General features: G+C 35.4%; 13 protein-coding genes, 1 long non-coding RNA gene, 1 other non-coding gene and 3 pseudogenes across 18 annotated transcripts; 5 read left to right on the plus strand and 13 right to left on the minus strand.

The window, feature by feature from the left end:
* Positions 1-4902: 4902 nt before the first annotated feature.
* On the minus strand, positions 4903-9291 carry LOC120149961 (probable sulfate transporter 3.5). The gene is made up of 12 exons (XM_039162676.1): positions 8988-9291; positions 8713-8920; positions 7821-7992; positions 7660-7725; positions 7425-7538; positions 7186-7302; positions 6940-7066; positions 5847-6133; positions 5586-5776; positions 5442-5515; positions 5170-5246; positions 4903-5088 (listed from the first exon to the last, which is right to left on the minus strand). The coding sequence occupies exons 1-12, from the start codon at positions 9289-9291 to the stop codon at positions 4903-4905; spliced, it is 1923 nt and encodes a 640-aa protein (XP_039018607.1).
* A 767-nt stretch (positions 9292-10058) lies between these two features.
* Positions 10059-11409, plus strand: LOC120149954 (trihelix transcription factor ASIL1-like). The gene has a single exon (XM_039162673.1). The coding sequence runs from the start codon at positions 10287-10289 to the stop codon at positions 11307-11309; it is 1023 nt and encodes a 340-aa protein (XP_039018604.1). The 5' UTR covers positions 10059-10286; the 3' UTR covers positions 11310-11409.
* Positions 11410-15115: 3706 nt separating this feature from the next.
* LOC120149962 (ras-related protein Rab5-like) lies at positions 15116-16479 on the plus strand. Its single transcript, XM_039162677.1, has 6 exons — positions 15116-15210; positions 15315-15392; positions 15475-15637; positions 15838-15885; positions 16080-16153; positions 16255-16479. The coding sequence occupies exons 1-6, from the start codon at positions 15172-15174 to the stop codon at positions 16477-16479; spliced, it is 627 nt and encodes a 208-aa protein (XP_039018608.1). The 5' UTR covers positions 15116-15171.
* Positions 16480-17376: 897 nt separating this feature from the next.
* Positions 17377-21118, minus strand: LOC120149953. Its single transcript, XM_039162672.1, has 6 exons — positions 20966-21118; positions 20747-20879; positions 20499-20602; positions 19240-19384; positions 19007-19147; positions 17377-18914 (listed from the first exon to the last, which is right to left on the minus strand). The coding sequence occupies exons 1-6, from the start codon at positions 21004-21006 to the stop codon at positions 17643-17645; spliced, it is 1836 nt and encodes a 611-aa protein (XP_039018603.1). The 5' UTR covers positions 21007-21118; the 3' UTR covers positions 17377-17642.
* A 2294-nt stretch (positions 21119-23412) lies between these two features.
* LOC120149963 lies at positions 23413-25700 on the minus strand (annotated as a pseudogene).
* Positions 25701-33231: 7531 nt separating this feature from the next.
* On the minus strand, positions 33232-34388 carry LOC120149933 (transcription repressor OFP8-like). The gene has a single exon (XM_039162642.1). The coding sequence runs from the start codon at positions 34340-34342 to the stop codon at positions 33341-33343; it is 1002 nt and encodes a 333-aa protein (XP_039018573.1). The 5' UTR covers positions 34343-34388; the 3' UTR covers positions 33232-33340.
* Positions 34389-46457: 12069 nt separating this feature from the next.
* On the minus strand, positions 46458-49207 carry LOC120150093. The gene is made up of 5 exons (XM_039162808.1): positions 48829-49207; positions 48672-48709; positions 47744-48014; positions 47359-47645; positions 46458-47111 (listed from the first exon to the last, which is right to left on the minus strand). The coding sequence occupies exons 1-5, from the start codon at positions 49168-49170 to the stop codon at positions 46685-46687; spliced, it is 1365 nt and encodes a 454-aa protein (XP_039018739.1). The 5' UTR covers positions 49171-49207; the 3' UTR covers positions 46458-46684.
* A 518-nt stretch (positions 49208-49725) lies between these two features.
* On the minus strand, positions 49726-52274 carry LOC120150092 (protein CbxX, chromosomal). Of its 2 annotated transcripts, none has more exons than XM_039162806.1 (7): positions 52052-52274; positions 51496-51606; positions 51280-51378; positions 51050-51160; positions 50653-50956; positions 50421-50560; positions 49726-50315 (listed from the first exon to the last, which is right to left on the minus strand). In XM_039162806.1, the coding sequence occupies exons 1-7, from the start codon at positions 52187-52189 to the stop codon at positions 49779-49781; spliced, it is 1440 nt and encodes a 479-aa protein (XP_039018737.1). In that variant the 5' UTR covers positions 52190-52274; the 3' UTR covers positions 49726-49778. The 2 variants fall into 2 exon arrangements, with proteins under 2 accessions (XP_039018737.1, XP_039018738.1); XM_039162807.1 differs by having other exon boundaries at positions 51496-51621; positions 52052-52176.
* A 1544-nt stretch (positions 52275-53818) lies between these two features.
* LOC120150098 lies at positions 53819-54348 on the plus strand. The gene is made up of 2 exons (XR_005518502.1): positions 53819-53896; positions 54066-54348. It is a non-coding gene; the product is annotated as an uncharacterized LOC120150098 (long non-coding RNA).
* A 277-nt stretch (positions 54349-54625) lies between these two features.
* Positions 54626-54731, minus strand: LOC120150129. The gene has a single exon (XR_005518504.1). It is a non-coding gene; the product is annotated as a small nucleolar RNA Z43 (small nucleolar RNA).
* A 1066-nt stretch (positions 54732-55797) lies between these two features.
* Positions 55798-60185, minus strand: LOC120150095 (protein CONTINUOUS VASCULAR RING 1-like). Of its 2 annotated transcripts, XM_039162811.1 has the most exons (8): positions 60051-60185; positions 59833-59954; positions 59088-59140; positions 58160-58269; positions 57446-57613; positions 57219-57316; positions 56709-56835; positions 55798-56027 (listed from the first exon to the last, which is right to left on the minus strand). In XM_039162811.1, exons 2-8 carry the CDS (start codon positions 59932-59934, stop codon positions 55939-55941), a joined length of 747 nt encoding a protein of 248 aa, XP_039018742.1. In that variant the 5' UTR covers positions 59935-59954; positions 60051-60185; the 3' UTR covers positions 55798-55938. The 2 variants fall into 2 exon arrangements, with proteins under 2 accessions (XP_039018742.1, XP_039018741.1); XM_039162810.1 differs by having other exon boundaries at positions 59833-60181.
* Positions 60186-60721: 536 nt separating this feature from the next.
* Positions 60722-62363, minus strand: LOC120150094. The gene is made up of 2 exons (XM_039162809.1): positions 61579-62363; positions 60722-61422 (listed from the first exon to the last, which is right to left on the minus strand). Exons 1-2 carry the CDS (start codon positions 62359-62361, stop codon positions 60847-60849), a joined length of 1359 nt encoding a protein of 452 aa, XP_039018740.1. The 5' UTR covers positions 62362-62363; the 3' UTR covers positions 60722-60846.
* Positions 62364-68345: 5982 nt separating this feature from the next.
* Positions 68346-70356, plus strand: LOC120150091 (rho guanine nucleotide exchange factor 8-like). Its single transcript, XM_039162805.1, has 6 exons — positions 68346-68611; positions 68697-68813; positions 68903-69132; positions 69221-69487; positions 69571-69891; positions 69979-70356. The coding sequence occupies exons 1-6, from the start codon at positions 68395-68397 to the stop codon at positions 70342-70344; spliced, it is 1518 nt and encodes a 505-aa protein (XP_039018736.1). The 5' UTR covers positions 68346-68394; the 3' UTR covers positions 70345-70356.
* A 2812-nt stretch (positions 70357-73168) lies between these two features.
* Positions 73169-78608, plus strand: LOC120150014 (annotated as a pseudogene).
* A 614-nt stretch (positions 78609-79222) lies between these two features.
* On the minus strand, positions 79223-85397 carry LOC120149898 (annotated as a pseudogene).
* Positions 84956-100956, minus strand: LOC120149895 (transcription factor bHLH68-like). Of its 2 annotated transcripts, XM_039162600.1 has the most exons (11): positions 100911-100956; positions 100578-100830; positions 100257-100479; positions 100085-100162; positions 99813-99878; positions 99631-99696; positions 99443-99505; positions 98341-98394; positions 98068-98248; positions 89653-89656; positions 84956-84968 (listed from the first exon to the last, which is right to left on the minus strand). In XM_039162600.1, the coding sequence occupies exons 2-9, from the start codon at positions 100808-100810 to the stop codon at positions 98111-98113; spliced, it is 921 nt and encodes a 306-aa protein (XP_039018531.1). In that variant the 5' UTR covers positions 100811-100830; positions 100911-100956; the 3' UTR covers positions 84956-84968; positions 89653-89656; positions 98068-98110. The 2 variants fall into 2 exon arrangements, with proteins under 2 accessions (XP_039018531.1, XP_039018532.1); XM_039162601.1 differs by lacking the exons at positions 84956-84968; positions 89653-89656 and having other exon boundaries at positions 97909-98248.
* On the minus strand, positions 88927-89751 carry LOC120149964. The gene has a single exon (XM_039162678.1). It carries the CDS (start codon positions 89749-89751, stop codon positions 88927-88929), a length of 825 nt encoding a protein of 274 aa, XP_039018609.1.
* Positions 93334-96305, minus strand: LOC120149894 (cyclin-dependent kinase F-1-like). Its single transcript, XM_039162599.1, has 2 exons — positions 95820-96305; positions 93334-94332 (listed from the first exon to the last, which is right to left on the minus strand). Exons 1-2 carry the CDS (start codon positions 96303-96305, stop codon positions 93388-93390), a joined length of 1431 nt encoding a protein of 476 aa, XP_039018530.1. The 3' UTR covers positions 93334-93387.
* Positions 100957-105398: the final 4442 nt, after the last annotated feature.

Below are 105398 nucleotides of genomic sequence, written 5' to 3' on the forward strand. Positions count from 1 at the left end.
CAAATGTTTGTCTGTAATGGAAAGTAATCCTTGCAAATAAATCATTGTGTAAAAATCTCTGCATATAGACAGAAACGTAAGATCCGGCTAAATTTAAAACGATGAAACCTGAAGAGAATGATACATAGAAGTCAACGTTAGCAAACTACGAGAATGAATTAAGTCAAAAGGGTTAAAACCTAAACTAAAGCAACAGTACTCCGTTATCCTAGTTCTAAGCCTACATAAATTCTAATGACAGAAACGCATATAAAGTAGAAGTCATGAAACTAATTACAAAGGCATTAAAAGGAAGGCATAGATGTTACACCCTATGTCTGAGACCCGCACTACTCGACTACCCTGGTTTTAAGTCTCCATACTTTTCTATCAGAGGTCATGTCCTCGGTAAGGTCTAAATCCTTCAAATCAGGTCTCAAGCAGTCTTCCCACTTCCGCCTTGGTCGTCATCTCCTTCTGGCACCGTCAATTGTAATCGACTCTACCCTCCTGACCGCATCTGACGGTTGTCGCCTAAGGACATGCCCAAACCACCGTAGTCTTCCCTCCCTCAATTTTTCGGATACAGGCACCACCCTCAAGGATATCCTAATAGCAGAGTTTGGTGTCATGTCCCACAGAGTCCTACCACATGCCCATCGAAGCATTCTCATTTCTGCGGCATCCATCCTCCTTACCTGATCCTTCTTGATTGCCTAACATTCTGATTCATACAGCAGCGTTGGTCTTATTGTCATTCTATAAATTTTTCCCTTAAGTTTTAGAGGCACCTTCTTGTCACACAAAACTCCAGTAGCAGCCCTTCACTTTAGCCATCTTGACTTTATACGGTGTGTAACGTCATCATCTACACCCCCATCTTTATATATCATAGACCCTAGGTACTTGAAGCATTCTTTTGAGGGGATAATGTGTCCTTCTATGCATACTTCTACATCTTCATCGATTTGGTTCCCACTGAAGTTTGAACATAAATACTCCGTCTTTTCAATATTGATCCTTAGACCTTTTTCTTCCAAAGCAGTCTTCCAGGCAGCCAATCTATTCAACTCAGTTTTTATTTCAGCAACTAGAACAATGTCGTCAGCGAAAAGCATACACCATAGAACATTGTTTGGTGTCGCACAAAAGATGTCGTCCATAATCAAGGCGAAGATGTAAGGACTAAGAGCCGACCCCTGGTAGAGTCTGATTTCCACCGGGAATGCCTTGATGTCACCAACTATAGTCCTGACGTAAGTAGTAGATCTACTGTACATATCACGAATCGCCCGGATATAAGCAGTTGGGATCTGTCTCGTTTCCAATGTCTTCCAAATCGTATCGCGGGGGACGCTATTATACGCCTTCTCAAGGTCAATGAAAACCATGTGAAGATCTCTACTTTTGTTCCTATATTTCTCCATAAGCCGTCGAAGTAGATGAATCGCCTCCGTAGTAAACCTGCTTGGCAAAAAGCCAAATTGGTTTTCCGAAACCCTAGTAACCTGTCTCAACATTTCCCATAACTTCATGGTGTGGCTGAGTAGTTTAATACCTCTGTAGTTGCCACAACGTTGGGAATCTCCTTTATTCTTATATATTGGTATCACCGTAGACTCTCTCCACTCCTCTGGAATCTTGACAGTCTCTAAAATAATATTAAAGATATTGGTCAACCACTTTACTCCCTCTTCTCCTAGGGCCAACCACACAATGATAAAAATTTGATCTGGACCGACCGCTTTGTCCCTCCCCATCTTTCTAAGAGCAATTTGACTTCCTCAAACCCAATCCTACTTGTAGGACAGTCATTGACCGTAGTATGATGGTCGGCTGACCCATCAACGGTATTATGTCTACAGGTAGATACACCGTCATTAAATAAACCAAAGAAGTAACTACCCCAAGCCCTCTTAATATCATGGTCTTTCACTAAAAGAACACCATTGTTGTCCTTAATAAACCTAATGTTACCTAGATCTTTTTTTCCTATTTTCCCTGGATTTTGCAAACATGAAGATGTCGTTTTGTCATTCCTTGGTGTCTAATCTCTTGTACATTTCCTCGTATGACTTATCCTTTGCTTTAGCCACTGTTTTTTTTGGCTTCCCGCTTTACCTCATTGTATCTTTGTATAGCTCTTGATCTTTCTTCGTCGTCATTGCATTGTAGAAACTCCTTCAAGCAAGTTTTGTTTTGTCTTCACCTTTGTTTGGACTTCGTCGTTCCACCACCATGATTCTTTATGTTCCTTGACATTCCCTGTCGACAACCCAAGGGTGTTTTTGCCCACCTCTCTGATGTAATTTGCCATATTTTTCCATAACATATCTGCATTATTTGAGTTTGTAGTTCCAAAACCTGTATTAGACAAAACCTTACTCCTAAAGTTATAAGTTGTCGCTCCATGTAAGTTCTTCGAAAGGATCCTATGTTTACCAAGTTTAGCCCTCCTATGAGTGCTCCGCCCGTGGCGTACGCGGAGCACCAAAACCAACAATCAGTGTTGTGATGCACATGCCTTTTCAGGGAATACCTTACAGTCAATGCAAACCCATCGATCCCGATTACAAACCAGGATGTAATCAATTTGGGTACAATGTCCCCCGTTATAGAACGTAATCAAGTTCATATCTCTCTTGTTAAAGAATGAGTTAGTGATCACCATATCGTGTGCAGTAGCAAATTCAAGCAACGTACGCCCCTCCTCGTTCCTAATACCGAAACCCCCATGAACACTGTCATACCCGTCAGTTGCACTACCTATATGGCCATTGAAGTCTCCCCCTATGAAAACTCTTTGGTCCTCCGGAATGCTCCTAAGTACATCATCTAACTGATCCCAGAAATAATGTTTCTCCCCCTCCCCTAGACCAACGTGTGGGCGTACACTGAAAGGACATTCACCACTTCCGCTTCTATAATAACCTTAATCATCATGATCCTATCCTGGTATCTACACACTTCAACTATATTTTCCTTGAGCCTAGAGGATACTAAGATACCCACCCCATTTCTAGCGTTATCTACGCCTGAATACCACAACTTGTACCCATTACACTCTCTGGCACGAGCCCATTTCCACCTAGTCTCCTGAATACATGCAAAATCTATTTTTCTATTACTAAGTACATCGGTCAGCTCCAGCAACCTAGCATTTAAGGTGTCTACATTCAACGAACAAACTCTAAGTCTAGTCTCCTTGACACCACTCTATCGAGCCCTCCCCCTATACGTCCTATGGGATATAAAAGAAGGACATGACCTCATGAACTAAACAAGATCATGTGAAAGCAACAACGCCACAAGCAAATTACATATCATAAAGCAGAAATAAAGACAGTTAATTTTCCCCAAACAATGTTGTTAAAAGATGCCAAAGTTACCAGCAAAGGATGTTTGATTTTACGTTTCGTACAAAACCCAAAAATGTAGATCTGGTTGCTACACTAAGGAAACAAACAAACAAAAAATGAAGAAGAAATAAATCTAACTCTGGAAACTCGACTCGTTTTCGGTTATAAAAAGTTAAAGAAACAAACAAACGATGCAGCAGTGTGCGATCCAGCAAAGCGCAACTGGGAGCAGCCGTGAGGATTTGCAGGGCTCTTTTTCGGTTATGGTTACAGATCGGAGAGAGACGATGGTTTGCCCGAAACCCTTCCTGTACAGAATCAAAGGTTTCCAAAACAGGCACAACAACTATACAGATCAAGAATCAAGAATCGAATATCGGTTTTGATACGCGATCGCTTCAAGCTTGTCGATAATCAATATAATCATAGAAATTTGATTTTTTTTTTTTGTAAAAATTTAAATCAGAAAATGAAACGAAGAAGCGAAGAAAAAAGAAGGGTAGACAGAGTAAACAGAGATAGCCAGTACCTAAAGATCACAATCCATAAGCAAAAAAGAAAGCAAATTTCAGCAGATCTAGAGAGTAAAAAAGAAAACAAAAACCCAACAGAGATAGCCAGTACCTAAAGATCACAATCTATAAGCAAAAAAGAAAGCAAATTACCGCAGATCTAGAGATTAAAAAGATTAATAAACCAAGATTCAGGAAAAAGGTGAAGATTAACGCAAAACACGATGGCATCCAAAGAGAATTTTTGAGTGAAGCCTTCGAATGTGAGCTGTTTTATGGCCTGATTTGAGCTTCAAAAGCATTAAACTCAAAGCCACAGGCTTTTCTTCTTTTCAAAAGCATTAAACTCAAAGCCACAGGCTTTTCTTCTTACTTTTCGAAGTGATAGGGAGAATGAATAACGGCTTCATGAGGGTTCAACAGTCGGGAGATCGTGGATATATTTTGAGAGCAAAGGAGTGTATGAACTATGGGGCTCTATCTAATGCTTATTTGTTCTTTCCATAAAATAAATTACATATTTAAAAGTTAAATCAGTTATTACAACTTTATTTTTTATTATAAATAATCCAGTTTATATAGATTATATGTAGGTACGAATCTTATATATATTATCCATATAAGAGTATACTTCTATATATGTTAGACGTTGATTAGAAGTAATAACCATGGTTTAAGTAGATTTCTTGCTTTACAATTTTTTTTTTATGATCAATTACCTATTCTTATAAATAAATGTTTAAAATCAGGGTTGAAAGCAAGTTTATTAACTTTATTTTTGCACTAGTTGTAATTCTTTTTGTATTTTTCTTATTTTCGATATTAGTGAAAATTCTATTCTATACCCGTTATTTATCCACATAACTTATCAATGTATGTTTTATTGTACGATGATTATATTTCCTATCATTTTAACGCCCATTTCAAACTCTAAATAAAAATTCATAGTTCTTATTATGATGATCATCACTTCCATAACAAGGTGGGAAACTGCACAACATTGGTTGGTGTTGTGAATTGAGTGTGGACATGTTGGATTGTGTGCATTTGTTTTAAGCAGCATCATCGTTACGAAAGGATGGTTCCGCCGTTGGTTTCCTGGTATCATCAAGCGTAAATCGACAATATTGAATCGCTTCTTCCACCGACAAGTGGAAAGCTTGTTTCCCGATGACATTCACGAATTTCGCTAACGTCATTTTCTCCAAAACTTCGATCCTGGGGTTCACTATTCCTAGCTGCCAAACACATAAATTCATACATTATCCATAAATAGCTCTTGAAAAAGAAGAACAACATTGTCTGTTTGAAGTTTTTACCTTGATATTCTTCCCTTTCAATACTCTACCTAGCTCAATGAATGTTTCAATGCCTGACATGTCAGTGGATGAAACTCCTGCAAAACCCCCCATGATCAACCTATATATATATATATATATATGATGATGATGATGATAACTGCTTTATGTATTCTGTTGGTGGTCAATAGGTGAGATTATGTTCTAAGGGGGTTCGGTTGGTTGAAAACGTGGATAGATTATCAATCAATCGCGAACTATCATGAATCATAATCAACGTATTCATAAAGTACCTGACAGATCTAGCAAAAGATGCTCAACTTCAGTTTGTGAAGCATCATTTTCTTCGTAAATGTACCTTAGAATCCTGCTCAATATTCACCCAATTATATTGTTGATTTTGCAATGAATATATGTGTGTATGTATATATATATACCTTTCTCTTATGTAAGTGCAGTTTGCAAAATAAATGGGGGAACCGAGTTGAATAACAAGGATTCCTTCCAACGATGTCGTCTCCGGATACTGCTCGGCGTCACGATATAAACTTGTTTCGGGAAGTTTACCCAGCTTACAAGGTGCAGGCCTTGCCACATATAAGAGTGCTCTAAGTAAAGACAATCCCACCTGAAATTATAATAGATGATATAGACATTTTCCGGTAATGGAATTGGAGACTATTAAGTTAGGAGATTACCGAAAGCAAGAGGCCGACATCCATGCTTTTGAAACTGACGCCGAAGAAGGCGGCCATGCAGATGAGGAAGTCGAATTTATCGACTTGGAAGAGGTGGTACATCTCCTCGTAGTTGATGAGTCCCAGCATGGCGGACGTGATGATGGCGGCTAAGGCTACCAAAGGGGTGTAGCTAAACACAGGAGCCAAGAACAATAGTGTTAACATCATGCACGCCCCTTGTACCACATTCGACATTGCGCTCTTACACCCAGAACTCACATTCACTGCTGTTTTTGAGAATGGCCCTGCAATATTTTATTCATTTTCAACATCATTTTTCCTATAATTCTCTTTATAAAATGAAGGTTAAAATATATTAGAGGTCATTGAATTATACTCACAAATGATTGTTTTGATTATTAAATTTTTAAAAATTATAAAATGATTATTAATTTTATGGAACTATTACGAAATAATCATTACGACATTATGATAAGTTTAAAAATTTTGATAAACTGAATTTTGTAATAGTTCAATAAATTAATTAATGATCATTTTATAACAGTTCAATAAATTTAAAAATTATCTTGTAACTTTTGAAGGTTCAATGATCAAAACAATCATTTGAACATAGTTCAACTACCTTTGGTGTACTTTATCCTAAAACTAAAATGGTTTAAACATGTCAAGGTCCCTGTATTATTTCAAAATCTAAATTTAGTCACTATACTTTAATTTTGTGACATTGAATCCTATACTATTTTTATATGAAAAATTGGAATTTTCCTTCAACTTTTGTTCAATTTTACCATTAACTCCTAACCTAACATCTATGAAAAGGCAAAACAAATTTTGCAGTCCCCTATGTTTATAGTTATATCAATTTAACCCTTAATCTTTAAAAATACATAAAAGAAAGTACCATTGATTGAAAAATATAAATTTTTGGTCATCTATGATTACATTTTTTAAGGACCAAATTGATAAAAAAAACTATGAACACAAAAAGAATAAAAAAGTTTAAGGACTCAATGTCACAAATTTAAATTTTAAAATAATACAGAGACTTTTCATATATTTAAACCAATGAAAAGGAGAGTAAATTTTATACCGGTTGTTAAGTAACATGAAGTGAAAGATCCGACTATGTTCATGAACCCAAAGGCTATGATTTCTTTGTTGCCATCAACCTGTTCATTTTTAATGATGGCAAAGCTTCGTCCTATTGCTATACCTTCCTGTAAGTTCCATTTTCAAAAATTGGATCAATTTACTGGTTAAAAAAAATCATGGTTAAATAAAGATAATATAACTTTTATTTTTTAAATTTAATAAAAAAGTAAAAAGAAATACTTACAACCATTGCTATAAGGCCAGTGACGACACCGGCCCTAATAGTTACCGGAAGATAACGGCTATCAAAGTTCAAATAATGAATTGATATAGGATTCAATCCCTTCTTCAGGTCACCCACCTTTAACCAAATTTTGTTATTAAAAATATACATGCATGTAAGTAAAGGAGAGAAAAAGCTAACACTTGATGAATTTATATCATCTGTAAGACATGTACGATACATGAACAAAATGAACTCACGATTGCGATTCCATGTTGTTCACCCTTGCCGAAATACGCATAAAGGCAACCGGCCACAACAACTGCCATCGGAGATATAGCTGATACCCAGAACAGCTTTGGTTTTCGTTGCCTCTACATGGTAACAAAGAATATTGTAATATTTCGTATAATCAGTTTCTTTTAATTCAGAACAAGATTGATACTGTTGAGTGATCGTTTGATTTATTTAGAAGAGATATTTAAGAATGCTCACCACGTATCGAGCCGTTTGCAGGAAACAAAGGAAGACTAAACCGGCAACAACGCTTTGCCACTTGCACTGCACAATCCAACCAACTAATTTTAAGCTCATAATTAATAAATAATTAAACGGTTAATTTGCTCGTCAAATCATAATTCTACAAACCAATTCACCTCGTCTTTATATCGGAAAACTGCTTTTATAACCGAAACGACGTCGGTATCAGTGGTGAAGTGTTTTAAACCAAGTAAGCCTTTCAACTGTTGCAGGCAAATTATTATGGCAGTCCCTCCCATGAAACCAGTGATGGTCGAATGTGATAAGAAATCAACCAATATTCCCAGTCTGAACAAATTTATAATATGTAACAACAAAAATCATGATCAATTTTTTATGTACTCGCGTGTATTAATATAAGAGAAATCATTTTATACACAGATTACATAAAATTTAAATTATTTAAATATGCCTATTTGAATGACCTTAATCCTTAAGTATAAATCTTAAACACTACAAATCCTAGACCCTAAACTCATAATCTTAAATTTTTACCCTTAAATAAGATAGATGACACCAATATAATCATACTTGGGGGAAGTCTCACTCGATGCGAAACTCAACTCGGCTTCTAAGGTAAAAACATGAACTCGACTTAACACAAATATATATACACACACTGTATACATAGTGTGTGTAAAATTTTCATTCTTATTTAGGTAAAATAGAGATCTAATTGAAAAATATATAGAGGGATATTATAGCAAATATCTTTAAATATATATAAAGATCAATCATATTATTATTATCGGATAGGATCGGGTCAAATATTTTTTATCATAAATTCGAATCTGGTCTTACTTTTTTCTTATAAAAAATCCAACCTAAACCAATTTTTTTTTTTAAATCCGACTTTATAGAATCTGGTCAAAATCCATTAAGTTCAAATCAATTATCCATCCTAATCCCGCTTATAGAATATTTTTCACTACTAATATATGAGATATAATCCTTAATATATTTATACGTAAGGTTCCACGTATAAGTAATATCACATGCATGACGGACCTTGAAAACCCTAAAGCAGTCTGAAAAATCCCGGTGAAGAAAGTGGAAGTGAAAATCAAATGAAGGTACAACGTGGGATCATCTTTTGACGAAACTGCTGCTCCAAGGGTTTCATGAAGGAGCAACGAGCATGCCGCCACCGTACCCACCGCCAAGTTCTTCGAACTCCCGAACAGGGCGTAAATAAAAGGCGGTACGAAGCTCGAATCTGCCACATGAAAACATCATCATCGAAAGTAGAACATTTTTTTTTCTTTAGGGAGGTTGAAGCTTACACAGGCCGATAATCGGCGGAAGATCAGCCAGTTTGGCGTAGCTGATCCCTTGAGGGATTGCAAGGGTTGTAATGGTGATGCCGGCGAGCAAATCGTATCTAAGTAAACGGAAATTGTAGGCAGGCAACCATTCGAATACGGGGATGAAGTATTGGACCGTCTTCTTGAATTTCTGCAGTGGTCTATCGTGTCTGAACTTACGAAAGGGATCGTCGGGGAAGAATGTTTCTTTACAATCTTTTTTGAACGTAGTGATGAATCTTCTTGGGACAGCAAAATTTACCATATGTCTCGAATTCGCCATCTTAAGAAAGAAAAAAGTTAATCAGATCGGATTAGATCGAAACGGGAAGAGTGTGGAGTAGAAGAAGAAGTTAGGGAGTGAGATTAATATAGAAATCAAATGGTACTGAAATAGTGCCAAAATAGTGGACAGCAACGATAATTTGACAAAGCTTAGGTAAATTTTCGGACAATTTTATCCAAGGGAATACAATGTTTTAAACACCTATAATGACTCTATCAACGACAGGTTGCTTAAATCGGTTTAGGTGGAGTCAAAATTTTGAGTTCAACTTTAAATTTGGGATAAATCATAAAATTGATCATTCAAGTTTAACATCACTTCTATTTTTTTACTAAACTTTAAAAAATTTCAATTTGATCATTAAATTTTTGAATTAATCATGTTTTGATTACTCAAATATTAAATAATTAAGTAAGTTATAACTCAACATCTATATTTTAAAAATTATGGAATAGAGTTTCATCTTTGATGGAGAAGATAAACAAATAATAAAAAAATAAGATTGACTATATATGGCAATCATATTAGCAAAGTAGTCCACGTCAACAACAAAAAGCATATCACATCACTATTTTATATCTTATTTAACATTAAAGTGAGTAAAACAAGAACAAATAAAAAATTTAATAATTAAGTTAATTTTTTTAAATTTAATGACCAAAATAGGACTGAGATAAAAGTTGAGTGATGAAAAGCAAAATTTACTCTGTTTTACTTGTTAAACTTGGAAATGCAGGCTTAACTCTTTAAACCCAAGAAAGGCCCAAACTCAGATCCGAAATGCCCAAATTCGGGTTGCTTTACTCCACTCGACCCTCGTCCTCACTCTTGATTCCCGAAAGCTTCCGAACCCTAGAATTTTCAATTTGTTCTTCCCACGAAGCCTCGCTTTTCTTTCTTTACTTACCGCCAATTTCAAATTCCTTTCAACCAATCAAACCAAAAAACTCCCCAAAACCAAAACCCTAAAAAAGGAAACCATAGAAGGGGCGATGGATGGTATTGAACCTTGCTCTTTTAATCGCCATCCTCAATATCCTCGTTCGACCAGAACTCGTCATGTGTACAGTTACGGACCAGACGAAGAGCTCGATGATGATGAAGAAATGGAACATGAAAACGACGACATAGATGACGATAACGACGATGACCCAGATGTATATTACCGTCGTGTCAAAGAAAGCAAGCGTTTTGAAAGGTACCCAAAGCGGCAGAAGCTGCGGACTTCAGTCCCCAGCTTCCAGTACACACCCGACCCTGGAGATAGCTTCAAAACTGCATACGATTGGTCCCAGCAAGAGATTTATGTTCTGTTAGAAGTTTGGGGGAATAGGTTTTTGCAATTGGGGAGGAGGAGTTTGAGGGGCGAAGATTGGGTTGATGTAGCTGAGAAAGTTAGTGATGCTTTGAAGAGTGTGAAAAATGAAGCCCAGTGTAGGCGTATGATTGATGGGTTGAAGAGGAAGTTTAAGAAAGAGAAGTCGAAAGCAGCGAAAATGGGGTTGAATTCAAGTAAATGGCCGTTTTTTAGGAAAATGGAGATGTTAATGGGGTTGGGTTCTTCGTTTAGGCAACAAGAATCATGGTTGGCTTGTGGAGTGGATTCCGGGGAGTTTGTGTTTATGAATCCGCAGGTTTATTTGGATAGGTCCACCGGTTTTGATGAGATGAGGGATAGTCCGGCCGAGTCAGAGATGGAGGAGGATGGAGAAGAGGCTGGTGGAGAGTCGAGGGTGGAAGCCGAAGTACACGATGAGCATTCAATGAGGATGTTGGCTGATTCGGTGCAGCGGTTTGGTAAGATATATGAGAAGATTGAGAGTAGTAAGAGGGAGCATATGAAGGAGTTGGAGAAGATGAGAATGGATTTTCAGAAGGAATTGGAGGTACAAAAGAAGCAGATTTTGGAGAGGGCACAAGCAGAGATTGAAAAGTTGAAGGAAGAGGATGATGAAGAGGAGACAAATGATGAGGACAACGATAATGAAAATTCCGTGGAGAATTTTAGCGAATAGGTTTCTTGGTGTGTATTTGTGTATCTTTGTTTTGGCATATCAAATTGTTTTCGTTATTGTAGACCATTTAATGTTGGAAATATTGCATTTGTTTCTCCTGTTTTTATTTGTTAATTATTGCTCCATCATCTTATCTCGATTCTTGGTATTATAGTGTTTCTCTATAGAGTAGAGACTTACCAAAATAAGAAAGATTCATTGCATTTGTTTTAAACTTAAAAGCATATATTATTAGCATATTTTAACTGATTTCCCCTTGGTTTGATTAGTAGTTGATATACTCTTTTCCTGGTAGTCGAGATTGATGTTGCTTCTAGTTAGTAGGTATGATGGTTTTGTTGTGGTTTTCTTTAGAGGGAAGACGAATTTGAAGAGCTCAATAGTTGGTTGCATCCGGTCATTGGTTCGACCTAAGCTGATCAGGCTGGACTTTATAACTAGTCACCAGACCTCAGTGCCTGAGGATAACATGTGCATAACTTTTGTAGAAGGGAGTATATGTCTAGGCAATAGAAAACAGAGTTGTGTTTGATCCTAATGCCTTGCTTATTTTGGTAAGTGATACAGGTAGGAATGCATCTTGCGGTTAAATCTTATTTTAAGTTATAGATTAGGTTTCTAGATAGTAAAATTGAGTCGCAATCTTGTTTTGAGACTTTTCACTATTTCTTAGCATTTTTTTTGATAGGTCGTGTCAAAGAGACAATGGTAATATGCACTGTTTTCTGTCTTTCTTTCTCTGGGGGATTTTTTGCCTCCAGATTTCATCCTGATCTTAGTTAGGATATGCTTGCCATGATGGTCACTTTGTCATGACTTGGCTTGTTATGTTTTCAGTCTTTTGTGATATGGAATCCATCAGAATCTGTTGTATGATCATCTAGGTTCATGTTTTGGGACCATGGTTTTGTTTGTTGTTTCCGGAAAATTGAATCTCTTGCCGGGAATTTTCCGATTGCTGTAGAATGATAACCATGTGTGATGTTTTCGTCTAGAGTCAGATGTGGAATTCTCATGATGAGTAGAAGCCATCGTTAATTTTATAAAGAACGATTACATGTCAACGTGTAACAAGAAGTGCGATTAACGTGGGATTTTGTGCTCCCTGCATGGCGAGATGACTTTATGGAAGAGGAACGTTCCAGTCTTAATAGAGGTTTTGCATTTAGAGATTTATGATAAATTAAGGCTAACTTTCATCATCTTCATAAGCTGCCATTTGAAAATATTGAGAGCTCATTTTGACAGCTTTAACCTGCTTCCCTAGAAGCTTGCAGACCAAGCAAAGTGAGACGCAGATTTTCCTTTAGTTTCCATCATTTTTGCCTTTCATTTGCTCAAACAACGGAGAAATGGAGCTAACGCCATTGGCAAGCTGTGCAATGGATCATTTGAAGAAGACTAATTTGCTTCAATTGTGATGCTTTGTCGGTTGCTTATTAAAATTTGTAAACGAATCAACAGACGTAATGAACTTGATGAGTTTAAAATGTGCTGCCAAACGGAGTTTGGAGTGCGACGAAGGTGGCTGCTGAACTTCATGCACCAAGAACTGGGTTGGCAAGAGAGACCCCGGTGGGGCTGGTTCCTTGAAGCAGTGCCTTTGTTCACCTACAAAGCACCCCGGCTCAATTCGGTGTAGGCACCACCATGCCAAATACGTGTGGGGTAGTCGATTCGTCGGCAACAAGTGATTGCAACTGCTGTGCTGTGTAGGGGTTCACAGCTGCTAGTTATGTGCGCCGACTAAAGTATGATCACTTACAGTATAACCAAAGAGGAATCACATCGCTGCAGCGTCCAAGCCTGTTTCCTGCTTTTAATACATGAATCTGCCAAAATAAAAAGATTGGATCGCTGTTCATCGATTACTGCAAAGTGAAACATCATGGAAACACAACTATAATGGAAGTTGATCCACAAAGCATTTAGTACGCAGAGTTAATTAAAACAACTATTGTATTAAAAAAGGTAGAGATTAAAGAATACGGCAGCAGAGAGGAGGAGGTGGATGGCCACGACAGTGACGCTACGGTGGAGACAACAATCGTTTTGATTAGGACGGTGGTAGTAGATGGGGGAACACGATGACGTCTTGGTCGTAAGGATTTGGAGGGAGAGGCGTATGATAATGAGATCATGAGGGGACCTTCGAAATGTTCTTTAAGCTCTATGAAAATTTTAATTTGGCATTCTTAAAATTTTTAAAACAAAATTATTAAGATTTTAAATTTTGAAATAATAGTAATGGATAAGTATCTCATTAAAATAATTAATCCCATTATGACTAAATCCATGTGCATTTGCTTTTAATTAAAAGTTTGCTCATTCATTGTACATCTCAATAATTTGGTTTAAATGATAGAAAAAGTGACATATTCCAATGAGAAAGTATTATAATATATAATACAAGACATACAACTTTTTAATCGCACTATTTAATTTAGTGGAATATAAGCATTAATCAGGCGATCTCAGTGATTGAGGAAATCTTATTATTTCTTAATATATCGGGTTTGAGCATTAGATATGTAGAAATATAAGTGTTCATGTCAAATGGTTGGGATTCTTTGAATAAATATTACATTGTATTCTTTCTTTTGTGGGATCAATGTTCATTAGGAGTAAAATTCTCATTTCTTTGTAAGGAGGAATGGTTTAAAAAAATATCTATAGCAGGGAGGTTGAGAAGATAACTTTAGTTTCTCTGGAATTGTTCTTTAAGCTGTAGTTTGGAAAACAACATAGAACTTTAGAGATTACAGAAGCTTTTGGCTATTAAAGAGAATGAATTTATAATCAAAAGTTGCCTCTTTTTCTTCCTTCAATCAGATCATGGACTCGAGCTTTGTTAGACTCACCTATGGATCATTATCATTCATCAGTGCCAAGATCAAACTAACATGAAACTAGTCATTTTTTTCATTGAACTGTCAAGGTTGATTTACATACATACATATATTTCACATAGTGGGGGATACAGATCCCTGATGAGAACATAGAGGAGAGCGTACATACAAGCATACATACATAACATACATGGTGTTTATGTGGATTCCACAGACTTGGGAGAAAAAGAAGCCATGGAAGTATTATTGGTAAGCACGGATTTTGATCGCTTCATCATCCAAGCTGATGACCTTGATCTGTGAAATCTGCATCGGAACGAGCCTCGGTGAGTCGTCGGTGAGCATAAACATTGGCCTCCTTTGGGTGAATTTGCTGCCGCCGCTGCTTCGGAGTTGCTGCTTTTGGGGGAGTTGCTGACGATAATGTTCCCCTGGGATGATGACATATTGAAGAAAGAAAAGAGAAAAGTAATTCCAGGGGCAAACTTCAGGCAGATGATATTAGGCCTTCCGTGTATATATGGCTGAGTCTTATTATATTTAATGTTAAATTGATCAAACTTTTTTTTTTAAATAAAATTGTTTGAATATTAATTTTTAGAGATACAAACTATCTCAACACTCTTCGGTCCATCTCTTAACCGAATACAAGTGCTACGTGGAATACAGATTGCAAATACATTGATGACAATTATTAGTAAATTCTTTGTATTTGTATTAGAAAACACACACACACAAACAAAACAACTGAGAGCAAAAGCAAAATAAACCAATTTACCAGTCAACTGACATAAAACTAACAGTCTCATCTTAATCTTTGTTTGACATTTTTCCCTGGAAACTATAAACACGTTCCTGGAGCTACTCGTTCTTCTTTTAATCATAAGCTTTTTTGTTTCAAAGTTTCCATTTATAATTTTCAATTCCCAAAGTTTCTCTTTTGAAGTTTTCAATCTCTAGAGCTCTCTGGGCTTTTTTTCTGTTTGTTTCTTGGGATTCTGATCAAATCGTTCATGGCAAGGTCGAGAAATAAGAACATACATGCCAAGCTGGTGGGTATGTTTTTCCCTTTGCTTTCTTATTGAAGAAACACCAGCTTGACTGGAGATTAATGGAGGAGCTGCTTTATTTTTTTATTGCTTTCCTCATTTTCCAGGTACTTCTTGGGGACATGGGAACTGGGAAAACGAGCTTGGTACTGAGATTTGTTAAAGGCCAATTCCTGGATTTCCTGGTTGATTTTCATTTCACCTTTTTTTTTTCTTTCATTTTTCTGCATTTATATAATATCAATCTAATATGTTTAACTCATGTAGGAATCGACAATTGGGGCAGCTTTCTTCACTCAGGTTTTCTCACTCAATGAAGCCACCATGAAGTTCGATATATGGGACACGGCAGGCCAAGAGAGATACCATAGCTTGGCTCCTATGTACTATCGCGGTGCAGCCGCTGCCGTCGTAGTCTACGATGTCACAAGCTGGGTAACTTGCCTGATTGATAATTGTAGATCTCGCCATAGCCTAGCTGTACTATGTACTGTCTGTTGATGTCGATCGGTTAGTGTACATTTGTTGATCATACTCTTTAAATCCATCTGTTCTAACACTGATGCCATCAAGTATTCATGCTTTATTAATCGGATGTCCATCTGATCGCACGATGACCGGTCTTTCAAGACACGTTCGAGCGAGCCAAAAAATGGGCTCGGGAGGTGCAGAGACAAGGTAATTTGACAAGCAGTCTAAATGTTCTGTTTCTAGGACTGAAGTTCATTTGAGGTCTTTCTGCCATTTGCAAATCATTTATTCTAGAAATTTGAACATTTGAAGAAATGTATAATATACATGAAGCGATATAACGATTCAAGCATGTTTTGTCTTTTGTGATACGTTGTTTGATTCGTATTATGCCGGTTCAGGAAATCCAAATTTGATAATGTTCTTGGTAGCAAACAAGGTTGACTTGGAAGAAAAGAGAAAAGTGGGAACTGAGGTATCTGCAATCTGATACTTTCTCCTATCTTCTTTTTCTTTTTCTGGGGACAGGGGAAACAGTCCAACTGAAAAGCTGAATAACTTCTAAATTTTATGCAGGAAGGTGAGCTATATGCCAAAGAAAATGGCTTGACATTCCTCGAAACATCAGCAAAGACCACACATAACGTCAACTACCTCTTCTATGAAATCGGTAATACCGTGTTTAATATGACGTTCACCTTCTTCTGTGATGCAATGAGAAGATCATTACCCTCTGACCTTCCTTCTTACACTTGCATACTATCTCGCAGCAAAGAGATTGGCGAGAGCTACTCCTTCTAGGCCAACCGGAATGAGATTGCATAACAGGCCTCAAGGAAGCGGAAGAAGTATCTTTTGTTGCTCCTCGTGATATGAAATGTTAGTTATGAGTTCCAATGAATTGTTCTTTGTCTGAACCGATCTCGGGACATGGTTTCATAGCTCACATGATCTGCCTGTTGATATAAACCAGCCATGCTTGAGGTTTTCTCGATTAATAATTGACAATTGTTTTTTGCAGGTCATTGAAAGATTAATGTCATGAATATCTGCATTCAGTTTCTTATAAAAAAAATATCTGCATTCAGTATGTACGCCGATCAAACGCCACAGCTTCATTGCCAGTTTCAAATGCATTCATTTTGTTTTAGAGATTATCATGGAACTCCAAATAAATAAACAGAGAATTTTATTTTATTTTTTCCTTTTTAGTCAACTTATGGTTTTGTTCCCTCTGATATGCTCGTATTCGAGATTGAGTCAATATTTTAATTTGACATAATTTGATCCTCTAGTTCAAACAATTAACACAGACACCATCATCATACGCAGAGTCCCAAAACAGTCTCGAGCTTGCCGGTGCCGGCATCCTTGGTATGAATATTGTTTTATTTGCAAGGGAGTACGAAGTTGCTTGGTGCATGAAGGACTCCTTGTGAATAGGCACTAGTAAGGGGACTGATTGATTGGTTTTGGTTATCCTGAGGAGAAAAGGGAGTAACTGTATTGGTGGGGATGCTAATGGTGGTGGTGCTAACGATGGAGGTGGCAGCCGTGAGTATTTGAGCTGATGCCGGCATCCAAATTTTTCTTGTCCGGTTGGATCAAAACCGGGTGTAAACGCAGAGATTTCAAAAATAGCAGGTACTCAAATTACTGACCACTAATACAGAAATTTGTATGCATGGATTTTACACCTTCTACAATCATGTCATCCAAAAAAATGAATCATCAAGCTTATAAATTCCTGTTAAGGTCATCTGTCATATAAATAGTAGTACTACGAGTGCTATAAACACGTAAAATAGGTACATTCAAACCACTAAACAATAGGCAATACCTGTCCTATCAATGTATAGCTCAAGGTTTACCAAAAAGACAGTCCCTCACTAACTCAGCTGAGGGAATGCTACAAGTTCTTAAGATTGATGCGTAAAAAATATCGTATAAGTAGGCTTAAAGAACTACTTACCTTTCATTGCTGCAAAGTGAGCGGCCAAATCATCATAATCTGGTAACTTAGGGTGCACGTGTCGGGCTGCATTTGACCTATCTGGCTGGAAGGAAGTAGCACGGGTATACACTTTAATTCCTTCTGATTGAGCTGTTTGCACACGAGGAAGAGAAATTGATCGGACTGGACGAGGAATGGTCTCGGAGATATCATCCGATCTATCCCTGCTTGATTTTTGTGGGACTTGACCTACATCACTTCTCATATAATGTGCATGACGACTATTAGATTTTCTTCTTAGTTGACCGTCCTCATAGGATGATTGTTTCTTACTGTAATGCATCAACAGCCTATCGATTATCATTTCCTCCTCATCTCTACACCGCTCATCATCAAATAAGATTTGCAGGCCTAGTCTCGAGTCATCCCTTCTCCTGCTTCTTGGTTTTCTCCTTGCAACTTCTGTATCATCAGCATCACCAATTTCAGTATGACTAGATGCTGATTTCAAATGTCGCCTATGGGATGACCTGCGTCTTGGGATAGGGGTATCACTTCCCTCACGACTATAGTAATAATCTGTGTCTCTATCATGACCTCTCATAGGTGGAATTGTCTTCCCCTCCTTATCAGTTATTGAAAGATCACTAGAAACTCCATTGCTGTCCGAACCAGCAAGTGACGATCCGATATTAGCACCATGCCGACTGTCCTTTGATTTGATACCGGGCGCCTTAACATAAGGAGGAATGCCACTCTTAGAGTGGGGCATCCGCTTGGATTCACCTTCCTCATGTGTTTTTCTAGTTGAATTTTCGACACTGTACACATCAGCATAACTATCAGGAATGAACAGATCTTTATCATGACTCTTTAGCCGTGATGCTGCATGGTTACTAGGATTTAGATCCGGCTTTCTCTGTGTTAGAACATCTTTGTTATCTATTCTACGCACATGATTCTCCCTATCATCTTGTATCTTGGTTTCACCATTTACTCTTCCCATTCTTTTCCCACTAGAACTACTTAATCTCGCTGTTTTCAAGACAACAACATCCTTCCCATTCCAAAATCCAGGCTTACCAGCAGAAACTTCTTGTTTTTGCCGTAACCGAACATCAACATTCTCCTCTTTTTCGAAAGCTTCCACCCTGGCATGACATGGTTTGTCCTCAACAAGGAATTCCGATTTGGGCAGAAAGATCATTTCATCCCTTTTTGATACATTTGACTTACTATTACCACCATTGACATGAAAAGACCCGTAATTTTTAGGTTGGTCCTAGAGATCAAAATAGTTTCAGTATGAAGAAATTATCAGGCTAAAAATCAACCAGAATATTAAAAGAAAGTAAATTTTAAACACAAGCATACCTGTGGGACCGGTGGAGGTTTCGACATTCTTCGCTCAAAAGCTTTGGAGTCCCATTTTATGGAAAATTCCGACACTATATCATTCATCACCTTTACTTTCCTCTCCATTGTGGAAGGATTTGAAGTTGAATTTTCAACAAGCTACCATGAAAATTGGCGACACTGATCATGGAAATGCGATGATGGAACCATAAATATTCTCCATTTTAATTGGTTCCTAATTACAAATTTACCTGTTTATTCACGAATAAGTCCAGGGAATTTTCATATCGTTCATGAAATATTTGCCTAAGATCACGCAACTCTGGCAAATCAGAAAATCTAGCCGCCGCAAACATCAGAGATGAGACAGCCTCCCTGCAATCTTCTGGGCAATCACTGTTGCATTTATAACGAGAATAAGAAACTGTGTTTTCATCTGCTTATTAATGATAAATTGAAGAAAACAAACAATAAAGAAGTTCGCAATTGTCTCATATCAAGAAAAGGAACATATAATCAGAAAACTATAATCCATCTTATGCTTCCTCGAACGGTAAAAAGTAAAAACATTTATCAGTGAAGCATAGTTCCAAGATACTATTGGCTAAAATGCCCATGAAATCCTACCCTACTAGCAAAAATTGAATTTCATAAATATAATTAGATGATAAAAGTAAAACATTATCTTATTGACCTGTGGAAATACCAAAATCTAAATCCATACAGTACATAGCAGTCTACCATCCAAAAAACTTCAGGAATACAAGATTGAGAATCTTTTCCAGATCCAGAACAACAAACTCTCTGAGATACTTTATTCAATTCTAATAAAATAAAATCATCAAAGTAAGAGAAATTCCAATCTTTTCTTTAGCAGACATTTCTTTGCACCTTTACAAAAATAAAATTACTTAAATAACATACTGGCAACTGGAACGACAGAAAAACTTCTCAGAAATTCCAATCTGAGATACTGTACTCAATTCTTATCCTTCAATAAGCCACCCTTTTTGACATACAAGTGCTTTCAAACCTCAGTTTTCCTTTACCATAAGCAACAGAAAATGTGTAACTCCAGTTGACCTAAAATCAAACTTAGCATAAAAATGAAACAGTCTCTTGATACCATACAAGGTGGAAAACAGGAAGTGCTACACAAAGAAGAGTCACAACAAAACCCTGCATGTAGCTAAAAGTATCAATTGAAGTCCAGAGAAGATGATGTCATCAGAGACAAAAACAGAATATGGCTCACAGCAACACTTTTCAGCACGTAAGCTTAATGCTATTGTCAACGGATAGCACAAGAGATGACATTATCCAAAAGAGAACTGTTAATTTTAGAATCACTCGTTTTCAGAACTCAAAAACACCCTTTACAGCGGATATTTTCACAGAAATATTCCGATAGAAAAGCTTACCATTCGTAGCCAGTGGCTATCATAAAGAGAGCAGAACACAATTCAAGCTACCATTGTTAAAGAGAAACAAATAAAACAGCCACTCATACCTCAGCTTTTCCATGACGGAAGCATGCTTCGACACGAAATCGCAACATTTCTCAATAAAATCATAGCAAGACGAAAGGAGCAATTCAGCTATATATCCTTCCACCTGTTTTCAGCATCACTCGGAAAATCAAAACAGAATTCATTTTTAATGCCCATAAAATTAATTGATCAGTCAAACAAAAGCATGAAAAATTCACATATTCCAACAAGTCTGCGGAAAAATATGCAAATTATATAAAAGAACCACCCTGCCGAAAGCATTAATATCAAGGCCATTAGCGAGCAGATCAGCTATATCTTTCTTCAAAAACTTAAGCGTCGCACTACGTTTCCTCCGTATCACATCAATCCGACTCTTTATCACTTTAATCAATGATTTACTGCACGAAATAAAATTTTTCAAATCAATTCAATTATCTAAACAAAAAAAAACGCGATAAATTAATTTCGAGAGAAAGTAAAAAACCATCTTGAGGCAAAACCACGGCCTAAGATTCCGCCCAGCATCTTAGATCACTGGTTTACGACTCAAAACAAATCAAAACGTCTCCTTGAATTCAAAATGTAGATAAAGGAAATACAAGATCTGCCATTAAAGGAGAAGAGGGGAAAATGCACTTTGGCTAAGCTTCTTCAGTGCCGTTTTCTAAGCCACTTTTTTCATTTTCAAACAAACTAACAGGTCCACTGTTATCAAAAGGATATTATGCAAATTTACACTTATAGCCTTCAAGTCTCCATCCAATTTTCCGGTCGATCGAACATTTAAAATTTTAAAAAAAAAATTGAGGATAGTTTGTGGGAACTAAACCGTTTCCAATTTGGTGCGGAGAAGGCGGTAAGTGGGGTAGGTCGTGACCATTGAGGAAGAATTGGCTTACTTGTTCTAATTACGATTTTAGTCCCTTTACCACTAAAAAAAATAAGATTTAATATCTATAATTTAGCAAAAATTAGTTACTTTACTTTTATAATATTATCAGTATCAGTATGAAAATATGAAAATCCTTGGTGAAAGTATGTGTCGGGTCCCTCTATGATAGGAACCGATTCAATTTAGTCTATCTAATGCTTAATAGATCAATATAGTCTCTTTACTATGGGAATGATTCAAATTAGTTATTTGATTTAATATCCTTGGTGGACTGACTGATGAAGTCTTGGTTTAGCGATGAGAAATTATTTTTGAGAATTTTAAAGTTTAAGTTTAAATTCATTATGTGTGTGAATTTAGTCCATTCAATTATTAATCTATATATTTAATCCCCTGTTTGTAATAATCAACTTTTATCAAAACTGTTGATTTAATTGTAAAATTTAATTTAAAACAGTACAAAAATTAGTAATTTCAATAATAAATTATTATTATTATTGGGTTGGTCGGTTAGGTTAAATCTCACTCATATATTAGGTTGGTTTGGTTAAGTCCCATTCCTAGAATTTGCAATGATTCATCAGTCCTCCACTATAAACATTTTTCATTTAATGAAATCTTAAATCTTTATCAATTTGATTTTAGGTTAAATTAAATTTTTTTTCTCCTATTCTTTAGATTAAATACATATAGATTTCTGTTATTTTCGTATTTAAATAATTAATTTTTCTAATATTTAATATTAACTCCGTCGTTTTTAAAATATGAAATGACTCTATTTTATGTAATTGAACAACTATTACACCATCAAGGATAGACTGAGGCAGAGCGGGCGAGGGCAATCGACCCCCTAAAATTTTTAAATTTGCCTATATTTTAGATTCTCTATGTGTATTTTTATTGATAATATGTTTTCATCTCTTATAATTTTATAAATTTGCTCCCCTCTATGTATTTTTATTGATAATATGTTTCCATCTCCTAGAATTTTATAAATTTGCTCCCTTCTAAGATTTTATAAGTTTGTCCCTATAGAATAAAATCATAGCAAATCACATATTTTATAAATTGTGTTTTATGATGCAAACTACTTTAAAATAAAAAGGAAGAAAATATGAAGTTAGAATTGAAAATTGAACAGTTTTAGTTCTTCCACTCCCTAACTACCAAGTTGCCACTACTAATAAGCAAATCTCATTATTATGACACTTAACATAACAGTAATAGGCATTCACACTTCCGAACACCATGCTTATCCTTTGTTGGGTAATCAAAACACCATACCAACCTACGCCTTGATATGACAAGAAGGATATGGTGCCTTCCGTGAGAAAGGATGTGGTGGCACCTAAAGATGATGCTTTCAATGTACAGAGCCCCATAACGATGATGGACATGGTTCTGCCAACTCATCTTTATAATACATTTACCATTTAAAGTCGTATTATAATAATTTTAAAGATCACTACAATATTGTAATTATATTCACAATTTTAAAATATAATATAAAAAAACAAATCATAGTACAATTTAAGTTTAGGGTTTGGTGGTTACGTGCATTTCGGAGGGTAGCTAGAGATGCTAAAGCGAACACGAAGCACCCCCTAGTCCCTAGTGCTTACCATCCAGCCAGCCATGCTTTAAATTATTTTAACTTTGATGAATTATCTGATTGGTCTTTCACATTTTAGAATGATTTTATTTTAGTAATCGAAAAAAGATTTACCGTTGTTAAATTAATGTCTTATTTTAATCACTAGTCATCGAATCATAACCGTAATTGATATGATCTTTAACCCATCAAAAATAAAATCACTTTAATAATCTTCTTGAACCTGCAAAATCTTTTAGCATTCAAGCTATTATTGCCCCAGAGATGTAAATAAGACATCTATTTCCGGTTTAATCCAACAAGAATTAAACTTGATTTGATAATCATTAAACTAAACTCAAACAGCTTAACTCGAATTTAAGCCCTAACATGTCCGACTTGAATGGCTCACGAGCCTAATTAAGTCCTTCAAATTCAATATATATTTTCATATTAATTTTTTTGGTAAAAGTTCAGGATTATGCTCCTTTATAAATTCATGAGTAATCCTCTTCCCATCCGGCCTTCTTTTCACATGCATGCTGGCTTTGAAGTCTGTTTTTTTCACACTAGATCTTCTACTGCTACCAACATCTGATTCAGGAGTGACTCCATATCTGGAACATGAAAATTTAGCATCAATAAATTCCTTAGATATCTTTGAACGCCTGCTGTTTTCAATTGAGGTAGTAAATCCCATGGACTTGGCATATTCCTGATAAAATGCATATGCAGCCTCATGTGACTCAAGTTCGAGGCCATTTCGTGGCTCAAATTCTGCATCTCCTTCAAATCCAACAACAGCCCTTTTAGCGGTATCAACCCCCCCCCCCCATCTCTACTACGTGTCGTTCCATACACAATATCAACCGTATGTTATTTCACCCCATCATTACAAGGCATGGAGTCTCTATAATCCACCATATTACCAACTGCATTTTGGTTTTCTCCAATCTTTATCATGATCACCAAATGGTAGATTCCTCTGTACTTTAATGAGAAAATCCACTTCTCAAACATACAATCCAGTGGCACCAGAAGAAGAAAGGTGCTGGAGAATAAAGGGCACAAAGTAGGCGATGGTGTGGGTTAAGCAAGATGTTGCAGACTGAAATGCGCGTGAGAGTTTTAGGAGTTCTTATATTTTCATATTAATAAATTATATATATACCATTATTGAATAAGAATGAGCTTAAATGAGGTTGAATCTGAGTTTTAGTATAAAAACTGGTAAACAAGTCTAAACAAGGAGAAGGAAGAAGAAAGTAGCAATTTTGCTTTGAATATTGAAAAATGGAAATATTTACAAGATTTTGAGACTAAGAAATCAACAAATTATTTGGCTTAATCATAGTAAGATGAGTGAATGGGAAGTGAAATGATGATGATCATAGAGACAGTACAGTGATGAAGTCCACGAAGTTGGGGGCCTCAGCCCTCCAGTGAAGCTCAATATCTTCAGCTACCCTTTGAGCATCGAATGAGGCACCGAGCAAGCCACGCCTTGTAAAGCCTACAGCATATAGCCCATCTTCTCCTTTCCATCCCTTGGGAAATGGCTCCCGTGGCATCCCATCTTTTTTCTGAAAATAAGTGTGTTCCCTTCAAGCATTGGGGTACATTGCTTTTGTAGCCAGTGGCGAGAATGATGACATCAAACCTCTCCTTTCTTCCGTCCACAAACTCCGCCCCAAGACACGCTATTCTTCTTATTCCCGGGTAAACCTAATACGTTTATATAAGCCGAATTTAGTTCAATTAACAACACACATTATATCAAAGATTTGAATACAACACCTTAATGTTTCCACTCTTGATCTTTGCTACTGTCCCAACATCCAAAACAGGTGTCTTGCCGGATATGCTCTTGAGTTCTAGGGGACCAATTTTGGGACGACGCCAAGCACGAAATGCGACACTAGGAGCAAAAACCGATCAACTATGCGAACGGGGAGCCACTTGAGCATCCACATGAGCAATCCAAATGTTGATATTCCTAGCATTTCACGAGGCAAGACGTGCACCTGCAACCATGTCATCAAAAAATGTCGATTAAAAAAGGGCTAAACAATATATGATTATGAGAAGAAAGAAAGAAAGAAGCAATGGTTACCGAGTCTCGAACGACTAGTGATGTGCGAGCATTGAAGTTGACAAGATTCAAAGCAACTTCCATGCTGGAATTCCCACAGCCAACCATCAAAACTTCCTTTCCTCCATACGATCTCCCGTTTTTCTAGGAGCTCGTGTGAAGTATAGGCCCATCGAAATCATCCATTCCTTCGATAAACGGCATTACTTCATCAGCATTCGTGGCCACAATGAGCCACTGCGACACATACTCAATTTGTTCATGTTTCAGCCCCGAGGTGATGACTCGCCAAACCCCATATCGATGATCAAATTCTGCACTCACTACATTTTATTAAAAACCGAGTCTAAATCAAAATGGTTTTCATAGGACTCTAAATAATCCAAGAACTGATTTCTTGTTGGGTCAATAGGGTAGTCAGCAGGGAACTTCAGAAAAGGCAGGTCACAAAATCATTTTGGAAGATGAAGGCAAAGACGGTCATAGGTTTTCAGCTTCCACAACGAAGCTATGCAATCAGCCCTTTCGAGGATTAAGCTGGGGATACCTTTCCGTTTTAAACAAGCAGCAGTGGTTAAACCGTAAGGGCCAACACCGATTATAATAGGACATGTCACCCATAAACAACTTTCTGATTTTTTCATTTTTCTTGTTACGGTACACTTTTTGCTTCAAGTTAATACTCCATGAACACCAAATATATGGTGGGAAAAAATGATTAATTGATGCGTGAAAATCGATTTCTGAATGTAGACCGAATATCTGGTGATGATGACATTGGTTTTAATCTTATCTATAACCAGCTGGACAGAGAAATTGTTTATGAAAATTCCTGATTTTTTGGAGGGATGATTTGAAAGAGTCCATGAATATCTACAACACTATGCGATTGTTATAATTGATTCAAGACAATAACTGAGTATTTATGCAATATAATATCAAATATATATATATATATATATATATATATATATTTCGTATTTTATGTGATAGAAATATTCAGTGGGTAATATATACATGAATATATAAAAACTATTTTTTTAGCTTAGCATATAATTTATCAATGAAACTAGGGCCAACTCCCATTATTACATACATCAAAATAGAAGTTTAAGAATAACAACGCTACAACACAATGAAAATAAACTCTTACACCAGCAAGTGAAACATACCCTGAAGCATTTTCTTAACAGCCTGAATTACCACCCCGCTTTGAAGAAGTCTTTCCTCTTAAGCTCCGCTTTTGCAAGATAATCCGCCATCCAATTACTATTACGACAAGCGAACACAAACTGAACCTGTCCAATTGTTTTTACATTACAATCAATACTCTTCTGAATACTGCCCACCATTGTCATGGTCTCTGAATCGGATTAAGAACCCAACATAATGCCACTTTCGAATCTGATTCAACAATTAGTCTTGCCTTTCCAACCCAACAAGCTTCCATAAACACTTCTAATGCAATTTTAATCGCCGTTACTTCTGCATAATCAGAATCAAAAATCGAAATCGGGCCTGAAGACATTGCTTTCAGTTCACCTTGCGATGTGCGCAACACACCTCCGCAACCAGCCGCTCCCGCTTTTGCAGCCCCCTCCACGTCAAATTTCACGTAACCAATGGTTGGTGCACTCCAAACTGCTGCAGGCTCCTCGTTCTTTAGACTATCATAGAGACATCTAATCGGTTCTTCTCACCAAAGGTCCTTGCGCAGCACAGACTCTCCCGTAGTTGCCTCGATCCATGAAAGAGCGCGCAACTTTGATGGAAATAACAGATCCTTCATAGACGTTGATTTACTGTTGAAAACCTTTTCAGTTCTCGCTAACCAAACTCTCCATAAGGCTGCAGAAATATAAATGAGCCACCCTCTTCTAAATGCACTTGTAAAATTAATTCCAAAACAAAAATTAATAAAACACGCAACTCCATTAGGATTTGTCACTGCACTCCCCATCATTGGGTTGGGGAAGATTGGGAAACTCACTGGTAAAAACTGTTTTCTGGGAAGATTGGGTTGGGGAAGAAAACATAGGGAAAAAGGGTGAATTGAAGTTTTATCACTGAACTATTTTGGATTTATAAAAAGGCCCATGATTAGTGACCAAAATAAAAGAGAATAGATAGTTGAATGATGAATAATGTAATTTAACTAAAAAATAAAAACATGTTTTTTTATGTGCCACGTGTCATTTTATTAGTAGTCATAGGATTTCACGTCACTTTCCGTGACGGAAATGGGTGAATCCGTTAACGGCAAAAAACATCATGTATTAAATCGATAATTTTTAAATATTATGTATAAAACTGATAATCGGGTATAGCTCATGTATGAATGTGGTAATTAACCCTTCAAGTTAAAACTACGAAAAGCATAGTCTCTTTAAGGATGTCATGCCAGGCCGATTCATACATGCTGCCTGCTGTTCAAGGAAGACAAGAACCACAACATTCAAAATTCCATGATCATGATGTTCTGTCTTCGGGAATGTACTCATTCAGACAAATAATTATATGCTATTCTATTCATGATGTACTTCTCAAACATTCAAACATATTTAAATGTGGTTTTGCCGGGTTTGTATTATTCCATCACATATAATGTCAAACAGAAAATACCCAAACAGATAAGAGAGAAATATTGCCAAAAAAAGAACATATGTTGGGATGGGCTTAGCTAGTAAGGTTAAAGGGCTACACCAACTTGTCCATGGGGTCCCAACCACCACCCAAAAGGCTGGTTTAAAAGTTTTTAGCTTGAGCATTATTGACAGTCCATGTGTGTTTTATACATTTACTTCTTCCTTCTTCCCTAGATTGTGGGTTTAATATCAGTCTCATAAGATTTTCTCGACAATATCTATACCAGTAGCTGATGCATATCATCCTTATAGTGACCTTTGATTAGTCAACTTTTATAATAATCTCATTAATTATCTCAAATAGTTAATATTGTTAAAAAATCCATTTAAAATGTTGGCATGGGTATTTGTTAAAAGTATCTTTATCGACCTAAAAAAATTCTTTATAAACAAGAGAGGAAGTTTGTTTTTAAAGATATCATTATTTTAGCCCTAATAGTTAACTATTAAACTGTCTAAAGATATTATAAAAAGGATAAAGAATCACACTAAAGTTGCACAAACTAAATGTCGAAATTAAACATAATATGGGATCAAAACCATAATTTGACCGAAAACAAACCATGTATAAGTTGATCACATGCTGAAAAATGACTGAAAAGGAAAGAGAGGTTGCTTTTGGGGGAGTGGCTCAAGAACCCAGAAAAGAAGCAAGAATTAATGAGAATGTTAGGTTGGGAACCCAATGAACAAAGACAAAACAACTGTCCCATGCTCACCGGTAAAATCATATAATATGCATTCCAGTTTAAGGAAATTCTGCAGCGAAATTTAAACACTGTAAGGGTTGGGGGGAGGAGCTCATAAATGCAATGTTACATACATTTCGAGCTCAAAAGGGACAAATTATAGAGAGGAAAAAGTAAACAGAATGGTGCAGTGGCGGGCTCACATTCTCTGTCATTTGTCTTTCTTCAATCACCCTTCATTTTACCACTAACCTTTGTCTCTTTCTCATTCTTTTTACGCCTTTCACTTTGTCTGCACCCCCATGCAATTTAGGGTTTTATTTTTTCTTGGTTTGAAAAAAAGAAGAAGCAGGTTTTCAAAATATCATAAAATATAATAAATCGAAATTTTAAACGTATTCAAACTTATCATTTTTCCAAGATAATAAATTGCATGATAAACTACCTCGAATGTTATTCAACTTTAGGATGTGTGTAGTTTTTAGATGAACTTTAAATTATTTTAATTTTACTATTGAATTTTAGTTCTAGGTTTAGTTAGGGTATTAGATCATTAAATCATTAACATTGTGAAGATTTGGTCATTTATTCCCTTTAAACTTTAGTTTACAAATTGATTTTATCATTAAACTTTAAAATATTTTGATTTTAAACATTGAAATTTAATTTGTGTATTAATTTCGTCCTACTTCCCATGTCGTCACTATCAGTCAACCATTACTCGTCACTAGTTGTCAATCACAACCGTATCGATATTAAAATGTTTGCATTTCACTTTTCTTTTTTATTATTTGATTTTTTTCACGAAATTCATTCAAAATTGATGAAAACCCATTTGAAGGTTCAATGATCTAATGCTATGATATCTTATGACGATCGTCTGGGTGTTGCTATTTTTTAGCTATGTTGCTTGTCTTCTTGAGAGAATGTTTCTCACAATATAAATTTTGGCTTAAGTATACAAAATGTGATCAACTTATGTCATTTTTTTAGTTTAGTGTCTAACGTTTATTTCGTTTCAGTTTGGTGTCTAACGTTTCATTATGTTTCTCAAAATAGATTAAACCGTGACGAACCGTTAAGTTTGGTTGTTAACCCATTAAAAATGTCGCATGACATATTTTTTAATATTAAAAAATTATTTTTGAAAATAAGAATTTAATTTAAATAGATTAATTAAACCAATATAGTGAAGCTCACGCGAGCGGTATAGTCCATCAATGAAAAGGGGTGTTTTCAACGGGTCTGGGTCGGGGAGAACCAGGTGGAGCAGAGAAGAGGAAGCATGACGGGTCCGGAGGGGGTCGAGGAGATGCAGATTGTTGGGTGTAACCAATATAGTAACAACTAGACCGCGATTGAGTAACCAGGAAGGTCGAGGAAAGGGATGACATGGGCAGAGGACGGGAAAGGATAGACACTAATATGTTGGCCGCCGGTGGACATTTTAGACTTTCCGTTGGAAAAACTCTTTCGGATTTCATAGCTTGGCATGGTTTTATGTAACTACTCACTGGTAAGGTAAATGGCACCATTCATTGATTACGTCGTGCCTTTCGAATACGGTCCTGCTTTATGCATTCCATAATCTTAAATTTAAGGATACGCTATCGTTTTTACTCCATTTGGTTTCCTTTGTCATTTTGATTACCAAACTATTATACAAGTGGGTAAGCTTTCAAAGCATTCCATTGTTTGTCAATTTCAATTTCAAGTCCAATGATTAACAACAATAGTTAACCCCTGCAACATATCATCTTTCATCTGAGGAAGAAGAACCCAATTTATCCCGAAAAGAAAATCCCATGTGATAAAGCAGAAGCATTTTAAGCCTCACTCAAGGTTGTCTATTAGCTTCTAATCTTGTGTTGCAGCCTGCGAGTTGAGCTCAGCAAACCTCAGTCCTACACGCATCGAGTGCTTCAAGAACTTCTTAGGGGTTCTTGAATTCAATTTCAGAAAAAGGGTGGGTAAGGGGAAGAGAGGGAAAGACTGCTCGGGGTTAATTCTTTATTTTAATTAATTTTTTATTTTCAGAAATTATTTTTAATATTAAAAAAATATGTAGGCGGCATTTTTAATGGGTTAACGATCAAATTTAACGATCCGTCGTGGTTTGATCAATTTTGAGTAACGAAATAAAACGTTAAACACGAAAAAACGGACATAAGTTAGACACCTTTTGTATACTTAAACATTAAATTTTGGATGAAACACTCAAACTCATTAAATCCAAGAAAATCCTTAAACTAAAAAAAAAACAATATTTTTCATGTTTAATTTAGAATTTTTAAGATACTTTGAGAAAAAAACTAAATTGATAGCATGATATGAGACGATGAGACGAGTTCAGTCTATGTGATCGCAAAAGATGTTAAAGCGAAGATAATTAAATTTAATACATTTTTTTCACGTTAGTATTACATCAACATCAAACTATCACATCATATATTAATGATTTAACGATTTAATATTTTAATTGAACTCTTACTAAAATTAAATGAAATTAAAATTCAATAATTAAATTAATATAAATTCTAAAGTTGATTGATATTTATGATAGTTTAGCTTAAATAACTGTGTAAAGATAATAAATTTTTATATATTTGTATTTTAACCCATATTATATATATATTGAGTTGTATTATCCACATGTTTGAAACCGAGTTTTCCTTGTTTGATGGAGAAATTTGTGACAGCCTTGGTTACGTGAACTCTTGTTTCTTTTTCTTTCTTAGCTTGGGTATTCACTCTTGAAAAGTAATGTTGCTTTGATAATCATTAACGTTATTCATTGGTCGGAGGTTAATGTACACACAGACAAACTTTCTTCATGTTTTTCCCTCTTATATATATATATATATATATATATATTATGCATGACTTGCTTTATTTGATTAGTTATTTGTTAAATTTTTATTGAATTATTTGATTTTTTTAATGTTTAGATTTGGTCCATTTTATGTATAAATTAATGTATATAAGCTCTTTGATGGAAATCTTCTTCATTGAAGTTCTTACCGTTAAGACCATTGTGATCCAAAAGATGGACATGTTTAATTTTGAAGTGTATGTTAGGGATAATAAAATGTCCAATCGAGTTAGACTGTTAGAGTTTTCATTTATTTAAATTTGATCTGAGTATTATATATCTATTTGACATTCGATCTGACTCGTATTTAGAAAATTGCACTTGATTTAAATTTTAGGATAAAAATCTACTATTACCTAATATAAATATAAAAAATAATATTTATTCGGTAAAATATAGATATGATTGAAAAAAATACATAGAAGGATATTATAATTATTGTCACTAATTATATATAGAGAGAGGATAATTATACTATTATCTCATGTCATATCAGAGATTTTTCATTTTATATTTGATTGACCCAATCTAAACTCGAGCGATTTGTATGATTCAAATTTAAAAAAATTATGATTAAAAAACACTAAATGTTGATAAACTATACTTTAATGATCATTCTATCATTAAATTTATAAAAATTATAAAATAGTTCTTAAATTTATTAAACAACTATAAAGTAATTATTAAAATCATAATTCCAACATATCATCTTTTAGTCCCTCAGCCATGCTAAATTTTGAGATTTAATCCTCGTATATTAATTTGAGATATTTGATCCTTCTATTTTTATAACTTGTTATACCAAGTTAATAGAACCGTTAGTTGTTGTTGTTAAAGGTATGATCTTAATTTTTTGTTATTCAATTGTGCTATTGGAATAACATGAAAATCCAATCAACTAAGAATACATTTACATTTTGTGGAATATTTAATATTGTTTCAAAAAATAAATTCATGTCGATACTTTAATGACAACTAACATTATTTATCAATTTAAATTATAGTGATAAATATATGTGACGTCTTTTACTTGAAACTAATGATCGATCAAGCATGTAATATTACGTTCTGTTAACTAAATTAATTCGAACTTAATTAAACCTATAATCATTTGTTAAACATGTCATTTAATCATATAGTTAGGGACCATTTTAAACATTAACCAGCTACGGGATCTATTTAGCATGAAAGCAACCATTTAGCCACAAAACAAACAAATTTGGTCAATTTTTACCAAACAAGAGGTGTCGATATTAAGAGTAAAGATACCAAATAATGACAAATTAAAATAGAGATTAAATCACGAGTTTTAACATAGTAAAAGGACTAAAAGTATAATTAAAATCTTTTCGTTGCTCTCCCGGCTTTCCCCTCGCCTTTGTAGCCTATCTTTTCAATTGCTACTTAATTGGAAGGAAAATTCCAGTTTAAATTAGGATTTTCATCGAAAAAGTAATATTAAAAAAGTCGTATGCTTTGATCAGTGCTGTGCAAGTCTATTATAAGCCAGCTACGGGTAGTCGTACAGACACAGAAAAAAACGAAACAACAAAGGGTGAATTTATGCTATTGGTACCTCTTCTATACTAAAACTTTAAATTAAATCTTTTATCTTAATTTAACATAACTTGCTCCTCCAATTTACATAATATTATTAGCTAGTCCAAACTTTACATGAAAATTTTCAAAAATCTACACCAACAATTTAGATTAACCAATAACATTATTTTAATAGATGTTAAACCAACAATTTAGGAAAGAGAGAAGGTGTCAAAAAAAATTAACCACTAGCTCTAAAAATTGTTCACTTATGTATATAATTTATTAATCTATTAATTCGAATCAAATTTTATAATTATTTATAATGGACATGACACTACTCTATTTTTTTTCCATCCATACTATTATAATTTTTTTTATCTGAAAGATCCCGTGTTTCATCCTCGTGATTAAATTTAAAATTTTAATATAGGGAATATACTAATATCATAATTTGAAACTCAAAAGGCTTATCCCATTAATTAACAACGTTAACTCAGAGTTAGAACTCTAAAAACTAATAAAAAGCTACTTCGTTCTCAAGCCCAGTTACAGAACAATGTCTCCCAAATCTCGGTAAAAACCTCAATGATAATCCTATGATGGTGATGAGAGTTCAACGACAGAAAGCACTGCAACAGCTGTTCCAGATCCTCCGCACCAAACATCTGTCTCTCAACGATCATCTCCACCATTGATGCCCGAAAATCTTTGTACGGATCACTTGAACGTTTCACTACAGCAAAGCTGTCTTTCACTTTGCTCTTATTATCATCAGCATCATTGGTCCCTTCCAACGGTAAAACACCCATGTCGCAGCTCCGATTCTTGGCCCTTCTCCGACGAGCATTGTCACACCTCCGTTCAGAACGTCGCCGGTGGTTCCGACCGGTGAATGACTCGGATGAATCAGACGAGAGGTTTCGAGAAGAGAAAAGAGCCTCGGTTTCATCTTCGCTGCTAAGCCACCACCATCCACTGTGATTACTGTAATAATTATTAGCACTTCCTTGAGAAGATGAGCTGAAAAACGTGGCACTGGTCGACGTATTCTTGCTTTTGAGATGAACCCTTTTGTTTTTCTTCTTCGTTCTGTGTCTCGCCATGCTTTTTTTCTCCTCATAGAAACCAAAGTCTTTACAATCGGAGAAAAGATTCAATGGCGACAAAGGGTTATTACCGGTAGGGCATTTCCGGCCATCAAAACCAAGGGCTGAACCTGAAACAACAAAAGGAGGGTAACGAGCAAACACTTTACGACGTGGCATAGTTTCTCTCTGTGTAATCATGACACAATCACGGTTAATGGCGCTTTGGGTTGATTCATGGCGTTTGGGTTTACAAATGGAAGGGAAAGGTCGAGCCTTTGGTGGTGGTGGCGACGGTGACAGCGATGGTGAAGGGTTGAACAATAGGGCATTGTTGTGGGTTTGAGGTGTGAAAACGGGTTTCTCGATGACGTCGGAGATTTTCCGGGTCCGGCAGGATCCGAACGAGGATCGGAACATGCGAGAGATTCGTAGTTTGAATCGATTTTCCATTTTTGGAGAGCAAAAAATGGAGTGGGAGAGAGAACTTGTGCGTTCTTTGTTTTTTGAAGGAGAGAGTGGCGGTATAATAAACAAGAGAAGACTTGTATAAATACATGTGAAAGCTTAGGGGAGGAGACTTTTTTTTTCTTTTTTTGGGTTAATTAATAATTAGTGATATAAAATATGTTGAATGTTACATCCGTCAACTTATTTTATTATGCTTAATTTTCTAAATTTACAAGTTCAATTTGATCAAGAAATATTTAATTATTTAAAAATCTCACATCATATTTCTTTTTCGAGATATACATATTAATCTCAAGATTTTATCTTTTAATGAGAAGACTTTGAATAATGTTTTATATGATTTACCTTATATTTCGTTAGGTAAGATTTTATGTATTGTCTTAAGTTTTAAGGACATTTTCAATGACAAGTGATATTATTATTCGAACCACTCAAAATATTTTTAAATTATTAAATATATTTTGATATAATTTTTTTACCATTCTAACATATAGTTATGTATTGAATATATATATTTTTAAAATATACTTATAATAAATTGATAAGAAGGCCAGATGAAATTGAATTTGAAGAAGCTTATAGGTTAGGAAAAATGAATTGGGCAGGTAAAATCCCTTGTTTGGGAAATGAATTCAAGGTATGGTATGGTTAAGATTATAGTAATTATCAAACCAACCATATTTTACTGCAGGAGAGTAATATGTACCAAACTATTGAACAAAATTAATTAAAGGGTAAACTACAATTAAGGGCACATAACTATGTTCAAATTATTATTTTGGTCATTAGATGTTCAAAAATTATAGAATGATTATAAAATTTATCAAATTATTACACAGTGGTCACTACAACAATATAATAAGAATAAAAATTTGATACATTTAATATGTTTAAAAATTTTAATAATTAAAACGACCATTTAAATATAACTCAATGACTTTTTTGATGTAATTTACCCTGTATTAATTGTGGTATTATTTAAAACTCAGAATCTGGTATTCTAAGAATAATCATCCGAAGGTTAAAGGAAATGGGGCCTGTGTTGCTTAGGAAGATAATGCCAGAGAAAGTTACTTGTTGGTTGTTCATGATTGGCTAATTGATTATTTTTAATTTTTAATTTGGGTAATGTATATATTTAAAAGTTATACCTTACTCCAAAAAAATTATATATTTTATAAAATTAAATTAAAATCCATCAAATTTAGATAATATACTCATTTTTAATTAGCTCGGCTTTATATTAGTTTTTTTTTATTTAAGAAAATCATCCCATTATCAGTAGCCTTCAAATTTAGGTGGTATGGGTACCACTCAAATATAGTATAATAATTGTGGGAAAAAACTTAATTTTGGGGCCCTCGAAATTTGAAATGTGCGGCAAAAGACTTGATTGCCCACTCAAGATAATCCACTTATTAGCATTCTCCTACACAAAATCTTTCATGTAATTAATATCGAAATTCCTTTGTTTAAAAAATAATTCTCTTAGCTCTAATTTAAGTGTAGGATATAAACATCAAAAATTCAAATTTCATGGGCTAAAAACATAGAGATGGCAATAGAATTGTCCTAAATTTTCAGTTTTTTTAATTCGATTTGATAATATTATCAAAAAAATTAATTTGATATGATTTAAGTTTAAAAACATTTTATTTTGTGTTTGTATTTATCGTTTCCCAAAATATTATTCAGAAATTCAATCTTAATTCAACCTAACCTAATTTTTTTATTTTTTTAATATTTTTGTTAAAACAAAAAATAATCAAATAAAATATTACTTTTTTTCAATTTATAACATAAAACCAAAATATAATTTAATTTAATTTCACACTTTTAATATATTATAGGCTATTTTTACACATATTTTTAATAGAAACTTAATTAATAATGTATAAATATATAATATGTATTTTAAATTATTTTTATAATAGGATAGAACATGTTGTCCTTAAATCTGAACCTGGCATGATTAATATAAAGAAAAAACTTGCTCTAAAATCTAAATTATATATAAATCGATCCTATCAATCGAGTTAGATCAAAATTCATTAGATGTGACTTTTTCCACTCCCTATTTAAATATTATGTTTACTTTCACATCCATTGTTTAAATATTTTCTTAAACTAAACTAAAATAAATAATTCAAAAACCCCTCCTATGATATATTACGCAGTTCTTTTCCACTAGAAATGGACCAAATGGTGTTGCTAAAGGGTCTTCTTTTGAATCCCCATAAAAAATGCTTTAAAAATTATACCTATAAATATGTGGTCCATGAATGAGCTATGGAAATTGAGATATTGGCCCTATTCCCTAAGCTATATATATATACACCTACTCCTTGCAAATAACTTCATGATATGGTGCTATTAATGTTGGTAGATGGATTAAAGTAAATATTATCGATTATAAGTTGATTCTATGAGATGATACGTTAATTTTTTAGTTAAGTGTTTGAATTTTAACGATCTGAATGTAGAAATTTCGATTGGGAGGATTATCCAATAAGAAGCATTTACAATATTATATTCGAATTAGTCAACAGTAAATTGGATTCTAATAATTATGCTAAAAAGGTTAAACCTTAATATTTTACATTCAAAATTGAAAAGATAATAATAAAAAAAATAATTGGATTAGTATTGTAATAAAACCATATTGCAACAACCAAAACTATTAATTATGAAGTATTTCCAATATATATATATACCTACCTCCTTCACATTTACACAATTTTATATATACATACATACACAATATTATTATATCTACCAAAACTATCAAGTACAATTGCCTTGCCTGCATAACAATATAACCCTAAATTTCAAATGAATTTGGTTGCGGATCTTAACGGTATACTTTATAGTGACTCAAATTAAAAAAAAATTAAAATTTTAAACATTTAATTAAAATTTTCATATTGATTTATTGTATTCAGAATATCAGAATTTAAATCCTTAGGTGGCGTTTGGTTCACTGGAATGTTTCCGAGGGAATTAGAATCTGTTAAGGAATTGAAATCTGTCAGGAATTGGAATCTGAATCTGAAACCTGTTTGGTTGGCAGAAAATTGAATTGGAATCCAATTCCATATTATGTTTGGTTCGTAGACATGTCAGATGAATTTGATTTCAGTAATGTAAAATGATAGAATTGCCCTTCTTCTTTTTTGCTTAATTTTAGTTTATGTTATAACTTACATGTAGCAATATATTATAAAAATTTTAAAAATATTGAATTTTCATTTTATTGATTGATTATTCATTTCAATAAATTATAAAAATCATGCTGATAAACATCATGCGTTAAAATCATCCCAATCAAAATATGTTAATAAGTTACTAAAAGATAGAACAATATTTTGATACATCTCAATCGAAGTATGTCAATTAGTTACCAAAAAATATATAAAAAACTTACAAGTCAAGGAAGGGTTAAAACCATTGAATTGCCCTTTTGGTACTACGTAATTTCCAGTTGTCTTTAATTAAGAAGATTGCAACTTTAAATTAAAAGGTAAAAATAACGATCTCAATCACTTACCCTGATGGATTTGAAAGTGTTCCCTTAAAAGAGTCGAGAAGCATGTTAGAAAAAAAAAGTAATGAAGATAAATAAACTAAAGAAAAATAAAATAAAGGAAATGAAAATAAGAAAATAAGATAAACAAAAGACAAAAAAATAAAGATAAAAAAACTAAATAAAATAAAGAACATAAAAAATGAAGAAAAATAAAGATAACAAGTAAAATAAAATAAAAAATAAGAATAAAATAAAGGAAAATACAAATAATTGTATATACATAATAAATGAAAAAATGAAAAAACAAGAGGAAAAAACAAATGAAAATAAATATATAAATAAAACTAATATTAAAAAATTAAAAAAAGAAAAGAAAAAAAATAAAAGTAAAGAAAACAACAAATAAAATAAGAAAAATAAAAAGTAAATATATGGAAAATAATGATGAGGGTAGTATGGTCAAATTTCACATTCCATCATCAAAAGGATTTTAATTTCCTTGTGTTTTTTTTTTGAAATAGGGTACTTTGTATTAAAAGAAAACAAAGTACACCACCTCAAGGACCTCATTAAAAAACTTCTCTAATCCTAATTGGAGGAAAAAGAGTGAGCTTTGGGGTGGAAGAGGATAACACACATGAAATACGAACATTAAACAATCCAAGCTCCTCCATACTACTTAACGGAGCCGATTCACTATTGACGAACATATACAACAAAGACTAGAAATGGAGAAGACGCATACAAACATAACCAAAAAAGTTTAGCCCGAACCACAACCAAAACAGCAGCATCTTCCTGAAAAAAGCAAAGCCAAGAAATAGACCGCCTGCTAACTTCCAACAAAGCCACTCTCTTAGTTTCACTGAAGTACACGGCAAGCATGAGTGGCCTCCAAGAGCTAGGTGAATAATCTCCGAACTGGAAGTAGTAAACTCCAAACCAAGCATGATGACCAAAGGAAAACCAAAAACAAACCACACCTAATAATTAACAAACGAACTAAACACTAGCACTGTAGAATAAGGAAGCATGAACCGAAACCAGTGGAACAATTAACAATTAAAGATAATTGATTCTAGGGTTCGCACAAAATCTACAACGTGAGGAACCAAAGATGGCCATAGAAAGTTTGACCAGAAACCAACCTGCAGAAGGACCAAATTGAAAATCCGATCGACTGAGAAAATGTCACCCTGAAATAAAGACTTATTTCTGCACAACCAGATCTGCCAAATCAGTCCGAAGAATCCGATAAACCATAGATTCCTAACTTTCCTACTAATAAACTGGGTCGACCAAATTTCTAAAAGTTGTTTAATGTTCCTGGGGACAATGGCAGAAACGTTCCATAAATTACACCACTTTTGCCACACTTGCCAAACGAAAAAACAATGGCAGATTGCATGGTTAACATCTTCATGGTTATCTTTACAAAAAATACAATAAAGCTGGACATTGCCATTTACCCCTCTCTTAATCAGTTCCGTCGCAACCGGCAACCTGTTATAAACCGTTTTTCAAACAAAAGCCGCTACTTTAGGTGGCACGAATTTGTTCCAAACTTTACTCCAAATGGGGTCTTGAAACATACCGACCGATGCCACCTTGATACAGAAATCTTTTGAGTTATAAACTCCATTGGAAGCACCTAACCACACCAATCTATCGAGCCCAGGCACAGCAGACACACCTCTGTTGATTACTTGATTAAACTGATTCCAAATCGAGATCTCCCACGAAAACAGCCCACGCATTAATTCAATCCTCCAAATCCAAACTCCATTCACCCAACTCCCAAACTCGCTAATTTTCCCCTGTTTCTTAATAGCCATTCCATAAATTCTTGGAAAATCTACTTTTAAAGAACGAGTTTCCGACCAATGATCACTCCAGAAATCAATTCTAGAACCATTCCCCATAACACACCTAACATCAACAATGAAGTCACTCTCGTTCGACGATACCGAGCGCACTATGTCATACCATAGTCCATTCGATCTACGCACGCATAGCCAATTAGGAAGAATCGCTTGAGGATCGTAATTATACTTAGCGACTATAATCTTTTTCCAAAGACTATCGTTGTCCTCACTAAAACGCCAAATCCATTTATTCAACAAAGCTTGATTTCTGACACTGACGTCAAAAATGCCAAGACCACCGTGAGATTTTGGTCCACTAACCACATCCCACTTAATCCAATGAATACCTCTATTATAATTAACATTCCACAGAAATTTCGCTATACTTTTATTTAACGCCTCTGAAATGGATTTGGGCAAAGAAAATAAGGACATGTAATACACCGGTAAGTTGGCCAACACTGACTTAATCAATGCAATCCTACCCCCGAAGGAAAAAAGCTTACCTTTCAAACTTTGAAGACGAACTCTGACTTTCTCCAATACTGGATTCCACAACAACTTCTGGTCTATTTTATAACCTAAAGGCAGTCCCAAGTACATCGTCGGCAGCTTTGCCCAATCACAAAACAACGAATCTGCCCATTTTTCAACTCTGCCATCCTCCACATTAATACCAAATAATTTCGTTTTCTTCATATTCAATTTCAGACCAGTCGCGACCTCGAAAATTCTAAGGACACGAAATAGATTATGGATATTCCTTTCATCAGCTTCAGAAAAAGAATTAAATCGTCTGCAAACTGGATGTGGAAAGCACCTACTCTACTTGAACCAATATGCACCCCTTGACACAGACCTAGATCAACCGATTTCTTGAACAAACCACTCAGAGCCTCACCTACTACATTAAACAGAAATGGCGACAACGAGCAGCCTTGCCTCAATCCCCTTTTAATAGAGAAAAATTTCGAATGACATCCATTAACCAAAACAACAATATTAGGCGTCGAAATACACAAATTAATCCATTTCCTTCATCTACGAAAAAAAACCCATTTTTCTCAAAATCAGATTCAAAAAGACCCAGTCAACAGAGTCATACGCCTTACTGAAATCAGCTTTTACCATAACTGCTTCCCTCTGTTTTTTTTTCAGATCATCAACAATCTCATTCGCTATCAATGAGCAATCTAGGATTTGTTTTCCGGCCATAAAAGCGAACTGATTTTGCCAATCACTTCATTCATACAAGAAGCAAACCTCTTAGCTAATAAACGCGCCACAATTTTATAAATACTCCCCACCAATGAAATAGGTCTGAATTCTTCAGGATGAACAGCTTGTGTATTCTTCGGTATAAGAGCAATGAACGACTTGTTGAGAGAAAAATCAGAAGTATTTCCCCAGTAAAAGTCCACCAAAAACTTCATTAAATATGTTTTAATATCCTTCCAGAATTTCTTGAAAAAATCCAAATTAAATCCATTTGGACCGGGAGCTCTTGTGCCATCTGAGGAGATAATAATAGACCACACTTCCTCTTCTGAGAACGGTCGTTCGATCCATCTTCTTGAGGCATAGGAAAGCCTTTTAAACGGAATATCGAGACTTTTGATCGGGATGGTCTTGACGTCGTTATAGAAAGAGCGAAAATGGGTAACGAAAGCTTGCTGGATCCCCGCTTGATTTTTGAAAACCGAGTTATTCACCTTCAACTTCGAAATCTGATTCCTTCTACCTCTAATAGCAGCAGTAAGATGAAAGAATTTGGTGTTCTTATCACCTTCTCTAAACCACTTAAGTCTCGACTTTTGTGACCATTCTCTTTCCGACTTCTTATACTCCTCCCACAACTTCACCTTCACAGATACAATTTCTTTTTGAAGAGCCACATCACTTGGGTTGGAAATACACAAGTTCTCTAAAGAATCAATTTTTTTTCCAAAATCACAATCGAATCAGAATTCAAATCTCTTCTTTACTCCACCCAATCATTCGTCACATAATTTGTTAACATCAACATGTGATTAAAATCTTTATCTTGATTAGCACCAAAGATCTTCCTTATTTTATCAGCTAGAGTAAGATCGTCCGCCCAGTGGTTAAACCATTTAAATGGCCTGTATTGTTTTTTAGGCATCCTTTCACACAAAAGAATGGGCTTATGATCTGATGGACCTCTATGCAGCGATGCTTGAACCAGATTCGGATAAAGACACACGAAATCAGCTGAAATAAGAAATTTGTCGAGCCTACTCGCAGCAGTGTTATCTCCACCCCTAAACCTTGTAAACACACTACCAATGATTGGAACATCCACCAATTACATCTCGAAATGAATTCTTCAAAATCTAGCATTGAAGACGAAATGTCATGTACCCCTGTTCTTTCCAAGTTCGATCTAACAATATTAAAATCACCACCCACAATAACCGGAACTTTCAGATTATCTATAATGTTGTAAAGCTGTTCAAAAAACTTAGTCTTTCACTCCTCACATGCGGACCATAGACATTGATGATGCCTATTTCCATATTTTGGTGCACAAGCAAACCTTTCAACACAATGATTCTCCTGAATATATTATGGCATTTCACAGTGAAAGCATCTGAATCCCACAAAGAAATCAAACCCCCTGACGCTCCTTCTGCCGACGCACAAACCAAATCCGTAACAAACCTACCCTTTAACCTCCTTTCAATTCCAACAAAAACACTCTGAACTTTAGTTTCCTGTATCAAAACCACCCTAGCTTTACTACTTCCAATAGCCCGATTAACTGCACTAACCTTCTCATTCCTACCCAAACCTCTAATGTTCACGATAATACTAGAAGATTAAAATCCATAACAAAATTTGCTTCCACAAACAGGTAACACACAAAGTTGAGAGCATTTTTTAAGGCTTACCCGACTGAACGATGAAACTCAATCGTTCAATCACCCTCTTCTTTGATGCTCCAAAACGCATACCCAAAGATTCCGCAACAGCAAAAGTTGCCTCGGCTTCATTAGCAGACCCCAACGGCTGGATACCATTATCCCCACCAGAAAGTTCAAACGAATTCTGTGTATTGGCGTTGTAACTGCTCTCCCTTCTTCCCTTAGCTTTCTTCTGCTTTTTGTTGATTTTACAGCTTCTACGAGCCTGCCTCCTGATTTGAGTTAATGAAACTTTACCAACATCCTTCATAAAATTTCCACCAACATCCAAATGAAAACCCTTGGGATTGGAAGGAATATCCAGTTTGTCAACCTCCACTGCTTCTTCCCGAATATCATTAACATTGCCCGGGATAGAAGGAAATTCTTCTATTGGAACATCTAAAAATCTGGAGCTATTCGATAAGGATTGGGTCACCCCAATTTGGGATTGATCTCTATTAATGTCCACTAATCTAATGCTCTCATCCAACAGCTGATACGAAGGCCCATCAATAGCCAAAATGGGCACGTCATATAACTCATCCCCGACATCCTCCACTAAAACACGTGCCAGCCTGTTCCTGCTTTTTAGAATATCAATTCCACTTCTCTTACTTTGAAATTCAAAAAAACTTTCGCCCATACTGTCTACCTCAATACCCGCGTCTACCCTGCCACCATCCTGCATTCGAGGCTACAAATCAACTCATTCTTCGACTGGGACTATCATTCCACCACCCGTTGATAACCCGTCAATGAAAACTCTATCTTCTTCATAAACCTCTGTACTAACTTTAATGTAGCAAACACTACCGTTTATGATAATAGAACATTTCTCTGGAATTGCCGAGGCACACTGCACTTCCAATAGCAATTTGGCTTCCTCGAAACAAACTCTATTAGTTGTATCTTCATGAATGGACACAACAGAACCCCACCTATTACCCAGATCATTGAAAAACTTATTACACCACATTGCCAATGGAACATCTTTTAAAATAACCCATATTTTCCTTTTGATTCTCAGCTCATACCCTTCTAACACTTCCAATTCATCGAACCAACTCCTCAACCAAACATCTCTACAATCCCAGCACTTTGATAACTCCTTTGAATCTTTGAAATGTATAACCACCAACAATTCTTGCCAACTACTTACCCTCACATCAAACCCTTCTGCTTGAAAAGCTGTGTGAATAATCTATGTGTTGTACATCCTTTTAATTCTTCCAACTAAACAAAGCTCCCTCAACCGCAAACCATTCTTTAAGAGCACTATATTCGAACTAGCTGCTATAGCATCCCAATTTAAGACTCTATCACGTTCATCCACTATGCTGACGTGAATATTAACATTTAACCTTTCCTTATTTAAGGCATTTCCATCAGACCGGCCACCCAGAGCATCTTTGAACGATCTAGAGTCTCTTAAAGCTGGCTTCCACACCCTCTTCACCAGTTTCCCCGAATCGATACTACTTCTTCTTGGGACTACAGATTTATCATGGTACACTTTGATTCTAAAACCATCCATCAGACGCCCATCAGCCCTCTGAACCGCTACACTGGCTGCATGCTTGCTTCTGAACCTTACAAATGCAAAAGTAGTTCTATCCGCTAATCTTCTCCTATTCCTGAAAGCAACATACACATCTGACACGGCGTCGTACTCCTTGAACGCTTCCTTAAGAGACGACGGATGAATCCTTTTGCTCACATTATTGACGAAAATAGTATGAAACAAAACCTCCTTAGTAGCCATCATGCTTTTGAATTTGATTTTAATTTCCTCATGTTATGGATGAAATTTACTTTCCATCTCTTGATGGAAAGTTGAAGTCATTTAGGATTTCAATTCCCTTTGAAAACTTGAATCAAACATGGGAAAGTGGTGGAATTAGATTCTAATTCCTCCTAATTCCAAGGGATTCATGCGAACCAAACACCACCTTAATCTTAATTAAGAGATTTAATGTTTCATTTCATTAGACTAAGGATGAGTACGAGATTCCAATCTCACTTATCTTATAGGGTCATATTTTTCTTTTTGAAAATTTGGGTTTGGGTTCGAATTTTTTAAAAGATAAGTTAATGTTCAAGTTTAAAATGAAAAATATTCGGCTCGATCCAAAAAATAATATAATTACCCCTTATATACTTATAATAAATGTAATAATACTCCTCTATTTATTTTTTCCCATTTAAGTCCATATTTCACCTAACAAAAATAGAATTATATATATATAATGTAAAACTCTGTAACTTTACACATATTTAGGATCGTTGGATGAGTGAAAATAAATAGATAAGATTGACTTCTTATTTTTTCCCTAGTAAATATCTTCTCATTTATTACTGTTAATCTCAGCCGTCTATTTTCACTCATTCAATGATCTTGAATCTGTGTAAAACTAAAAGAATTTTATAGTGTACCTTGATCCTATCCCTATATATATTTCGGGTCAAGTGCGAGTTTTTACCAAAAAATCAAATTAGATTTTAGGTCAAATGAGCCTCCCTAAACTCGAGTTGAGTCAAGTTACAAGTGGAGGGATAGAATACTTGAGTTGAATTCGGATCGACCAAAATCCAGAACTGACTCGTCCATGCTCATCCTTACATTAGACGAATTGATAATTAGTAAGTAGAAAAAGTAATTAAAAAAAACAAAGGCAATTTTTTCACCTTTTCCATGTTTGATTCAAAAAGGCAGAGTTATTGGTTTGTTTATTCATAACAAGTTTTGAATCAAAAGCTTGTCTTCATGCTAACGTCTGGCCTGAATCCCAACGTTAGTTGACAAATGAAGAGGCCGAAGGCTTTGGCTGTACCAACAAGTTTGAATCTAAATATATCTCTTGTATTTCCCATAAACACGACGTGAAGCGAGTCTGGAATAGGGTATCTCACTGCCCAGGAAACTTCCAAGCAACAAGAATACATATGAAAAACCCACATTTCTTATGCCACACCAACTGCTAAATGACACCGCTTTTGAGTTGTTCAGCTCAGCCTTTTCAAGTTTGAGGTTTTAAGTTTCGATAAACTAAGCTGAATCATTAAGGTTTTCATCTAATATTATATGTTAATGCGTGCACGAATCCTCCTCTTGTCACCATCCTCGTACGCTCATCTCTGGCTTTCTAATATCATTGTTTAGATTTTAATTATTTTCAATTCCAGTTATTTTAAGCTATCATCATTAAATTCCCTTTGAACTTCAAAATAAATAACTTTAAAATTCGAATTTAATTAAATGTTTGTGAAGAAAATTTACCATCACTTATTCTAACCACTCCAACAATATACTTTGACAAATGAATCCTGTTGATAGTAGAAGCAAAATGACATCATGGCTTGCTGGATTGTAAGACCAATCCGAACCCATCCAACACTGTTATCGAGAATTGAATTACGTTAGAATTTTTCGAGTTAAGTTTATAAAATCATGGGTCGAATCAAGTAGAGTTTTCCAATGTCAAGTCAAATAAAACAATTCGATTTTTTTTAGTCGAGTTTTACTCACCCTTAAATCATTCGGCTTAAACATCAGAAAGTGTCATGGTATACAAACTCCGATACCCCATAATTTTTCCTTTGTTTCGCAAAGCTCATTGACTTGTCTAGTCCGGAAACATATTCCGACCACCGCAAGCCTTGAATCCGCTTCTCGGAAGAAAACCTTCAAGTTCCAAAAGTTGACATCTTGTTGTACAAATCCAAAAAGAAGGATGAATACAAGCATGTATATAAAGCTGCAAAGAGGAGATGCCCTCAAGTAAAAGACAACTATTAATCGATTAGTTCATCCTTCCAATTTGAATGAGTTTCAATAAATAAATTCATTCAAGTCGGTTAACTTGCTTCTTTTACATAATCTTTTCCCCCCCTAAGACAAGCCATATCCGAATTCCGAATTGTTCATATTTACACCGGCACAGATATATATTCGTATCAAATGCCAATCAAAACAATTTATCTGATCGGGACTCACATCACCTGTGCTTTATCCTGCATATTGAGCAATCTCGGAAGCAATTTCAGAGATCCAGTTAATTGCAGTGCCACAAAAGAGTTCCCAAAACCAGAGATCTAATGCAAGTACCGAAGAAAAGATGAGTAATGCCAATGTCTGGTAACGGTTCAATGGCCAGCCGGAAACTTCGGCCATTGTCTTCAAAAATGGAAGGGAACTGCTCTGGAAATCTTGTTTCGTAATGGACCAAGCCGTTACCCATTGTACACGGGAAGGAACCAGGTCAAATTCCTCTTTTAAGCGTCTCCCTAAGTCTGGCATGTGGCCGCCCCCATATAGTATCGCTATCTTATTATTACCATCATCAAGCGCTCGTCTCAATGCTTCTATAGCAGCCCTGTTCCTCTCGCCGATGATAACTGATCTCTCTTCCACAGCAGCAGTCACTTGTGTAAACCTACACAAATAATATTTTTGTCTCTTTTCAACAATGCTTGTCACATGATATATATGAACTTGTTCAATTCAAAACTACCCAAATACAGAAAAGCATAGCTACCTACACCTAAACCACAGTAATGCGAAAAGACGACTCCCAAGTTCAGAAAATAAGTTTCCTTGTAAATCAAGTAAGGTCTATTATCGCATGTCCAAGCAATTGTAAAACCCAGAATATAAAAGGACTTTTTCCCCCCAAAACTTACTCAGAGGTTAGCCGTTTTGCAAGGAAAACTTTCATGGCAGCACCAAAGTCGAGCCTCGATAAAGCTTCTAGCTCTGGATAATCAGATGCCTGGCTTCCAACATCCGCACAAACACCACTGATAATGAGAAAACCTACAAGTGGCATAGGCAGCACACGAGAGGCCCATAGAAGCTTGGATCTCCAAGGATCAAGGTCCTCTGGGATTGAAGCAGTCTGAACTAAAGCTTTTGTCGATTTAAGGGTCATATCACGTGCAAATGTGAAGAAGCTTTCACCTTTTTCAAGCTGGAAAATATCATATTCGAAACATTAGATGTACGACCATGATGATAAAGCTGACCTCAGATTTCACATCATAAAAGCATAAAACGATGTTATCTTACCTGAAGTAACTTGAAGGTCTCGTAGTCGAGATCTGCATGGTACCAATTATCAGCCTGGTAATCAAGACAATCTAATTGGAAATCAAGCATAAGTATCCGAGCCATCTGCCGTTGAACGCATCCCAAAATGTTGAAACCTCGTGACCGTGAACTTTTGAGCCTTTTTGCTGCAGAAGGGTTCCTTCTATTTTCCAAACTCTCTCTGCTGGCCACCATCTCATAAAGAACACAATCATACGGTGCAAGCTCCTTCTGAAGGGTTTCAAAGTACCTGCAGCCAAGATTAGTCATTCAACCAATTCAACTAGAAAAATACATGCAAGCATACATAGTAAAGTTGCTACAAATAACTGGACATTTTAGCTACACTTGCACAAACTCAATCCATTATACTCCCACAGAAGTTCAGATTGAAATATTAAGAAGAAAAATACTCTAATATTTAACACACTTCCATCATTCCTTACGTAGGAAAGCCAAACCAAAACCCAGATTTTCATCAGCGGAGTTACATTCTCTCCGTGCCATTTTCAGTCCTTCGAGCACACAGAGAGTCGTGCTTATCTACGACCAAAACCTACTGCTTCACTGCAAAAGTGCATTCATACAGGGTTACAGACTCAGTCCAGATGATGCTAAACTTCACTCATTCTTTCTTTTATTTTTCCTTGAAAAATAACATCATTCGGTTTCATTCATAAACATATAATTTAGCAGACATTTCCAGCTAGATTTCTGCTTTCCCTTCATAAAGAATTCATTCAATTATCACGTCTTCAAATTAGGATATTATACTGTTTTCTGGAAAATAAACTACAACCAGATAAGCAAGGAACAACCCAGCATTCAAAATACATAACCATGAACAACAAAACATAAATACTTGTAATCTCATAAAATTCTACGTTTGAATTAGCCAATAACATACTCTGTATCCGCTATATGAATCGTTGAGACCAAATCAACCTGAAACATCAATTAACAAAAAATAAAAAATAAAAGTCCCACAATTAGAAACCAGCAAACTGAATCTTCTTTAAATAAACCATAATTCAGAATCAAAGCTCGAGCGGTTGTTTAAGTACCCGAAGAAAAGGGTAAAGAATAGACCAAGGGAACCTCTTACGATAACCAACAATAGCCGTTTGCAACTCGCCGCTACCGATTCGACTCCCTCTCTTGAATCTCATGAAATCCGCTATCGAATTGCTGTTAAAAAACTGCTCCGGTGACCCATCTTCAACGGTCGATGAGCAACCCAAAAGCTTCAACGATGGGTATTTGAGAGGCTTTGAGAACCTGGGATTGGGTTTAGAGAGCTTAAGTGTTACGGGCCAAAAAGATGTAGAATTGGGAGATGAATCGAGGTTTGAAGTCGAATGAAATGAAGATGTGGATGAGATAAGTGAGAGAGAACACGAAACCATAATTTCCCAGAGTGAGAGAATAAGGGAAAAGAAAACGATTGGGTTTTTATTTCTTCCACTCAATAAAAATAACCTGCTTCACAGTTTTTTTTCATCCATTTTTGTTGAGATATTTTGCTCCTAGTTTCTTGGATGAAACTGAAACCAATTATTCTTAGTTTTTCGGACAAGAAAGTCAAGGAACAATGGATTAACAATTCAAAACCAAATGTAAGCATCTAATGGGACTAGGGTGAGAAAGTTAGATTCCTCCCAAAAAAGTCCTGAATTTTAAGTTGTTTATTTAGTTTGAATTTTGAATAAGGGTCAAGTTTAAATTTATAAAATTCGAGTTTATAAAGTTTATCATTTAAGTTTAACATTAAAATTCAAGTTATTTTCAAGTTTGGGCGAAGAATGGAAATGAAATTTATTACTGCACTGTTAAAAATGAATACTACTATAAAATGAAGAATGTCCCCTTAAGGAAAAGAATATATGTATGAGTTAATCAATGTTTACAACAAAGGAATGGATTAAAGCAAGCAGAATGATATGGAAGTTGCATAAGCTACATGGTCACCATAGAACGATAAAAGAAATATATATTCATGTATTGAAACCCGGTATCATTGCGTGAGAAGCCGAATGCCTGCTTCTAGATCTTCCAAGGTTATTGTGCGCAGTTCATCGGCATCCATACAATCGAAACTGAGCCGGAGATCAAGGTTCTCCCTAGCGTTAACTAGCATCGGATCGACTAAACCCCCATTCATCTCCTTACGCTGCTTTTCCGTTGTTTCTCTCTCTATTAGTCTTGCTATGGCATCTAAACTGCAAGAACTATGCAACTTAAATCCATACAACAAACTCTGCTCCGTTTGATTATTCATCTTGATATGGAGTATGTTGGCTAGGTCTGAAGAGTTGAAATCACTAAAGTAAAAAAATTTCGTCACCCTTCGGCAGAATCCTTCATTAGAAGCAATTACACGCTTCATTGGTTCGCTATATCCAGCGAATATGACTACAATTTTTCCGCTGTCCATTACGGACATGATCTCTTCTAAAGCCTCCAATCCATAGTCTTTATCATCTGATTTTTGCATTGGTATTAACCTATATGCTTCATCAACAAAAAGAATTCCACCCTCAGCTTCTTGGATCTGTGAATGATCAGTCCGTAGTTCAAAAGAAAGAAAAATAAACATAAAAACCTCAACCAAAAGATAAAAAATTAAACCATAAAGCTCAAGGATTCAAGGAAACACCTTTCTCCTTGTTTTTGGCCCTGTGTGTCCTACAAATTCACCAACCAAATCTGTCCTTTGAACTTCTGTTACCTTGTCAGTAGGTAGAATTCCAACCATGTGAAGCAATTTCCCAAGAACACGAGCAACCATGGTTTTACCTTTTAAGATCAAACACCATAAGAAGTGTAAAAACCACGTGTTGCTAAAAAATGGTAATAGATTTCGAGGCATACGATCCAATTGCATTTACCTGTTCCAGGATTACCCAGGAATGCCATATGAGGAGGTCTTCTAATGCCAACTTTCAACCCAAGAGCCCTGCGCCTTTCATCCAAGAGCATCCCCTTTGCCCATTTCCGAAGTTGTACTTTGAGCTCATGCAAACCTATGATATTTAACAGCTCCTTCTCAAGTTCGTCCATCTTAGCCTTGGCCTCACTGCATGCTTCTAGTGCTCTTCTCTTTCTCTGCTCTTCAAGATGCCTAAGTAATAATTCCTGTAATTTCTCACTTCCAGGGCCTTTGGAGAGATGTTTTATAGGAGTCATACCCTCCTGCAGATCAAAAGGTTTATCAACTACCATGAGTTGGTAATAAAAGATAAAACAAGCATCAAGAAATATACAAAGTAATACGATGAATATTACATCGTCCTCAGAACTACAATCAGCATTGTACTCAAGTAGCGTCTTGACAGTTGCATGGTTGTCAGATCGAATCGAGTCCCAAACAGCCAGGTGTAATGCTGTCATTCCGTTCTGCATAAATAACATGGATGAAGTAAATCCTCAATAGAAGTTGGAATGTCGGATACTGTCATCTTATTCTAACAAAAAACATAATGCTGAAAGGAAAATAAGGAGCTGAGAAAAATCACATTAGCTTTGGCTTCAATGAAAGCACCATGAGCGAGAAGCAACCGTACAGCTTCATTACATCCGTTCTTGGCTGCCATATGCAATGGGGTTTCACCGTACTGCAACAAAGATAACAGAAAGAAGGGGAGGAATCCAAAAGGTCCAAATCAAGGAGCACCATTAGATTTCAGAACAAAAATTAACTGAAAAATACAGTGAACCTTTTCTGTACCTACCATATTCTTGGCTTCCAATTCAACTTCCTCTGACCCTTTCCAGTCAAGCAAAAATTTCACTATCTGGTCTCTGTCATTTCCAGCAGCAACATGCAGTGGTGTCTGTGCCATCTGCATTTATGCCAACTGAAAATTAATAATCTAAGAATACGATGAAATAGATTCCATCCTCATACATATATGATATATCCATGGTAAACATGAAATTCAACCTCTCTAATTATTTGAGGAATTTCAGCAAAGCAGCTCACAGTAAAAAGTTCACATTTGTATGAATTATGGATCAATCATTAGCTCAAACATGGTTGACCTCAGCTAAGATCATGAGCTGATTCCCCCATGGAATAGCTTCAATAATCCATTTCCAGCCAAATAAGTTCCCCAGGATCCAAATAGTCCATCATGGACTCTAACACCCACAATTCCAAAGCAGCCGTCTTTGATTGAACCAAGCTAATGAATAAAATTTCATCATAAATTACCCCTATTTATGGCTAAAAATGCAAATAAATTATAAAAAAATGAAGCCCAGGGAAGATCAAAGGATGACACTTACAACAGGGTTTCTCTCGTTGAGAAGAGAAGGCTTGTCATGAAGCAGCTTTTGGAGACCAACAAGATCCCCAGACTGAACCAACCCATGAACTGTTATGGGCTTAGCAGATCTTGACCGTTGATCGTGACGCCTCTGCATCCTTTCCGAAAGAGAAAAAAAACAGAAATAAAGAGAATTTCTTTCCTCCTCCTTTTCCTCTCTGCGAAGTCAAAGAAAGAAAGAAGAAAACAAAAGAAATGAAGAGTAAAACGAAGGGGAACTAGATTTCGTGCTCTATAGAGGGATAGATCGTAAAGTTTTTTTAGTACTTTGTTTTGTTATATATTATCTTTGGCGTTCGTAAAGTTTTCCCAAATTTTGGTGGTTTTGATTTGCGCAATGGGGACCTTTATTCTACTGTGGGCGGCGGAGCTTCCCAGTTCCCACCGCCCACCAGATGGCCACCTATTTTTAAGCTGTCAACAATCAACCACTCAATTTTCCTTCATATTTTTAGTTTCAACAAAAGTAACAGAGTTAATTCCATAAAATTACCCCAAGTACCATTTAAATTCTAAATTGGTCCATATTAGAAACATTCTGATGAATTCTTAAAGTATAAATATTATATCAATTTTGTCCTTCCTTTGACCATTCTAGTCGTCTACTTAGGCTAGTTATATATGCGGTTTGGTTTGGTTTGGTTTTTTTTTTAATAAAAGTTGAATTGAATTGTACGATACAATTTTTTAAAATAAAATCGAAATTAAAATCAAATTGAATCATATAAATCCAATTTTTTTGTCAGATTTAGTTCCATTCAATTTTGTAATTTTTAAGCTCAGCATTCAGAGAAAGCATATTTCAAGCTTAATAGAGCACAAATACACAAATTTAAATTCACAAATAATAATCTTATTACTTTTAGAATTTTATTTATTTAAATTTGACTTATAAAAAATTCAGAATGATTTTGATTTAAATCTTTTATTTTCTTTTATAATTCATTTGATTTGAAAACAAATGAGTTTTATACGAAAATATCAAATCTCAACTAAATTGTGAAATTAAATTTCTAAATCGAATTGAAACTGAACTGCATTGCTCGGTTCAAATCTAATTTTCGGTTTTAAAGTTTAGTTTATTTGTTATATAACAATCAACACATACGAAAGTGTCGTGAACAATTAAGAAAAATATACTAGCTGTTGATATTTATTATCCTTTTAATTATTATTTTAGTAGTTTCGTAACAATTTTATATTTAATCATTTTATAAATTGTTTTATCGAAATTTAATGTTATGCATTAGTTTATATAAATTTTCATTATAATATTAAAGATTTGATTCATAACTACATTTTTTTTATAATTATATTCATGGATCTTAATTGTCCAAGCGACAAATAGATACATATTTATAACTTGATCAGTATTTTTAGATATATAATATATCAAATTCGAGCTAACATTTTAATGCTCAAGCTAATAATTAGGCTGATGTCAGGATTTAATTAATATGATACTAAAACTTTAAAGAATTATTTGAAATATTTTAAAATTTAATGATTAAATTAAAATTTGGGACAGTTTGATTAACCCAAATAATCATTTATCCTTTCCCCCCATGCTATTTCTATCAAATTCTAACTCCATGTTTGGTTTGATGAGCTGTACTCCAGCTGATCTTCAAATAATGTCGCGTGTTGCTAATGTAAGTGGTGGAAATAATAATTGGGTAAAATAAACAGCAAACGCTCATAAATAATGGGTTTATTTATGCATATATTTCATTGATTTTCTGGAATATAAAGAATGGGTTTTGTTCATTTTATGTATTTTTTTTTGTTGCAATATCATAGCAAGGTATTTGTTACGGTGGCGATGTCATATTTACGGATGTTGGGATTGTTGTGTAAATCATAACTGAATCGTGTTTCTTAATTGAATTTCACTGAGTTTGTATATTTTTATCTTAATTGAATCTTAGTTTCTTAATCACCATTCATAGAGCATGTTGATTTTTTTCATCCAGAAAATCCACATGGCGGCCAGCAGTACCGGTGGCAGCAAAATCCTCCCCAGCATGTCGTTGCACTTGCAAATATTCCAAGTCCTCCGCCTCCTCCGCCACCTTTCATGAACAGCAGCGGAGTTTCTGGCTCTGAAAACTCATCCTCTATCGTCTCCTGGTATTGTATTTTGTTTCCCGAAGACAATTTGGTCTACTTAGTTACTTGTTACATTGGTTTATAATGGAACGAGACTTGTTGAAGGCTGCGAGCCAGAATTATGATGGAAACTTAACTCCTTCACCATGCTTATTTCTTACACCCATGAGTGTCAAATTGATTGCTAAGATTGACATGTTTTTCCATGGCAAATAAATAAATAATTATTTAAAAAAAAGAGAGAGAAATGGATAATCGGCCTCATAGAGAAGATTAGGCATTTTCAACACAATATTTCAAACATATGCTTGTCATTAAAATATATCTAATCATCGGCCGATTTTCAATCCAACGTAATTAGTATAAGCAATTTCATGTATATATAAAAAAATAATTTGACAAGAAAAAATAAAGGGAAACCCAGGGACTCGGAATATGGGTGTTGATTTATCAGGATGGTCGGCAAAGGCTATCGGAAACAGCCAATTTACGACGAACGAGACCTTTCACTGATGACATCGTCACCGTCCCTTCTACCATACATCTTTTTCTGATTCATAATTCAAAACAAAAAAGAAACGCTAATCTCAAAGCAGAACTAGAACAAGAACCCCATAGTCACCTAAAATAAAACAAGATTGCCTCCAAACCACAATCGATAGCTTAGCCTACGAAGCTCGTGAAACCCTACTTTATATAGGGAATTGGACGCAGATTAGGGTTTTGAGGAGATAACGGGCCACGACCCGGGAATGAATCCACAAGCTAAATGGGTCTGGACAGCTTGTAACTTTGAATAGGTCTAGATATATGTAATCCTTATACTTAAATAAAATAATAATTTAAATTAAATATTAATATATTTTTTTATAATTTAAAATTTATATTAGTATTTAAATGTTTAAATACAAAAGACTTTATCAAAATACAACGAGCGAAATATATCATAAATATTGAAATGACCTATTGATATAACATTTTATGTTCACGTTTTTTATGTTTACTTAACGTACTCCACTACACAAACAAGGTTAAAAAATTGTTGTCATTAATCGATATTTTCAAAAATAAATAAAAAACATGATTTCTTAATTTCATTTTTGGAGTTGAAAAATCTTTGTTGTGTAATGAACTAATAATTCTTACAGAGATGGCTTAAAATACAATAACACTATTAAGAATTCTTTAGTTTTACATTGATTTAAAGTTAACTAGATGAATGTAAATCAATAATTAAAATTAAAATTTTATATATTTTCATATTATCCACCTCCTTTTCTTTTGTACGTAAAAATATCCTTTCTTTTAATTTGTAATCTCAAGCCATTAACTTATATTCATTCAATGATTTTAAATCAATATAAAACTTAAGAATTTTAGACTCTGTAATTAGCAAAATGTTAGTGCCATGATTAAACCAAAATTGGGTTCATGCCCCAAAGCAGTGATTGCCAGATTTCAAGACAACCGTGGGGCTAATCGAGTTAGCAATTGCAGGCTATATAAACTATTCTAACCAATCTACACTCAGAAGCAAACTGTTGTACATTCTATGCAAACTCAAAGTTACAGAGGTACACCAAAACCAGATACTATCATCAAATTTTTATAATCTAATTCTGAATCCTACAATACTAACACATCGATTGTGTGGCCAATCCGGTGATTGAAACCCGGAGGCAGAGAAAATGCAATAAATAATGAACAACGAAAGCTCTACAACTGTCACCTTATATCTCAGCTCCCTCCAGGTCTACTTCTTTCCAAATGAGTGTCTAGTGTTGACAGGATCCGAGGCATGGACATCCCCCCGGATATAACAATTTCTGCCATGGAAGAACGAATATGATATAAGATAAGAACTTGAAACAATATACGTTATAGACAACTTTTCGATCTATTATATCAATATACATTATATATATTGGTTTTAATAAAAATAATCCACAAGAAACTTCATGATAGAGTGATCATAGCAATAGAAGAGTTATGACTTAGGATTAAGGTTGTTATCGAGCATAGCCAAGCTCGAGCTCGATTTGAAACTCAATGTTCAAAACTCGAGTCAAGCATGATTGGATATTCTCATATAAGCTCGAGCTCAGCTCAAAATAATATCAAACTATCCAAAGCTCAGCTCGATTAAGCTTGTTTACACTACTTACTAACTCAAACTTGAGCAAGTTCCATATTCATTTTTTGGTAAAGTAGTAAGTTAATATAAAAAAAATTAAAATATTAAAAATACATTTATAAATAAAAAGCTCGATTTGGTTTGGGAGATGCTCAAATCGAGTACTAAGTTACTTGAGCTAGGCTCGAAAATGATCGAATTGGAATCAAGCATTTTACGAGTCGAATTCAAATAGCTCGAGAGCACGTGTCTCATTTAGACCCCTACCTAGGAGCCTATACAACAACACCTCCCTGCATCCCCATCCAACCCAACCTCACCTTTTTTCCCACCCATTTCTAAATAACGACACAGACGAAGTTGAATGCCTCACCAATTCCTTCACGGACTGATAGGTTAAGTCTGAAGACATCCTTGGTATTGACAAGGAATATATCACCAATGTAAAGATGATTTGTGGGAATAAAAACACAGCATAGCTCTTCTTCACCATAGTAGCTCTGCATTTGAAATCAAAATATATAAAATGGTGTCCTTGATTTTACATTGCACGGATTGTCTTAAATCCTACTTTTCCACCAAATATTAAAAAATGATTGCAAACTCATTTAGATGTTAAATGTTGACAGTACAGCAAAGTAGATGACGAGATGTTAAATACTGGTCACAAGCAGTCGTTTCGAAAGAGTCCCATAGAAACGAGAACCCAACTACTCGAAACAGGCAGCCTCAAGAGTTTTATGGAAAGAAAAAAATCATGCAGACATGCATACCAATAAGATCATATGAACTATGAAGCATGAACATTATGAATAAGGGAAATAAAAAAACAGGGAATGCACGCCAATATGATAATTTAGGAAGAAAAACTTTATTTCCTTACCTGCAAAGCAACAGATGAAGTGATGAATCCAAATGCATATTCGCCAATACGTGGATGCCTTATGATGGCTACTTCCTTGAAGGCTTGTGTGTTCTGATCTGAAATAAAGTAAATATGTAAACAAACAATGATTACCATATAGATTGTCACAACCTGAACCAATTTTAATAATCTGACCAGGCAAACTAATTTACTTCATGTGGAAGAAAACCAGCAGAGTGGCATACCTGGTGATATAGCAGAACTAATCTGCTTGGAGGCATTGTAGATGTGACGAACAAATGGCATCCGTTTGATAAACCACTCACCAAGGCCCAAGACGGATGCTCCCAACCAAGATGACATGAATACCCCAACCACAAAGATGAATGTAATAGATGTTACAAATCCAAGACCTATCCGGGAAGCAAAAGGAGGTCAAAACAATGAATAAACCTGTTAAGTTAACCAGATGGTACATACTCTTAAAGCAGAGATTCTTGGTAAAAATGATAAAGATAAAATATATCTGTGGAAAGCATAAATAATTTGCGAAGGTCACTGCCTGTAAACCAATTTAGCTTTCTTGTAGAACATACCATGTGAAAGATACATAAAACTAAATTTTTTTCCTATGTTAAAAGGTACTGAACATGTATATGCATTTATTTCCATGATATTAAAGTCTGGTTCTATGGAAATTTCATATGAAGAACATATCATGGAAATAAATACATATATCACCCACACACTTGTAATTATCATTCTCCAAAAACAACAATTTTGTGAGAATTCCAACAAAATCCTTTTCATTCATGAGCCTTAAGAAAATAAAACATATTCACAAACTCCAAAGATCCAATTAAAGGGTGAAAAAGCGTAAAAGACTTAACAATTATGAAATAGGTTCACCAGAGTTCTTGGGGGGGAAGTTTTAGAGTTTATCTGAATGAGATGCTCACCAAATATATTAATTCCTAGTTGAGCATAAATTGGAGAGAAAAAACCATCCACAAAGTGAATAAACCACCATGTTATGTAGAAAGTGATTGCTATAGGAAACAGAATGACACTGCAAAATAAGTATATGATTCAGCATCTGCTATAACAGCATCATGAATGACAACAGAAATTCAATTAGATTAAATTCCATAGAAATATCAAAATTAAAAACCAAAGCTACTAAGTTTTTGAGTTAATCGAAAAAGTTAGTAGAATTTCATGGTAGCAAGAGCTAACATTTTGTCAGATGATAAAGAAGAAACAGAGGAATTTCAAGACATTCATTTTATGAGAAGCTTATGGAAAGAAAAAAAATGGAAACAGAAAAAAATTAAAAAAACATGTCAGGCTGTTCACATTATTAATTGTGTTACATCCATCTCAATTCTCATACCAAGATTTCAACATAACTCTCCCAATAAAGCATTGTGAATGAAGAAGATACTTGGTATAGTGAATAATGTCCGAATAATTCCAAGGGACAGCAAATTCATCCCAGCTATTCTAGTGAAACGCTTGCTTTCCACCAGGCACATATTTTATGAAATAGCTGATAATTGTGAAAAATTCAAGGAATTTAGATTTATCTCTCATTCCAAATTAATAGTCTCCAAAGTTATAAAATTTACCATAATTACAAATAAAAAAGTAAAACCTAAAAAGGACCAATTTAGCAATTTAGGCTCGATACATTAGGGAAAGCATTTGCACTCATGATCAATGATAGAAGAGAAGAGGCTGAACTGGAGGAATGCCTGTATCACTTTTTTTCTGTAAGAAGAATAATAATATTGTTATCCAAATCATTATCCATACAGATGAAAATTGTAGGAACATCCATCATGAGTCCAAAAAGCTAAAGAAAGGAGAAGAAAGAATGCCACATACCATCCTGTCATGAACTTCTTTGAAGCCCAGCTCTGGACAATTTTGTAAAAGGTCTGCATAAAACAAACCTTGTCAACATTTCCTTTGAAAGATTTCATTACTAACCCACTCCATCAACCAGAAAAAAGATAATGTGATAAAAATAGGATGACTTCAAATTCAAGCCTATAGTTCTATACCCCAAATTTGTTTGAGAGCATTAACATTCTTTACACATCATTTTAATCTGGAAAATTTAATCATAGATGCACAGAAAGCTCTAAAACGAAAACACAACCCCTTATTATTACAAAATGTAGTATGGAACCCTATCAAGTCGGTCCAGTTATATCCCAAATGGTTTCATCTTCTAATCACAATTTTTTCATAAAACAAAAACTATTTCCTCTTCCTTAATAACTCCAGTAAATTATGCAACATTCTACATACCAATACCAAGTTAAACACAATTAAAAACAGTTCAATTTCCAGACCTCTTTTAATATCAATAACTTTCATCTTAAAAATGAATTTGAGACAGCTGATTTCTCTCTATTAACAACCAATTCGGCCACAGAAATCCCCATAACGCTCTATTAAATGACTATTAAATTTATAAACTTCGAAGCCAATCTTAAAAATAGCAACCAGAAAAAAAATGCAAACCAAGTCAAATCTAATTCAAACACATTCCTAAATCCAATTGAACAACCGAAAATCTGTTTATAAAAATAAGTTAAATAAAAGGAAATTAGAGAAATGATACCTCACGGCCGGCGTGATGCGAAGAAGAAGAAGAAGCTTTGGAGGAATCATCGAGTATGGAGTCAGCGACCGTAAGTAGAAGTTCTCGATCTCCACTCGCCATCTGGGCCGTCGATTTTTCATCTGCCATCACCAAAGAGCGCGCTACCAATATCCTTACCAAGAATCTAAAAGAAAAACTTATCTCGCTTCGACCCTTTCTCTCAACTGAGTTCTTACCAGTCAAGAAGAAGAAATACAGAAGAAATTTAAAAATAACAGAAATTTCAATTCTGGCAATCTGAGATGAGAAGCGACTCTTTTGAATTTGCTTAGTCAGTTCGACACTTTCGCTGACTTTTTTTTTTTAAGTTTTTATCTAAAATATTATGGGTCGGGTCGGGTATACGCGTTGGATGGCCGATTTTATTACGTTTCAAATATGAAAAAGTATAGGTTAAACTTATCATTAGTCTATTTACTATGTATAAAATGTGAATTTAGTCAATTTTAATTTTTTATATTTTTTCGGATTTTAAAATTTTAACCATGAATAAAATGGTACATGGATAATACAAGAAATGACAAACACTTAAAACAATCAAATTTGATAATAAAAACTAAATCTACAATTATAGTACATGAACTAATATTAATATTTAACAAACACTTTTTGCACAGTGATGGATGTTGGTGACATAATTTAGAGGGTTTAATCAAAATTTGTGGAGGCTTAATCCGACTTTTCAATAAAAATTGGGAGGTTTAACAACTTTATCGGACGACGATTATTCATGGTTCCAGCAGAAATGTGTAAAAGACAAGATATCATATGTGTTTCAAGGAAGTACTCATGAAAAGAAAGAAGTTTGGATTATAAACAAATTTCAGTTCATCTGATACACCTAGGTACCAAGCTTTAGTGAGGATTTTGAATCCGAGACACGGCCAACGCTTCCTGCATCCGCCTCTGCCTCCTTATGTACATCAAAGTAAGCTTATTTACGATGCTGCGTCACTGACCACTTTGAACAACTTAGCCACAAATCTCCTCAATCAATCCGCTTAACACTTGCTTCTCTATATCGTCCACCACTTGCATCCTGTCCTTCACAGAAAATCCGTTTCTCCAACCCAAGTCCCATACTCCACTTAAAACTTCTTTCTGCTTTATATCTCTTTCCACCATCAAGTAAAGACTACCGCTACAATAGTTTTCACCGGAAAGCTCGCTATAGCTACTCAATAGCAAAGCTTTCCGTCCGGTCCCTCTCATGAAGCTTTTGCTGTCGGCTCCAATTGATAAGATGGGGTCATCATCGATGTCTCCTGTAGATTTTCGGTTGTTTTGATCATCAGTAGTCACCAGGGTAACATCACAAACAGAACTCTTACCAGGGTAACCTTCAATTACAATATCAGTGTGTTCTGTTCCCTCCTTTGTTTGAAGCTGATCCGCAGTTTCAGTGCTATATTCTTCCAAAACATCATCATCATTATCCGATGCAAGATTGACGATTTTTCCTTCCAAAACCGTATTGTTTCTGGATATAACATCAATCCTCTTCCCATCTGAAACAATACCATCTCTTTTGTATTCTAATTTCTCAATCTGCGACAAAAATGAACTGCATTTAATTTTCAATGCTTGTTCTATGTTTTCATAGCTCAATGCATGCAGCAGAGACATTTCCAATCTCAAATGTCAACATGATGCTTGATGGAAGTTAGAATTATAACTGCAGAAAGTAAGCTTAAAAGTACTCACAATTAAGTTAGCAGTTGTTGCAGCATTGTGAACTATTTTCTCCTTTTTCATCTGAATCTTTTGCTGATCATCGGTAGCACCAACTATAGTTTGCTGTCTGTGATTAGAGTTGGAGTTTGCAGTAGAGATTCGCTGATAAGGCATTTTATTTTTTGTAACATTTGATCCATTATCAAGCTTACTAGACTTTGGAAGGGTAGCCTTGGCTTCATCTTTAGACCTAGATAAGTTCTCGTGTGGTTGCAGGCACAGATCGAGTCGAGGTTTTATGAGTACAATCGGGGGGCTATTGTTGATCAACTTCTGTTCCGTAACAAAGTCACTCCATTGATGAGAATCATACTTGATCTCTTTGACGAAGTTGTTTTTCAATACTCCTTTAAAGCATCTCTTCATCTCTTTCCTGGAATATGTCTGCAATGGTTTTGAAGGCATCTCATCTAGTCCCATAAGCTTTGCAATCAAACTCGGGCCTTCTGCCTTCTTCTCTAGAGCTGCTAATGAGATAGATGAATCCATGAAAGTAAAGTTGTCGGATCGAACAGTCGAAGATTGGCTTGAGCTTGTCGACGGGATATCTGAAGCCGAGTCCGAAACTCTTCCACCGAAGCATCTCTTTTCTTCAACATTTACGTTAGGCAATAGGCTTTGCCTAGCTAAGCTGTCTCTAATCTGTTCCTTTTCTTCAACATTTTTGTTAGGCAATAGGCTTTTCCTAGGTAAGCTATCTCTAATCACTTCCCTAAGCTCCTCAATGCAATCTTTTGAAGAACCATCCGCCATTCGGCAGCAATAACTCCGCTCACTGATCGGACTTGAATCGGTTCTCTTAATTACTTGATCATTTCTCACCCTATCCCATTTTTCCTTTTCTTTCTTCTTCAACTTCGCCATATGCAGTTTTCCAAGTATATGCAGAGAGCCCTGCAAATCAAGAGCTCCTCTCAAAAAATCTTTCGCCGCATCCTTTGAATTCCTGTCGTACCAAAGCCCTTCGGAGCAAGAATCAGTGACATGATTTAGCTCCTGAGCTCTTCTCGAATTCTCAAAGAGCCGATCCTTTACGTTGGATCGGTTCTTTGCCTTTCGCCAGCATTTGGACCCGGTTTCAGACCTTCTAACCGTTCTGCACTCTACAACTCCCTTTGGATCATCGCATGTAACAAAAGATCTACAAACAAATGATCTCAGACTGTCTTGAGACATGTTCTGTAAAGCAAAACAAATATCTATGATCTCCGATGCTTACAGAACACACAAAAGAACATTTCTCACCAGATTATGCTTACATTCTCTTGATGTTCCTAATCAGTCTTTGATATGATCATCGGAAATCGACCAAATCAACACCTTCTCCGGCTCTGTTTCAGTGAAAACAACACCAGCAAAAACATCAAACAGTTGTTGTCCGCCGCCTCTAAACAACAAAAGGATAGTCTTTTATGAAAAATAACTTATACCCAGATGAGAAAATGCATGTAAAAGAATTTCATCAGGGAAAGGTGACCTGCTGCGAATGAAGTAGCAGAGACTGAGATCCAAAGTTAAAGAGAAGAAATAACTGTGGTTTACTGGGGATAATGAAACACTTAGACCCTCTGTTAAAAGTTAGAAGCAGTTACCAAATGAAGGAATCATAGCTTTGAATGCTGGGCAGTTCTTTCAGTATCAATTTCCTTTTTTTGGCATAATGATATTTTAGTCCTCAATGTTTATATATTTTTTATTAATTTGATCTTATTGTTTTTAGTTAAATTTGATTTTTTATTAAATTGATAAATTTAATGATCATTCTATAATAGTTTGATAAATTTAGTTATTGTTTTAATCGTCTCAATCCGATGCTATTGGCTTAACAAAGGGAGCTGACTTCTGTGCAGTGATTCATATAATATTCATGGACAATTCGATTTTGGATGCAATCAAAAGGTTTAGTCAAGAGTTGTTAGGGTTGTGTTTGTAGGTACCAAATGCTCTTTTGTAGAGTTTGGTTAAGTGTTTAAGATTTGTTTGCTCGCTTGGGATCAAGGTTGTATCGGATATTGGATGTTATCGGTGTGTATTAGTGATGATTAATAATTTTTGGATACTCTTTTTTCCTTTTTGATGTTTTGATTGAGCCTTGCTTCGATCAAGATGTGAGGGAATTTTTAATGAGATCCGTCTTTTTTCTTTTTTATTTTTTTAAAAAAAATTAATAATTATTTTATCATTTTTAAAATTGTAATGAAAAAAGTTATCATTTAAATATAATTTGATGACAAAAATGATTATTTTTATAAATTTTAAAATTTTAGTGATAAAACTTTTAAAAAAAAATTAACTAGTACGAAGTGCACATGAATTATCATGTTAGAATCGCTAAAAATCTAATATTCTAATCAATATTTCAGTTAAGAAAAAAAAGTAAATCGACTCTTCTTAAAAGGCTGGGTTAATTTTTTTTCCTAAGAAAATTGACAGTTAAATTTAACTTAAAAAAATAAAGATCCAACTGACAAAAATTATGGACATTGATGGCCAAATTTGGTTTTTTTATTCCGAACCCATTTGAGAAGAACCACTTGAAGATCCATGTGTAAATCACTTCTCACCGTCAAATTATTAATTAAATTAAGTTTTAATTGATGAAGATTTAGGCTTTTGCAGTAGAGTAGGTGAAAATTGAAGAGTTTAAATGCAGTCACAAGACTCTTGCAATTTATATGTATATACAGTGTTTTGAAAATCGGATCGGACCGACCGGTTCAACCGTTGCCTTGTCCGGTCTATTCTATTCCGGTTGAACCGATTCTAGTAAACCCTAAAGAACCGTTCGAATCGGCTTTGAACCGCTCGAACTAGACCGGACCGTGAATCGATTCAACCTATTTTTTTAATTTTTTATTAAATGTTTTTAATATTTTTATTTAATATTTAAAATAATTATGACATCGTCCAGTTCTTACGACCGGTCTGACCGATTCGACCGGTTGAACCAACGAACCAATAGTACGGCTGGCTCGCTGCGCGATCCGATTCTGAAAACCATGTATATATATATATATATGGTGTTACCATACTGATACTACTTTTGGTGCCTATCATAAATGTGAATCAACCCTTACGCTTTGAATTTAAATAACTTTTTGGGCAAACTTCCCTTTCGATCACTAAACTATTATTATTTCCCTATTCTGGTCATTGAAATTTGTTGGAAAAATCGACAATAAATTACATTTTTTTCCTGTTTTGGTCATTGATTGTTAAAAAATTAATGGTGATCATGATGTGGCCTTGTATAATAACAATTTTGATCCCCAAAACTTATACATTCTATCAATTTGGTCTTAATTCAAAATAATTCAATAAATTCTCAATATTTGAAAATATTATCAATTTTACAGAGTATGGAAGTATAGTTGGTGCTTTATAGTACGTTGTGGTTACTCGACCTGATGTTGCCTTCTCTGTTAATTGAGTATGTCAGTTCATATAGGCACCTCTCTATGTGTATTTTCAAACTGTAAAAAGGATTTTGCGTTATCTTCAAGGTACAATTGACTATGGTTTAAGATTCACACTGTCTTCACAATTGTTATTGATTGGGTTTGTAGATGCTAACTGGGAGTTCGATGTTGATGACAGACGTTCTACCTTATGTTATTGCATCTATTTGAGGGGTAATCTTGTTTCTTGGAGTTCTCGTAAGCAGCAGGTTGTTGCTCGGTCCACTGTCGATGTTCAATATCAGAGTATTGCCCCGGCTGTTGCTGACATGCCGTGGGTTTCGTCTTTGCTCAAGGAATTATATGTGGCTTCGCATGGGAAAGTTACCTTGTGGTGTGACAACTCCAGCGTTGTAGTTGTTTGTGCTAATTTTGTTCTTCATTCTAAATTCAAGCATGTTAAGTTTGATTTTTTTAGGAGATATTTGCGGCTGGTAAGTTGCATGCACATGAAGTCCCAACATATGAACAGGTGACCGATGTTTTGACCAAGCCATTGTCTTCTCCTTTGTTTCTTAAGCATCGATCGAGACGAGGTTTAGAAAAGTGACTCAGCAAGGGGAATGTTGAGGTCTAGAGTGTGAGAAATGTAGAAATTCGGTGAATATTAGTATATATTTGATATAGCATGCAATTGAATTTGTTAGAGTTTCTATTATACATACAGTTATGTAGGTCTCTATTAGCTGCTTATATAAATAATTGGTCTTTATTCTTTAGAGATTTTACAGCTTTATTAATAAAAGGTTCATAGAGCATTGTCTCTCTTTCTCCCTCTTGTTTTCTTTCTTCTTTAGATAGCTTGAGTATTATAGAAAATAACCTCAGTGACCGAAAATGACTTATAATATACGATTTTAACCAACTTTTTTTGGATTTGCCAAAATGACCAACAAAATCGCAATGCGATCTTAAATTCGCAACGCGAACTCTAATTTTTCAACTCAGTTTCCAAATTCGCAACGCGATTTTGCGATAGTCCAAGTTCGCGTTGCGATTTTCTAAATTCGTTGCGATTTTCCAAATTTACGTTAGTCCAAATTCGTTGCGATAGTCGAAGTTCGCGTTACGATTTTCCAAATTCGTTGCGATAGTCCAAGTTCACGTTCGAAGTTCGCGTTGCGATTTTCCAAATTCGTTGCGATAGTCCAAGTTCACGTTGCGATAGTCGAAGTTTGTGTTGCGATTTTCAAAATTCGTTGCGATAGTCGAAGTTCGCGTTGCGATTTTCCAAAATCGCAACGACTGGTGGTATTGCATTTGTTTCTTAAGAATTTTCTCTAAAAAGATAGTATCCGTGCGGACGTGTCGAATACACGTATTACCACGACCACGACCCGAGACGAGACGGGACGGGACGGCGACGATACGCGAGAGTCCCCCTTGTTCTCTTCCACTCAACAAGGAAGTGGGAAATCCAAGCCTTAAATACCCATTCCCAATAGTATTTCTAATACTATGTGGGATTGAGCATTGCCAACACTTGGGAATCTTTTACACTATCGCAACACATTCTTTATTGTTTCAAACTAAGATCTTACAAATGGCTTGGGAATCTTATACACTATCGCAACACATTCTTTATTGTTTCAAACTCCACGTGAATTTGGAATAGTTAAAATGTAAACTTATTTTGGATTTTTCACTATCGCAACACTTTTTCACTATCGCAACAACACGTTTTTCAAACTTTCGCAACACATTTTAACTATCGCAACACATTTTTCAAAATCGCGTTGCGAATCTGGATATTCGCGTTGCGAATTTGAAAACTGAGTTGAAAAATTAGAGTTCACGTTGCGATTTTGTTGGTCATTTTGGCAAATCCAAAAAAAGTTGGTTAAAATCATATATTATAAGGCATTTTCGGTCACTGAGATTATTTTCTCTTATCTTATCATATTCATCATTTTAGTTTGATATAATTACATTAATATCATTAGTTAATTAATTCAAATAATTCACACATTAACTATTTTTATTAAAAATATGTTATTACTTTAACTAGAATAATTAAGTGTGCTTATTATTTGGACTACAAATAACATTATAGAAGTAAACAGATCAATTTTATGTCAGATTAAAGAGAGGGGCTAAATCTCAAATTTTAATATAACAGAGAGACCAAAACCAAAGTATGACCTTTGAATTTTATGTCGGAATGTCTCGCAATCAAAATATCCCCCCTGATATAATGCTTCTATTGCAAAAATATGAATTATGTTGTTGGGAAATGTGAAATATGAAGACAATAGTTAGTATGGTCCCTCCTAATACTAATGTCTCTTAACCTCCGAATCTGATCTGATACGTGTAATTAATTCACAATCTGTTAGGTTTGGACATGAATTCTTAGCAGATATGGTCAAAAATTAAAACATGCTTGGTATAATGAATATTTTTTTAGTTTTCCAAGATATCCACGTAACCAGGGTTGATTAATAAAAAAATTATCAAAATTATAGTGTTTGAACAGTTTATGGTTTATAAGTTTAAAATATGTGATTATAAAAATTAAAATTTTTGATTTATAATTAATTTTAATTATTTTATAATTAAAAAATAAATATTTTATAATTAAATAGTGAAATAGCTTAAGAATAGATCCAAACTGTAGTGCTTGAGCAGTTATGTTAATTTTTTAACAACGGATGACTAAAATAATATCAAAATGTAATACTGGTATGATTTTTGAAAAAAATAATAATTTAGTGATTAAAATAAAATAAAGTAAAAATTAGATACTAAGTGTGTAGTTTATACCGAGAAAAACTAACCTTAAATCTTTAAAACAACTTTTAAATATTTAAGAACAAATGAAAGATTTCAATTTTCAGGTTGAAATGAAGGCGGTTTAAAAGCCGACCTGATCTTCCCTGCCATCCCTTCTTGCAGCCATGGGGAAAACAAGGGGAGAGAATTTAGTTAAACCAGTTATTCAGCTTTGTATGTTCTTCCCTGATATTTTGGGCAAAGATTTGTCCCATCTTAACAAACCAGGAACCACCATTTTTAGTCTTTTTGTTGTTTATAGTTTTATTTTTGCTAGTTGAACCTCAAATTTATGTCCCCAAAACATGTTCACTCCAAAACAACGTGAACCACTCGAAAGCTGTATCTCTTCAGTACAGCTGAAAACTGATAAATCCTTTCGGTTTCGATTGCCAGCCTCTCATTTCAATGGAGTAGTTTCCCCCTACAATCAAAACCTGAACAAGGCTAGTTTCGTTTTTATTTATAATCGTTTCCTCCTTTGCTTCTTCTTCAATTCCTCGATCCAACAAAAAGAAAACAAAGAAGAAGAAGAAGCTAACTTGAAGATTTCACGATGGTTCGGGCATTGACTCGTCGGTACAGCACTCACAACTCGGGATCTTTCCGCATTATGAGAATGATTGAGAGTCCACCGAGGCAGCAGCAAAACCCGACCCCGGCTGGTAATGATCACGCCGATGATGTTGATTATAACCAGCAAGAAAAATCAACCGATCACCAACATATAGGAGATCGTTTCCCAGGAACTTCCCCGGAGAGACCACCATCAGGTGCACATTTCAGATAATTTCCTTTCCAGCCAAACACACTCGGATTCATTTTCTTGCTAATGATTTCTTTCTGGGTTTGATATAGATATGGATATGATGAAGGAAAAGTTTGCTAAGTTGCTTCTGGGTGAAGATATGTCGGGAGGAGGAAAAGGTGTTTCTTCAGCTTTGGCTTTGTCAAATGCAGTGACAAACCTAGCAGGTTTGATCTCATCGATCTTCTACCTTTTCCTTTTAGTTTCCATGACGAAAAATCTTGATAACTGAGCCTGTTGGCCAATGATAATGCAGCATCCGTTTTCGGAGAACAAGTAAAATTAGGACCTATGGCTCCGGAGACGAAAGCAAGGTGGAGAAGAGAAATGGATTGGCTTCTATCGGTCACCGATCACATCGTCGAGTTCGTTCCTTCACTGCAGAAAACGAAGAACGGAACAAACATGGAGGTTATGGTCACTAGACAAAGGAGCGATCTGCTTACCAACATACCCGGCCTACGCAAACTCGACACGATGCTTATCGTGAGTAGCTTTATCCTTCTAGTTTTAAACCTGAAAATATCATTTCATGGTAAAAGAAAAGATTGATCGAATTTGTAATGAAAAACAGGAGGCTCTTGACAGCTTTGGGCAAGAACAAGAGTTCTGGTACGTGTCCAAAAACAACGATCATGATAACGAAAATGGCCATAGGGATGACAAATGGTGGCATCCGACTGTAAAGGTACCTGCAAATGGGTTATCGGAAACATCACGACGGTGGCTGCAGTGTCAAAAGGAGTCGGTGAATCAGGTTCTAAAAGCCGCTATGGCCATCAATGCAGAAATCCTATCCGAAATGGAGATTCCCGAAAGCTACATCGATTCCCTTCCCAGGGTAAAGAAATAAAAACTCCCCAATCAAGTAATTATTCTTTTTAGTTAACTTGATTGTTCTTCTTCTCCATCATGTGTATGTAGAATGGAAGATCAAGCCTGGGCGATTCAATCTATAAAAGCATCACGGTGGATCAGTTTGATCCGTCACAGTTCCTAGCAACCATGGACTTGTCAACAGAACACAAAGTTTTAGACCTTAAGAATAGGATTGAGGCCTCCATTATCATTTGGAAGAGGAAGTTGCACCATAAAGATGGAAGATCTTCTTGGGGTTCGAGTGTCAGCTTGGAGAAGAGGGAACTCTTCGAAGTGAGGGCCGAGACCATCTTAATCTTGTTAAAGCAGCAATTTCCGGAACTTCCACAATCTTCACTGGATATATCCAAGATCCAATACAATAGGGTAAATCATGCAAACCATTGCAGATCTTTTGTTAAACGTAATCAAGGTTGACAAACTAACCTGATGGTCTGGTATTCGATTCCACAGGATGTAGGACACGCTATCCAGGAGAGCTATTCAAGGATCCTAGAGAGCTTGGCATTCAACGTCATGTCCAGAATCGAAGATGTCCTTCATGCCGACTGCCTTACTCGAATATCTTCACCGGCAAGATCCGAGGCCTCCTCTAGCTCCTCTGGTGAAGACGCAGTCGCCACGAGTGCTGCAGACACACCTATTCTCTCGGATTTCATGGGATGGGGTATTGCTTCAAGAAGGAGAGATTCAACTGATCTAGAAATCTACTTTAAGGGTGATGATGACAACAAAACGTCCAAGCCAACCCCAAAGAAATCTCCATATCTAGAGAAACTTGAAAGCTGTGGCCTAAGAAGTCCCGATGCTCGTCAATGATAGGTAGAAGAAGGGGAACAAGAGGAAGTAGAAGAAAGAGGGAAAGAAATGCAACAAGTGGGAGATGAGTATATATGTTCATATTTTGTTAGAAAGAAAGCTTACCATATGTACAGAAATTTTAGAGCTTTGTGCTGCTCTTCCTTGTGAATTTGGACAGGGAAGTGATTATGTGACTGATTTAGATTTGATGTATTCGGGAACTGCATTCTGGCTGCTGTCTTCATCTCTAGTAACTGTCCTCTAGATTATCTGTTCTTCAAGTTATGCAACTTTTTGCCTCCAATGCACCATGAAACTTGTTTGTACATGTGAAGAACAAATACAAAATTGAGGGATTAAATTGAAAAATTAAAATATTTGTTGTTAAGATAAATTAAAATTATATAGGTATTTTATAATAATTTAAGAGTGTACAATTTAAATTTGATCAAAAATCGACTTAGAATTACATAAGAATTGATAAAATAAAATAAAAATATGGGTCAAATAATCAAAAGGAAATTAAACTAATTAACCAAAAATCCAAACAATATCATTTAAAAAAAATTTGTTATTCTAACTTCACAAATTTAAGATCGACGCTAAAATTCAAACCAAACAATTAAGTTGACTAAGATGACTCAAGCAACTCGATTCAAGCAAATAATTTTTTTTTATAAAAATAATTATATGATAATGTAATATATATATTTTATACACAAATTATATAATCATATTCAACCATTTGAAAATAAATAACTGCATTTATTTATTTTTTATACGCATACAGTAATTAAAATTTTATAAACACAATAGAATCAAAATTTTACATATATAATTACATATATCAAAGTTCATTTATTATATTATATATTAAATTAATTTTTTATATAAATTTTTTATTTATCTTTGGATATATTGTTTTTAATTTAAAATTAAATACTCACCTCTAATTTAAGATACTACTGATATAAATTGAATTTTATTTTTTATTTTTGTTCGATCAAATACTCCCCTCTAATTTAATATACTACTGATATTGATTAGACTGATATATTTTGTATAGACTTTGATTTTCAATTTGACATTTTGTAACTTAGAAGTTGGTGGATAAATTCAATAGGAGTTCTGGCAGCATTAGAAAAAAAATGACTTTCAAACGACATGAAAGATGAAGGAATATATTTTAGGGTGGATACATGTATTAAATATAAAAGTTTTCGTACGAGAAACACACAAATAAAATTTAGATGAACACTTTAATAAAATGAATAACTAACATAAAAAAATTCAGATTTTAATATAGATACGTGTCCATCCTAAAGAATATATACATTCGCCATTGTATGCTTCGTCACTTGCCAACATGAAGTTTTCAAATTATTTTTAAGAAATTATAAACTTTCAAACTTTTAAAAAATACTTAATAAATTTATTAAAATGTTATAAAATGGTTAATTTAATATTATTATAATTATAATTTTGTAGTCTTTCACTTGAAATAAATCGTTGAATTAGTGTTTTTCTAATGCTGGTTTCAACTACCATAGTAGGGACAGCAAAGGAAAGGTTTGTGGCCCAACCACTTTTGCTTTTGTTCATATGGAATTCAAACCACATTCATTACTTATTCCCGAAACCAGTCAAGCCATCGCGTAAAAGGAAATCGGAGTGCGTAATTTGCCGTATCGTTGACCCGTGATTCACACGACCCTTGACTCATGGACCATGATCAATAACATAATGTGAAAGGGGTCGATTATCAAAGAATAATGCTCATCGACCATACTCGACTTTACTTCTGGTGGAGCCCAACTTTCATTTGACTACAACTTTATATTACTATTTCTCATTTTTTTAATAATTAAATTAAAAATCGATGTTTTAATTAGTTGAATTAGTGGATAAAATATAAAAATTATACGATATATTATGTCATTGTAAAAGTTTATTGTAAAAAAGTAATTCAATTAAAAATCTATTTTAATCGATTGAATTAAATTTTAGTATTTATAATCTTTATTTGACTATTGTTAAATTAATAATTCGATCAGTTGAATATGGTTTGATAAAATTTTAAATCAATTAAATAATAAAATTATTCATTATGATATTAATTTTGAAATATATTAATCAAAATTAAAATAATATTTTTATCGATATATTCCTAGCTTAATCGATATAATACGTTGTAAATTTAACGTGAGACCTACTTAAAAATATTAAACATGTTGGCCCAAAATCAAACATTAATGCCAAAAAAAAGCCATAAATATATGTTTCAAATCCAAAGGTTGACTGTGGTTGTTAAAGACTATAGGAAAACGACATAGTTCTATGCATCTTTACCACCACGATTTTCATGAGATGAGGGTCGGACCGCCGACAACAAAAAGAACAGCAAAAATCTCTTCGTTACAGGACTCCACTTTTAGCGAAAATATTTAAAATAAAAGAGTGGGAAAAATGAGAAATTGTTATCGATAAGGTGGGAAAATTGAATAAATTATTTTCCAATAATTTAATATATACCAATTTCAAAAATAAAAAATATAATGTTGATATTTTTTGTTGATTTTTATAATTTAAATTAATATAATAAAAATTTAATCTTTAGACATAATTTTTTCCTTTTTTCCAATAAAATTAACGAGAAATATTAAAACAGTGATGAATTATTTTAATATTTCACTTTCAAGATTAATAATTTTAAATAACTCCTTTCTCTGAGAGACTAATAGAGTTTTTAATCATTTTTAAGTCAAATCTTAAAATTTTCCAAAATTTCTCAACTCAACGGCTATATAAATAAACCCAAAGCAAACAGCACTCGAAGTTACATTCCATCTCCGTGGGAAAATCGATAGGAAAAACGAAGGCAAAGTAAAGAGCCAAACGAGTGATGTCGCAAACACGAGTGACAATGGAGGTCGGAAACGACGCCGTTGCAGTTATCACCATCTTCAATCCTCCCGTGAACGCCATGGCTATTCCCGGTAAAGCTCTGCTAGCTTAATCGCTTATGTTTCTCTTATTTTTCTGGCTCATCATTTTTTAGGCAGCGATTTGATTTGTTCTTTTTTTTTTCCAACCGTTGCAGTAATTGAGGGATTGATGGAGAAATTTGAGGAGGCTTCTAGGAGAAACGATGTCAAAGCGGTTGTTTTAATCGGTGAGTTCTCATTCATTTCAATGGAATCTATTTTTTATGATTTTTCTCATGTTAAAATTTTTATTATTGATTTTATTTGTTTGTTTTTGTTGATCAAGGCAATGGAGGAAAGTTTTCTGGTGGTTTTGATATCAATGTTTTCCAGAAAGTTCACGGAACCGGTATGAGTTGATTAATTGGTTAGATTCTTCGCAGTTCTTGTGCGGTTAATTTTACTGATTTACAATTTAATGAGGAGTGGAAATTCACATAATGATGCTTAAACAGGTGATGTATCTATGATGCCTGACGTATCCGTTGATCTTGTCCTTAATGCTATTGAAGGTCTTTCCTCATCCTTTTACTTATTGCAAGTGTTATTTTCACTGTTGTTTATGGCTCATCTTATGTTGTTTTTCAAATCCTCTCAGAATGCAAGAAGCCTGTTGTGGCAGCCGTTGAAGGATTAGCCCTTGGAGGCGGCTTAGAATTAGCGATTGTTTGTTTCTTCGTTCCCCTTTATTGATGAAAATTTTTACCATTATGATTGTTAATTTGCTCAGTTATCTAATCCATGTTACTCTTATGCAGGCTTGCCATGGACGTATTGCTGCCCCTAAAGCTCAACTTGGCTTGCCAGAACTGTCACTTGGAGTGATTCCCGGGCTTGGAGGTATGTCCACCAGTGTAATTTTGAGAAAATAAGCATGTTCAGATGTGCAATTATTTTGAGTTTGAAATGATAACCAACTTCACAAGCTTTGACTGACTCGTTTAACTATGGCACTTCCAAAAGGCACACAACGTCTTCCGAGGCTCATCGGGCTGCCAAAAGCTATTGAAATTATACAGGTAGTACTCCTGTCTGCGATGCTTTCCGAAAGTTTTAATAGTTTGTAATTAATTCTTCATTGTTATCTATCATTTTCGTCACTTTATGTATAATTGCAGTCATCGAAACCAATCATGTCTGAAGAAGGAAAGAAACTGGGTCTTATTGATGCTATTGTCCCCTCAGAAGAGTTACTGGAAGCTTCTCGCAGGTGGGCGTTAGACATTGCAGAGAAACGTAAACCATGGACACGTTCTCTTTGCAGAACGGACAAAATTGGATCCATCTTGGAAGCAAAGGAGGTTATAGAAATTGCAAGAAAAAAAGCCAGAAGGACTGTCCCAAATTTGCCTCAGCATCAGGCCTGCCTAGACGTAATTGAGGAGGGGATTGTCCATGGGGGATATCATGGAATTTTGAAGGTATTTTTAGGACCCCCTTGTATTTAATCTTCTATGTGATAAAGTCTAGTCTCATAAGAATCTCTACTCAGTTGCACCTAAAGATTTAGTTTTCTATGCCTATTCATGTTTTCACATAGGGATTTATCTATGCAGGAGGTCAAAGTTGCTAAGGAGTTGGTCATTCAAGACACTGCAAAAGGTCTTGTCCATGCGTTCTTTGCCCAGCGTACTACATCAAAGGTAACTGCTCCAGCAATAATTAAGCCAGTGGCTGCTGCACTTGCAATTTGAATTCAAACTTTAAAGTTTGAAATACATATTGAAGTCTCACAAGTCAATTGGGATCTTCCATTGTATTGTTTCCCCTGAAGTTTTACTTTTGCAGGTGCCAAATGTTACTGATCTTGGTCTAAAACCTAGGCAAATAAAGAAAGTTGCCATTATTGGTGGAGGCCTAATGGGATCTGGAATAGCGACGGCTCTTACAGTGAGCAATATATTTGTCCTTCTCAAGGAAGTTAACTCTGAATATCTTCAGAAGGGAATAAAAACGATTCAAGGTGATTATAATAGTTTATCATTTTTTTAATAGCTCAGTTGGTAGAGCACAGGGTTCTTAACCTTGAGGTCGTGGGATCGAGTCCCACGGAGGGCATTTCATAATTCGGAGGTCTCTTACGGAAGCTGCTCTCAACCTGGTGTTGGGGGTAGCCTACTATCTTATCTCCCCCTTACCCCATACATATGGGAAAAAGGGACAGCCATTTTTCTGGCAGCAAATGTTAGAGCTTTAGTTACTAGAGGGAAATTGACAAAGGATAAGGCCGAAAAAGCTCTCTCAATGCTTAAAGGAGTTTTGGATTACTCTGAGTTTAAAGATGTAGACATGGTCATTGAGGTGAGCTATGTTATGGAATTTATAACTTGTCCTTTCTCATAATTTGTCTATCTCTACTTACAAATTTGTTTTCTGTGATGTTGAGCATATGCAAAAGAAATATTATCTAATGTTGTTCCTCTTTGCAGGCCGTCATTGAAAATGTTCCTTTAAAGCAAAGAATATTTAGTGAAATAGAGGAGGCATGCCCTCCTCACTGCATTTTGGCGACAAACACATCCACTATTGACCTCAATTTAGTCGCAGAAAAAACAAAATCACCAGATCGTGTTGTAGGAGCTCACTTTTTCAGGTTATATAATTCATTTCCCTTTTTTTTATTAATAATTATTTGGTCCAACTTTTTTTTATTTTCTCATTTTATTTGGCTCTCATTTGTCAGCCCTGCCCATGTGATGCCTCTTTTGGAGATTGTACGTACACAAAAGACTTCTCCACAAGTCATTCTTGATCTTGTGGCAATGGGGAAAGTCATAAAGAAAGTTCCGGTCGTGGTCGGTAATTGCACCGGTTTTGCGGTCAACCGAACATTCTTCCCATATTCACAAGGTGCACATTTGTTGGTCAATTTAGGTGTCGACTTGTTCAGAATCGACCGGGTGATCACCAATTTCGGCATTCCTATTGGTCCTTTCCAGTAAGCTTCTTTCCTTAGCTTAGATAGCATTGTCATGAACTGAGTACATATGTTTCGAACTCAGATGTGATTGTTGAATACGGTGTTAGATAAATGATACATATGAACTTTATATTCGAGTTGATTCTAGATGAACGGTGATAAGTTAGTGCTTCTCTTTTGGTATACTTGCAGGCTGCAAGACGTATCAGGCTACGGGGGTGTTCATGGCAGTTTGGAAAGAATTTTCGAAGTCGTTCCCGGATCGAGTATTCATATCTCCATTGATTGAACTTTTGATGAAAAATGGACGAAATGGTAAAGAAAACCATAGTTTTGTTCATATGACATTCTTTTTTGCCGTTAGTTGTGGTGGGAATTTATCAAGTTTTGGTAATTTCCAGGGAAAATCAACGGGAAGGGATATTATATTTATGAGAAGGGAAGCAAGCCAAAACATGATCCTTCGATATTACCTATTATTGAAGAGTGTCAACAGCAAACTAAACTTATGCCCGGTGGAAAGGTAGGCTCACTTCCCTTCAAATATGATTCTATATAATTATACGTGTCAATTCTGATCCTAAATTTAGTTTAATAGATTAAATATAAAAACTTAATAACTTTAATCATCCAATCCAAACTAGAGATGGATACGTGATTCAGACCGGATGAGTTTCAATTTGATTCAATTTAATAAGATTGAAAATTAGAAAATTTAAGTTTGAGTCGGATCGAATCTAAGGTGAAAAAACTACACCCTGATGTCCATCCCTAATCCAAACCTTAATTTATCTAAACGGCTAAACCTGAACGGAACTATATGAAACATGAGAGGACTTCACCTCCATTTTTTTTAATAAATACATTTTATTTTTATGTTAATTTCAAAAGGAAGTAAATTGGACCTTAGTCTTCAACCTTTTTTTGCAATAACACCTTGAAGTTCCTTAACAATACTAAAAGTAGACAAATTGAATAATGGTCCCAAACCTTTTCATATAAATACCTTTGGTCTCTAATAATTTCAGAAATGGACAAATTGAGTCTTTGGCCCCAAAAAATGTTATTATATTTTATTGAATTCAATCACTGTTTATATTTGATCTTTTAATGTTTTATTTGGTTCCGTCTCTTATCTAAATCTAAAATGTTGTTAATTTAAAATAATATAAATCCAAAAGGATTAGAATATTGATTCAAACCGATGTAATTAAAAATTATGTATTGATATGATTCAAACACGTGCAAATGTCAAGTTTATTCTATGGCCATTAAATCTGGCAACTGAATGCTCTTTCTTCTTGTATGCAAAATCATCTAATGAAGTGTTATTGAGAGTGTTTGACAGCCTATAACAGTTACTGATAAAGAAATCCTGGAGATGGTATTATTCCCAGTAGTCAATGAGGCATGTCGGGTTCTCGATGAAGGAGTTGTGGTTCAAGCATCACACCTTGATACTGCATCTGTTCTTGGAATGAGCTTCCCGTCTTACTGGTAAGTCTCTCTTTCTTCTTTTATTGTATCATTGCAAAAGATTATTTTAAGATATTTGCTTGCATAATGAACTTATTGAATAACTACCATAGTAAAAAAAATGTTGTTTTTCTTAGAGGTTCATGTTCGAGCAATTGTATCTGTAGAATGTGTGTTGCTAATAAACTAAAAAAATTGTGAACAAATATTACGTTATAATCACCCAAAATATTTAAAACATATTACTTGCATAATTTTCATTATCCATTATCGTCTTTAGTGGCATTATGTACCATTATTACAAAGATTTATGTCACGGGATTTTATTTTTGTAGTATTCTTATTTTCCTAGTTATGTGTTTGTCCCACAATTCTCCCACATCTCTGAACAATCATTATGACATTTTCTTTGGCAGTGGTGGTATAGTGTTTTGGGCGGATACAGTTGGAGCAAAGCATGTGTATGAAAGTCTAAAGAGATGGTCAGAAATGTACGGTAGCTTCTATAAACCTTCAAAGTATCTGGAAGAAAGAGCCATTAAAGGCATCCCATTGGTAAGAACCTTTTATCCCTTTTTGTTTGTAGTTTCCTTTATCCAGGGTTCCATCATCAACCGTTGGATTTAAAAATTAAAATCCAATGGATGATATTGTTAATTATATGTTATTAAATTTAAATACATATAACCAAATAAACTTCATTTTTAAAATAGAACTTTTGAATATTAAGATGTCATGTGTTCACACCCTTTAATTATTAAACCAAACAAGTAAAGATGAGATCTTGACGTGCTCAGCCTTTGTGTATTTGCAGAGCGCAGCGCCAACTTCATCTACATCATCAAAGTCGAGGCTTTAAGGCTAATAATAAAGTAGACGCGGCAAAGTTATTTTACTTGATTAATAGTTTTAAGATCCATCCCTAATATAATTGATGTATAATTATATCATACATAACTTATATAATACTCTAAAAATAATGAAAAACCTGAAACAATGTATCAGAAACCAAAATGCATTAATATCAGTGAAAAATGATGCGTCCACTGATACAATATTACACACCTAAGACAGTCAGGTGACTGTTTCAAAAACCAAAATGTACTAGTATAATAAAATTTGTGCATAAACATCATCCTTGTTCTTTTCTAGTTTCCATCCACGGCACATGAAACAATAAAATTTTGATCTCAGCCATCCATCTAGATTCATTGAATGATTATATTTTCATGTAAAACTAATGAGTTTTACGGTGCAAGTAGATCTTATCCTTGTGTATAAATTTGTCTCGAAAGATATTAAATGATAGTAGAAGATTTCTAATGAATAAAATAGACATACAAATCAGACTCGATGCTTTGGAAGAATACAAGTATATACATCAACAAGAGGACCATGCAGCGATAGTATGGAGTATAAGAAAGATATTAAAAAAAATTCCTATCAGTGAAGAAAAAATATACATATAAACATTTCGAACATCGATGGTTGACGCGAATAGCATGAATACTACAAGACCGTGATTCACCAATTAAAGCAGCAATCAGAGCATGTTCTGTTGGATACTACTCTAAGCTACAAACTCCATCAAGAATCTATGTTTTTGCTAAAAATAAGAATGGATTAATGAGAGGGCATGGCCATTGAGGCAAAAACCCGATAATTAATTATAGCATGGGCGAAAATAACCCAAGCACTGGTCAGTGTCAAGAATGATGTCCACAATCACTTTGATATTGCATCAAAGCCGAAGGTGGAGTGAATGGCCGGTCACAATAGTGCAGAGAAACTGTGGTTTCATACCTTGGACTGATTGTCAGCATTTAGGATCTTTATATTTGTTTTTTCGGTTTTTGGTTTAGCATCCCCATTTTCAGGATGGAATGGACCTCTAAGCAGATCATTATTGCTGTCGGTGGCCACCACAGCAGCCATCTGAGATGTCTTGACTGTGGGTGGACTGACATTTTTTTGCAGCTCCATTGGTAATGGATCCTTGTTGATTCCCCGTCCTGGTTCTGGCCATTTAGGTTCCATTGCTTGGGGGACCTCTTTGACTACCTATGTCTGTTCTTGCTAATGACGAACATAGCGTTTCTGTGATTAAAATAGAGCAGCAATGTCAATTCCCAATAGTTTATGCATTATGGAAAAGATGACATATAAATTGAAGTTCTTCAATTGCTGCCACTCTACACTCACTTCAGCACTCTGCCTCTCCATGATGTACTACTCGGTTGTTAGAAAGTTAGATAGCTTCGTTATTTGAGTCACTCTTTTTTTACATGCACAATATAATTAGTTATGAATCAAATTTTCGGAATACGGAAATGGAAACTTGCCTTTTATCTCTCCGAACGTTATAAGGCTATTGAGACAATCACTGAACTTTGTCAAAACAATTCTTTCCTGCTCGGCATAAATCTCAGTCATGCCCTGTCCATAAGGCAATTGTGAAGATGTGCTGCAGCCGTGGCCAATGCTCTTATTAGGAGAAGCTGTGGCCATGAACATTGTATCTTGTTCATCACACATCAATGCCAAAGTTCCCGGAGACAAAGGCCTTCCCTTTGGCATATCAACACCATCCCAGATGGTTTCTTCAGGGCCAGCTTTATCAGCCATGGTTTTCTCGGCATCGGAATCCTTCTGGCTTTGGAGCCTGTCTTGAGTAGATGATGCAATGGAAGTTTCTGCATGATCTTCTGTCCGTTTTTCAGTCAAAATTCTCTAATCTGAATGTGTACATAAATTGAAGGAAGACCATTAAATATATCAGTGGCAAATCCATTAACTTATTCCGACTCACTCAAGTTAATTGCTAAAAACAAATTCAAAACTGATATACAAGAAATTCTTTTAGTGGCATCAAGCGTCCAACTATTATTTCTTACAAGTACGGTCAAGAATGGTCTAACATACAAGAATATTTATGGAAACGACATCAATGCCAATATTTAAAACTGCTTTAATACATTACTCATTGACAAGAGAAATCTAAACTCTAACCTTAAACGCTGATACTACTTATTCATTTGAAAGAAGGAAATAAAATTTGTTTCAATGAACCGCTAGAGATGAACACAATGGCATAGCACATATAAGTTGATAATCTTACATGATAATACTCACTGTTTTCGCACTAAACTCAGACAGGATGAGAGCTACAAGTTCAGACCGGTTATCTGAATGGTTTCCCATTTACCTGATAGTGTTTTGGCAGCTTCTCCTGATAGAACTACCAAAACAGAGCAAAGCTCCTTCAAGTCCTGCTTTTGAATAATGTCAGCTAACAGGGACCTTCAACCAAAATCCATAAGTTAGGTTCCTGAACAATCAGACTACAAACATCGTCTGATCAAGACCAAGACTTTGATTTACCTATATGTAAATTTTGAAGGACCTACTGCAGCAGTTGTACCAGCACGAGAAACCGGTGGAGAAGACAAGGAAGAGGAGGGTGCAGAAGCTCTGATATGATGTGGCTGATTAAAAAATAAAAAAAAGTAGCAAATGTAATTTCTAAGAACATGACTAAAAGTAGTTGTGTGAAAGCTTTTATGGTAACAAGTGAAGCAAGAATATTGAAACAAGAGAAGAACTAGCTGACACAGTAAAGTGTAAATGAAACAACATCACCAAGTTTCTGCCAAGACATTTGTCAAATATTCATGGATAAATCATTTTAAATGAGGAAAGCTTCCAAGCCTTGGAACAGCTGGATCCTTGGCGGTTGACGCAAAGAACAACTCCTGACCTTTTCTCTTTTTAAACACCGGAGTGGATGCATAACCAGAGGACCCAATAGCTCCATTTATGGTGGCATTTGCTGCCCGCTGAGTATATGCCATATTGTTGGCATGATCACCATGAAAAAGAGCCTGTCTCTCTTCACTTCCCTCAAAAATTTTGCACTCCAGGCATTTACAGTTTTCAGAGCAAAGAATGTTGGCTTGGAAAAACTCACAATACTTTTTAAGGCACCCAGATTTCTTACAATGGCATCCTTTGTTGTGCTTTCCCAAAATTAAAACTTCCCCAGCCTCTTCCTAAAAATAATTCAATACTAATTACTATGAGAATGCCAATTGTAGCAACGTCTATCAAATAGCGACATTCATGCTAAACTTTGAATTTTATACGTTGTTAATATAATTTTCAAGAGGGAAATGATCCTCTCCTTACTACGACTTCAAAAAGTAGCGAAAATTTCCACTACCGAGTAATACGCTTCCAACTAAATCTACTGCAGAAATTATAAAGATTTTAAATTAAAGAAGATAAATGAAAGTTCATTAAAAAGGAAAAATGAATAGAATAAATATTAAGCTTAGATTTAGTTGAAACTTGAAAGTGTATTACTCACCCTTGGATCTTTTCCTTTGCAAGAATCTAACCAGATAGAGTTCAGAAAAAAGGATATCAGCTGTGTGCAAAACTAAAATCTATAGCCATACATTTAAATAAAAGAATAACATTTTAAAAGGTTCTGTATATTCCAAACGACATTCAATGAGTAAAGGCAAAGAAAAATATTACCCTTGCTAGACATTTTAATGGAGGCATACGAACATTGGTATCTCCATGATAAAAATTAGCTAAAAAACTTATGGCTTTCTGTTGAATCAATATTGTGCAAAATCATCAAGGTAAAATGTGAATTAAAATGAAAATAAAAAGTTCAGTCAGCATACCCTGCTATCCCGTGTACCATGCTGGCTGCTTGCAATTTTTGGTCTGAATGCATTTGGATTGCGCTCCAAAGTTGCTTCAATAGCATCTCGTCTTGCGGTTTCATTCTCAACATTGTTATAACAATCAACACAGTTGCACCCATCACAATATATGCCAGATGCAAAGCACTCACGGTACCTAGTCACGGCATTGCATAATTAACTTTCTATATCTTATACCATCAAACAAATTGATTACGGTTCGCATACAAAATGGCTAACAGAAAAAATCATACACAAGAATGAATACTGGAAAATAAATACGCTACAGTACTATCTAAAATGCCCGGGAAATAATTGCTAACATAAAATTTGCATGCAAGGAAGAAAACCAGATTCTTATCTAGAACAAGCATGAATCTATAATTTCATGGAAAAAAGAGCCCAATGCAGAAAAGTCTATGAATTTTGTTACTAGCCATCAAGCAAAATAATAACAACAGCTGGTAATAAGACATCAAGAGCTGGGTAGCACTGAATCGTGGAAGAGTTTATTATGCCAAAAGAGCATAAAAGTCAATGTACTTACAGTTTCAGACACCGAGAATGTTTACAGTTACACTGTTTCTGCTTCTTTGGAGTGCCATCTTTTAGTTCATTTGGTCTCGGTTTCGATTTTGGGGATTCTGGTTTCCTGAAGTGAGCAAGAAAAAAAGAAAAAGAATAAAGCTAGAGGACAGATAAATAACTTACATATTAATTAAAAAAAAAAAACAGATATACTTTAAAAGCAATCCTGCTGCTCATTGAACTGTTAACTCCTGCAATTGTTTAAACCATTTAAGTTTTCATAAATTAACTTCCATAAATGTCAAACACATTATCGGTAAGGGTGTAAGAACAGAAACGGAAGGAGAATAAGAAAAGTTTCATTCCAATTAAAAGGTAAGAAAGGGGGAAAATGAGCAGAATGGTAATGTCCAGGAAAAACAATGTTCACATCCTAGCACTACACTAAATTCTAGACATAAATAACAGGAAACAGCCATTACAGAGCCTAAGAAGCTGTCAATACTTATTTTTAGTTGTTAACATGTCATGCAGGACCACTGGGTTAGACAGAAAGTACAGGTAGCAACGCTCCCTCATGGCAACACTTTTAGCTAGCAGTTCTCGTGAAAGGCAGCGATCCAACCCTCCAGTGCTCCTACTCTTAAAACGATTCCAGTGCCCTAGCACTTCAGAGCTCCAACGCTTCACTCTTCCAGCACTTCAGTGCTTCAACACTCTCAGGCTTCAGTGTTTCAACACTCCACTGCTCTAGCACTCTAGGGCTCTAGTGCACCAAGAGTTTGCTGCTTCAGTGCTACAATGCAGTGCTCTAGCACTCCACTCTTCCAATACTTCAACATTTCATTCCCTAGTAGGGTAGCAACATAAACAAATTCTGTAGTGTGGTACATAACTACAGCAGAAAGAGCAGTGAAGCTAACACTGAAATCAGTGGCAGGATTTTGGGTTTACTTCACCATTGGGGTTTTCTGGGGTGCCTCTGGAGTGGAGATTGTTGAGAAGCCTCCTTCTTAACCTTATTTTTTCCCTTTTGGAATGCAACTTCCTCTCTAAAACATTCTAAACACCATATTTTTATCTTCCCAAGCTACTTTTTTTCCCTTAATTGCCGGCATTTGTTCTTCAAAATCTACTTCAATCTTCCTCTCCAACATCTCTCCCCACATTTTATATTACTAGTTTGCACAATTTTGTCACCCTATCAAAAGAAACCCTCTACAGAAGCAATATAAGGTGAAAGATAAAGCTTGGAGAAAACCAATTTCCCAAAAAGTCAATTGATTCATATCTTAATTCAAAAACAACGTTTGCTGAAGAAATCAAAGGGAAAAAGAAATTAATTTAAAGGAGAGACTGATACAAAGCACCAAATAACCTCCAAATTGCCACTTCCCAAAGGAAACTCCACTATTCTGTTAAAGCAAAAATAACTAGGAATTTCCTAAAGTCATATTTCCTAGAGAGGGGGAAAACAGGATTTGATGCAAACATAACTGATACAATAAAATTAGTGTTGACGCATACGAAAATAAAATGTCAAACAGGGCAGGAAATGTGGGGATACTGTAACCAATAGTTCCTTACTAGCTACACTCTCGAAAAGGAAAAGAAACATGAACTTAAATTTTGTTCAACACGGACGAATCCAAATAGAGAGCACCAAAAAAGTAATGATAATTACAACAAACTAAAAGAGAAGCACAATTTTTTTATCGGAAAAGCTTACACAGCTCTGGCCGAGGCAGTAGTAAAAGGAGAAGGTTGCGCAGCGACTACAGGGGTGGTCGCCACCGGTGGCGGCTTTATCTGTTGCTGCTGCTGCACGGTAACTGGAGCCGAAGACGAAGGCACACATATCCTTTGTGTGGATTGCGGATGTTCCGGAAAATTAACACCTGCAGAAGAAACCCCGCCAAAACCGGCCGTGAAATCGAGCTGCCTTGCTAGCTTCTTCGCAGGAAAATTCGCCGTATCCAATTGCACATTTTTTGGCGGGATTTCACCTCCTTCTTCTTCCTCCATCCAATTCCACCCCCCTTAAATTTCAAAATATATATATCAAAAAATATTCACCACACAGCCACAGCTAAAAAACCCACCAAATAATCTCAGAAATTACCTTAAATCAACTAAAATTCACACACTTGTAGGTTCTAATCCAATCTACAATCTCAAAACCCTCAAATTACTAAAATAACCGCGATTCCCCCAAGCTCGAGATTAACACCACGAACTTCCGAAACACCGAGAAGATTCAGAATCCGATCGATGCATAGAGAGAGGTAGAATCTAAAGAACACTACAGGGAGCAACAGTAAGAGTAAGGTTTTGTAAAGCAGTGATTTTTGAATAGGGGAAAAAGAGAAGCAAAGGTGTGAAAGGAACTTTTTTCTTAAAAAAATGTGTTTGGTTTGCTGTTTCTGCTTCTCTTCTTCCGTTTCTCCTCCCTCTCTCTTGCTAAGTTTTTGAAACTTCAATTTCTTTTTTACTCAATTGGATGGTGGAGATTTGTGTGAGATTGGGATCCGACGGTTCATGTTCAAATGATTAATCTGACGGGTAGAATTCATAGGTGTGAGTATAAAGTGTTTCAGAATGTTGGATCTGATTCTATTAAACTCCCTGGTTTTCCACAAGAACGATGTCGTGTGGATTAAATTAAACATTCATGATTCACCAAAAAAAAAACATTCTTTTTTTTTTGAAAGAATAAACCCTTATATTTCAATAACATCTTCAATTACAGCTTGCTTAATACAATCAGGTTCATCTAAATAGAACCAAACTGGATTGTTGTTCGATAAGGTCCATTGAACAAAACCATGGGCGACTCGATTAGCTTCCCTACATACATAGTGTACTTTAAGCGAAAGAAGGTTAACTAACATCTGTCTAGCCCCATTGAGCAACAATCCAATTGTAGAAATATCATGTATCTTTCATGTAACCTGATTTGACAACCTATAAACAATCGACATGGCATCTCATTCGATAATGACGTTGTTATACCCATTCTCAGAAGCCAAACGAATGCCCTCCGTAAAAGCAACAGCTTTCGTTGACTTAACCGTGAACGGAGGATCAATCTTCTTAGTCAATCCCCCAATAACCATTCCATACGAATCCCGAGCCTCTATACCAACAGCCGTAACTCTAGACTCCTTACAATAAGCTCCATCAACATTAATTTTCACCTCATCCTGATCCGGCTTAATCCAACAACGCGGTCGCCGAAGAACAACATCATCCCTTATACCCCCAAACGCATTTGTAACAGTTTTGTACTCCCCAATCAAATTCGACGAGTTAATAATGATATCCCTATCCGATTGTAACTCCCCATTATGAACCATATTGTTGCGCCGATTCCAAAGATTCCAAAGCAAAGCAAAAAAAAGATCGAAGCCTTCACAATTCAACTTTGACTGAGCATAAGACAACCACAAGAAAGAAGAATTCACGCTCCAATCAACAATTTTATGGGAAAGTCCCGACATCAAAAGAACCATCTTGACTTTAGGGCAATCTTTAATCGCGTGCATAATCGATTCCAGCTCACACCGACAAAGAGGATAAACACCATCACCAAGATTTGCTTGTTTAATTTTAGATCCCACGGGAATGGCATCATGACAAATACGCCATCCAAAAATTCTAATTTTTGGGAGAACCTTTGCTTTAGTCACAGCGTTCCAAATACCAACCGCAACCATAGCCGGGCTATTTTGAATTTTCAACCAATTATAGCTCGACTTCGCTGAGTAATACCCCGTACTGTGATGGCCCCATAACAATCTATACCCCCTGATCAGTGCAATTAACGTCTTAAGAACTTGCGAGGCATCCTCCGTCCGAAGCACTCCGACCACCTTAGGCTCATCCCACCTAGCTCCCCCAGGAATCATAAAATCTGCAACTCTAACCGGTTGTTCTGCATGATCCATGTATCTCTCTCTCCACCGAATAGGACTAGCGTCCCCCCAATTGTCCTCAAACATATGAGCCTTGCTGTCCATACACACTCTCCAGAAAAAACCATCCTTGAGAGCTTCTTTAACCTTCATGAGACTCGCCCAAGCATAAGAATATTTAGTCCCAAGTTTTGTCTCAGAAAACGAAGAGCCCGGGAAGTATTTCGCTTTAAGAACCTTGAAAACCAAAGACTATTCATCCTGTATCAATCTCCAAACCTGATTCCCAAGAAGTGCAACATTAAACAATCGAAGGTCCCTGAACCCCATCCCTCTAAATTTTCTAGACTGACAAATCTTATCCCATACAACCATCGCCCATCCTCTAGAGTTTTGTTTCCCGGACCACCAATAGGATCTAGCTTGTGACTTAATGTCATCAATAACCCCCTCCGGTAGAAGATAGCATATCATAGCATAAGCGGGAAGTGCCTGAACCACCGACTTGATGAAAACTTCTCGTCCTCCAAAAGACAGTAGTCTCTTAGTCCACCCTTGAATCCTCTTCTCTGTCTTCTCTCTGATAAAGTTGAAAGACGCTCTTTTACCTTTCCCCATAGCCAGAGGAAGCCCCATGTAATTCTCCGGATCTGTGGCCTCAAAAATACCTAGCTCACTCAAAAAGGTCCTCCTATCCACAATAGGCGTATTCGAACTAAAATAAATGTTGGACTTCTCATAATTCACCTTTTGTCCTGAAGCCTTCTCATATTGAGCTATGATACTCTTTACTCTTCGCACTTCCGCAACTGAATTTTTCACAAACAACAAACTATCATCTGCATAAAACAAGTGAGTAATCCTCGGCCCTCTCATGCTAGCTCTAATACCCTTAATCTCATTCCTCCTTTGAGACTTAAGAAGTAAAGCAGTCAGACCCTGAGTGCAAAACAGAAACAAATACGGATATAAGGGATCTCCTTGTCGGAGACCCCTCTGAGGAATAAAAAAATCAGATAACACACCATTAATTTGCACTTGAAATGAGACATTGGAAATACACTTACGAAAAAGATTGACAAAGGGACTACTAAAACCCATCCGAAACATGACATCCAACAAAAAATCCCATTCCACTCTATCATACGCCTTTTCTATATCTAACTTAATAGCAGCGCCCTTATCAGGACCATTTTTAGACCCTTTAAGATAATGAAAAAGTTCATGAGCTACTAAAAAATTGTCAGAAATACAACGGCCCGGAACAAAAGCGCATTGGTTCTCAACAACACAAGCATGCATCAATGGCTTAAGATGATTTACTTTAGCTACTGACACAACTTTGTAGATGACCGAGCATAAGCTAATCGGTCTAAATTGCTTCATTAATTTCGGACTAGACACCTTAGGGATAAGAACAATAATAGTACGATTAACATAATTGAAATCCATCGTACCATTCAAAAGGCTAAGGCAAAGATTAACAAAATCACAAACAACGATATTCCAAAAAGATCAAAAAAATTGACCTGGAAGACCATCAAACCCAGGGGCTTTCGAATGATTAACTTGGGAAAAAGCAGTGGTAACCTCCTCAGCAGAAAAGTCTCGGCAAAGCATCTCGTTATCACATGGCGAAACACATCGATCAATGGCTTGAAGGATCTCCTCGTCGGGGGTCGCTTCAGAAGAACGAAAGAGATAGGCAAAGTAGCTCGAAGCAACACTAAAAATGTCCTCCAACCTATCACACCAAACCCCTCCCTCACTTTCCAACCCCTCAATCCAATTCTTTTTACGCCGCCCATTGGCTCTTGCACGAAAAAAGAAAGAATTACGATCACCATCCTTAAGCGTAACTTGAGATCTTTGAAGCCAAAACATCTCATCTTTATCCATCACCTCCTTAAGGTCCGCCATAACTTTCCTCCGAAGTTCACACAACTCGTCCGTGATAGGGCCCGAATCAATCCTAAGGATAGATCCCCTTAAACGCTTCTCATCCCTCTTGGCTTTACTTATTCTCAATCGCTGCCAATCTCCTAGCGTAGACCCAATCTTCCCTACTTTGACAGAGAAAGAATCTTCGTTGTTCTCCCAAACCCGATGCAAATATCCCTGCATTGATCTTCATTAGCCCAACACGCGTCAAATTTGAAGTAATCCCTCCTAGGAGAGCTGATCGTAGTAGCGCCCTCCAAACTCAACAATATCGTCAAATCATCGGACGATGCCATCGGGACCGTGTCCACAAAACACTCCGGGAACAAAAGCCTCCAATCAATCTTCGCAACATATCTATCAATTCTCTCGCGCACAAACGTCTTAGCGCGGGTACCACTAGCCCAAGAAAACCACCTACTCCTAGGTCTAATGTCCCACACATCGGCATCACGAATACATCGTTGGAACTCCTCCATATGAACCCTCACCGATTTCCTTCCTCCTCTCTTCTCGTCTGCATGAATAATTTCATTAAAATCACCTCCCAAGCACCAAGGAAGAGAAGAGGTAGAGGCCAAACGAGAAATCATCTCCCAGTTATGCTTTTTATCCGACCACCCACAGCGCCCATAAAACCCCGTAAATCGAAATTTTTTCTCCTTCCAAAAAACCTCCACATCAATATGAAGATTAGAGAAACTCTGGAGCGAAACATCTAAACCCTCCTTCCAAAGCATCATTAATCCTACACAATGTTCCAATCTTTCTACTGAAAAAAAGCCAAACATCTTTGTAGCCAATCTAATAGCCTCCGTTTTATTTTTCCGCAACTTTGTTTCAGAAACAAAAACCAACATTGAGTCCTTTTCGGAGATCATTCTCCTAAGCTCCCGAACTATCGCAGGGTTCCCAAGTCCCCGACATTTCCAGCACATTATCGTCATGGCTCCTGGCGGGGCTGAGCCTCAGCCACCGCCGTTAAAATAATATCCCATTCACATTCCTCCGGAATCTCACTAGGGTCATCTTCCTCACTAGTACCCACCTTCGAGTTCAAAGTGGAGTCTGAAATATGCACCACTTGACGATTGACTCGCTTAATTTTCTGCTTTCCCTTACTCGTCTCCCCATTCTTCGTCTTTCCCGAACTAGAAGAACCAACCTCGACCCTCACACTGGTATCTTGGTTTTATAACTGCTATTCTAAGAACAATCGGTCACGCGCAATGAAAACCTCCGGGAATGTTCGCGGGAGAGAGCTATCTGGACCAGTTGGGTCGGTCGAATCTGAATCATCCTCACAGTTGGAGTTGTTCGAGTGCAACAAGTCACGTCCTGGCATCCATGGTCTTCCTAAGGGAGACCTAGTACCCCGATCCGAGAGAGGACTATTCACCGAGCTAGTCAATGACCTTTCAATATTCTCCCCTTTAGCATAGATAATCTCTTCTCTTCTTCTGGTGCTACTTTCAACATGATTCTTGATGGGAGACACTCTAAGCCATTCCCCGAATTATAGAGGTTGATGCAGTTACTCCAAGAATCCCAGACATTCCGTAAGCACATGTCTAATAATGCCGCACCTATGGCAAAATGAAGGCAACCGTTCGTTCTTTAGCAAACACTTCCTCGGTTCTCTATTTGCGAGCACTCCCATCTTAGCACATCTTCGTAAAGGTTTAGAACAGTCAATCTCCACCCTAACACGAAGGTAATCGCCCATTCTTCCCTCTCCAGATCTTGTGTCGGTAGCAATAGTCTTCCCAATTCTATTTCCAATCTTCTCTGCTGTCTCAACTTTCATGTACCCCAAAGGGAGCTCATAAATTTTCACCCACACTCCAAGGGGCCGAAAATCAAATTTTTCCAAACTCAAATTAGGATCAAAGTGGGCAATGGCCAAAATAGTTCCTTCGAAACTCCAAGGGGTGTATTTCAAAATGGCATGCTTATCTGATAGCGTCTTGAACTTGAAGAGGAACATATTATCCTTCAAAATGCACGAATCCAAGAGTATAGCATGACCCCAAATCGATCGAAAGACCCACAACACCACCTCGCTATCAATTCTCTTGTAGCCATTTATCCTTGCTACGATCCACTTATCCATTTCCATCACATCATCTTCAGTAATGACTCGTGGTGGATAAATGTCCTCCGAATCCTCCTCAGTGAATTTCAAGTGCTTCATCAAATTCGCTACCTCCTCCGACATTATGCTAGACAAATGAGTAATTGAAGATGAGAGCAATACAACACTCTTTCACTCTTTTTTGATAACCAACGCAATAGAAGTACCACTTCGAAACACAAAGACAAAGTTTGAATGGTTTCTTTTGACAATGTGTGAAAACCAACACTTCCTTCCTTCACTTAATCTCTTTCCCCTATCACAACAAGCAACCCCACCTACACTACTATGTGAAACCCGATGTAATTTTACCCACTTACAACACTTGTCCACCCTAGGTACTATCTTATCAATAGGATATCTCTTCCTATTCTCTCCCCTTAGTCTCTTATCCCATACCCGAAAGATAGCCTTACCCTCTTGACAATAGCCACTCCGAAGTGACATTCTCCTCTTACACCATTTACCTACTCCACATAGGCTATTAAAAAATCTCTCCAAAATGATACTACTATTAAATAAATATAAATGCACTATTTCCCCAAAAACAACCATTATCTCATATAATTTCCAGTAACTATGACTGTTCGAACAATGTTCGTAGCAGTTGGCCGCGCTGTAGCAGCCGTAATTTTCCACCTGCTCTACCAGGTCTGTCTCTGGCCTTCCATCACCTGCGTGCTCCCCACTAGTCCCACCTGCTATCTGCCCTGAATAGTATAACACGTGAACTAGCCCCCTGCCGGTTACACCCGCTGTCCGCACCAAGCAGAACATTAAATATCCCAGTCCCATCCCGTGTTGACAGACGACTCCCCGCTGAACATTCTGCTTCCATTGAGGTAAGTGATAGAGTATCCTTCCCCCACGCCTAGACCTCATGTCATACAAATATCTTCTTAGAAATTTCCATAATGAGAATTTCCAATGAAATCCCCATTCCCAATCTAATCTCATAGACTTGATGGAGTCCTGACTTGACACTTTAATCACCCATTTCCAGATTTTCCTTGATTGAATATTTCTTCTATAGTGACTTAGTTCATTCACAAACCAAACCACACTTTCTCCCTTAACTTCTTGTTGAACATAACCGAACCACCCCAAAACCTGATTATAATTCCGAACAGTAACTGTAGAATCATGTGGCATCCTCTAGTCACTCCAACAACACCCCAACTATTTTTTGGAGCCCGACTCCGGTCATCTTCTTCAAACTCTTTATCTGAACTAACTGAAATTTCCGACACTGAACTCCTCCCTAAAACTTTATCTGTAGCCAGTTTTCCCATAACTCTCATACTTTCAAACCATTCCCAATCCCTATACCTCACTTCCTCTCCTTCCTCGAGAACTACCTTCCCATCCATCCAATCTTGAAAGATCACTAAAGCTACCATCCCTCTCTCTTCATCATTCCATCGGCAACTTCCCTTAAGAAGATCATGCAAGACATAAAACACGATTGATAAACTACAATGATAACAAAGATAGCTTTTACCTTCAACTTCGTTTGCTGAAGACGAACACCGAGAATGACTCAAGAATTTAGAATAGCAATCAAATCCTAATGAACTAAGATTTTGACAGCTAAACAACCGGATTTTAAGAAACCTTAACCGTTTTCAACTCCGAAAATGGAGCTCGACAACCGGGGGACCATGAGAAACCATGGAAGAAACCTTTTCACACAAAAAAAAACATTCAAATGTTAGAATGCGACACATTTTTCAAGTTTATATAATATTATCTTTATATTTAATTTAATTTATATTATGTATAAATTAAGTCTATAATAATATAATATATACATTAAAAATGGGCTAAATGGTTTATGTTTAAATTTTAATAAAAAGAAAACATATAAATATTAGATTAAAACTAATATAAATACTTTTTCAAATAATAATAAGTTTTTATTATTTACAGATATTAACAGGTTTTATACAAATATTTTCCAGTTATAAACTCAACGTGCACTTGGTCAACTTTTCCCATAAACACCTTCGAGTTATAATATTTTGTATTCGAATAAGTTTCGAGTTCAGGACATTTTGAGTTTTGATTAATTTAAGTCCCGATTGAATACTAAGATGAATATATGCATAGTAGAAAGATTAACAGCAAATTTTGATCCATAATGAAAGTGAAATGATGGGTAAAGTGCATAACCCATGTTATGAATTCCTATTTATAAAAAAAAAAAAAAAAACTCACTTTACTGTCACTCTTTCAAGCTTGCCCATTTCAAGCCACTTAAGTTAATCCATTGTTTTGGAGATTTACAAACAGTAATTACAGAATCAAGTTTTGTCCTCAATGGAACTAGTTATTTCTCACAGATTCATGATTCTCATCTCTAATTTCAGATTTTTAACTTTCTAACTATACCTCGACCTAAATGGAACATATAATTTAAGCATTCAATATACCTCAACACAGAGTAAGCTCAAGAGAATTGTATGGAAACGCCAAAGCCTGTGGTCACGACCTTAAAATGGCCGAAGTCACCGGAATCAGAGTCGGATCCCATGTCATCATAATCATTCCACCCACCGGGTGAATCCTCCTCATGGTCATTCTTTGTGAGAGGTACATGCAGCTCAGAAATGGGAAGTGGCATAGGTTCTTCATTGAAATACTTGTCATTCAGAAGCTCCATTGCAGTAGCTCTATTAGCTGGGTTATAACAAACAAGTCTTTTCACAATGGAGATTTCATCTGGTGTCCTATTGGGTAGGTAGGCTTCCAAACCAATCGGATTTTCGATCTTGGCGAAAGAAATTATTTTGTAATCAGGAAGTTTAGAACAGCTTGGCCAGAATTCTTCAGTCAAATTTCCCAAAACATTGATGATTCTGCCAAGCTGATCAATGTCAGAAATCCCAGGAAAAAGCGGCTCAAGGGTTAGAAGCTCTGAGAAAATGCAACCCAATGACCACAAATCTACCTCCAGTCCATAGTCCATCGATCCATAGAGTAGTTCTGGGGCTCTGAACCAGCGAGTACCAACACAAGATGTGAGAGCACCGTCTTTGTCAACCCCACCCTCTTCAGTCTCGTACGAGTAAGAACTCTTGAGAGGATCATCGTCAACGTCACTTATGGTACCTGTTGCAAGACAAGATGAGTATCCGTCATTAGTATTTGTTTCTTTATTAGTTTCATCCATGTCATGTCGTTTAGCCTTGAGCTCAACAAACTGTCTAAGATATTCTTCTCTGTTCGTATCTTCCACCACTTGCTTATTCAATCCTTGATCTGGCAAACTGTGAGCATCAGGGACAACATCTAATGGTGGAGTTACATTTTCCTGATATCTCGTGTTTTGCTCAACCACCAGTTGTTGGTTATTGTTAACACCATCGAATCCAGGCTCCATGAGTATCTTTGCCTGAAAACCAAGCCAAACATATGTATGACACATGGAAGATGACAAGTAAAACAAATTTACACGTTTATTCACACACTAAATCAGATAGTACTTTGCATTCTTGAGAAAAACACAATAACATGCTAGGAAGCCTGTTTCAAACTCGTGAACACTAACTAGTACTACTCAAACTAAGTTGTTGGAAAGCTCTAGCAGCTAAGGAGACATCCGTACCATAATGGAGACTAATTTTCTTCCCTTTTGACTGTACCTGGTTTGAAACAGGAAAGCATTAATGGAATACAAAATGTGACCCGACACCAATTTCAGAAAATTTAAATAACTGGAAACATGTTATATTACTCAAAATAGAAACAAGAAAAGTAAGTGTCAAATCTTTACATACTGTGCCTGAATTAACTGTTTATTGACACCGAAATAAACCATCATTTTCTGATAATGCATGGGCCAATATGCTGATATTTCTCGCAATTATCAGAAAATCAACAGGACTTCCTAATGAAATTGTTGCAATTCAAACAACAAAGCAATAGTCTAATAGAATCTGCATCAACACCTGTAACGGATGCAAATGTCATCACCTCATCTATGACAACAAATGTGGCATTTGGATGAAAACCCCCCGGGCGGGTAATGCAGTAATTCAAAGAATCCCATCAACGTGATGCCCCTTTTATTCCAGCTACAAAAATAGGAGTTACTGGAATTATTACTCAAGACCGAGAGGGCCAAGTTAAAAATGGCTTGAAATAACACTATCCAAGACTCAAGAGCAACCAATGAAAACATTTTGGTGGCACAATCGGTCATTGAAGCTCTTATACTTTCCTACCAACATGCCTTTCTTTTCATTATGCACCGCGTTCCGTGAATAAGATGGCCAATGCACTTGCACACGATGGCATTGAATGTACCGATCACACTATGGCTAAAGTTTGAAATGGAGTGTTCTCTATTTCAAAAAAGAAGAAGAAGAAGAAGAACCCCATCAACCTAAAGCATACGGTTTTTCACAGAGACTTCACTAGCTTATGAATTAGATCACATGATCAGAAGCATCTCCTACATTGTTCAAGAACAAAAAGAAGTTCAGCATAATCCTAGTAGATTAGTATTTTATTCACTAATCGTGAAGCTTAAAAACTCAACCAGCCGGGTTAGACACTTGCTACATGCTCATTGATTTATATAAGTTTCCTTGATCATCGAGCTACTATCTTGAACAGTTGGAAATTCCAAGTGAAATTATTAGCAAGCTCCACATTGATCTATACAAGCTTACTTGATCATCGAGCTTTTATCTTGAACACTTAGAAATTGCAGATGTCAACTTTCCGATTGAAATAAACTTAATCCAAGATCACCGCACTTCACTTATCAAAGGTTCACATTCAATTAATTATATGATAAGATGCAAATTAAAAAACAACATACATTAGCTCAGAAACGAAGTAAAATTAAAGCTAAGAAAATCTAATAAAATATACCTGGCCAAAATCGGCTAACTTAAGAACCCCATCATCGGAAACCAACAAATTCCCAGGCTTTAAATCCCGATGAACGATCATATTCCGATGACAAACGTCAACCCCGCACAAAACCTGGAGCATCCACCTCTTAACTTCGCCGACTCGGACCCCGCCTCCCTTCTTTTTCCAGTCGCGGATAATCGCCGCCAAATCGGTCCTCAAGAACTCCAAGACGAGCACGGCGTCCTCGTCTTCCCGCCAAAAGTAATCGTGCAAAACGACGATGTTGGGGCAATTTCGAAGCATTTGCAAGGCCTCGATTTCCCTGAACGCCGATTGGTAGTCGTGGACTTCCTTGAGGGCGACTATGAGGTTGTCGGAGAGCCGACGCGCCCTGTACACGTCGGAGTAGGCGCCTGAACCAACGCGCTCCAGGATCTCGTACTTGGCGGTAATCTCGGGTCGGGTGTGGATGCTCCAGCTCTTTGGTAGTGGATGCACCATTTTTACCCTTCCTTTGCCTATCCGTGAGATTCTTTTCAGGTTCAGAGTCTTTTCCGACTTTCGAATAATAGAGCATTCAAGCGTGTAGGAAGAACGAAGAGAGACGGCGTCGTTTACGAAGTGGATAACGTACTCAAGAACTGGTAAGGAGCCTACAGCCGTGGCCCAAAATTGAAGCCCAAGAGTTCTAAATCCAGGAGAAAACAATCAGAATATATTTACTTTAAAACGCAGATAGTTTTTAAGGTGTCGATTGAGTTTAATTTGATTATTATATGGGAGGATATGAAATCAAATATGTATAAATGTATAATTATCCTCTTATTTATAGATGAAAAAATATATAATATTTGGATTATTTAATCCACATATTGAAAAATGCTCTCCGAACTAGTATTTAACGCCTAAGATTACAATTAGATAAATGGAAGGACCTAATTAATACAATAGTAATACATTAACGACTATAATGAAGTTTAGAACCAGTTTAAAACCTAGATTATAATTTGCGAATATTTGAAGCATTGGTCCTTTTCTTTTCGGGTTAATTCATCATAACCCCAAACTATGGGCCAAATTCTAAATTCTTTAAAAAATTTCCATTAAATTCTTAAACACTCCAATCAAACGTAAAAGTCGATAACTACATTGATGGAACAATGCGTTAATTTGAGGATTTAGTTGAAATATTTTGAAGTTTAAAGACAAATATAGAATTCAGCTCATAGTTTGAAAATATCCAAAGCAATTGACGCTGTCTTTTTTATGCATTAACTTTACACCATCCAAAGGGAATGTTTCTTTAGGTTGACGCCAGACATTGTTAAAGAGATTCTCTGCAGAAATGTTGCATTTTGTGCTATTATTGTAATCAGAAAACCTAATGTGAGCTTTTGTAGGTCAGGTCGTTTCAAGTTTTGTCATTTAGATCTCTCGTTCTAATTTGGGTTGCTCGTTTGGGTCACTTTAGATTCGAGTTATTCTAAGTTGATGTCATTTTGAGTTAGGGTTACTTGTACAATTTTATTTCAAGTTATTTTCTTGGTCAAGTTGGTTGGATTTATCTTTAAGTTGATTACGGTTGGATTTTCAGATTCATATTAGAATCTCATTAGAGTTTAAGAATGCACCACCAAAAATGTTATTTCATACATGCATTCATACTAGTACATGAATTCAGGGAGAATCTAAAATACAACTTATTAATACAAGTCTAAAAATGACATAAATCAGTATCAACTGAAAATTTTACCAAAAGCGTAACATTTTAAGTTGGATAGAGTACATTTTAAGTTGAAACTAAAAATATTATTTTCTTCATAACATTTTCGATTGTAACCGAAATTACTACAAATTGTACAACTTTTTCAGTTGTAAACCCTAAACTCGTCGCCACAATACAACTCTTTTGGTTGCAACTGAAAATGTTACAAATTGTATAGCATTTTTAAGTTAAATATGATAACATTTTAGATTGCAAACCATCTTAAAATATTCTTAATTTAAGTTGTCGTACAACGAAACTACTTATGAATTTAAGCAAGCAAATGGTTAATTAAAGATCAAAGATGTAGGAATAAGCTTAAATCGTAGAAGTAGGCAGTTAGCAATTAGCACACATCATCATCTAGAAGTAGTCCAAAATGAAAATTAACAACAACATATTGTGTATAGCATCATGAGCAATCGACCTTTGAAACTTTTCTTTAGCAGATTGACTGCTCGTGATGTTATATCGTTTCCCACATGAAGCTCCCATGTGTGTGCAATGCTACCCTTTTTCGATAACCCTAATAAGCCAACATCTATCGGAAACCACCGCCGAAAGGAGGAGGAGTCCAGTAATCGGCTCCGTTGTCGCTCCCGACTTGAAGTGTACACGATACAGGAACCAAGCAAAGCCCCCTACTCTTGAGGTCCTTCTTTGGGTCTTCATTAGAATCCTAGAGAATGCAAAGGGAAATTTTGTTGCTTTCATATATGTAAAACATGTATATATGCGTACACGACACAGTGTTAAGTGTTAAAGAATTACCTGCTGATCATCTGGACCACCTTTCCTCTTCTTCGTGCAGTTTTCATTCAACAGCTAGAATCCACAAAAATAAAAAATAGCATGCATCAAATCCGATATTCATTAATTTATTGATAATCTTAATGTCCATTAATATCATATACCACTGTAAACTCATCTAATGATTTTAAATTAATGTAAAAATTTAAAAAATTTACACAATGTATTTGAATCCTACCTCACAAATGTATATAGATATATTAGTCTAAGAACACAGTTTTTGTTAGTCACAAAAAGGATAATAACAAAGCCTAACTTGAGTCGAGTTGAATCTTATTAATAAGTGTAATTTTCATGAAAAGGCATATTGTTGAGGGATCTCCTAATTTTTATTTTTTGTTTGGTCGAAATCTCGAAACAACCAAGTATTATATTCATACGACGGTACTTTCGTGAAATGTCCAAAGTTTTGTTTATCTATCCTCAAAGTGGGTCTCGAAGAACGCTTTGAAGAGGGAGTGCATAGTCCAGAGATCATGTAGGATGTAGAGTGTTTATTGTGACTTATCTTCCGACGCTGAGGCGTCTCAACGATAATCCAATTAAAGACTTGAAGATGACGGTGACAGAATTTTAGAGTCAATGGAGTTTGGAGGCAATTGGATAAACTCAGGGCAAATTGCCTAAGTGGGGGATCGATCCCATGCACTATCCCTTGAGATTTGGCGTGGGTTCGAATCCCTAAACGCTCTTTGCTCTCCAATAGCGCCATCATTTTTCCAATTACCCCATCAAATCCACCAAGTTCTCCACGTTCTGCGATCAGGTATCCGCCATCACCAAGCACTTCAATCGGATCATTGTGCATAGCTTAAGCATCAAAAAGTTAAATCACAATAAATATTCTACGCTCTACACGATCTTCAGATCATATCCTTTCATTCGAGACATTTCAACGCAGTACCATCCCGAGAACATAAGACCTAATTGTTAAGTATTCAACTGAACTCATAATCAAAAGATCCATCGACATGTATATTCACATGCAGAGAGATTGAAATAGAGATAAATGTGTCCTTTTATTTTCTGGGAAATTAAGGAAGATATAGTTTTTTCTTCTTACAGACTGTTGTTGCTGCCTCATGTTTCCAGACGATCCACTGCCCAGGTACGGTAAGCTGAGAGCCTACATGTAATATATATATATATATATATGAATAATATTTAGGACTTCAATATATAAAGTAATATTGTTAAACTGGCTTCACAGTTCTTTGCAAAAAGGAAGAGAGAGGAAGAAAGAAACATCACCTCAATTTGACTCTGAAGGAATCTAATGTACCCAATAGCCTCTAACAAGACAGAGGCTGTGTCAGTCTGCAAAAGTGAAAGAACCACAACCCTCCAGTGTCATTTTGCTCGCCTCTCAACTTTCTTTAATTAGATTCTTCACAATATTTACAATTAACAAAGTTAAAAATCTTTAGATTTACCTTCCCGAATGGTGAAACAAGCTGGTGGAGTGCTGTAATTCTATCTCCCAGCTTCTCCTTCCTCACCTGTAATATTCTCTTTTTCATACGTCAATAGAAAATGAAAGGGTACCCACAGCAAAGCCAAGAGAATAATCATCCTTATAGAAATGGACAATCGCACGAGGACAACAGTTTCTTTTGCTTGTGAGTGTGCGTGCAATTTGTGTTTGGACTGCCGAGTCGAGTCTAGTTGAGAAGAGAGAAATGTTGAAAGGATTTCAGTTTCATACCTTGAAGGTAGATTGAGTTGCAGAAGGTTGAACCCTAGTTTTCTTCAATGGCCCACCAGTTGCAGTGCTGCTATTACACTACACACACACAAAATAATGATTAAATATGAGAATTCTGATTGGACAGCAATATGAATATTACTATGTTCATGTATTAGAAGCCCTAAAGTACCTCAGAAGATCGATCTATAGGTGGCTGCCTTTCATCGGCTTTGTTACCAGAAAAATCTAACATGTTATTGGTGAAACTTGTTGTTGTTACACAAGACTTGGGTGATGAAGCAGCAGCAGCCATTATCTGATGAGCATAAACATTTGTATCTACAATAGAGTTAGCAGTTGACGCATGGTGTAATGCAATGCTTCGCCTTTCTTCTTCTCCCACCAACCCTCCCCTACAAATCAACACGAACGTAACGTAAAATTAACTCGATCATATCTGAATTGAAGATGAAGCTTTGTTAACGGTCTAGAAAGGGTTAGGGAGAGTTACAAGAGTAGTTGAGTCCATGACTCGGGAAGCTCCTGGTTATCATGCCAAGAAGAAGTGGAGATGGGGATGAATTGAGGGAAGAAAGCAGACGGCGGCGGCGGCTGGGAGAAGAAAGGAGACGGTAACTGTTGATGAGTTGGTGATGACCGCATGGTGTGGATGCTCCACCAGTCAGGGTGGTTTCCGGCCATCATCTGTTGCACCGGTGAGCTCTGCAACACTTCTCGGTTCATGGTGATGGCGTTATGGAGTTAGTCACTTGAAAACTCAGTCACTTGAAAACTCACTCTTTCACTTTCTATTTTGTTGAAGATAGCTCCCCAAACAAGTAATTGTAGAAGAAAGTTTGAGAGTTGCAGATACCCGGTTTTTAAGAAGAGAGGTAAGAGAGAAGAAGAAGACTCTCTTTCTAAAAGTTCTATTCTATGAGAGAATTTGAATCATTGAGGTCTTGAGAATTTTTTACTTATTTTTATTTTGAGCTTTCTTTCTTATTTCTTTGCCTTTTCCCTGCTTTTGCTTTCTCAAAGTGGGACAAAAAAGTTGGAAACAAGTCTCAATATTTAATTATTATTTTAAGATTTGTATATAATTCTCAATCTGCTTCGATATTATAATAATAAAATATAATATTGATCCAATTCAAGTTTAAAAATATTTTACCTATCCTAAAATCATTCTAAAAATTAAATAAAAATACTATAGATTCTTTTTGACATATTTTTTAATTCTTTTATTATTACTTATTAAAATAAAAAAATAATCAAATAAAATATAAATTTTATTTATTTTAATACTATAATTCTAGAATCTTATATGATAATTTTTTACATATATATATTTTTTATCAAAATTTAGCTAATGATATATAAATACATAAAATAATATTTTTATAATTATATCGTGGTAGAACTCTCAAAACTAAACCTAATGTGACATGATAGAATTTAAGAAAAAATCGACTCAAAACTTAAAATTTACAAATAAAAGGATCTAACTCTATCATATTAAATCAAATCAAAATTCGTCAATTATATTTCTTTCATCCATATATATACTTAATAATTTATATCAAGACATATCGTTACTAAATTAATAAAATAATATTAAATTTTTAAAAAAATATCAATGCATTAAATATAAACTTTTTAAAAATATATTTAATTAGCTGTATATTTTACTATTTATACTTATCTCCTAAAGATAATTTTGGGTCCTTTCTTTGAAATTAAAATGAAAATACTTTTCGTTTTTTATTTCTATATATTCTTGCACCGTTTATTTTGTTTACCTTTATGATATTGTTTTATTTATCATAATGATAGTTTGGCGTATTGTATTGTATTCATCATGACATATTTATCATGAAAGGTTTACGAACTCGTATGGTTAGATTTTCTTATACTATAATTTATCAATGCATTCAGAATTATTTACTTAAAAATATGTGAGATTAGTACTCTTAATTTTCACGTCTTTTTAAATATTACATCTAAATTTGAATACAGACAATGATATTATTTATACAATTGCTAATCTTTTCTTGGAAGATAAAGCAGGTATCCAATGAAATGTTTTGGTTTTGATTTTATTTTTATTCACATTCTTTTAAGTTTTCATGATGGGATTGTGTTACGTTTATATACCTTGTCTTTTTATTAATAAAAATATATTTTTTGTTAAAAAACATATCTTATTATTATATTCAATATGATATTAATATATTATCTATAATAATTTAATTAGATGAGATATTAAATATATTATATAAAATATATAGTTAATTGTAATGAATAAAAATTTAATTAAAAATTTAAAGTTTTAAATAGGTTGTTATTTTTGGAAATTTTCAAAAAGTATGATACTAAGATATGATAAAACCATATTTTAATAATATTTATTGGCGTCGTCATTGCTTTCAAGCACTGGCTCAACAACATAATGTCTCAAGCATTGACTCGACGACATAATATAAATGAAAATTCTATCCATAAAATACACTTGAAACAATTATGAAATCATATTTTATCATATCGCATTCAACAGGTTAACGTCTAATTGAAATATCATCAATTTTTTAATGGAAAATGATTAGTTTAGAACATATGATTAATTGGGTGACTATTTTATAATTTTTAATAGTTAAATTACTTGACAAAACATCACATAATTCATATACCACTTTGTAACTTCTAATAGTCAATAACTTAACAAAGTATCGTTCTATAATTGATGGATCATTCGTGTAATTTATCCTAAAAACTAGTATTGTTTTTTTAATAAAATATATTATTTCTATTTTATTTTTTAAGTTTAGATTTTTATTGGTTTTATTGTCATCACGTCATGACGATGTAAAAAAGTTGGAGATAGATATAAGGCTGTGTTTGCGCCGAATAATGAGATACTAGAGGGCTTGTAATGGATGATGAATGAGCTGCCCGTGAGAGAGAGGGGATCGACAAACACGCCACACTTTTTCAAGAGGTCCTTGGAGATCCCTAACCTCAGGTCTCCGAGTGAATGATTATCATTTCCAAGACATACATATATTCCAAAATCTACTCCTAGACATGTTGAAATGTCTTGGAATAGGGCTTTATCCCAAAGTCTGATTTGAATAAAATGTCGACATGATTTATCCCAATAATTGAATCAAAGTGAACGAATAACTTATTTTTATTTATTATATATTTTTAGCAACGTTGTATATTCTTAATAGTTTGATAATGAAAGTTCAAACATCTTACATCTATGGTATTCAAATCTTAAACCTTTATGTACTAAGTTTTTTATTATAAATAGAGATGTAATCTAAATCTATGAGATATTGAATAAAACTTCTAGCGCCGCTTAGGCACCGATGACGTAAGCACATTGTCGAACCTCGTTAAAATTCTTGTGTTCTTTCGTTTTCTTTTTCGATTCCTCAACAATTGTATTATTCTTAAAAAAGAATGTCAACAAAAAATATATTATATATGTAAACATTAAATCTCTAGTTGAAAACTTGAATCAAAAATAAAATTTATAATTGAAAATTTTATTTCTTCACTAAATAGGTTGTATCATAGAATTTTCAGACTGGAACAATACAAAATTCATGTCCCAAACTATAACACACTTTATAGATCAAATTTGGATTAAATTATCATTCTAATAATGATTGAATTCGAAATATTGAACAATTAAAAATTGAAATTAAACCTAAATGATAAAATTAATAAACAATAAGAGACTTGTTTTACAATAATAGATATCAATAATTATATATATTTGGTTGGACTCATAACTTAACCCAAATTAACCTGAAGATCTAAATTTTAGCCATAATAAAAAAAACTAGTCGATATGTTATTGACACGACTTGAAAATTTATCGATTTGATATTAACCTAACTCAATATTTGATTAAACTAAACATATTTACTATAAACTTGAATTAAATAAAAAATGAATTCATTTGACATCAACTAAATCAGATATAATTTAGATTCAAAATAACTTTTATTTAAACTCGATTCAAACAATCTGATTACTACCTCTATTCAGTATTCATATTTGCAATTACATAAAATAAATTCCCGTGTCACATTACAAATTTTAAAGAGAAAATAACCTCAGTGACCGAAAATGCCTTGTAATATACGATTTTGACCAACTTTTTTTGTATTTGCCAAAATGACCAACAAAATCGCAATACGATCTCTAATTCGCAACGCGATCTCCAGTATCGCAAATCAGTTTCCAGATTCGCAACGCGAACTTCGACTATCGCATTACGATTTTCCAAATTCGCGTTGCGATTTACATATTCGCATTGCGATAGTCCAAGTTCGCGTTGCGATAGTCGGAGTTCGCATTGCGATTTTTCAAATTCGTTGCGATAGTCCAAGTTCACGTTGCGATAGTCGAAGTTCACGTTGCGATTTACATATTCGCATTGCGATAGTCGAAGTTCGCGCTGCGATTTTTCAAATTTGTTGCGATAGTCCAAAATCGCAACGACTGGTGGTATTGTATTTGTTTCTTAAGAATTTTCTCTAAAAATATAGTATTCGCGCGGCCGTGTCGAATACACATATTACCACGATCACGACCACGGCCCGAGATGAGACGGCGGCGGCGGCGGCGTGCGAGAGTCCCCTTTGTTCTCTATCACTCAACAAGGAAGTGGGAAAGCCAAGCCTTAAATACCATTCCCAATAGTATTTCCAATACTATGTGAGATTGAGCATTACCAACACTTGTTCCCAATACTATGTGGAATTGAGCCTTAAATAGTGATATTATTTGTGAATTATAGTTAATGACTTTAGTATTTGTATGAAAAATATTTGTGGTTCATTTAGTTTTCATGCAATTCTAATTTATTTTCAATTGATTGTAATTGCACGATAACAATTTTTTTTATTCTCGCGAGTGATGTAATTTTTTTAATGTTTTGCTTAAAATTGCGATAATCAGAACATAACTTTTAGTTTTCATATTTTTTTGTGCCCATAATTACAATTATAAGAGATTTTTTTAATTACATTAGATATCAAATTATGTGATTGTAGATTGGCTTTTAATTATGACATATTTAATCGTATAATACTAATGCAATTGGTTGCTGATTCAGTTGTTTTAAGGTGCATGATTGTTAATTGTTTCTGAATAATCACATAGTATTGGAAAAAGTGTTGGTAATGCTCAATCCCACAGTATTGGAAACACTATTGGGAATGATATTTAAGGCTTGGCTTTCCTACTTCCTTGTTGAGTGATAGAGAACAGGGGACTCTCGCGCCGCCGCCGCCGTCTCGTCTCGTGGTCATGG

This window comes from Hibiscus syriacus, unplaced genomic scaffold (assembly GCF_006381635.1).
Source record: "Hibiscus syriacus cultivar Baekdansim isolate YM2019G1 unplaced genomic scaffold, ASM638163v2 tig00111013_pilon, whole genome shotgun sequence".
NCBI classification, from domain to species: domain Eukaryota; kingdom Viridiplantae; phylum Streptophyta; class Magnoliopsida; order Malvales; family Malvaceae; genus Hibiscus; species Hibiscus syriacus.

Excerpts from the sequence above, each read along its gene's own strand:
- LOC120150092 (XM_039162806.1), bottom strand. The coding sequence starts at position 52,189 with ATGCAGAGGCGTCACGATCAACGGTCAAGATCTGCTAAGCCCATAACA. Across the intron at positions 51,379-51,495 it reads AATTGGAAGCCAAGAATATG|TACGGTGAAACCCCATTGCA; the intron begins GTAGGTACAGAA and ends TCTTTGTTGCAG. Across the intron at positions 50,561-50,652 it reads CCTGGGTAATCCTGGAACAG|GTAAAACCATGGTTGCTCGT; the intron begins GTAAATGCAATT and ends TGATCTTAAAAG.
- LOC120149953 (XM_039162672.1), bottom strand. The coding sequence starts at position 21,006 with ATGCTGGGCGGAATCTTAGGCCGTGGTTTTGCCTCAAGATG. Across the intron at positions 19,148-19,239 it reads ACTTATTCGTGAATAAACAG|CTTGTTGAAAATTCAACTTC; the intron begins GTAAATTTGTAA and ends TTTTCATGGTAG. Across the intron at positions 18,915-19,006 it reads AACCTCCACCGGTCCCACAG|GACCAACCTAAAAATTACGG; the intron begins GTATGCTTGTGT and ends TTTGATCTCTAG.
- LOC120149961 (XM_039162676.1), bottom strand. The coding sequence starts at position 9,291 with ATGGCGAATTCGAGACATATGGTAAATTTTGCTGTCCCAAGAAGATTC. Across the intron at positions 7,726-7,820 it reads TTTTCCGATATAAAGACGAG|TGCAAGTGGCAAAGCGTTGT; the intron begins GTGAATTGGTTT and ends TGGATTGTGCAG. Across the intron at positions 7,067-7,185 it reads CTGGCCTTATAGCAATGGTT|GAAGGTATAGCAATAGGACG; the intron begins GTAAGTATTTCT and ends TGGAACTTACAG.
- LOC120149895 (XM_039162600.1), bottom strand. The coding sequence starts at position 100,810 with ATGAACCGAGAAGTGTTGCAGAGCTCACCGGTGCAACAGATGATGGCC. Across the intron at positions 100,480-100,577 it reads TCATGGACTCAACTACTCTT|GGGAGGGTTGGTGGGAGAAG; the intron begins GTAACTCTCCCT and ends GTTGATTTGTAG. Across the intron at positions 100,163-100,256 it reads CTATAGATCGATCTTCTGAG|TGTAATAGCAGCACTGCAAC; the intron begins GTACTTTAGGGC and ends GTGTGTGTGTAG.
- LOC120150091 (XM_039162805.1), top strand. The coding sequence starts at position 68,395 with ATGGTTCGGGCATTGACTCGTCGGTACAGCACTCACAACTCGGGATCT. Across the intron at positions 69,488-69,570 it reads ACATCGATTCCCTTCCCAGG|AATGGAAGATCAAGCCTGGG; the intron begins GTAAAGAAATAA and ends ATGTGTATGTAG. Across the intron at positions 69,892-69,978 it reads CCAAGATCCAATACAATAGG|GATGTAGGACACGCTATCCA; the intron begins GTAAATCATGCA and ends TCGATTCCACAG.
- LOC120149894 (XM_039162599.1), bottom strand. The coding sequence starts at position 96,305 with ATGGTGCATCCACTACCAAAGAGCTGGAGCATCCACACCCGACCCGAG. Across the intron at positions 94,333-95,819 it reads AGTTAGCCGATTTTGGCCAG|GCAAAGATACTCATGGAGCC; the intron begins GTATATTTTATT and ends CTTGGTTTTCAG.
- LOC120150095 (XM_039162810.1), bottom strand. The coding sequence starts at position 59,961 with ATGGCAGATGAAAAATCGACGGCCCAGATGGCGAGTGGAGATCGAGAA. Across the intron at positions 59,141-59,832 it reads CGCATCACGCCGGCCGTGAG|ACCTTTTACAAAATTGTCCA; the intron begins GTATCATTTCTC and ends TGTTTTATGCAG. Across the intron at positions 58,270-59,087 it reads AAGAAGTTCATGACAGGATG|TGTCATTCTGTTTCCTATAG; the intron begins GTATGTGGCATT and ends CTTATTTTGCAG.
- LOC120149933 (XM_039162642.1), bottom strand. The coding sequence starts at position 34,342 with ATGGAAAATCGATTCAAACTACGAATCTCTCGCATGTTCCGATCCTCG.
- LOC120150093 (XM_039162808.1), bottom strand. The coding sequence starts at position 49,170 with ATGGTTTCGTGTTCTCTCTCACTTATCTCATCCACATCTTCATTTCAT. Across the intron at positions 48,710-48,828 it reads TTCTTTACCCTTTTCTTCGG|GTTGATTTGGTCTCAACGAT; the intron begins GTACTTAAACAA and ends TTGATGTTTCAG. Across the intron at positions 47,112-47,358 it reads GCAAAACGGCTAACCTCTGA|GTTTACACAAGTGACTGCTG; the intron begins GTAAGTTTTGGG and ends TTATTTGTGTAG.
- LOC120149964 (XM_039162678.1), bottom strand. The coding sequence starts at position 89,751 with ATGACGATAATGTGCTGGAAATGTCGGGGACTTGGGAACCCTGCGATA.
- LOC120149954 (XM_039162673.1), top strand. The coding sequence starts at position 10,287 with ATGGATGGTATTGAACCTTGCTCTTTTAATCGCCATCCTCAATATCCT.
- LOC120150094 (XM_039162809.1), bottom strand. The coding sequence starts at position 62,361 with ATGGCGGATGGTTCTTCAAAAGATTGCATTGAGGAGCTTAGGGAAGTG. Across the intron at positions 61,423-61,578 it reads CAACAACTGCTAACTTAATT|ATTGAGAAATTAGAATACAA; the intron begins GTGAGTACTTTT and ends TTTTTGTCGCAG.
- LOC120149962 (XM_039162677.1), top strand. The coding sequence starts at position 15,172 with ATGGCAAGGTCGAGAAATAAGAACATACATGCCAAGCTG. Across the intron at positions 15,211-15,314 it reads AGAACATACATGCCAAGCTG|GTACTTCTTGGGGACATGGG; the intron begins GTGGGTATGTTT and ends CTCATTTTCCAG. Across the intron at positions 15,638-15,837 it reads CGTAGTCTACGATGTCACAA|ACACGTTCGAGCGAGCCAAA; the intron begins GCTGGGTAACTT and ends CGGTCTTTCAAG.